Genomic DNA, 135,943 nt, shown 5'->3' with positions numbered 1-135,943 from the left:
TGCGGCGCTCATCTCGCTTTCAGGCCGAGGGAGCTGCCGTTTGTCCACAGACAGCTTTCGGGGTCATGTGGCCAGCAGGACTAAACCGCTTCCGGCGCAACGAGACACCGCGACGGAAACCAGAGCACACAGAAATGCCGTTTACCTTCCCGCCGCAGTGGTACCTATTTATCTACTTGCACTGGCGTGCTTTCAAACTGCTAGGTTGGCAGGAGCTGGGACAGAGCAACGGGAGCTCACCCCGTTGTGGGGATTCGAACCACCGACCTTCCGATCAGCAAGCCCAAGAGGTTCAGTGGTTTAGACCGCAGCGCCACCCGCATCCCTTTACCAAAATCAATATATACAACCACAAAATACATAATCAAAATAAAAGCAGGAACAACCCACTAACACCCCCCCCCAAAAAAAACACCCCACCACCACATTTTAAAAGGGCATAGGAATTAATGAATTCAATCATGCAAGCCTCCAGCTGCAGTTTTAAGAGGAACTATCCGGACCAGGGGCTGGCAAATTCTAACTAACCAAACCAAAGGTCCTGGTTGAAAAGGAACATTTTTGCCTGGCACCTAAAGGTGTATAACGAAGGCACCAGGCAAAATACTAGTTGTGGTATCTCCTGCAGCGCCGGAGTGCGGCAGAGGGCTTGGATGCAGAGGACACTGGCGTAGCGTGGGGGGTGCAGGGGGGGCCGGCCACACCGGGCGCAACATCTGGGGGTTAGGGTTAGGGGGCGCAAATCCACGGGTTAGGGGGTGCAAATTACTTGCCTTGCCCCGGGTGCTGACAACCCACGCTACGCCACTGGCAGAGGAACAGTGGCAGAAACCAGCTGGGGAATCCCCAAGGGCAGAAGTCTCAGAGTCCAGGATTAGTGGTGGGTTGAGTGATCAGAGGGAGAAGACTGGGAACAGGGTCTGTTGGAAGCTGTAGAGGTAACCAGATCACTAGGCTCAGGAGAGTGATCAGCTGAGCCAGCAAGATCTCTGTAGGTTCATCTTCAGGAAAGGGCGGTGCGGTAGAGGAACATAAATCCTACTCTCTTCTGAGCCATGCCAAGGCTGAAGATTCTTATAATTAACCTAAAAAAAGACATCTAATTATTAAATAGATCAACATATAATTAGGTGTATTCTCTCCTAAGAGCAATAATATATGCCCATCACCACCCTTGTGTGACTTGTCTTTCAGACTGTAAACTTCATGGAGGGTAAGCAGCTGTCGTTGTATTTTGCAAAACTCTGTAAGATGCCCTGTATTGCTGGTTTGGCGCAAGTAATAATAGGCTGGCTAATTATTAAATTCTCAGGAAAGAATTACGACGGTCCTAAAAAGAGGGTTAATTGATACACATGACAAGATATTTTTTATGCTGTGGAAGTTGCACCTTGTGGTCTTACGAGAGAGCTGTGTACGAAACACACTTAAGATAACATCTCACCGCATTTTCTGAACCTAAAGGAAGACAATACAGTTAAAACATAGATTTTTCTCTTAATATGGTGAGGGTAGGGAAGTATGTGTGTTGTGACAAATGTAACATGCTCAAGCAACATTAACTTTTATGGTCCTAAGCTCATCTGATTTTGTTCCAAACATAAAACCTACTGTCCGTTCCCCAAATGAGAAAGCAAAACTGCAATAAAAGGTCATTAACCTACTGCCTATTTTCTTAGAGAGGTCTTGCGTGTTATGCTTCTGGTTATTTTACTCACAGCTAAAATACCGTTTTGAAAAACTGCTCGCAGATCATGAAACTTTGGGAAATGGTCTTTGGAATGCTATACACAGCATGTCAACTATATACGGAACTGAAAAATGGGTCTGTAGGTTGCTGCTTTCATGGAAATACCCTTTTTTGCAATCCTCTCACCTTCCCTGCCCCAAAACAGAGCCCCCACAAAAAAAACCCTGTTCAAAAACAATACATACAAACATGCAATTTAGTTTTATTCCACTCCAGCTATAAACAGCAGTATTTGTTTTTTTTAAAAAAATGGCCAAAGGCCGATTATGTATAAGGATCTTATTTCCTTTCGTAAAAAAAAACTACTGCAGGGATATTTATAGACATGTATATATAGCCAACTGACCTTTGGACTGGGAAATGCAGTTAGAAGTGTCTTCCAGAGGAGCAGCACAGCGGGGGTTAAATTCCTGCGTTTCCACCTGTGGAGCAGATGATTAATCATCTCTTTAATCAGTTGACAGCCCGTTTATTTATATGCTATTGATACATAACTGCGCTTTGTAACAAAAGCGGAGCAGGCAGGTTTCACTGGGTCACAAAAGCTTGTGCCACAATAAATCTATGCAGTTTTTTCGAAGTGCCGCAAAAGTCTTTCTTTCCAAAGTTAGGGTCCATGTCAGAGGATGAAAAGCACAGAGGCAGGGGGAGCCATGGCACAAATATCTACATAGGCTGATTTGTAGGCATATCTTATTTGTTCCGTTCATAAGACACCCTTTTCCCCAAAGTGGCCTACATCATGCTTCTCCCCCTTCTCATTTAATGCCCAACAACAACACTGCGAGGTAGACTAGGGTGAGAGACTGGGATTGGCTCGAGGGGACCCAGTGAGCCACACTGGTCGCTGAGGATTTAAGATGGTCAGCAGCTGCTGAGTTCAGCCAGCATTTTGCTTTGACAGTAGGTCCATGATATATATATATGAAGAATTGATGCTTTTGAATTATGGTGCTGGAGGAGACTCTTGAGAGTCCCATGGACTGCAAGAAGATCAAACCGATCCATTCTGAAGGAAATCAGCCCTGAGTGCTCACTGGAAGGACAGATCCTGAAGCTGAGACTCCAAGACTTTGGCCACCTCATGAGAAGAGAAGACTCCCTGGGAAAGACCCTGATGTTGGGAAAGATGGAGGGCACAAGGAGAAGGGGACAACAGAGGACGAGATGGTTGGGCAGTGTTCTCAAAGCTACCAGCATGAGTTTGACCAAACTGCGGGAGGCAGTGGAAGACAGGAGTGCCTGGCGTGCTCTGGTCCAGGGGGTCACAAAGAGTCGGACACGACTAAACGACTAAACAACAACAACATATATATATATATATATATATATATATATATATATATATATATGCAGGTTGACACCCGAAGACACCAAAACCTGCATTCCTGTACCCGTGAAAATCTACGAAAGCATATATATATATATATATATATATTTGTTTTCGTAGATTTTCACGGGTACAGGAATGCAGGTTTTGGTGTCCTCGGGTGTCTTCCCGTGTAAAAGTTGGGGTGTCTAGGCGACGTTTCGACGAGGTCTCACTCGTCATCTTCAGGCTGGTGCTTTCGGCTTCTTGTTACTGGAACAGAGCGGGATCTCAGTGTTTGAGTTCCTATAAATACTGTAGAGGGGTGTGGTGTATTGCCTCAAAAGTTCTGGGCAGAGGGGAAGTTCCCAGGCTAGTGTTCTTTTCTTCTTTTGTTCCTTAATTACTTGAGGGATATCTTGAGTGATTTCTTGAGTGATATTCTGAGTACCACTTAGGTGGGTCATTAGGTGTGGATTAGTTGCTAAAGCCTTCGTGTCTTGACCTCTTGAATTTGTGAAGAGTTTTTCTGGGAAGATGGCTGTACTGCACTTAGTTGTGCTTTGGCTTGGCTTCGTGTATAGGGGCGAGCTGTGGTTTTGTGCCCTGTGCCAGCCAGATCTGTGTAGGGATTGCAGGGGGGTGCAGCATCCGGAGGTGCCACTATGGTTTGGTTACTGGATGGTGTCTGTAATTTATCTGTGGAGAGGGTCTGGGTTTGGGTCTGGTGTGGTTGATTGGTGGTGGCGTTCTGTGTGCCTCTGGATCTGGTGTCGGTTTTTGTGGGGAGGGCTAATTTCCAGATGTCTGGCAGGCGGGACGTGTCGTCACGCTTGTTCATGTTGTGAGGGTGTTTCTCTATCTCGATGGCTTCCATGATTATTCTCTTGTGGTGATGTTCCATGTTAAAGAGCAATTTGGAATCTGCAAAATTAATTTCGTGTCCTGTTTCTTTCATGTGTTGGAAAAGAGAGGAAGATTTTTCTTCTTTTTTGACGGCATTCTTGTGTTCTGCGATACGTGCATTTATTCGTCTGTTTGTTTGTCCAATGTACGTGGCTGGGCAGACTTTGCAGGGTATTTCATAGACCCCTTGGTTTTCCAACTGGATTTTATCTTTGGGGTTTCTGAGGATATTGGCTATTTTTTGGTTGGTGCAAAAGGCTGTTTTGATATTGTGTTTATGGAGGATTTTGCTAATTTTATCTGTAGTGCCCTTGATATAAGGAAGGAGGGCCATGCCATTGTTTTCTTCCGTGTCTTGGTTTTTGGGGGGTGTTTCTTTTTGGATTAGCTTCTTAACCCTGTTTTGCTGGTATCCATTGGCGACCTCACATAAGACAGACACACACACCAACAAACTCCACAAACTAGAGAGACGCCAGAAGCCCAGCCACCCTCCACAACAACCCATGAAACAAACAGTACATAACATATCAGACAGGATCCTCACCTCAACTGAAACCAAAGTACTCTCCAAAGGTTTCAACTTTGCAGTTAGCCCGAGACGCATCCCCACGGAAAACATCATATGCGGAGTCGAAGCTAGCCTAACCAAAATCAACCCAGATGAAGCCAATAAAATCAGACTTGAAGTCACCAACATCCTCTGCTCCAGCAAACCACCCAGAAGCAATTTACACAAAGAAGAACAGAAAGCACTCACCAACCTGAGGAAAGACAACAACATAATCATTCTCCCAGCAGACAAAGGTAATGCCACTGTTGTGATGAACACATCGGACTACCAAGCAAAACTATCAAATCTACTCCAAGACCCTACCTACCAACCTATAAAAACAGATCCCACCACCTATCTGGAAAAAACCACCAAATCCAAAATAAAAGCCTCTCCTATCAGTGAAGAAATCCAGCCAAGAATCATCCCCAGAGAAAAATCATCCAGATGCCCCAAACTCTACGGCCTCCCCAAGATACACAAAGAAGGAACACCACTCAGACCAATAGTCAGCTCCATAGGCTCACCTCTACAAAATCTCGCTAAATTTCTCGCTAAGCAACTTCAGCCCTATGCAGAATCCATCTCTTCACACGTTACAAACTCCTTCCAGTTCATAGAAACAATAAAGAAGCAAAACCTACATCCCGATGACCTACTTGTGAGCTTCGATGTTGTATCTCTCTTCACACAAGTGCCCATTAATGAAGCCTTGACAGCCATTCAAAACAAATACAATCCCCCCAAATACATCCTGGACCTGACCAACCACTGCCTAACCAACACGTACTTCATCCACAATGGACAAAGATACAAACAGATAGAAGGAGCACCTATGGGATCACCCCTCTCACCGGTCATCGCAAATCTGTACATGGAACACTTTGAAACCAATGCTTTAGACAAGTCAGAACACAAACCCAAACTTTGGCTCAGATATGTTGACGACACCTTTGTAATTTGGCCACACGGGAAAGAAAAACTAGATAGCTTCCTCACACATCTCAACAGCCTACACCCCAAAATACAATTCACTATGGAAATAGAAGCCAACAACCAGCTTCCCTTCCTTGACGTCCTAATCTACAAAAAACCTGATGGCTCCCTAGGACACACTATCTACCGGAAAAAAACACACACCAACCGCTACTTACATGCTCAATCACACCACCACCCTGCACAAATAAACTCCGTAGCCAAGACCCTCATCTCCAGAACCAAACGCCTGGCTGACAAAGACCACTTGACAACTGAGTTACAGAATCTCTCAAATGTGTTAATCGCCAATGGATACCAGCAAAACAGGGTTAAGAAGCTAATCCAAAAAGAAACACCCCCCAAAAACCAAGACACGGAAGAAAACAATGGCATGGCCCTCCTTCCTTATATCAAGGGCACTACAGATAAAATTAGCAAAATCCTCCATAAACACAATATCAAAACAGCCTTTTGCACCAACCAAAAAATAGCCAATATCCTCAGAAACCCCAAAGATAAAATCCAGTTGGAAAACCAAGGGGTCTATGAAATACCCTGCAAAGTCTGCCCAGCCACGTACATTGGACAAACAAACAGACGAATAAATGCACGTATCGCAGAACACAAGAATGCCGTCAAAAAAGAAGAAAAATCTTCCTCTCTTTTCCAACACATGAAAGAAACAGGACACGAAATTAATTTTGCAGATTCCAAATTGCTCTTTAACATGGAACATCACCACAAGAGAATAATCATGGAAGCCATCGAGATAGAGAAACACCCTCACAACATGAACAAGCGTGACGACACGTCCCGCCTGCCAGACATCTGGAAATTAGCCCTCCCCACAAAAACCGACACCAGATCCAGAGGCACACAGAACGCCACCACCAATCAACCACACCAGACCCAAACCCAGACCCTCTCCACAGATAAATTACAGACACCATCCAGTAACCAAACCATAGTGGCACCTCCGGATGCTGCACCCCCCTGCAATCCCTACACAGATCTGGCTGGCACAGGGCACAAAACCACAGCTCGCCCCTATACACGAAGCCAAGCCAAAGCACAACTAAGTGCAGTACAGCCATCTTCCCAGAAAAACTCTTCACAAATTCAAGAGGTCAAGACACGAAGGCTTTAGCAACTAATCCACACCTAATGACCCACCTAAGTGGTACTCAGAATATCACTCAAGAAATCACTCAAGATATCCCTCAAGTAATTAAGGAACAAAAGAAGAAAAGAACACTAGCCTGGGAACTTCCCCTCTGCCCAGAACTTTTGAGGCAATACACCACACCCCTCTACAGTATTTATAGGAACTCAAACACTGAGATCCCGCTCTGTTCCAGTAACAAGAAGCCGAAAGCACCAGCCTGAAGATGACGAGTGAGACCTCGTCGAAACGTCGCCTAGACACCCCAACTTTTACACGGGAAGACACCCGAGGACACCAAAACCTGCATATATATATATATATATATATAATTTTTATTAACAGTTTTCACATAACAAATTACTTCAACAATTGTATTTTCCCCCATTCCCCTCCCCATATCCTCCCCCCTCCCCCCTACGACTTCCTTCAGTTCCTCTTTCTGGTTTATTAACACATATTGTTCTCTGCATATTGTTCTCGAGAGCCAGTGTGGTGTAGTGATTAAGAGCGGTAGACTCGTAATCTGGGGAACCGGGTTCGCTTCCCCGCTCCTCCACATGCAGCTGCTGGGTGATCTTGGGCTAGTCACACTTCTCTGAAGTCTCTCAGCCCCACTCACCTCACAGAGTGTTCGTTGTGGGGGAGGAAGGGAAAGGAGAATGTTAGCCGCTTTGAGACTCCTTAAAGGGAGTGAAAGGCGGGATATCAAACCCAAACTCTTCTTCTTCTTCTGCATATTGTAAAAGTGTAAAAAAATCTCTAAGCTATCTATTACGTTAACAAATAAATTTGTGTATGTTTATTCAAAACCTGTCAAGGAGTCCAACTCATTTTGTTGATTCTTTAGATACTTTGGACAAGGTTCCCGTGCTTCTTTAAAGTCACAGTCATCCTTGTCACGTAATTTGTGCATCAGTTTTGCCAATTCCGCACCGTCCATCAATTTCTCTTGCCACTGTTCTTTTGTCGGGATTTCTTCATCCTTCCACCCTTGTGCTATTAAGACTCTTGCCGCCGTTATCGCATACATAAACATATTCTTCATTTTCCTTGGCAGGATGCGCAAAATACATATATTTTTAAAGGAATGTCAGTTTAAAATGGAAGGAGAAAAATCAAGAATCGGGGTGTTACAGCAAGGCTCAAGCCTCCTGGGCCATAACTCCCATAGCAGTGGGAGAAAGAACCTTTCTGAGACCATGTTCAACATTTCTGAGAGTCACATGCCTACCGTGGGTGGGGCCAGAGACAAAGTGGGCAGGGCAATGAATAAGGCATTTACTTTTCTAAAGTAGCCTAGATTCTGCATACACTCACACATTCCTCTCCTCTATCCTCCACCCATCAGGCCAAGACATTATCAGTATCTAGGCCACATCCCACTTAGACACGGAGCAGCTGGTAGTGAGGGGTGTGGCTTGAAGAGAAGGGCGTGGCCTGAGAAGGGGCGTGGCTTGCAGAGATTGCCATGGCCTGGACAGAAGGGTTTGGAGGGATGCATTTGGATCCCTGGGCCTGAAGTTGTCCCCCTGCCTCCAAACAGCACCTCCAAAGGTCTTCCTATTTTATCTTCACAACGACCCTGTAAGGTGGATCAGACTGAGAGGCTGCAACAGGAACAAGGTTGGCCAATGAGCTTCATGGTTGAACAGGCATGAAGGTCCTAGGCCATGGGTAGGCAAACTAAGGCCCGGGGGCCGGATCCAGCCCAATCACCTTCTCAATCCGGCCCACGGATGGTCTAGGAATCAGCATCTTTCTACATGAGTAGAATGTGTGCTTTTATTTAAAATGCATCTCTGGGTTATTTGTGGGGCATAGGAATTCATTCTTTTTGTTGTTGTTGTTGTTGCAAAATATAGTCTGGTCCCCCACAAGGTCTGAGGGACAGTGGACCGGCCCCCTGCCGAAAAAGTTTGCTGATCAAACACTCTCTGACTATACCACACTGGCTTTCACCGTTTCCACCCATCACCCGAATCACTGTATGGGCTTGCCACCTCCAAAGGACCCCCAGAGCTGGCCTTATTTCCCTAGAGCACCACTGGAATTCCAGTGACACTTTGCAGTACCTGGAACTGTTCATAAGAAAGATCAGGTGTCGGATGTGCTTTGCAGCTCTGGACGGCTGTCTAAAGATCTTTGTAGCCTTGCGGTTGAATTCCAAGGGATGGAACTGGCACAGAAACTGTATCCACCTCCGAAAAGCGGAAAGGGGGTGAGTTTTGCTTGCTATCAAAATCTGTGCTTCGAATTCCTATGCAAACTGCTACAATGAAATGCCACACACACAAATTACAGCACGTCTTTCCTTTAATTACATGGCAGGACACACAGCAATCATCTTTGATCCTTTAGTTTCTAACAGCAGGAGGTGAGATTGCCTAGTGGGGTGCTGGAGATTTTAAATCAGATTTTTAAAAGTCGGTATCATTGGATCAAATCCATCAGTTCTGTTGGACTAATTGAACTAATAGTTTTAATTCCTTTTTGCAAAAAATGTGCAATTAATTGTTACTGAATTTTCTTGTGTTATTATCCTCCTTAGTGGGTCGTGCATACGGCTATTATGAACAATGTTTTTTTTATAGGGTACTGTTTTGGGGGGACGGTACAGGCAAGTGTGGAGGACTCCCTGTTCCTGAATGGGGCTACTTTGCTTCTGAAGGACCAGGTGAGCAGCCTGGGAGTCATTTTGGATTCACAGCTGTCCATGGTCAATTCTGTGTGGACGGCTCCATCTGGTACGCAGGCTGAGACCCTCCCTGCCCACAGACTGTCTTGCCAGAGTGGTGCATGCTCTGGTTATTAGACTACTGCAAGGCACTCTACATGAGGCTACCTTTGAAGGTGACCCAGAAACTACAACTAATCCAGTATGCGGCAGCCAGACTGGTAACTGGGAGCGGTCACTGAGACCACATAACACCGGTCCTGAAAGACCTACATTGGCTCCCAGTACGTTTCCAAACACAATTCAAAATGTAGGTGCTAACCTTTAAAGGCCTGGCGTGCTCTGGTCCATGGGGTCATGAAGAGTCGGACACGACTAAATGACTAAACAACAAAACAACCTTTAAAACCCTAAACAGCCTCAGCCCAGTGTACCTGAAGGAGCGTCTCCAGCCCAGACACTGAGGTCCAGCTCCGAGGGGCTTCTGGCGGTTCCCTCACTGCTAGAAGCGAACTTACAGGGAACCAGGCAGAGGGCCTTCTCGGTGGTGGCGCCCGCCCTGTGGAACGCCCTTCCATCAGATATCAAGGAAATAAACAACTATCTGACTTTTAGAAGACATCTGAAGGCAGCTCTGTTTAGGGAAGTTTTTAAGGTTTGATGTTTTGTCATGTTTTTAATATTTTGTTGGAAGCTGCCCAGAGTTGCTGGGGAAACCCAGCCAGATGGGCGGGGTATAGATTATTATTATTATTATTATTATTATTATTATTATTATTATTATTGATGGGTTTATGGAACCAAAGAGGCAGTGGCCCCAGAAAATTTGTGAACCGCTCATGGGCAGCCAGGGATAACGCTGCCGCTCTCCTGGTAAGCAAGAGAAGGAGGGGCGGAGGAGCGAGAAAACAGGTCACGCTGGAAGTATCCATTTGAAGAAGCGAATGTGAAAGTTGCAGAAATATGAGCTCCCCCAACCCCCATGAGAATCTCATTTCTCCTGGTTGTTGAGCTGCGAGATGGCATTCGTATCATGCACGAGGTGGGATTTGTATCATGTAATTCAGTGTTGAAATGCAGTGTCCAGGAAGTCTTCAAAAGCCTCGGCCACATTCCTGACATACAGTGGTGCCTCGCAAGACGAAATTAATTCGAGTTTTTTCATCTAGCGAATTTTTCGTCTTGCAAAGCACGGTGTCGGAAAAGTTTTGGGAAAGCTTCAAAAATCACCAAAACCCTCAAAAAAGACTACCACACCGCGTTCTATGAGTTGCTCCTCAAAGTCAAGTCACAATTGTATTAACGGTGTTAAGAAAAAGGAAACAAACTTGCAAGACGTTTTCGTCTTGCGAAGCAAGCCCATAGGGAAATTCGTCTTGCGAAGCAGCTCAAAAACCGCAAAACCCTTTCATCTAGCGAGTTTTTCGTCTTGCGAGGCATTCGTCTTGCGGGGCACCACTGTACATTTAAAGTGCTATGATATCACTTTCAACAGTCACTGCTTCCCCCAAAGAATTCTGGGATGTGTAGTTTGTGAAAGATGCTAAGACCTCCCCCCGCCCCCGCGCTACAATTCGCAGAGTGGTTTATCAGTCAATCCCCCTTCACAGGGAACTGTGGGATTTGTAGCTCTGGAAGGGGAATATTGGAGTTTAACAGCTCTCAGCTCCCTTCACAAACTACAGCTCCCAGAATTCTTCGGGGAAGCCATGACTGTTTAAAGCTCTGTTGTGAACTCACTGGCTAGTGTCTCTCTCTCTCTCTGCCTCAATTCCCACCATCTACAGCATGTGTTTGTTAATAATGCTGACTGTTTTTCAGCTGCTTTGAATACTTAAAAATGATACGCAGGTGAGCAGCACAATGGCTTTAATGCACAAAGACAAAGCCTTCTGCAACTTCTCAATTCATACATGAGATGCAAACATTACCAAGCATTACAGTGGTCCCTTGGGTTACATACGCTTCAGGTTACAGACTCCGCTAACCCAGAAATAGGACCTCGGGTTAAGAACTTTGCTTCAGGATGAGAACAGAAATCGTGCAGTGGCGGCGCGGCAGCAGCAGGAGGCCCCATTATCTAAAGTGGTGTTTCAGGTTAAGAACAGTTTCAGGTTAAGAACGGACCTCCGGAACGAATTAAGTACTTAACCCGAGGTACCACTGTATAGCATCCATCCGGGGTTCTCAACACAGTGCCTACGGGCTCCCTACGACATTGTCTGAGCTTCCAAATTATCCCCATTTTTTTTGTTTTTACATTTTTATTTGAGTTTTTGGGGAGGTGGGGTGGGGACTGGCTGCCAGGATTTTTTGGGCTGTGTTGTTGTGTTTTTGAGTGTCTGTGTTTTGCTGGGGTTTCTGCACAGGGAGGGCGGAGTCTCCGAATCTTGCCAGTTCTTCTGTGAAATGAATATTTTGTGGCCTCCACAGCAATTTCATAGATTCCCACATATGCTAAGGCTACCAGACGTCCCTGTTTCCTGGGGACAGTCCCCAGATTTACAAATCAGTCCCCATACAAAATCCACTGAAATTGAAAAGTGTCCCCGGATTCATTGAAAAAAATCTGGTAACCTTAACAAATGCCCAAGGGCCCTAGCAATATTCATAACACCAGCCACAATTAAGTTGCAATAGCAAGAATCCACACCAGCCGTCGCTCCGACCCACGTGAAGCGATTCAGTTCAAGCAAGAACACAGTACGGTTTTTTAAAACTTGCCCAAGCAGTTTATTGGTAATGGTGGGGAAACCGTGACCCCTTCCCATAAGTAATATAAAACTGATTACAGGCCACTAATATCCAGGAGTGAAGTCGCAATATTTTGCAGTTTTTTATCCAAAAGCGGAGACTATACAAACGTTCTCACCTGTGCAACACATCACAGGCGGGAACTACACAGGAACGGCTTCTCTGCCGTTCCTTCGTCGTCATGCATTGAGGGAGGGGAAGGAGGAAGCCACACCTGCTGAATACTGTACTTTCCTGTCACCCAGCAATTAGCTTCCTGAATGGATTTTATTCTCAGAGTGCAGTCTGTATTTTGGCCACATGGTGTCACTGCTGCTCCACAGAGGGAGAGAGCGAGAGCGCGCGAACGGAGGGGAAATCCACGAGTTCTTTGACTCACTAATCAGCGGCTATTTATATCGCCTCTGTTCCCACCAGGGATCGCCAACCCGGCGCCCTCCAAATTATGCTGGACTCCATTATTGGCCACCTTTAATTTGCAAAGGGCGCTGTGGGTTAAACCACAGAGCCTAGGACTTGCCGATCAGAAGGTCGGCAGTTCGAATCCCCGTGACGGGGTGAGCTCCCGTTGCTCGGTCCCTGCTCCTGCCAACTTAGCAGTTTGAAAGCACGTCAAAGTGCAAGTAGATAAATAGGTACCGCTCTGGTGGGAAGGTAAACGGCGTTTCCGTGCACTGCTCTGGTTCACCAGAAGCGGTTTAGTCATGCTGACCACATGACCCGGAAGCTGTATGCCGGCTCCCTCGGCCAGTAAAGTGAGATGAGCGCCACAATCCCAGAGTCGGTCACGACTGGACCTAACGGTCAGGGGTCCCTTTACCTTTACCTAATTTGCAAGCTGCAGTTGCCCAGATGTTCAGCAGTTCGGGCAGAAATAGCTAACAAATACTGACCCCATAGCCAGCCTGTGCATGGAGATGCATAGAGGTTTCTTTGCAGAGCTTGTGACAGCATCACCCCCTGAGTTTGCAAGCGGTTTGTTTGCTATGATGGTCAGGGGCAGGGGCAGACTGGCACTGGACATAGAGAAGAAGCAGTTCTTGCGTGGGAACTTGGGGTTAGGTTATACGCCTTTTCCTGTAGCTTACTCTCCACTCCCACTTCCTGTTTTACACTAAAGCATCAACAAACAGTGGGTACTGGGCATGATGGCAAACCAAAGGCCTGCCATGATTCAGATGCGAGGAGATAAGCTGTCATCAGGCCAGATCATGCTCAGAGAGGCACAGAGTCCTCAGTAAAAGTCAGAGATCCATAGCCAGACACTGGAGCATAGCTGTCAACCCCCTTTTTTGCAGGAAATTCCCTTATTCCAGCGCCATTTCCCGCTGCTTCCCATTGCTATCCCGGATTGTTAGTGTTAAGTTGTGGGTGAACATATCAGACGACACAGCGATTCTTCAAACAGCTCTTGCTTATTCACAGGCCCAGAACAGAACTGAACTGAGGAGCTCAGTCAGCCTGCTTATATAGAGCTCCAGAACAATGTAACTGTTGCCATTTTCTAAAACTATCCAATCACTGAACGCCACTTTCAATCCCTTATTTGCATATGTGGACCTGAGTGAAAACTATCTACAGTATCCCCCTGCTGGCCCAGGGTGTGAACTTCAGTTCATAACAGTTAGATATCCCGTAGATTGTCCCCGGGACAGGTGAGGCTGCTGATCCCTTATTTTCAAATCAAAGTTGACAGCTATGCACTGGAGAGGCTTGTCGGGAGTAAGCATGGACCAGTGGTACCAAATACTAGCAAATGCTTACAGTGGTACCTCGGGTTAAGTACTTAATTCATTCTGGAGGTCCATACTTAACCTGAAACTGTTCTTAACCTGAAGCACCACTTTAGCTAATGGGGCCTCCTGCTTTCTGGGTTAGCGGAGTCTGTAACCTGAAGCGTATGTAACCCGAGGTACCACTGTACTAGCATTTGATTGACATTGGAGAGAGACTGAGTTGAGAAATAAGACCAAGGGTACATATTGATATAGGAATGTATTAGATAAAATGTAAAGAAATATACAATAATAAGAGTGCATTCATTTGTAAAAAAAAGAATATACAACGGGATAGAGAGGAAGTCCAAAGTGTTGGTACATATATGCTTTTGGAATAGTTTTGTCCTTTTTTTTCTTTTTCTTTTAGTATATAAACTTTGTATACATGCTGAAAATTATAGTATAATAAGCCTTGTGATGTAATATGATGTTTACTGATGTAACATAAGAACTTTAATAAATAAATAAAATTTTAAAAAAGAAAAATTAACCAATGAACTGAAACTGACACGGGGACAAATAGAAGAAGACGCCTTCACCCCAGTATGGCTCCCCTTTATCACATACACAGCCCAACAGGACAATGACAAAAATCCACCAACAGCATACAAATCAATATGGCTAACCTGACCCAAAACACCCACCCACCCCACTCACACATGAAAACAAAGACCACCACAGCCAACCACAAATGAACAGCCACACCCTAGGCAAACCCCAGCCTCTCTCACCACCAAAGGAACACAAGTGAAGAGCAGAGAACCTGCACAAGCAAGGCTGACACAAAAACCCACATATATTAAGTAAAATAGAAACATTGCCACCCGACCCCACCCCCACTCATCTTTCCCCCCTCCACCTCTTTCCCCCCTTTCTTCCCAGTGTCTCAACAAAAAAAACCTGATCTGTAAAAAATGTTACTTGGGGAAAAAAAGAGAGAGAGATTGCACATATTTTTGTAAACCAAGAAAATATTTAATAAAAATACATTAAAAAAAAAAGTACAGTCAGAGATCCTGCTGTGGGCTGGGGAGACCTGCTTTCACCTTCCTCAAGTGGCTATAAAGCTGTTTTAAAAACCTGGGGCACGTAGAAAACTATCACCCCATCCTACCTCGTTGGGTTGTTGTGAGGGTGAAAAATGGGACCATCCCTTATAACAGGAGAGGCCCAGATTAACACTGGGAGAAGCCAAAGGTTAACAAGAGGATAGGGCCTAAGGAGTGCGTATAGCGCCCCCCCGCCCTCCTTTCCAAATCACATCATCAAATACATGTTTCTGTGTATGTACAGTGGTACCTCAGATTAAGTACTTAATTCGTTCCGGAGATCCGTTCTTAACCTGAAACTGTTCTTAACCTGAAGCACTACTTTAGCTAATGGGGCCTCCTGCTGTTGCCGCGCCGCCAGAGCACGATTTCTGTTCTCATCCTGAAGCAAAGTTCTTAACCTGAAGCACTATTTCTGGGTTAGCAGAGTGTGTAACCTGAAGCGTATGTAACCTGAAACGTATGTAACCTGAGGTACCACTGCATATGTGTTTCCTGGTAAGAGGGAATGAATGTTAAAACACTCTGGAAATTGTAGCTCCAGGAGAGAAATAGCAACTCTCATTGCCCTTAACAAACCACAGCTCCCAGAATTCTTTGGGGGAAGCCATGACGGTTTAAAGTGGCATGAGAGCGCTTTCATTATATCGCACTAATGTTGCACTAATTTTCAGTTGCGACCAACTACGCAGCTCAGAACGAGTTCTCCTTTTCGTTCCGCTTGAGGAAGAGCTCTGTGTGACGCGAAAGCCTACACATGTCCCAACGAAAGCCGTGTTCCCTCCTGCCCCGTTCTGTATGGTCGGCATAGGTAAAAGGTAAAGGACCCCTGGACGGTTAAGTACAGCCAAAGGCAACTATGGGGTTGCGGCGCTCATCTCGCTTTCAGGCCGAGGGAGCCGACGTTTGTCCACAGACAGCTTTCTGGGTCATGTGGCCAGTATGACTAAACTGCTTCTGGCGCACACCGTGACGGAAACCTGAGCGCACGGAAACGCCATTTACCTTCCCGCCACAGTGGTACCTATTTATCTACTTGCACTGGTGTGCTTTTGAACTGCTAGGTTGGCAAGAGCTGGGACAGAGCAACGGGAGCTCACCCCGTCGTGGGGATTCGAACCGCCGACCTTCTGATCGGCAAGCCCAAGAGGCTCAGTGGTTTAGACTACAGCGCCACCCGCGTCCCTGGTATGTTCGGCATAACTGGCACTCTGTGTCCTTAGCTGGAATGTCGATGGGGCCGGCGTGTTCTCCTGATAAGAAGGGATATCCCTTTGAACACAGGATGTGTAGCAACGCTATCAAGATGGTCCTTTCAGCTGAAACCTTCCTCTGCCAACCACAGTACGTTGGTGGGAAGCTGTGTTTCCCCTCCTCTGTAAAAACTAAAAAAAATCACAAGGCGATGGCAAGCATCCCTGCTCCTGCCTGGATCCATATTGCGCACCTGGTGAAGTGGGGCGTTCTCTACATATAGGCCACATTCAGACACCATACCTTTAAAGTGCTGTGATGCCCCTTTAAACCGTCGGTTTCCCCCAAAGCATTCTGGGAGCTGTAGTGCGTCACGGGGCCTGAGAGTTGTGATGAGCCCACCCCCCATTCCCTTCGCAGAGCTACAATTCCCAGCCTTGCCTGTGAAAAGGGATTGATTGTTAAACCACTCTGGAAATTGTAGTATGGGGAGGGGAACAGGCGTCACCTGTTTCAGAGGCCTCAATTCCAGAGGCCTCAACGAACTACAGCTCCCAGGATTCTTTGGGTGAAGCCATGACTGCTTGAAGGGGCATTATCAAGCTTTAAAATGTATCATCTTCTTCTTCTTTGGCGATCCCTTGTAGCCGAGTAAGATTGTCTTCCATAAACACAGTTTTAACAGTGAGTCCGTAAGTGACTGTGGAGGCCAATTCTGGATCCACACGTCTTTCCACAGTGGGGACATTGGTTTCCGGGCGGGAGTTGATCACGGTGTGGATTTGCCAAGCGTGCCTTCCTCTTAGCATGTTTCTCCCTTGCGTCCTGAGTTCGAGTGTCTTCAAAGCCCATGACACCTTAGGTAAATGCTGTTCTCCAACTGGTTGTCAGTGTTTATACAGTGGTACCTCGGGTTACATACGCTTCAGGTTACATACACTTCAGGTTACAGACTCCGCTAACCCAGAAATAGTACCTTGGGTTAAGAACTTTGCTTCAGGATGAGAACAGAAATTGTGCTCCGGCGGCGGCGGCGGGAGGCCCCATTAGCTAAAGTGGTGCTTCAGGTTAAGAACAGTTTCAGGTTAAGAACGGACCTCCGGAACGAATTAAGTACTTTACCCGAGGTACCACTGTACTACATTTTTTTAGATTTGCCTTGAGACACTCTTTAAACCTCTTTTGTTGACCACCAGCATTACGCTTTCCATATTGAAGTTCGGAATAGAGTAGTTGCTGTGGAAGACGATAATCAGGCATCCACACAACATGACCAGTCCAACGAAGTTGATATTGGAGAATCATTGCTTCGACACTGGTGATCTTTGCTTCTTCCAGTACACTGGTGTTATGGTACAAATGTGGCCCCGTATGCAGAACATACAGTGGTGCCTCGCAAGACGAAAAGAATCCGTTCTGTGATTCTCTTCGTCTAGCGGTTTTTTTGTCTTGCGAATCAAGCCCATTGACGGATTAGCGGATTAGCGCTATTAGCTGATAAGCGGCTTAGCGGCTTAGAAAAAGGGGGGGAAGGGGAAAAACCCCACAGGAACTCGCAAGACATTTTCGTCTTGCGAAGCAAGCCCATAGGAGATTCGTTTTGCGAAGCACCTCCAAAACGGAAAACTCTTTTATCTAGCGAGTTTTCCGTCTTGCGAGGCATTCGTCTTGCGGGGCACCACTGTACAAAGAATCGAACAGCCTACTGGATCAGGCAAATGGCTCCAGCATCCTGTTATCACAACGACCAACCAGATACCTTTTGGAAACCCACAAGCCTCCCCACCCCCAACCCTGTGGCTTCCAGCAGCTGGGATTCCTAGTTGGAGGGCACCTGGTTGGGGACAGCTGTTCTAAGCTACGTCACAGGTTCCTCCACCACCTCAGCTTCCTGTTTATCTTACGACAAACTATGAATAAGACGAGAGCCGCGGCTGGAATCTAAATATCTACTTTAGTGGCAGGTTGGATTCCCTTGCATTTTTTGGTTCTGTATCCTCCCCTGACATATCGCAAAACTATTTTAGGAAGCTGGCCTTGGTTTCAAAAATGGCTTGCTGCATGGCACGGATTCTGGAGCAATAAGGAAAGAGGTTGTGCCCTTCTTTTGATCCTGGTCTCCCATTTCAGACATCAGCGGTAAAAACAAGGGAGGGAGGAACAAGTCGTTCCTGTGCATTCTAGGCTTCTTGATAATATTTGAACTGGATTTGTCTGAGGAAGAGCTGCAGAGCATGTGCTCAGCAGGCAGGTCCCCAGTTCTCCCCCCCCCCCGCCCCGCATCTCAGGATATAGCTGAGAAAGAATCCCACCCGAGCTCCAGGAGAGGGATACTGTAGATAGTTTTCACTCTGGTCCACATATACAAATAAGGGATTGAAAGTGACGTTCAGTGATTGGATAGTTACAGAAAGTGGTTACTGTTGCGTTGTAGTGGAGCTCTATATAAGCAGGCTAGCTGAACCCTTCAGTTCAGTTCTGTTCTGGCCTCTATATAAACAAGAGCTTCTTTGAAGAATCACTGTGTCGTCTGATATGTACACCCACAACTTAACACATTCTTTATCAATCTTCTGAGAAAAATACAAAGTCTTGTGCAAAGCCACAGAAACCTGCGAACTACCCAGGCTAAGATGAACTTACAATGTTTGATTTCAATAGAGTTTTCAAATGCGTAACTCAGTCTTTTGTTTTCTGTATCTTTTTAGGTAAGTTCATGAAGATACCAACAAAAGGTAAGTTCGGTGTTGTTCACAATACCGAGAGATGCTAGTGAAGTTGTAGATGGATGTTAATGGATGTCCAAGTAATCAAGAGACCGCTGTTCGCCCCCGATGGGGCCCTTTTACTGGGGCTTGCAGGTAGCACACTCCCAAAGTAGTTTTCCAGGCTTCATCAGTGGTCTAATCTCAAAGCCTTGATACGTATATTGATATTCAATTTCATAGAAACAAAAGTGTTACGTTGTGGGCGAACATATCAGACGACACAGCGATTCTTCAGACGGCTCTTGTTTGTTCACAGGCCAGAACAGAACTGAACTGAAGGGTTCAGCCAACCTGCTTATATAGAGCTCAACTACAAAGCAACAGTAACAACTTTCTGTAACTATCCAATCACTGAACGTCACTTTCAATTCCTTATTTGCATATGCGGACCTGAGTGAAAACTATCTACAGTCTCCCCCTGCTGGCCCAGGGTGAGAACTTCAGTACATAACAAAAAGACTGAGTTAAGCATTTGAAAAATCTATTGTAATCAGACATTATAAGTTCGTCTTAGACTGGGTAGTTCACCAGTTTCTGTGGCTTTGCACAAGACTTTGTATTTTTCTCAGAAGATTGATAAAGAATGTATAATTATTTTGGTAATTATTGTGTGCATATTCGTCGTCAACATGTTGCATGAGTCGTAGTACTTCAGTCAGCAGAGACTAAGCTAGAGCTCATTATAAGGTTACTTCATAGTTTCGATCACCGTTCTGTGAATTGCGCCCTTGCTTCTCAGAAGTTGGACTGCTTTTGAGCATGCTGTGACTTCACAGCAGGGATATGAGATGCAGAGGACCGGTAGCTGAGTGGGCACATCTGACAGATTGCCTGTTTTAACGCCCGGAAGACATGACATCCAATCTGATGCTATAAACTTATATTACAGCCAGAAGCACGAGGAACTGAGTGATAAAAAGTGGCAAGGGGGGGGGAGAGATTATCAGAAAGCAAATTGCACATGAGATTCAGAAATCTGGAGTTGGCAGCACTTCACATGGAGCCACTCAGAGCACTTCCAGCACCAATAATCTATTTTTGGGAGAATCAGGTTTCAGGTAATGGCTGTCCAATTTCCACAGACATCCATTCATTTAAGTGTGCAAAACGTAAAATGCACAGGTGCCATTGGGGTGGCAATTTCAAACCAGCGCAGAGGATGGTTTGTGCCAGATCTGAGGGGCTCTTTTGGGGACCCCCTTTTGCAAAAGAATCTAACTTTGCAACCCCCAACCCTGCAATCCTTCATTCAGCAAACTCCAGGCATTGTTAAGCAGGTAAATGTCCCAGCCTGGGACATTGGAGCACTTTGGGAAAGCTGCTTTGTATACAGAAAACTGATATCACCTGAATGAATCCAGCCGCTTGGAGCCCATTACTGGCAAAAAAAGCAAAAGCAACACACAAGCCAGCCCCAGAAAACAATTCCTTTTTGGTAGGTTTTAATCAGCTGAAGTTTGCTGCAAATTTTCTTGATTCCAAAATACATTTGAGCGTAGATCACAAACTTGCAAAAGTCAAGTTGCACCAGAGGAAAATGATAGCATGCCCTCTTTCCAGTAGCTTTCCCCCTTTCCAGCGGCTGAGTCTTTCCTTGCTTCTCTGTCAAGCAGCCCATTATTGTCCTACGTTAGCTTCTGTTTCCATGCGGAGTTATCAGCCTTTTCCAAATATCTTGGCGCGGGCCCGAGGTTTTGTTTTGAAACGGCAGGTTTCGTTGCCAGCAGCTTCTGTGCATTTTCTGTCTGAGGAATCTGAAAATAGTCCATGAAGGGCTGTGTGTGTGTGTGTGCGAGAGTGCGTTTTGGGCATATGGAACTCACTGCCACAGGAGGAAGGGATGGCCATTTGCCGGATCCAACAGACTCTTCTCAAATTATTAAGGGTATAAATTAAAGCTTCTTGAAATCTGACCAAGGAAAGCCTGTATACTTAATACGATTAAATGTGATACGATATATGTTCAGTGCAGATTTATTTATTATCATTTACATTTATCAACTGCCCCTCATCCCACACAATCCCAGGCAGTGAACATTTTGTTCTTGGTGGTTGGTATATCGAGAGACAATGGAGTGCGTCTCCAGGGGTGAAGTCAAAGCAGTGCATTAGCAGCACCGAAGAGACCTCCCCTGGGTGGAAGCCTGGGCAGAATGTGTGGGGGTTCTGAGATGCCCAGACGACAAGACCCCCCCTTAGCCTTGCTGATGTGATCCAAAGGAAAGCAGAGCAAGGCATTTGGCACCAGCTGGGCTGCAGGAGTTGCCGGAAGGCGCTATACAACCATCTTAAGGACTCCATTCCGGATTTTTGTAGCCTTTTCTTTTCCAGAAGATATCCTGCAAGGCAGGTTTTCCTTCTCCTAGATGGGCTGTCTTCCCAGGTGGATGAGCCCCATCTGCCTCTTACTTCCCTCTATACAGTGGTACCTCAGGTTAAGAACTTAATTCCGTTCCATAGGTCCGTTCTTAACCTGAAAATGTTCTTAACCTGAAGCACCACTTTAGCTAATGGGGCCTCCCGCTGCTGCCACGCCGCCACTGCACAATTTCTGTTCTCATCCTGAAGCAAAGTTCTTAACCCGAGGTACTATTTCTGGGTTAGCGGAGTCTATAACCTGAAGCGTCTGTAACCTGAGGCGTCTGTAACCCTAGGTATCACTATATAATAATAATAAACCCACAACACTCTCCATTTTCAGTGTCATTAAAATCCAATTAAACCGGTAAGCACAATTCAAAACAATTTGGCGGCAGCATCCAAAATTGCCTTGTTAAGTCACTGATGTCCCCCAGATGTGTGAACAGATGTGTCTTAAGCTCTTGTCTGAATATCATCAGGGAGTAGGGCAGCCTCATTGCCGCAGGGGGAGAGTTATACAAATTGGGGAGGGGGCTGCAACAGCGGGTGCCCAATCCCATGTCGCTTTCTTAGGAATTGCTTTTAAGGGGCAAAAAAGAGCAGTATATCTTGATTGCGGGTGGCCGACAGAAAAAAAAACACAAGTACTCTGTCTCCACTGAATCTAAAGTAAAATGTATGCTTCCTCATCCTTTAAAGCCCTTTGTGGCTTAGGGCCCTCGTACTTACGGGACTGCCTCTCCTTGTATGCCCCGCAGAGGACCTTAAGGTCCATGAATAATCATAGTTTAGAGGTCCCGAGCCCTAAGGAAGTTAGATTATCCTCCACCAGGGCCAGGGCCTTCTCAGTGATGGCTCCGACCTGATGGAACGCTCTGTCCCATGAGACCAGGGCCCTGCAGGATTTAACTTCCTTCCGCAGGGCCTGTAAGACAGAACTATTCCGAATGGCTTTCAATTTGAACTTAGCCTGATCTTTTATTCCCCTTCCTTCCCTCCCCCTCCCCTTTTTATGAAGATTACCCACTCTGGGATCCCACAGCTAATTCTCCTCACTGGCCCAAAGAGGATTAATTTAGCCAGCTAGCCCTGGTGATCATCTAATGTTTGTTGGATGGATTTCCTCCCTAAATTGATTTTTGATTTTATTGTTATTCACGTTTTATACCGTATTTTATGCTGTTTTTTGTAGCATCAATTAAGTGTTTTAAATTTGTTGTTAGCCGTCCTGAGCCCAGTTTTCTGAACCGGCAAGGGCGGGGTATAAATAAAAAATTATTATTATTATTATTATTATTATTATTATTATTATTATCTGAAAAGCGTTGTTGTTGTTGTTTTTCTGTGTTTTAGTAAAGGTCTCGTGCCCCATGCAGGGATTCATAGAATAATAGAACTGTAGAGTTGGAAGAGACCACACGATTCATCTAGTCAAACCCCCTTTGCCTCAGGTGGGTCTTGAACCCTGAGATTAAGAGTCTCATGATCTGTGGAATAAGCTATCCAGCTTCGACTGAGCTATCCCAGGAATGAGGGCTGCTGTTGATCACCCCCACCTCAGCTCTCCAGGCCCCCTCCGGGGCGTTTGGTCATAGAAACGGGATGCGTGGAATTTTTCTGTCCTTGCTCTCCAGTTCCCTCGCTGCAATTTGCAGAGGGGATGCACGGTAGGCCCAAAATAGCCTCAGAAAATAAACAAGGGTGACCTTAACTCTCTCAATTAGCCGCCGCCAATTAATCAACGAGGATTTATTTCTGTATCTGAGTGGCTGCCCCCTTCTCCACAGACCTTCTCAGGTGTTAAGATCAGAAGAGGGGGCCTATTTGTGAGTAGTTTCAGTGCTCTCAGGGTTTTGTGGGGGGGGGAAGGCATTTTCTCTGGCAGCCCCCAAATCATGCACCTCCCGCCTCACAGAGGTGCATCTGGCAATATCATTATCCAGCTTTCATACGCTGAATATGGACCTCTCTCACCTCCCTGGCCTTTGACCCCAAAGAGAGATATTTTTAGGAACCACTCCAGTTGCAACTGCAATTCGCTTTTAAGTTGTTTTTACTGCTGTGTTTCACACACTGATTTTAATGCTGTAAGCCATCCTGGAACCTTACTGTGAAGGACAGGTGATAAATGCAATAATAATCATCAGTCAGTCAATCAATCAATCAATCATTTGTTTATGTGATTTGTGACTCGTTTCCCAAAAGGCACCCTGAGGTGCTTTACAACATAAGAAAAACACATATTAAAAACAGTTTAAACAAATTGCACCTACAAAAATATATTATACACACTTTAAAAACAGCAGCAGCACAAATAAATCCATTCGGAACCAACCCAGACACCAACTGAGATAAAGATCTCCGTTTAGAAAGCTTGTCGTAAGAGGTACGTCTTTAGCAAATGCCAGGAAAAACAACCAGATAAGTTGCCCGTCTGAGATATAGTGGCAGGGAGTTCCAAAGGGAAGGAGCTGCCATGCTATGAGCCCGACTCTGAGAGCATTTGCAACTGACCTCCTAGCAGAATGTATTATGACAGGAGCTTGGGGTTTGCAAATAAAAGAGTAAAAGACCCCAAACACCCTAATCTGGGTGCTTTGCAGGCTGGGGGATGAGTTCACTTGACCCAGAATACAGCTACCGCCCTCTCCCAGGACATCTTCACGTGGCGCAAAGTTAAACTACGGAACTCTCTGCCACAGGAGGCAGGGATACTTACAAAAGAGGACAGGACAGATTCATGGAGGAGAGAGCTATTAACGGCTACTAGCAAGGATGGCTTTATCATAGAATCATAGAGTTGGAAGGGGCCATGAGGGTCATCTAGCACAACCCCATGCTGTGCAGGAATCTTTATGCCCAGCGTGGGACTCAAACCCACGACCTTGAGATTAAGTTGGAGGCAGCAATGCTTCTGAATGCCCAACGCTAAAAACCGCAGATAAAGGTAAAGGACCCCTGGACGGTTAAGTCCAGTCAAAGGCAACTATGGGGTTGCGGCGCTCATCTCGCTTTCAGGCTGAGGGAGCCGGCATTTGTTTGCAAGCAGTTTTACGGGTCATGTGGCCAGCAGGACTAAACCGCTTCTGGCGCAACAGGACACTGTAAGAGCGCACGGAAATGCCGTTTGCATTCCCGCTGGAGCGGTACCTATTTATCTACTTGCACTGGCGTGCTTTCGAACTGCTAGGTTGGCAGGAGGTGGGACAGAGCAACGGGAGCTCACACGGTTGCGGGGACTCAAACCGCCGACCTTCTGATCAGCAAGCCCAAGAGGCTCCAGTATATCTGAAGGAGCATCTCTACCCCCATCGTTCTGCCCGGATGCTGAGGTCCAGCACCGAGGGCCTTCTGGCGGTTCCCTCCCTGCGAGAAGCCAAGTTACAGGCAACCAGGCAGAGGGCCTTCTCGGTAGTGGCGCCCTCCCTGTGGAACGCCCTCCCACCAGATGTCAAAGAGAACAACAACTACCAGACTTTTAGAAGACATCTGAAGGCAGCCCTGTTTAGGGAAGCTTTTAATGTTTGATGTATTACGGTATTTAAATATTTTGTTGGAAGCTGCCAAGAGTGGCTGGGGAAGCCCAGCCAGATGGGCGGGGTATAAATAATAAAATATTATTATTATTATTATTATTATTGGTGGTATAGACCACAGCGCCACCCGCGTCCCTAGAAACCGCAGGAGAGGGCTGTCATGCACAAGTATCTGGCTGTGAGAAAAGGATGTGGGACTCGCTGGGCTTGATCCTCTGTTCTTAGCACAGGAGAGTTTTAACAGGTCTGCTTTCCAATCCCCGCTTGGGCGCACCAGGCACCTGAGAGGCCAGGAATGCGGAGAAGGCCCCAAGGTGGGAATTATGGCCTGTCCAGATGGACGCCAGCCAGCTCTATCCGCCAGGCCGCCATCCCCTGGTCTGACTCACGCCTTGCTGTCAGCTGTTGACAGGCCTCGCTCGAGGGAGGAGATGCCTGATACCGGGCCGCGCCGCCTCCCGTCCCAGGGCCTCGGGCTGCCTCTGTTCGGAATAAAAAACCCCACATGCGTGTGTGTGGCTTGCGCCTCCTGGCCAGGCCCGTTGTCTGCAGCCAGATATGGTCCGTCCTAGCTTGGCACGGGGTGCTATCTAGGGATAGCAGACTCCCCACCCCACAGCCAAGTGTCATTCTTAATATTCTTCCTCAGAAAGACCTTCGAGTGTCTGCCGTTGCAGGAAAAAAAGCAGCTTCCTTCTGCATTTCCTGAATTGTCTGCCACACACGAACACAACACGCAGTGTAATGTTTTCATTATTCAAGTTCATACCCGCCCCTCACCAGCAGGTCCCAAAATTCAGAATTAAAAGCAGATAGGACATATCACATTTGCAAAAACCTCGAGTCCTTGCCAAAGGCCGCAGATTTGGGGGGTTCGTTTTGTTTTGTTTTGCAATCTTCAGTTATTCATATGCCCACATCAGTCTGTGGTGTTTTTTCAAGACTTGATGAAAAGTCGGCATCATTTCAGTGTGAATTTCAACAACAACAACAACAAAACATTTATTATTTATACCCTGCCCATGTGGCTGGGTTTCCCCAACAGCATATTAAAAACACAATAAAACATCAAACATTAAAAATTCCCCTAAATGGGGATGCCTTCAGATGTCTTCTGAAAGTCAGAAAGTTGTTTATTTCTTTGACATCTGGCAGGAGGGCGTTACACAGGACAGGGGCCACCTCCGAGAAGGCCCTCTGCCTGGTTCCCTGTAATCTCACTTCTCGCAGGGAGGGAATAGCCAGAAGGGCCTCGGCGCTAGACCTCAGTGTCCAGGCAGAACAATGGGGGGTGGAGACGCTCCTTCAGGTATACTGAGCAGAGACCGTTTAGGGCAGGGGTCAGCAACGTTTTCTTAGGCCAGTCCAGTTCACTCTCTGGCAGACCTCTCAGTGGGCGTGGGCGCTATTTCCGGCATACTTCCGGGACGGAGAAGCGCCTGTGCACATGCGTAAACGCTGTTTCTGGCTATCTTCCGACCCGGCGAGGGGAAAAATGGTGCCTTGGGGGGAAAGCACAGAATCCCCACGCCGATCCATGGAATGGCCGAGGGCCGGTTCCAGGAAGCTCATGTTGCTGACCTCTGGTTTAGGGTTTTAAAGCTCAACACCAACACTTTGAATTGTGCTTGGAAACATACTGGGAGCCAATGTAGGTCTTTCAGGACCAGTGTTATATGGTCTTTTCGGCCACTCCCAGTCACCAGTCTAGCTGCCACATTCTGGGCTAGTTGTAGTTTTGAGTCACCTTCAAAGGTAGCCCCATGTAGAGTGCATTGCAGTAGTCCAAGCGGGAGATAACCAGAGCATGCACCACTCTAGCAAAGCACCTTTCCCCTAATAAAATGCAGCTGTACAGTGGTACCTCGGGTTAAGTATTTAATTCGTTCTGGAGGTCTGTTCTTAACCTGAAACTGTTCTTAACCTGAAGCACCACTTTAGCTAATGGGGCCTCCCGCTGCTGCCGTGCCGCCGGAGCACGATTTCTGTTCTCATCCTGAAGCAAAGTGCTTAACCCGAGGTAATATTTCTGGGTTAGCGGAGTCTGTAACCTGAAGCGTATGCAACCTGAAGCGTATGTAACCCGAGGTACCACTGTATTTTATTTCCACTCATGTTAACGCACACTTTGGTTGTGTATATGCCTATATACCTGGCTGGGGGACTGCACTGCAAAAAAAATCATAAAAGCGCCAGTTTTGACATGCGCCTGTGTTTTGGCTCATGTGTTGTTCCAGGAAACGCAGATTTGAAAGATTCGCCTTTAACCGGGAACTGAGTCTGATTTCTCTCCCAGCTAGGGACACAGATGCACAAGCTGTAGGCCCCAAGAAACACACTGCAGCTCACATTTACTCTCCCGCATTACTATCCGCCTGGCACAGAAGTGCTGCCCGTTTTTGCAGTCTCTCTCTCTCTCTCTCCACACAAACACACACACACCAGGTGCCCTGCAAGTTCAGCTGGCTCATCCAGACCTTCCCTAAACCAAAGGGAGTTAATCCCTGCGATCGGTCCGGGGATGGGGGGGTGGAGAAGCGTGCCAGGCCTCCTCCATGTGCAAAACTCTGCCGTAGCCGTTGGCAACCTGAGGGGAGGAAGGGGGGGGAGAAGGAACATTGCGGGAAGAGCGCCCAGCGGAGGGGAGATTCCTGCCTGGACCGAGCCCTCGCGGCTGGCGGCTGGCCAACCTGTCTATGCCCCTAATCCCTTAGCATGCCCACCCGACATGGCAGAGGCCCAGGCCTACTCTAAGAGGGCGCAGCAAGGCCAGGCGGCAGCTCTGGCTGAATACTACGCATGCCTTCGCTGAACATTTGCAGGCCTTCCCAGATTTGAGGGGGCGGGGAAGGGACGGTAATCCTCCTTTTATGTTACTCAGGGGGGAAAGGAAAATCAGGTTGGCAGCAGGACAGCAAGCCAGAGAAATGAAGAAACCTCTTCTCTCTTCTGCAGCACCTGTGTAAAAAATGTCACAGGTGCCCAGGGAATTTTAGGTGGCGCTGTGGTTGTTGTGGTGGTCCCCAAGTGAAATATACTTGGAGTCGAGAGTGGATTTCATGCTCTTTATTCAGCTCATAGTGGTGGGGAGGAATGGAAGTTCCCCCAGAATGTCTGCTTTATATACATTATTTACACAGTGGGCCCCACGTGATTGGCTAATTCCGGGATTCACCTGTAGGCCAATCAGGTTGCGGATTCACTTCCACGTGGAGGTGGATTGGGTGGTTCCTGTGGACCAATCAGACCACTGCATTCTGGATCCTATTGTTCTAGGACCAATCAGACTGCTGCATTCTGAATCCTATTGTTCTAGGACCAATCAGACTGCTGCATTCTGAATCCTATTGTTCTAGCACCAATCAGACTGCTGCCTTTTGGATCCTATTCAACTCAGTACATAACACCAAGACTAAGGGATGAGGGCTCGCCTATAGTGTCATTTAATGCAGAGATTAACAGACCCTCCAAGTCTCCCTATTTTCCAGGGACGGTCCCCGATTTACAGAAGCCGCCCCGGTTTCTGATTTGACCCCGGAATGTCCCTCTTTCCCTGTTTTCCTCGGAGAAATGTTGGATGGGGCGTCTTAATTTTCATCAGAGAAATGTTGGAGGGTCAGCTTCCTGTGCTTCCATCAATTCTCCATTGGCCATATGACATTCTCCTCTGAATCATGGCCTTCCTGCACTTTCTCCTCTCTTAATATGGGAGTTACTGATACCAGGAATGTTCTGGAAAGGAGAGGTTGTCGCCACATTCACACCATGCCTTGAAAGCGCCAGGATGCCACTTTAAACACTTGTGGCTTCTCCCTGCCCCCAAGTATTCTGGGAGCTGCAGTTTGCGGAGGGCGCTGAGAGTTGTTTAGGAGACGCCTTCCCTCCTCTCAGAACTACAGTTCCCAGAGTACCCAGGGGAAAGGGACTGGTTGTTAAAGCATTCTGGAAATTGTAGCAACCCATACACGCAGTCACAGCGACCAAAGCTCTTAGTCGTGGTAAGGCAAACTAGGGCTCGGGGGCTGGATCTGGCCCAATCGCTGCCTAAATCCGGCCCGCAAACGGTCCGGGAATCAGCGTGTTTTTACATGAGTAGAATGTGTCCTTTTATGTAAAATGCATCTCTGTGTTCTTTGTAGGGCATAGGAATTCATTCATTACACCCCCCAAAAAATATAGTCCAGCCCCCCACAAGGTCTGAGGGACAGTGGACCAGCCCCCTGCTGAAAAAGTTTGCTGACCCCTGCTCTTAGTGGTGTAGTGGTTAGAGCAGGGGTCTGCAACCTTTAAGACAAAAAGAGCAACTTGGACCCGTTTCCGAAGAAAAAACAACAACTGGGAGCCGCAAAACCATTGCGACATTTAAAACAAATATATCTCCGGAGCCGCGATCTGACAGCGGGCGGGAAGGTGACTAATGCACGCACCGCCCCCATGCGATGTCACAGCCAGTACAGCGCCTGCCACAGTGAGGAGTGTCGGGGCGCACAATGCACCTCCTCCCCTCACTAGTATCCGCCCCGGAGCCGCGGCAAAGATGTAAAAGAGCCACATGCGGCTCCGGAGCCGCGGGTTGCAGACCCCTGGGTTAGAGTGTCAGACTAGGGCCCAGGAGATCTGAGTTCAAATCCCGCCACTCAGTCTTGGGCCAGTCACAGCCTCTCTGCCTCGCCTACCTCCCAGGACTGTTGTGTGGATAAAACAGGGAGGGGCATAACCACGTATACCACGTCCAGCTCCTTGGAGAAAAGGCGGGGTAGAAATAATAATTAAACATTTTCACAGCAGTAATCTTTATCACGTCACAGTGAAAGCGGCCGGTACTGTTGCTTTTTATCAGCAAACCTATTTATTTTGAAGACGTAGAATCTTAAGGCTGAGAGTCTATAGGTCCGGTGAGATTTGAACTCCCAGGCTTGCCCTTTTAGGAATTACGCGGTGCCAGCTTTCAGATAAATTCATGCTTTGCACTCAGGCGCTGAACAGGAACGTCCAGAATCTTTCTCCAAGAAAGCCCCGGGATCCGGTTCTCAAACAAGGCAAAAACATCGCCCGTGTGCAAATTTTCTTCAGTTCAGCGCACTGCTGACCTGTGATAATCTTCTGGTGGAGATAAAGATCTCTTTATGGCCAGTTAACATGCTGCAGTGAAGCATGTGTGTTTCTGGAAATGTAACCATCTGACCTGCAAGCCTTGCCCCTCCCTCTTCCATCTTAGCTGCGTGAAGGCTGCTTGTGATTACTCAATTGTTAGTGAAGGACTCATAGTTGACTTAAGCCAGTTTATCAGTGAAGGTGAGCCACAACCACATTATAGCCTCAGGTATACAAAGGATCAGCAACAGTCATTCCCTGGAGCAGCGGTTCCCAAACAAAACAAAGCCAAATCTTTTATTTTTAGGGTCAGGGACCAGCATTTGATCTGATTTGCGGTCCCCAATCCTTTTCTCTTTCCCCAGACCACTTGAAAATAGCCGAGGGTCTCTTGGCAGACCACTTAGTGACTTCCCCCATCTGTCGTAGCATCTGTAATGCGCTGTGCTACACGCCGTGCGATTTTTAATCGCAATTTTATCGCTTCCGTCATTTCTTGTACTGGGGTTTTGCCTGCATTCTGCAGGGCTCAAATTGCAACGCAGTAAAATGCAACGTCATAAATAAGAGGAAAAAGAAGTACAATTAAAAAACGTATGTGAATATTTCACTTGGATATGCCACGGACCACCGGGATCATGGGTAGGCAAACTAAGGCCCGGGGGCCGGATCCAGCCCAATCGCCTTCTCAAACCGGCCCACGGATGGTCTAGGAATCAGCATCTTTTTACATGAGTAGAATGTGTGCTTTTATTGAAAATGCATCTCTGGGTTGTTTGTGGGGCATAGGAATTCGTTCATATTTTTTTCCAAAATATAGTCTGCCCTCTCCAAGGTCTGAGGGACAGTGGACCGGTCCCCTGCTGAAAAAAATTGCTGACCCCTGACATGGATGAAGTCCACGGACCACTGGGGATCCCCAGACCACAGCTTGGAAAGACATGCCCTAGGAAACCCCTGGACTTCCAATCACAAAAGGAAAAGTTGAGGAAGCAGCGGCTTGTGGGCAGCCTTTGGGGAGGCTGGATGGAAACCCATCACTGCTGACTCCATGGGTGGGGTACTTTAGTAGAAGCGGGGCTCCAGGTATCTCCATCTGGACTTTGGAATTATCCCCAGGCCACACCTCCTCTTGCTAAGCCACGCCCCTCACAGGTCCTGCCTTGCACCCTGAATGTCTTTGTCTGAATGCAGGGCATCCTTGAAATCTGATAATGTTTCTTGCTTTTTCCGGATGGAGGAATCAGAGGTGCGTGCATGTGTGTCTGTTTTTAAACTATACTACCATGCTGCGGGTTAAACCACAGAGACAGAGCCTAGGACTTGCCGATCAGAAGGTCGGCGGTTCGAATCCCTGCGACAGAGTGAGCTCCCGTTGCTCGGTCCCTGCTCCTGCCAACCTAGCAGTTCGAAAGCATGTCAAAGTGCAAATAGATAAATAGGTACCACTCCAGCGGGAAGGTAAATGGCATTTCCGTGCACTGCTCTGGTTCGCCAGAAGCGGCTTAGTCATGCTGACCACATGACCCAGAAGCTGTACTCCGGCTCCCTCGGCCAATAAAGCAAGATGAGCGCCGCAACTCCGGAGTTGGCCACGACTGAACCTAATGGTCAGGGGTCCCTTTACCTTTACCATACGCAGGAAAATTTTGTATTCCTTGCTTTGTCCACTTTTGCGGGTAGCCCTGCCTGTCATTGGTATGTGGCCCCTGGAAGCTTCCTTAGTAAGGAATTTGGCCCTCGGGCTGATAAGACCCATCCCTTCTCAAAACGGGTCTCATAGCTGCCAACCAGATGATGCTGATGCTGAGCTGTGTACACCAGGTACCCAGGTGATCTTCCATGCAAGCGGAACCAGGGGATTACTATTCCTATTATTTTAATTTAGCACACCCCCTTCACCCTACGGTCCATGGGAGGGTTGCAACCATTAAAAAACAAACAGTTTAAAGCCACTTGCAACCTTCCAATATGTTTGCATTGTGCCAGGATCAAACATGAGTTCGGGTTATTCTTTTAAACGATGGATAAATTTGGAACCAATTGCATAGGTTTATCTATGCAAACGCAATTTTCATCCAAAACAATAAAAATGATTAGCAGCCCCCTTTACAATCACAAAAAGTAGGGTGGGTCCTAAAAATACACATCTCAGTGGGTCAAATGTCAGGGTTTTGTCTCACAACTCGTCCTCTTAAACATCATCATAAACAGAAACATCCACCCGCTCGCCAACGCACTCAGGGCAGCGTCCGCAGAACTCCTTCCTTTGTCCTCCGAATAACCTTGGAAGATAGGTGAGCCCGAGAGATAACCTAAACAAACCAGGGCTTAGTGTTATGTCCAGAGGTGGACAGCGATTGGTTCAAAGTAACCTTGGTGGCTGTAGCATCATAAATGCCAATACCTTTCTTCATTTCATTTCGATGATTTCCATTCCGTCCCTTTTTCAGGAGCCACAGGGCAGTTTGCAACAAGGCAAATCCATAAAGATAACACAGCCCTTCAGAAATACAGCACAGTGCCAGGTAAACAAAAAACAAAATATTGAATTGCAATTCCTAACGGCAGCAAGCAGGTCCCCTTGGCTCCCAAACAGGGATCTGACTCCTAGATATCATGTCAGAAATATATGAAAGTAAACAGATTGTTGTTGTTGCTCTTTAGTCGTTTAGTCGTGTCCGACTCTTTGTGACCCCATGGAGCAGAGCACGCCAGGCACTCCTGTCTTCCACTGCCTCCCGCAGTTTGGTCAACCAATACTTATACGACTGGTTACAACGTACCTTGTAACATAAAGGTAAAGGTAAAGGGACCCCGACCATTAGGTCCATTCGTGGCCGACTGGCGTTGCAGAGCTCATCTCGCTTTATTGGCTGAGGAAGCTGGCATACAGCTTCCAGGTCATGTGGCCAGCATGACTAAGCCGCTTCTGGCGAACCAGAGCAGCGCACGGAAACGCCGTTTACCTTCCCGCCAGAGCGGTACCTATTTATCTACTTGCACTTTGATGTGCTTTCGGGCTGCTAGGTTGGCAGGAACAGGGACCGAACAATGGGAGCTCACCCCATCACGGGGATTCAAACCGCCGACCTTCTGATCGGCAAATCCTAGGCTCTGTGGTTTAACCCACAGCGCCACCCGCGTCCCAACCTTGTAACATAAAATGTGTTAAACCCAATACACAACAGCTGCAATTCACAGATCCAACCCTCTTCCCTATGAACTCTGGGAATCGTAGGCCTGTGAGGCGTTCTCCTGACCATTCTTGGCACCCCAGACAAACTACAGTTCCGAAGATTCTTTGGCAAGAAACCACAAGTGTTTAAAGACACTGCTTTAAATGTGTCGCCATGCAGATGTGTCGGGCATTAAGTCGGATGGGAGAGTTTGAGCAGGAGGCCTGTCTCACATCCCTGGAGACACCGGCCTTAGCCGAAACCAGGACTCCCTCCTTATCCCCCCCCCCGACAGGAGAGCGACCTTTATCCAAAAGTTGTGGGGGCTGCAGTGTTGCTTCATCCCAGTGGAACATTACTGGAATGTGCAAAATGCACAGGCTCTGGTTCCCTGCTGACTGGGAAAGCGAGGGGGCAAGCTCCAGCGTGCTAGTGGCAAAGAGAGGTCACAGCCTAGAGATGGACAGACCTCCTGGCTTCTGTTCCTACATCAAGATAACAGGTTTTCAAAGTTTCTACCTTCAGGGATCCTTTGTCCAAGGAGCCCATGAGTGCCTGTCAAGGAGCAGCACTGCAGAGGATTGTGGGTCAGATTCTAGAGTGTGTTGCACACTCGGTTTACACATCACTAAGCAGTGTAAACTGCTCTGCCTCAGCAAACCCTCCAACATTTCTCCAATGAAAAGAGGGATGTCCTATTCCATACCCTCCAAAGTTTCTCCAATGAAAATGTTGTTGTTTAGTCGTTTAGTTGTGTCCGACTCTTCGTGACCCCATGGACCAGAGTACGCCAAGCACTCCTGTCTTCCACTGCCTCCCGCAGTTTGGTCAAACTCATGCTGGTAGCTTTGAGAACACTATCCAACCATTTCGTCCTCTGTTGTCCCCTTCTCCTTGTGCCCTCCATCTTTCCCAGCATCAGGGTCTTTTCCAGGGAGTCTTCTCTTCTCATGAGGTGGCCAAAGTATTGGAGCCTCAATTTCAGGACCTGGTTTGATCTTCTTGCAGTCCATGGGACTCTTAAGAGTCTCCTCCAGCACCATAATTCAAAAGCATCAATTCTTCGGCGATCAACCTTCTTTATGGTCCAGCTCTCACTTCCATACATCACTACTAGGAAAACCATAGCTTTTACTATACGGACCTTTGTTGGCAAGGTGATGTCTCTGTTTTTTAAGATGCTGTCTAGGTTTGTCATTGCTTTTCTCCCAAGAAGCAGGCGTCTTTTAATTTCGTGACTGCTGTCACCATCTGCAGTGATCATGGAGCCCAAGAAAGTAAAATCTCTCACTGCCTCCATTTCTTCCCCTTCTATTTGCCAGGAGGTGATGGGACCAGTGGCCATGATCTTCGTTTTTTTGATGTTGAGCTTCAGACCATATTTTGCGCTCTCCTCTTTCACCCTCATTAAAAGGTTCTTTAATTCCTCCTCACTTTCTGCCACCAAGGTTGTGTCATATATATGTATAAAATACCAAGACACCTTCACTGAGCAATACAGGCTCAGAGAGAAAGAAGGGTAAAGCCACGCAGACCTACCTTAGTATGGCCTCCCCTGGCTGGAATCAGCTTTCCAGGGCTTCGCGCAAGCAATGTCCCCAGCCCCACCTAGAGATGTCTGGATTCGAACCTGAGGCTTTTCTGTGTGGAAAGCAGATGCTGTTGCACTGAGCTATGCCGTTTTACCAACTAGGAGTTGGGAAAAGGGGTGAGGCAGGTATAGGTAGCGATGAGGAACCCCTTAGACCCTTTCAGGAAATTTGGGGGTCTTAACGCAATTAATGTGTCCTCAAAATGCCGCTCCCCAAGTCACCAGCCAAGGCTCTAGACCCCCCCCCCCCCGGCTGCCTTTTGCTGGCCAGGGAAGACATATTTTAATCTTGGCAGGCTTCTACCTCGCTAAGTAGTCGATGTTTTATTTAAAGGCTGTGTTTTATCGGTAGCTGCGGCCTCTGTTGTAGTTGTTGGATATATTGTTTTGAACGTCGAGTGTGATTTTAAAGTGTTGCTATCCGCCCAGAATAGGGCATAGGCATTTCAAGGGCAGATAGACATTTCTGCATGAGAAGAGCTTTGGGTTTTGACGCCATATTTTGTGGGAGGGGAGGGTTGTCCCTGCAGTTCACCAAAAGCGCATCAAGGGATCCTTTGACGAGAAGACCAGGCATGGCAGGCAGGCTTTCCCGGATTATAGTTTGACCACAATGGCACACTTTGAGTGCGTTTCTGATGGATTCCGGAGACACGAGGGGCAATACCTAGCACAGACCCTCCTAGTGCCCCTATTTTCCAGGGACAGTCCTGGATTTACAGAAGCCATGCCGGTTTCTTATATGATGCCGGAATATCCCGCTTTTCCTTAGGACGTCCCTATTTTCATTGGAGAAACGTTGGAGGGTATGGAATAGGACTCCCCTATTGAAAGTGAGGAGAAATTAAAGAACCTTTTAATGAGGGAGAAAGAGGAGAGCGCAAAATATGGTCTGAAGCTCAACATCAAAAAAACGAAGATCATGGCCACTGGTCCCATCACCTCCTGGCAAATAGAAGGGGAAGAAATGGAGGCAGTGAGAGATTTTACTTTCTTGGGATCCCTGATCACTGCAGATGGTGACAGCAGTCACAAAATTAAAAGTCGCCTGCTTCTTGGGAGAAAAGCAATCACAAACCTAGACAGCATCTTAAAAAGCAGAGACATCACCTTGCCAACAAAGGTCCGTATAGTTAAAGCTATGGTTTTCCCAGTAGTGATGTATGAAAGTGAGAGCTGGACCATAAAGAAAGCTGATCACCAAAGAATTGATGCTTTTGAACTATGGTGCTGGAGGAGACTCTTGAGAGTCCCATGGACTGCAAGAAGATCAAACCTATCCATTCTGAAGGAAATCAGCCCTGAGTGCTCACTGGAAGGACAGATCCTGAAGCTGAGGCTCCAATACTTTGACCACCTCATGAGAAGATAAGACTCCCTGGAAAAGACCCTGATGTTGGGAAAGATGGAGGGCACAAGGAGAAGGGGACGACAGAGGACGAGATGGTTGGACAGTGTTCTCGAAGCTACCAGCATGAGTTTGACCAAACTGCGGGAGGCAGTGGAAGACAGGAGTGCCTGGCATGCTCTGGTCCATGGGGTCACGTAGAGTCGGACACGACTAAATGACTAAACAACAACAACAAAATTAAATTATTATTTGTCATTATTATGACAGAACACGGACCTGAATCCTGGGATTTTGCCACACCCCAGCGCTTATTTGCAACCAGCCTTCCCCTTTTCTGGCCTTCTGAAATGTCAAAGGTTTGTAAATTTCCTTCCATAGGAAAGGGGATTTCACAGCAAAGTGCACTAAAACCACCAAACAGCCACAAGAAAGAGGGGAGAGCTTGCAGTCGCCTCGCCGCAGGCCAACAGCAACACACACCAAATTGCCCTTCTAATAAAAGGGTCTGGCAATCATAGAATCATAGACTTGCAGGGTTGAAAAGGGACCCAAGGGTCATCTAGTCTAACCCCTGCAGTACAGGAGCATGAGACTCTATTATTATTATTATTAAAAATGTTTTTATTTGATTTTATACATATCTGTATAAAGAAATTTCTCTCAATCTCGAGTCTTCCCACCATCCCCTCCCTAGGTCCTATTGCCAGCTCATTTTGGAGGCGCGAGTTACAAGAACAGAAAGCCTAGCTTTCTTGAAACGGGCAAAATTAGAACGCCACCTGCTTGCTGTTTCCTAAGAAGTTAAAGGAAACCCCCCATCCCCTTTTGTTACAATGCTTTTCAACACTGAGGGAAATTTCCCTTTTATCATTAAAAAGGAAGAATGGAAACAGAAACATTTGGGCAGCAGTCAAGGTTAGCACCCTTTGAGCGAACACTTACCCACAGCCAGAAAAGATATCAAAGGATTCTCTCATCACATCTGCATGTGCCGGTTTGTGTTATAGATGCCCATAGAGAAATGATTGCTGTAATTGAAATGGAAATTGGAAAAAAAAAATACAGCTCAATATTGTGGTAGGAACTGTGACCCAGTGACTTGGCAGGCTTACTGTTGATGGGAGTTCATAGAATTGTACAGTTGGGGGGTCCCCATGGGTTTTCTAGTCCAACCCCCTGCAATGGGTACCACCTTGACCAGGGGTAGGCAACCTAAGGCCCAGGGGCCGGATCCGGCCCAATCGCCTTCTCAATCTGGCCCGCAGACGGTCCGGGAATCAGTGTGTTTTTACATGAGTAGAATGTGTCCTTTTATTTAAAATGTTCCTCTGGGTTATTTGTGGGGCCTGCCTGGTGTTTTTACACGAGTAGAATGTATGCTTTTATTTAAGATGGATCTCTGGGTTATTTGTGGGGCATAGGAATTCGTTTATTTATTTATTTTCAAAATATAGTCCGGCCCACCACATGGTCTGAGGGATGGTGGACTGACCCATGGCTGAAAAAGGTTGCTGACCCCTAACTTTGACAAAGGCTGAGGCCTTGCTCGCATCATGCATTCACAACACTAGGATTCCGCTTTAAACAGTTGTGGCTCCCCCGCCCCTGCCGGGAGTTATAGTTTGTCAAGGGTGCTGGGAGCTGTTAGGAGACCCCTGTTCCCCTCCCAGAGCTACAATTCGCCGAGCGGTTTAACAAGCAATCCCTCTTCACAGGGAACTCTGGGAACTGTAGCTCTGCAGAATCCTTTGGTAGCTCCCAGAATCCTTTGGGGAAGTCTGGCTGTTGACATCGGTCTCGAGAGACAATGGAGTGCGCCTCCGGGGGTGAAGTCAAGCCACTGCGTTAGCCGTACTGCAGTGACCTCCCCGGGGTGCAAGCCCAGGTAGCGTGTAACAAACTACAGTTCCCAGAATTCTCTGGGGGAGGCCATTTAAAGTGGCATCGCGGCGCTTTGAAAGCATGGTGTGGAGCGGGCTGCCTGGCCTCCCACGGAAAGCCTTCGTGAGTTTCCTCTGGCTTTGAGATGGGAGAAGAAGATTGGCTTGCGGCCAAAACATGATCGGATCTCTGATGTTGTTTCACTTCAAAGCAGCTCTCCAGTTTGGATCCGAATGAGGGAAGAATCTGTTTCACCCTCCTCTGCCTGCCGTCTTCGTGGTGCAAATGCAATGGAATAAATAACAGCAAATTGCCCCCTCCTCCCCACCCGCATGAAAGACCGTGCAGGGAATTCCCAGGTCCTAAGCCCAGTTTGTTTACCCAACCTTCTTTTTCCCCCTGTTTTGCCTGGCTAGCCTTGAGCTGGTCCTATCTGCTTGGGACAGCTGGGCTGTCCGTTTGCCGGAGGATTCATCCGGACCGCAATTAAACAGCTGCTGACCCAGCTTAGCCTGAGAGGAAAGGCTAGGAGAGATTTCTGACCTTGCAGCAGAGCCCAGCGGCTTGCTGGGATACCCAGGCCAGAAGGGGACAAGGCCATGTGGGGGTGCAAAGGAGTTTTTACAGCAAGGGGATGTGAAAAAAGGAATATCCTGCATGCCAGTAATAGAACTAATTCTCCAAATGTGGGGGCTTGAAACAGTCCCCACCCCCCACCCCGCCTTAGGCCCCATCTGTGCCCTGCATTTAAAGCAGCATCATGGCACCTTAAACAGCCATGGCGTCCCCCACTGAATCTTGGGAGCTGTAGTTTGTTCAGGGTGCTGAGAGTTTCATAGAACTGGAAGGGGTCCCCACAGTCATCTAGTCCAGCCCCCTGCAATGCAGGGGCCTTTTTGACCCCAATTCTCTTCACAGAGTTGCAGTTCTCAAGAGTGGTTCAACAAACAATCTCTGTTCCCAGGGAACTCTGGGAAATGGGGTCTACTAACAACTCTCCGCACCTTTAACATACTACAACACCCAGGATTCTTTGGGAGACAGCTTGCCTGCTTAAGGTGGCATGATGATGCTTTATTTTTTCAGCGCAGATGGGGCCTCGTTGGATAAAACTGAAATGAATTGCCTCCTCACTCAGAATTCTCTAAACGCTAATGCTCAATATTGCCCTAGCATTCTCTGATTAATCAAATATTTCCAGAAGGTTTGATGCTGGCCATAAATATACCGATAACCCAGTTTAATTATTTGGTACACAATATCTGACATGCAATGGTGTCCGGCATTATTTCGTCACCGACATGCACTGGTGTTTCCTATCAGACTGCTTTTAGCCTTTTGAAACTTTCGGCTGGACGGCACCTGCCATAATGAAAACAATGAAGATATATATGAACAAGTCTAAGGTGCTCAGGTTTCAAACGCTGTGAGGAAAAGCAACGCTGACATTTGGGATTTCTGTTTCCGAATGTTGTGTCTGATGTTGTTTGGGCAAATTTTGTGAAGGCGTTTTGGCTTAACCACTGGATGGCGCAGCAAAGTGAAGCCTCCAGATCCACAGAATACGTGTCCAAGGGAAGATAAATATGGGATGCTGAAGAGAAGAGGTTTCCAAATTGTTTTCTGAGGTACCTAGCCCAGCCCAAAACATTTTGGTACCTGAGGCTGTCTGAGACAGAACAGCAAATGTCCAGGGCCATTTTGACGCCTGAGGCATCAAATCCCACAAGCACCTCTCCCTGGCAGTAAAAATACAATAGCAATGTATTCAATCACTACCATTTTCTCATAACATCTAACCTCAGGTGCCTGGAAACAGAAGCCTCTGACTAATGCTAGAGCCAGCCAACCCTGGATTCTCTGAGAGCCTATGGGGAGTTTCTCAAGGAGAAAATTAGTAATAATGCATAAGCTTCCCTGACAGAAAGAAAAGAATCCCACTAATTGCCGGCTTCTTTCTGCAAGAGGCGATGCAAGAAAGTTTTGGAAAACGGTCCGTATGAGCTATGCGCCATAGAATCTTCTGCAACGTACAGGGTTTCCTTCCGGGGCAAGGCATGGCTCCATAGAAACAATTTTGTTTACATTTTCATACGGGGATTTATTTGTAAATATTTTTCTATGTACATATATGTATATGACAAAAGAGCCTTGTGGAATTTTAACAAACGTATTATGGCATCGGCTTTTTGTGGACTTCATCAGACACTGTGGTTCTGAAAGTTTGCAAAAAGCTGATGCCTTAATTAATGTCGTCGCTCTTACAAGAGCCTTTGTAGTTCTGGCCTTCTGGTAATTTAGATGTATAAATGCAAATTTAGAATTTAGATGTCACAACTAATCTTCCGTCCAAATCACCCCAGATAAACACTTCAATTAATTTGCGCCGCATCCCAAATCACCCTCTCTAATCAGTTCCCCTTTCATTCATTTCTCCCTAATTAACTTCCCCAAAGACCCTGCTCAAAATCATTTCAGTTCCCCTTCATTTATTCCCTTCATTATCCCAAATCATCTCTAGATAAAGCCATCTGAAATTAATTTATTGCGCCCAAATTAATATCCTGCTCAGCAATCCAGAACATTGCCAGTTCGATTCCTCCTGAATTCATTGCCAACCCAGAAACACTTGGGGAACTCAGAAAAATATTTGGGGGTCTCTGCCCTACATGCCCACACACAGCAATGCCTGTGTGCTCAAAGGTTCATTGGGAAGGGTTCTCTAAGGATACAACATTTGAAAACAGCTCCTCTGGAGGGTGGGGATCAGTGGTGAGGTTGGGATTGTGAATTACGGTATGTGGGGAGCCAATGGTGAAACTGGTGACTGATGGTAATCTGTGCAGGGAGGTTTTGGAGCCTGAAGTCAGCACTATGGAGAGTGGAGGGCTGGAATTAAGTAGTAATAATCAATAGCGCTTCTGAGCACATGCAGAGTGTCTTTTGCACCCCTGAGAGACCAGGGCATGCGCCAACACATCTGAGAACGCAGAAGGCTTGTTTCTTGGAAGAGGGCTGCTTATTTTCTTATTTTGCAGCTTTGTTAATTTTAGAACTAGTAAAGTAAATAAAGACATCTTTGGGGAAATACTCTTAGTCTTACAACATACTTGAAAGCAGCACAAGGATGAACATTATCATTAAACCTATTATTCCGAAACATTGCAAACCTGCCCGCCCCTCCTTATTTTTTCCATGAGCCTATTAGATTGGTCTATATGTATTCTTTTGCAATAAGTTAATTTAAGCATTATAGACCAGCTTCTCCCCCCCTTTCACATATAGCAGGAGATACACTGGAGAGATGCTTATTTTCAAAACCAAAAAGTGCCCAAGCAGACATTATCTCTAAACCCAGATGTGTGAGTTGTTTTTCCCCTTCTTCCTCCAGTTAATAATTTTACTCCGTATATTTCCTCCCTCACTTAGCCAACGTAATTGGGGCGATTCCAAAAGGTGGGGGGGAGTTGCTGTTCATCTCCTTGGTCAGAGTCCTTCAAGGTTCCTGATGCTATTTAGCATCTACATGAAACGACTGGGAGAGGCTGCCGAGGAATTTGAGGTCGGGCGGCAGGAGCAGGCTGGTAACACCTGACTCTACCTCTCTTTTCCATCTAAGTCCAGGAAGGCTGCGGAGATCAGCAGCCAGAAACATCATAACCAGACACTGGAGAGACATGTCAGGAGTAAGCATGGACCAATGGTACCAAATAGTATGGGAAACAGCCCTACTAGAAAAATTAACCAATAAACTGAAACTGACACGGGGACAAATAGAAGATGACACCTTCACTCCGGTATGGCTCCCCTTTATCACACACACAGCCCAACAAAAATCACCAACAGCATACAAATCACTATGGCTAACCTGACACAAAACACCCACCCACCCCACTCACACATGAAAACAAAGACCACCACAGCCAAGCACAAATGAACAACCACACCCTAGGCCAGCCCCAGCCTCTCTCACCACCACAGGAACACAAGCGAACAGCAGAGAACCTGCACAAGCAACGCTGACACAAAACCCCACATATAGTAAGTAAAATAGAAACATCGCCACCCGACCTCTCCCCCCTCCACCTCTCTCCCTCTTTTCTTCCTAATGTCTAACAAATGAAACTGATTTGTAAAAATGTTACATGGTAAAAATATGAGAGACATTATACATACTTTTGTAAAACAAGAAAATCTTTAATAAAAATACATTAAAAACAAAAGAGGGGGCTGGATGGGGACTCACAAGCCAAGACTTAGAATCATAGAATCATAGAGTTGGAAGAGACCACAAGGGCCATCGAGTCCAACCCCCTGCCAAGCAGGAAACACCATCAGAGCACTCCTGACATATGGTTGTCAAGCCTCTGCTTATAGACCTCCAAAGTAGGAGACTCCACCACACTCCTTGGCAGCAAATTCCACTGTCGAACAGCTCTTACTGTCAGGAAGTTCTTCCTAATGTTTAGGTGGAATCTTCTTTCTTGTAGTTTGGATCCATTGCTCCGTGTCCGCTTCTCTGGAGCAGCAGAAAACAACCTTTCTCCCTCCTCTATGTGACATCCTTTTATATATTTGAACATGGCTATCATATCACCCCTTAACCTCCTCTTCTCCAGGCTAAACATGCCCAGCTCCCTTAGCCGTTCCTCATAAGGCATCGTTTCCAGGCCTTGGACCATTTTGGTTGCCCTCCTCTGGACACGTTCCAGTTTGTCAGTGTCCTTCTTGAACTGTGGTGCCCAGAACTGGACACAGTACTCCAGGTGAGGTCTGACCAGAGCAGAATTCAGAGCAGAATACAGAATACTTAGGCTGCGTACACATAAAGCACATGACTTAAAAAGAGCCCTGATATCTCAGTCCAGCGGCCCATCTATTCCAGCATCCTGCTCTCACAGTGGCGAATCAAGTGCCTGTGGGGAACCCCCAAACAGGATCCAGGCACAAGAGCCCTCTTCCCTCCTGCAGTTTCCAGAAACTGACATTAAGAAGCATTACAGTTTCAAACTGTGGAGGCACAGCACAGCCATAATCAGAGGTGATTTTAGGGTAGCGCGACCGTTGCGGCCGCACCAGGCGCCGCACTGAATTTTTAGCGCCACACTGAAATTTGAGAGCCCCAGGTTCACCGCTGCCCTCATGTCTAGCAGATTTCCCCCAAAGAATCCTAGGAACTGTAGTTTAAGGGTGCTGGGAATTGTAGTTCTGTGAGGGACAAACTACAGTTTCCAGGATTCTTTTGGGCAGGGGGAAACCATGTGCTTTTAATATGCTTTAGATGTTGGGTGTGCACGCAGCATTTCTTCTTCTTTGGCGATCCCTTGTATCTGAGTAAGATTGTCTTCCATAAACACGGTTTTAACAATGAGTCCGTAGGTGACAGTGGAGGCCAATTCTGGATCCACACATCCTTCCACAGTGGGGACATAGGTTTCCAGGCGGTAGTTGATCACGGTGTAGATTTGCCAAGTGTGCCTTCCTCTTAGCGTGTGGTGTAGTGGTTAAGAGCAGTAGATTTGTAATCTGGGGAACCGGGTTCGTGTCTCTGCTCCTCCACATGCAGCTGCTGGGTGACCTTGGGCCAGTCACACTTCTTTGAAGTCTCTCAGCCCCACTCACCTCACAGAGTGTTTGTTGTGGGGGAGGAAGGGAAAGGAGAATGTTAGCCGCTTTGAGACTCCTTCGGGTAGTGATAAAGCGGGATATCAAATCCAAACTCCTCCTCCTCCTCTTCTTCTTCTTCTTCTTCTTCTTCTTCTTCTTCTTCTTCTTCTTCGAGTGTCTTCAAAGCCCATGACACCTTTGGGAAAGGCTGTTCTCCAACTGGAGCACTCGCAGGCCAGTGTTTCCCAGTTGTCAGTGTTTATACTACATTTTTTTTAGACTTGTCTTAAGACAGTCTACCTCTTTTGTTTACCAGCATTACGCTTTCCATTTTTAAGTTCAGAATAGAGTAGTTGCTTTGGAAGACGGTCATCAGGCATCCACACAACATGACCAGTCCAACAAAGTTGATGTTGAAGAATCATTGCTTCAACGCTGATGATCTTTGCTTCTTCCAGTACACTGGTATTAGTTCGCCTTAATCTAGCGGACAATGCAGAAGGGATATTTGTTGAGGAGCAGGAGAGAGATTTCAGGATTGGTTCTAAACAGCACCACACAGTCATCTTCTGGAAGACTTCGGGCTTGCAGGCTGGAGCCATCACAACCCTTGGGACATCCTGGTTGCAGCTATGTCTAGCGGCAGGGCAGGATTTAGGCTTGATGAGGCCCTCAGCTACTGAAGGTAATGGGGCCCTTTATATGTCCAGCTGTCCTTTGTCAACAACAAATTGTCGCTGTTTTTCATGTTGAATATATGCTATATGGTAGTTTATGGACCTAATAGGTATCTAACACCATTTGCACGTAACAAAATATATATTTTATCAAAGTAATTGTTGAACTGAAATACAATTAAGAAGAAGTATATTAATAGTGAAATACAGGCAGGGCCCATTACCTACATCCTAGGAGCCTACACAACACAAAACACTGTTGCTGTATGTAGGTTTTATTTGTTTTTTATCTTATATTTTGGAAATGTACATCCAGGTTTTTTTTTCCTTTAATTTTTTTGGGGGGCCCCCAAGAGAGTGGGGCCCTAAGCTATAGCGTGTTTAGCTTATACGTAAATCCGGCGGTGTCTAGGAGTGAATTTGCACAGCACTGGTTAACATGCCAGCTAAGTTGTACCCTTTTACTGGAACAAACAACTTCGGTCTCTGCCGCTCGTGCCTTGATCGCATCCAGATTAGATTACTACATTGCATCTGCGTGGGGACGGTCTTTGAAAAGTTTCCACAAACCTCAGCCAGAGAATTGACTGCGGTTTGCGAAACTTCTGTTCAATTTGCCTTGGCTTCAGTGCTCAGTTTGAAGTGCTGCTATGAAGCTCTAAAACTGTCTGGGACCAGGCGATTTGATGGGGCCCCCTCTTCCGCCAGTCTGAACCTGCTCACCCCTTGCATGCGAAATCTGAGGCTTTGATCTCAGGCCGAGATTGTTCCTCAGGGCCTTCTTGGTTGTGGTGCCTGGAGCATGGAACTCAAACTCGACTGGCTTTCCTCCCTTCATGGCTTCCCAGCCACCTGTAAAAAACGAGCCAAGTTCTTGGTTTGAGCTGAATTTTCTTCTTCCTCTTGCCACGAATGCATTTTAGGCAGCCTTTCAGTTTTCTTCCATTTTTCATTTTACTTTTGGATGTGATTGGAGTTTTTTTACTTGACTGCTTCTTATGTGAACTGCTTTGAGCACAGATGTATTTATGGAAACTCCGGTATATAAATAAATTGTGGCTATTATTACCATGACCATTGCTTTGTTACAACTATACTGTACATTTCACTATTTGGGGTTGTTGCTGTTGTTGTTTAATTGCAAGCTGCCTTGGAGACCCATTTGAGCAAAAAGAGGAGGTAAAAATACTTAAGATAGGTAAATAGGCTGTATAAAGCAATATTAATTTCTGGAGTGGCAGCACCCCCTCCCCAAATAATCTTTGGCACCTGAAAGACTAGATTTATTGTCATAAGATTCCATGTGTCTCATTGCAGCACACAAAGCATCAGCTTGAGTGACAGCTTTACACATCAAAAAAAGAATGACACTCTGCACTTGCTCAGAGGTCCTCTCTTCTTATTTCTAGGTCTCAATCTCGGCGCTTAAAAGTGGATAAGCAAAGGGGAAGTATAACCTCATTTGTATTTTAAGGGGATATGATATTGTTGTTATATTGTAATGTAACTATAGGAGCAGGAATTGACAGCTGATGGATAATGGAAAATAAAAAATAATACAAATTAAGAAATAATTGCAAATTGTATATATGGACTGAAATGTGAGTTAAGAGATAAATATGGAATATTTATGCAAAGGGGAAAACTAGGGGCGCATCTAGGAGGAGGAAACTATTTTGGCAATTTTTTATTAAATTTGATTTAATTTGGCAATGATCTGTTAAAAAACTGGAAAACTAATAAATATTATTTGGCAAAAAAAGAGAGGCTCCGGGCCTGAAATCCGGGTCCAACGAAGCCCTGCGCAAAGGAGAACTGAGTCCCAGCACCTCGCTTTTTAGAAACCAAGCCCCGAGGGAGAGGGGCGGGTGTAGGTGGGGGGGAGGGCGGATCTCGGCGCGGAAAAGCGGGACGGCGGAGTGACGGCAACCCCCTTTACCTGGGAGTAAGCTCCGTTGAATTCAACAGAGCTTACTTCCGAGGAGAGGGGGCTCGGGTCGCGCGCCGAGCTGGCGACCGTCTCCCCTCCGGGCTCCGCCGGCTGGGGAGCCGCTCGCTCGCTCTCCCGCAGACCCGGGGGGCGCGGCTGGGGCCTGCGCTGAGCCGCTGGGGGCGGGCCGGGGGGCGGGCCGTCTCGCCGGGCCGGAGGGGGCGAGCTGGCGGCAGCGGCTGGGGTGCCGGAGTCGGTCGCTGCAGCTCCTCTTGGACGCACCAAAGGCGCACCATGGGCTCCGCTCGCTCCCCGACGGCGCTCCCTCTGCGCGGCCTCGTGCTGGGGCTCCTTCTGCTCGCCTGCTCAGGTAAGGGGGCCGGGGAAGACTCCCGATCGCGGCGGCGGCGGCTGCTTCCTTTGCCAGCCGGGAATGGAAAGGGAAAGCGGGAGCCCGGGCGCGCGCGCCCCGGGGTGAGAAGAAAGAAAGAGACCGAGCGCAGCCGCGCCGGGAATGGCAGCGCAGCTCGCCCGGGATCTCCCTGCGCTTTCGGACACCCCCCTTCCCCCAAACACCTCTTTGCCCACCGAGGAAGCTTCCCCGGTCTTAATTCCTCCCCCTCCGCGGGTTTAAGCGTCGGATCCACCTGCTCTTCTCCGCAAGTCCCTCCCTTCCCAAGTTTCTGGCAACTTTTACGCGTCCGCGGGAGGAAGGATTTGGTGGCGAAGAGGGGTGGGGGGTCGCCTTGCACCTGCGATCTGCCCCCCCCCTATTTTTGGAAGCAGCCAGCCTGCCACCTCGCCCCGCAGAAAGGTCTCTTTTCTTTCTCCGTGCGTTGCGTTTGGTGGCAGATGATCCTTCTTTTCTACCCGATCCCTTTTAGCCAACCACCTTTCGGGACCAGGAAAGGCGCCATGCGTTCTCTTCTCCAATCCCAGGGAAGAGAGAGCCCCAAATGAATGGGGCGGGGTGGTGGGGTTGACGGCGGCCAGGTTCAGTTCTAGGGGAGGTGGAGAGGACGAGGGGGGGGGGTAACCTAGTAGATCAGGGTGGGGTGCAGGGACTGGGAATAGTTCTCTGTGTTACTGGATAGGTATCTCTTCCTTGCAAGGAATTCAGCTTAGTAGTTGGAAAAGTCTGGGGTTGGGGTGTAAGCGTCTCCTAATGGGGACCAGTCAAAGACCCCGTCTTTGCCTTCTCCATCCTCCCCTCTGACACCGCCCGCATTCTGCACCACCTCTCCAATTAATATGCCACAGAGCCCCTTGGCAAGATCTAGGGTCCCCCTTGGGGTCACCGCAACATAAAGCGTGTGATCCCCCTTTTTTCTCTCCCCCCCACCACCCAACTCTCTGCGCTTCCACCTTCCCAGGACTGCTGCTGTTCCCTGCTTCCCCCCCCCATCCCACTCATATCCTCCCCATCCTCTCTTGGCACCGATCCTCGATCCTCGTTTCCTGGCACTCTTTCTTGCTCAGCGGTGACTTGACCGTTCTTAAGTGACTCATGGGCAGGGTGAGGTGATTTGGGACGTAATTAAGGGAGGAAAAATAATGTGCGAGTTCCTTACCCCCCCCCCTCAAATACAGAAGAGGACCTGTGGAGAAAGGTGCCATCCTGGACTCAGTCGCACCTCTTTTCGTCCACACACACACCAGATGGTGCTATTTTATTCCAGGCTAATTTAACCTGGAATAAATCCTGAAGCCCGGTTCTGTGCACATTCTTGCTCGCTTGTTGTAGGAAGCTTGCATTTAAAAATCCCACCCTTAAAACCTCAGCCATCTGGATTATGAAAGGTGTTTAGTCCATATCATCTCAAAAAAAGCTGTTTTGAGTGCTAAGCCCGAGTGCTCTCTGGAGCATGAGGATTAATACAAAAGAGTGCCTCTGGGCATGTGCAGAGTTAAAATATATATATATAAGGAATCGCTCAGCCCACCTTTACATATTTGGGATTAGGACACTGAGCTCAGAGGGTGTGGCTTTTACACAGGGGTGAGATCCAGCACCTCTAATTCTTGCTACTTGAAAAAAATAAACCAAAAACTACAACCCAGCTGTCAGTCCTCCTCATTGGAACTGTAGCAAAGAATGGCTCTAGCGGCCTGAGATTCAGAAAACAAGCTCTGCAGAGCCTTTTCGCTTGGGTTCAAAGTTACCCCTCAAGTGCACTTTCCTCCCCCACTCCCTTTCAAATCATTTTGGGACCCCCTTTCTCTCAGGACACTGGGTTTTGCCCCACCCTGACAACACCCCCTGAGTCATGACCCCCTTGCGCCGGATTTTGTAGATGCCAGAGGCTGGCACACAGGGGAGGATGTTTATACAATCTGCTCTTAGGGAGGCGGATGGGCTCGGATGCTGGAATGGTGCTGGGCTGGGTGTGGAGGGCTGTGCTGGAATGAGGCAGGGGGTGCCCAGAAGAGTGGAGGAGGAGGAGGTGTAACTCAGTTGTAAGTCTCCCCCAGTCCCCTTCCCCCAGCTTGGAGTACTGGGAGGGATGCTCTTACCCAAACAAGACCCAGCTCGTTGTTTGCTCAGCCCCAGCCTCTTTGCATTCCTGGTCCCCTGCGTTAGCTTTTCCCAGCCTCCTGGGCTCCTCAAGAACCACTCCCTTTACCCCTCTGAGCAGCGGCTGAGATTGCTGCTCCAAGGCAGCTCTGCCTCACCCCAGGCGGAGGCAACAGCAAGCACCTTGGGAGAGGAGTTTGGGGGGTGTCCCTCTAGTCCCCCCCTTCTTGAAACCTTCCCATCCAGAGCACCCTTTAGAAAAGGAGGTGTTCTGAGACTTGAGCCCCTGTGAAAACCACATATCCGATTATTATCAGTTGGTAAGCCTCTTTTATGGCAGGCCCTTTTAAGAACCCATTTTGTAAAGTGCTTAATTCATCTGATCCTGGCGAGCTCAGCTTGGGCATCCTTCATAATCTTGAAGTCTTTTCTCCAGGCCCAGAAGTATGAGATCAGGGTGGCTCTCCTGGTTTCCTGACTGGTGGGGAGGAAAAAAAGAGAAGTCACTCTGCACATGCTCACTACAGCCATCGCCACCATGTTCCAGAATTGAATCTTGGCTGAGATTTCAGTTCTCACGCAGCCCCTCTTTAGGCGTATCCTCCTCCTCCTCCTTCAAAGATTTTTACCCTTTTTGTGTACATAAGAGCCACGAAAATCAATAAATTACAGCAATTAAAGCCTCTCCAAGTACAATTTCAGCAACTACAGCAGCCAGAACATTAAAAAAAGGAGGGCAGAGAAGTCAATATCGATAGCAAATGCCAGGATAAACAGAAAGGTTTTTAACTGCCTGGGAAAGCAGCCCATTGCCACGGCTTTGCTGATTTCCATTGGTAGCTCATCTGCAAAACGGGTGCCACCACAGATAAGGCCATCCTCTGAACCCCTGGCCAACCAGGCTTCAGGAAACGGGGGTCCGGTCTGGAGGGCTTCACGCATAGATCACCCTGAGCAGTGTTGGGAAAGGTGATCTTGGAGAGAGCCTTGTCCCAAACTCTTTCAGATCTTTATAGGTCAAAACACGCACCTTAAATTGGATGTGTGGCAGCTAGCTGGCAGCCACGCCCTGGGTGGCATAATGTGTACTGGGCACGATTCCTGGTTTCTCTTATCTGCGTTCGCAGCTTCAAATGACAAGGGACCGAGATAAGGAGTTTCATTTACTTCAGTTTAAATGAATATCGGCAACTGCCTTTTGGATTTAAGGCTGCATTTTAAGAGTGTGTGTGTGTGTTTTATTAATGCATGCTGTCTTAGTGGTGTAGCTGAAAAGTAGGATATTTATTACATATTACATGAATATATACTTTTAAAAACAAATATCTTATTGTATAAAATGGGAAGCATTAACTAAGAGTTCTAAATGCAATGCTATATGTTTAAAATGCATTAGTTGCTTGTGACACCCATGATAAATGTCCTTGCACTCTGCTAATGGTGAGCATCAAGGAGCTGTGCGGACAGAGGTATGGCATCAGCGCATGGGGTCGAGGAGGGTTTTATCTAGTCCCCTGATTACTAATGGGGTGCAGATGTGCTGTGAAATCATCCCCAGCTACTGTGTAGAATCAGTGCAGATGGCCAGCTCCCCATGTGGCCGTATATCTGCCCTAATAAGTCCCCACTTGCTGAATTGAGGTGGTTAAAGAGGTAAGGAGATTTGATTTCTTGCAGATGCAGGGGTCCTTGTCCTTGTTAATGGTGATGAGGGGCAGGATAAAGGGAGGAGAATAAAAAAAACTGCAAAGCTCAAAACCGTGATGGAGAAATCGGGTGTCGTGTTCTCTAGTGGTGCGCTCATACAAGCCTAAACGGGCTCCTTGACTGTGGTGCATGTAGCATCGTGGAAGAAGCCTTGAGCCCTTGAGGGGGTAGATAGTTGTTTTTGCTCCCGCTGCTTCATTTTTTAAGCCTGCAGTTTATAGCTGCTGTGTTGTTTTTACGCCGTTGCGTTTTTATGACGGTTTTGGTGGGTGGGTTTGGACTGTGGATTCCTAACATTCTTACGGGAAGGCAGCATAAATAAATTGTTGTGGGAATTTCTGGTTTGTTTTTTAAAAAACTGAGTTTCTAGTCCTCATGGAGGTGGAGAAAAATTTAAGAGTCGAAGGAGGGACTAGCTTGCAATTGGCTTCTCAATAGCTATTTTCTTGCTTTCTTTATGTGGCTTCTCCTTTTTAGAAGTAGCTGTTCTTCTTACCCCGAACCCCACACTTTGGTCACTCGGTCTTCTGACCAGTGCCTCTCCTCGCCTATAGTTTGGAAGAGCAGAGAAAGAAAATGAGATTTGCAACCCAGTTTGTTTGTTCTGACGTGAGTCCCCTGTGCTCAGTGAAACGTATTCCCAGGTAAATGTGCGTAGAACTGCAGCCTCCGTGTCTATTTTGGTTTTCAAGAGGATGGAAAGTTAGGAGTCAGATACCGAGCTGACAGATCTCTGCCTGGGGAGATGGTGGCGCTTGGATTCTGCGAGATGCCTCTTCCGGGCTCAGCCTCAGGGCGTTGTGAATGAGACCGGTGTGAGCCTGCTGCCTTTTGCCCAGCCCATGTGTGTGACATTTGAGGTGTGAAAATTGCCTTGGCTCACTGCGCAGCGAAACAAGACTCGGAGCAGCTTTCCACAAGTGGCATGAAGGATGCTAGAAATAATTGCCTCTGCATGGGAGCTGTGCATAGAGCACACCATGTCCTGCGTCCTGTGGGGAGCTGCAAGCAGAGTGCATGCATGGCCACATTCGCACCAACCGTTTAAAGAACTATGATACCACTTTAAACTCTGGGAGCTGCAGTTTGTTTGGGGCACTGAGAGTTGTCAGGAGACCCCTGTTCCCCTCCCAGAGCTACAATTCCCAGAGAGGTTTTAACCGTCATTCCCTCTACACAGGGAACTTTGGGAACTGTAGCTCCCTGAGGGGAACAAGCCATAACAAATGGCAACTCCCAGAATCCTTTGGGGGGGGAACACATGGCGGCTTAAAGCCCTTTAAACATGGTGTGCATGGGGCCCTTGTGTGGCAGCGAGGGGTCACCTCTCGCTCCTTTTCCAAATCCTGCTCGCTTGCTTCATATCCACACAAATGCTCTCCCTTGCCAGAGAGAAAATGCGCCTGCCAGGAGGCGGCTAAGCGGTGCCCGTGACAGACTATGCCGCTCTTGTGTGCCAGCCGTGGCACTCACAGTGCCACGCTGCCAACTCTGGGCTCTCTTCCTCCACCTTCTCCCCCTGATTCCCTGATAACATCTCTTATATCCCTGAGCCAGAGAGAGGGAAGACAACCGGTCTGGCCACTTCAAGGGGCCCTCAGAGCCCGAGCAGTGGCTGGGGGCTGGGCGGCTGTCCTTGCAGAAGGGGATGTTGCCAAATCCGCCCTTCAGGCCTACCTAAAGGGGCAGCGCCCCGTCCCCTATTCCCTTGGCAACCGTCCTCTGCTTTGTTCCCCTGCCTTTCCCATCACGGCCTCTCAAAGCCCCTTTATGCGGCGGCTTCTGTGGTTTCAGGTGTGTTGAGGCCTGTTCCGTCCTACAAGGAACGCCTTTCATTGAAAGGCACCTGCCCGGTTTCCTTCCTCCCTGGGGCAAGGCCTGTTTTCGTTCCCCTGCCGTCTTTCTCTGCCTCTCCCTTCCCGACGCCCATTTCTCTTTCTTTCCCCCTCTGTTTCTCTTGCTCTGCCTGACTCCTTCGCCCGTCCATCCCCTTCGCCGCATTGTGTTTATCTGACCAAGCGTGTAAACTTCTCTTCAAATCGCAGGCTAGAAATTAATGTGCGTGATTCCTCCCCTTCAAACACACGCGCTTGCATCCGTGGAAGAGCCTGGGCAAAGATTGCCCGGCAAACTCAGTCAGAAAGGACACTTGACTTGTGTATTTTGACTTCTGGAGCGCTTTTATGCGCACGCTGGGCTTTGTGTTCTGCTTCTTCTAAGTAGCCATGCTGTCGCAGGGAACCCCGGAGTCCTGGAAATCCTGTTCCCAGACCTATGGTCTAAAGGCTCTGCTAGAAATTGACCCCGGAACCTTTTATTTTAAAACGCCAAGACTATATGTGGAGACAGGTGTCTCTGAGCACGTGCAGAGTGCCTTTATCTTTCTGGTGATTATCCATAGCTTGCAGGTTTTGCAAGGTTTCTGGAGCCGTGGTTGATAAGCGGTCTGAAGCCACCGCACAGAAATATTTGGGTTGCCTTCTCAGAGCTGGGGAAGTAACCCAGGAGTTCTGGCTTTGATTTTTTTCCGCTTGGAGCGCCCCTTCTCCTTGCTCCTCCTCCTGCTCTCAAATTCCTGAAAGTTCCCTCTTCCTTTGCTCTATTTGGCAGCTCCCACACCAGGCAAACTCCACTTCTCCCCCATGTTAATTAGCTGGCTTCATTAAGCGTGTCTGCAGGCGCCCCAGCCCGGCTGGGATGCTGAGCTGATGCCTTGCTCTCATCGCTGCCCTGGGAGCCAGGGAGATAAACAATGTGCCCAGCCTTCCCTTTCATCCTTAGACTGGCACTGAGGGGTGGGGTGGGGGGGGGAGAAAGCTCATAAAGTCCTTGCTCTAGCACCAGCTTGTGGTTATTTCTAGACCCCGGGGCTTTTTTTAGCTCCTCTGGGGATTTGGGGCTGGTCCCCCCAGGCAGCTCTGGGCTGGATCTATTCATAGCTGGGCATTTGGTCTGTGGGAGCTGGGAAAGAAAGCGTCCCTCGCTGCCATTTGCTCTGAACGTGACGCTGAAGAGCAAAGGAACTGTGTCGGATTCCAGCCCCCTTGCTCCCACCCTGTGGAATCCATGTGCCGAACATAGCAGGAACCCGCGCGCAAGCATGCTACCTGGCATGCCCCGGATCCGCGGGAAAGCTGCGGCACGGGACTTTGTGTGCGCATGCAAACCGCAGGAGAGTCTGTGGTGCAGACACGCATGTTGCTACATGTACTTAGAAACACGCTTAGGTATGTGCCACAGGGGACGTTTGCCGTGGGTGTGTGCATGTTCTGCGCTTGATTTTTAAAAAGCAAAAGCTCTTCCAAGGCAATCTGGATTCTGCAAGAGGATGAGCTGAATTCTGCGACCTGTGTACGTTATACACATTAAGTAAATCTTAATCCCCGCTTCCCCGAGCTTGCAGAATTTACTTTGCAGAATTGTGCTTATGTCACACAGAGGAAGAGAAATCGTCCAGGCGCTGAAATTTACAACACATTAAAACGTGAAATAAAACAACCCGGAACAAAACAAATTCAAGCTACCAGGAAAATATTTCAGATCCTTCTTAATAATAATAATAATAATAATAATAATTTATTTATACCCCGCCCATCTGGCTGGGCTTCCCCAGCCACTCTGGGCGGCTTCCAACAAAATATTAAAATACAGTAATGCATCAAACATTAAAAGCTTCCCTAAACAGGGCTGCCTTCAGATGTCTTTTAAAAGTCTGGTAGTTGTTCTCTTTGACATCTGGTGGGAGGGCGTTCAACAGGGCGGGTTCCACTACCGAGAAGGCCCTCTGCCTGGTTCCCTGTAACTTAACTTCTTTAAGTGACATGTTGCTTTCTCCCTATTTATTTAACTACTTATCTTATAGAGCTGCCCCATAGCAGAAGGACTCTCGGAAGACAATGTGGGGTAGTGGTTAGAGTGTCGGACTGGACCTGGGAGATCAGCGTTCGAATCACCACTCGGTCCTGACGCTCACGGAGTCAGTCACAGCCTCTTGACCTACCTTGCAGGGTCGTTGTGGGGGATTAACTGAGGAGAGGGACAAACCATGTACCCCTTGGGGAAAAGGGTGGGAGTTAAATGCAGTGAATAAGCTCTTCTGCTTAAAAAGCAGAGACATCACCTTGCCAACAAAGGTCCGTATAGTTAAAGCCATGGTTTTCCCGGTAGTGATGTATGGAAGTGAGAGTTGGACCATAAAGAAGTCTGGTCGCCGAAGAATTGATGCTTTTGAATTCTGGTGCTGGAGGAGACTCTTGAGAGTCCCATGGACTGCAAGAAGATCAAACCTATCTATTCTGAAGGAAATCAGCCCTGAGTGCTCACTGGAAGGACAGATCGTGAAGCTGAGGCTCCAAGACTTTGGCCACCTCATGAGAAGAGAAGACTCCCTGGAAAAGACCCTGATGTTGGGAAAGATGCACAAGGAGAAGGGGACGACAGAGGATGAGATGGTTGGATAGTGTTCTCGAAGCTACCAGCATGAGTTTGACCAAACTGTGGGAGGCAGTGGAAGACAGGAGTGCCTGGCGTGCTCTGGTCCATGGGGTCACAAAGAGTCAGACATGACTAAACGACTAAACAACAACAAAGCTCTTCTGCTTACCTGCTTAAGATCGCCGGAGGGGCCAGCCAGATGGAGGTGTCAGTGGAGGCACCCAGCGATCTCCATGTGGAGACCAGCATCAGTAGCAAATTGGATAATTTCTAACATCACATCAGGACCAGTAGCTCTGATGCTGCAATGCCGGAGGCTGCATCCAGCATTTCTTGGTTGCACATGCCATCAGGAAGGGAGTCCCCAAACTTCCTCTCTCCCTGCTAAGTGAACTTTTCTAAGCCTGCTTTGTGCAGCAGCTGTTGCTAAGTAAACGAGGGAACTCGCTATCTCCAGCCGTCCCTCCAGCCTCCCCTTGACCTTCTGCCATCTAGTCAAGATGTTTCTCTTCCAACATGCATCTGGCCTCTCAGGTTCAATTTTTTAGCAGATCGACCCTCTTTATTTGCACTGCTTTTCTACGCTGCTCCTTTCTCTTGTTTTATTGATCGCCAACGTGTTACAAATTGATTTTGCAGTTTTTTAAAAAACTGTTGTTAGCTACTCTGCGACTGCAACAGAAAATCAGCCGAAATAAAAACGAGCCAAAGAATAAATATGAACATTGCAATATGTTTTTGTGCCAAAGCTGGATACCCTTCCTAACTGGTGCTGTTAGGGCTAGGGTGATGGTGCGAATTGCTCCTCTGGTGAGAATTTGCCCTTTTCCAGGTCTGGTGTAACATTATAGACTTGATTACTTGTGTATGGTGGGAGAGAATGGGCAGAAAAATGGAGGCATAGGCCTGTGGACTGTAAAACTGATTTCAGCTGCAGAACTGATTTCTTGCCTGTCCTTGGAATCATAGTGTTGTCGGTTTGGAGGGACCCCAAGGTCATCTAGTCCAGCCGCCTGCAATGCAGCTGTCCTTGGGTGGGCTCGAACCGCCGACCTTCTGGTTAACAGCCAGACACACTGACCCATGCCGCCTTTGCCTGCACATCTGGTTTCCTTACATACCACATCAAGCTTCCTTTCCCTCTTTCGCCTCTAGGCTGTGTGTGTATATGTGTGCAAGCATAATATTATTGTTATTATTGTTGTAAAAAATCTTAATTTTATGGCAAGGAAATCCGGTTTCTGTAGAACTGGAAATAAAAATGAGTGCAAATCAATTGATTTGCACTCATTTTTATTTCCACTTCTACAGAAACCGGATTTTTTTTTAAATTTTGATTTCTTTAATGTGTATTCCGCCTTTCCCCCAATGCAGGGCCCAAGAATAAATTAAGCAGATGCAACTTTAGAGTGGGGGAAAATCAAATAAGGAACCCTATTAAACAAATAAGTACAGTGGTACCTCAGGTTAAGTACTTAATTCGTTCTGGAGGTCCGTTCTTAACCTGAAACTGTTCTTAACCTGAGCTACCACTTTAGCTAATGTGGCCACCCGCTGCCGCTGCACCGCCAGAGCACGATTTCTGTTCTCATCCTGAAGCAAAGTTCTTAACCTGAAGCACTGTTTCTGGGTTAGCGGAGTGTGTAACCTGAAGCGCATGTAACCTGAAGCGTATGTAACCCGAGGTACCACTGTAAATCGATCGTGCATTGTGTGATTGACGCAAAAAGATGCACATGCTTGTCTTCATTTTTGTTTTCAAGGGCCCAGATATTCAAGGAATCATTTCATATTCTTTCAGAGAAATGATGGAGAGGCAGCTATGGGACAGGGGGGGGGGAGGGGGGAGCCTGCAGGTTATCGTGGTTGGATGCTAGGAAAGAAAAAACAATGCGAGGGGGACTGAAGTTTGCCTCTTGATCTTTGGTACCTCTTCATATACTGCAAGGCCACGAGGGCTAGCCAGTTTTCTTTAACAAAGGAGGGAGTGAGACTCCCAGGGCGCCAAGTTTTGAGCTGGCTGCCCAGCGCTGCAGTTGCAAGCCCAAATCCCAGTGGCGCAGAAACGCCGCGTTCTTTCTGCTCCCATTAGTCCTTGGCTGCTCGTCTTCCTCTCGGTTCCTCCTCCTTCTCCCTCGGCACCCCCCCCCGCTCTTCCTCTCTCTCCCCCCCCCCCGTTTTTATTCCTTGGTTGTCCCTGGCTCCTTTTTCATGGCAGGCCACAGCTGTTCCCTGGGTCAGCAGCACCTGTTACTGTTTAATCAGCCTCCCCTTTCTCAGTAACTCCTTCGTCTCCGCCGCCACCCACCCCCCTCCGGGGACGACCTGGAACCCACACAAAGCTAGCAAGGGAGATCCCTCCCTCTGGGGATCTGCAAATAGAGAACGGTCTGTGTGATCCACTTCTAGGGCTTCATCAGGATCCGCCCCTTTTGCTCTTTTTAGAAGTGACTAAATAGCCCTGCTTCTCAAGTCACTAGGAAGCATGACATAGAAACATGCGCATGGCCTCAGGATATGTCCTTGGAATCCTGCGCCTTCTCTCCTTCTGCCCCGTGTTTCTTCTTTTCCTTTCCAGAAGCGGAACTCAGGTGCATTTTGAAGATCAAACTGTTTCAGCAGGCCTTTGGCCTGGTTGGCTGATGATCAGCGTTCAAAACTCCTGTTCTAGGCGCATTTTGCGAGCGTCATCAGCGCTACCAGTTTCTGAGCTCTGGGCGCAGTACTGCACCTAAGATTTCAGATTAAAACTGCAGAGTAGAAAGAAAGGAGGACCTTTTTCTGCCTCTCCACTTCCAGCTACTCTCTGAAGATTGGAGAAGAGAGATTCTCTTAAGAATATTAGGGGGGGTGAGGTGGGCAGGGGAAGGACTAGACCATGTGAAAAATGAACACAATATTTTAGCTGCAGTTCATTCATCTTCAGCTTTGTATTCTTCTTTAAAAAAGTGCACCTAGAGATTCTTTTGTTGCTCCCATAACCTAGGTTTAAGCTGCCATTTAGCCCCTAGCTTTCATATCTCAATTTCTAACACTGATGATATATTTATTCCCTATGCCCCAAGATGTCTCTCTTATCTAAGTGGCTGGTTTGCATTTAATTTTTGTGGGGTTTGCCTGGTGCATATGTGTGTGAGAGAGAGAGGAAGAGAGAGAATTGTTCTGTACGCCATTCTGGGAAGTTGAGAAGCAGAAACAGACAGGCGACGAGACATCAATATTTTAAGTAAATAAATAAGCGTGCTGCTGGGCTCCCCATGGATGGGGCATGCATCCTGCCTGACGGAGCTGTGTCCTAGATGCCTTTTCATGCTGTGACTGCATGTCAGCTACTTGTAGACAGCTCCTGGCTATTCGTGGGGCGGGGACAGGAATCAGCTCTCTTTAGGTGTTTCTCCGTTCTGTCCCTCCTCCTCCTCCTCCTGTGACATGAAACCATATCAAGGTGCATGCTCAGAACAGGTAGCTTAACCCAAGAAGCTGCCTTAGGGTAGGCCAGACCATCTCAGCACTCCTCTGGAGATCTGTTTGGCTAATAAAGAGTTAACGCCAACTCACTTGGTGTGATTTACTGCTGCTCGGATGTCTTCTCCATCAGCCTTCCTCAACCTGGTGCCCTCCAACTATTTTGGACTACGACTACTCCTATTCTTTGGAGGAAATGTGGGAAATCGATTGAATAAGTGAAGCAGCTGGAGGGCACCTGGTTGGGGACAGCTGTTCTACACCACCTGCTACCTGATCCTCGTAAATGGGAGATGCCAGGGATTTACCGGATTTTTTGCTCTATAAGACTCACTTTTTCCCTCCTAAAAAGTAAAGGGAAATGAGTGTGCGTCTTATGGAGCGAATGCAGGCTGCGCAGCTATCCCAGAAGCCAGAACAGCAAGAGGGATTGCTGCTTTCACTGCGCAGCGATCCCTCTTGCTGTTCTGTCTTCTGAGATTCAGAATATTCTTTCTCTTGTTTTCCTCCTCTGAAAACTAGGTGCGTCTTGTGGTCTGGTGCGTCTTATAGAGCGAAAAATACGGTAAATGGACTGTACCAGCTTGTGCTCCCTACCATTGAGTTGTGACTTTAAGTTTAACAGCCTAGCTAACCCCTCAAAACCTTTCGCTGAGCTCTTGCCTGATGGGAATAATTGCAGTGGCTCCTCCCACACACCACCCTTGCAACTTTAATATATCTGCGTGTAAGCGGCTGGCTAGGAAAACCTGGAGGAATTACATGTTGCAATTTAACTAAATCTTCTGCTGCAGCAGCAGCTCCCTGTTTGGAAGCCGAGTCATCTTTTCATTCCCCTAATGCATTAAGACGCCGCGGCCAAGAAGGTTCGGAGAAACCGCAAGCCTAGCATGCCCTTCCATCTCGGCCCCATCCATTAGGAGCCTTCCCTCCAATTGGCTGATTAACCTGCAGATTATATGGTTTCAAGCTTTTCAAGGCCAGATAATATGGAGGAGTCCTAATCCGTGTTTGTGATTGGGGTGGTAATTCTGGATTAATTAACGCTGGGCAGGAGAGTGTGACATTGAGGTTGCCAACAAATGCTTCCTCCTTGTTGATGTTTTCCAGCAACAGGGTTTCTTCATTGATTTGTTTATGTGACAACTTGTTGTCCTTCCTCCAAATTTGAGGAAGTGTCTTCTGCTTGGCCAGAGAGGTGTTGTCTAGTCTCTCTCCCCTTTATCAGCTTTGCGTCCCCCCCAAAAAACAAGGACTTGTTTGGGATGATAGCAGGAAAAGCAGAGCATAAACGTTTTAGCGAATAGATTAATGTTCAGTGGCAAGCATCCAAGCCACCCAAATTGCTTCTCTATGCTTTGGAGAGAGTCTGTTTTCGTTCTGCGCTTCACACTACAAAGGTGTAGGTCATGGGGCTATGCATTGGCAAAGAAGACCAGTTCCCTTCTGACGGTCTCCTTGTTTATCATGGGATCTGTTGCTCTGCTGTGGCTATCGATTAGTTCCTGGGCTCAGTCCAAAGGGCTGCTTTTGATCTCTAAAGTCATTTATGGCTCAGGTCCAGCGTATCTCAGGGACCTGGTCTCCTCATATGAACCAGCCCAAACCCTTCGTCAGAGGCCCTTCTCTTTGTGCCCCACCTGAGGGCCGTCACCTGGAGGATGGAGCGAGCTTGTCTTCTCCTGCTCTGGAGGGTAGGACCCGAAGCAACGGGTTCAAGTTACAAGAAAGGAGATTCCAACTCAACAAGAGAAAGAACTTTCTGGCAGCCAAAGCTGTTAAGACAGTGGAACGGATTCCCTCGGGAGGTTGTGGGCTCTCCTTCCTTGGAGGTTTTTAAGCAGAGGTTGGACGGCCATCTGTCATGGATGCTTTAGCTGAGATCCCTGCATTGCCGGGGGTTGGACTAGATGACCACAGGGGTCCCTTCCAACTCTTATGATTCTATGTTTTTAAGTTTCAGAACGCTGCAGTATGAGTGCTGACAGGAGTGAGGCCCTGTCAGCATATAATAATTCTGCTCAGAGAGCTGCCCTGGTTTCTGATATGCTACCACATAGCTAGGCAAACTAAGGCCCGGGGGCCGGATCCGGCCCAATCACCTTTTAAATCCAGCCCGCGGATGGTCCAGGAATCAGTGTGTTTTTACATGAGTAGAATGTATCCTTTTATTTAAAATGCATCTCTGGGTTATTTGTGGGGCCTGCCTGGTGTTTTTACATGAGCAGAATGTCTGCTTTTATTTAAAATGCATCCCTGGGTTATTTGTGGGGCATAGGAATTCATATATTTTTTTTTCAAAATATAGTCCGGCCCCCCACAAGGTCTGAGGGACAGTGGACTGGCCCCCTGCTGAAAAAGTTTGCTAACCCCTGTGCTACCAGGCCAAGTTCAGTGTGTTGCTATTAGTATATAAATCCCCACCTCTTCCCCTTGAAAACCGGCTCTTTAGTGCAAGATCAGTTCCCCAGAGATGCAGATAAATCCTTTGTCATCTTTTAGGCAGCAGGCTAAGACCTTCCTGTTTCCCCGTTAATGCCTTTGGTACGTTAATGTTGCATCTTTTTAATGAGGTGGGTAGAAGCGGTTGCTGGGTTTTATTTTGTATTTTGCATTGCCGTTGACTTTTCCGTTTTTCCGCTTTTAAATTGCTCCGATGTGTTTCGCTGTGCCCATCCGCTTTCGAGGCTTTTCAGTTGTACAAAGTGGAGCGGCAAATGGAATAAACCGATAAATAACAGCAATAAGAACAGAAAGGGGCTGGGGATAATCAATACTGGGGAGTGAAAGAGGCACTGCATTCTGCACCAAAGCAAAGTGGATTCGGAGACTGGCATAAGTGAAGCAAAACGCATCGTCAGCTGTTGTGCATCACATATCGAATCTCCTAGACTTGAGGATCGACAAGGAACTAGCGCCATAAACCCCTTCTCCCTAGAGATCCTCACTAGCCCCTTCCCCAGCTTTTAAGACTTGGAAGCATAAGCCTGCTTTTCCCCTGATATATAGCTATCTATTTTAAGCTGTTGCATTATGTCGCCATTTCAAAATATTTCAGCCCCTGTACCATGCAGTCAAGGAATATGCAGTTCTGGCTATGATGTCTGGGACCCAATCGCATGTTTTCTGTCCATTCACGAGACTGTGGCCTGAGACACAGAAAAGAAAAGCTCACTTTAGGGGTGTAGGTATAGGAAAACCTTGAACCTGCCGGACAGCTCAGGTGATTAGTATGTGATGATGATAACGCCAAGGTTGCAGGTTTGATCCCCATATGGGACATATGGGGTTGGACTAGATGGCCCTCAGGGTCCCCTCCAACACCACGATTCTATGGCTATTTCCACTTGCTGCTGCTCTGCTCCCAATTGTCTCTTCCAAAGATGTCCCCCCACACACTTTTTTTCTTTTGGAAAGAGCTTTCAAGCTGCAGTAACAGGCTTTTGTGTGTCCTGTGTAATTTGGCACTGACAAGAAAGGGGGGGGGAACGAGGCAGGGAACTGACCTGGCTTTGGAAACTTTAGTTAAAAGAAAACTGCTCTTTTGGACGCAAGTTAGTGTGTCGAAGAGAGGGGTGATGTGTCTGGAATATTGCATCACTTCCATGGCTCTCAGCAAGGCAGAGTTGGGACACTTACAACCTGAGTATTGTTTTGATTCCAATTCCCACCGGTACCAACCAACCAGCATGCCCAGTGGTCAGGAATGATGGGAATTGCAGTTCAGCAATATGTGGCGCTGTGGGTTAAACCACAGAGCCTAGGACTTGCCGATCAGATGGTTGGCGGTTTGAATCCCCGCGACGGGGTGAGCTCCCGTTGCTCGGTCCCTGCTCCTGCCAACCTAGCAGTTTGAAAACATGTCAAAGTGCAAGTAGATAAATAGGTACCACTCTGGCGGGAAGGTAAACGGCATTTCCGTGCGCTGCTCTGGTTCGCCAGAAGCGGCTTAGTCATGCTGGCCACATGACCTGGAAGCTGTACGCTGGCTCCCTCGGCCAATAAAGTGAGATGAGCACCACAACCCCAGAGTCGGTCACGACTGGACCTAATGGTCAGGGGTCCCTTTACCTTTACCTTAATACGTGAAAAGTACCTAGTTCGCTATCCCTGCGGTAGGGGATGAATTCAGGTGGGGAGGAAGAAGGTCAAGATTTGCAGCCGAGGTCCCTGGTTTCTTTTCCCATTTTTGGGAAGAGACTTGTAGGGTCCAAGGTGTGAATCTTCTCTGCATCAGGGCAGGAGTTAAGGATCACATGTTTGTTTGTTTGTTTGTTTGTTTGTTTGTTTGTTTGTTTGCAAATCTGCCATCAAGCTGGGAGGTAGGACTCCTGGGTTCTCTTCTTCCCACTTCTGGTGGATCCATTATTTTTACTAAATGTTCACGCTCCAGGAGCTCTGTCTTCAACGAGCAAAAAGTGTGTTAGAGTTGTGGCTTTGTTTGTTCTGGTGAGGATGGGATTTCTTGCCCAAGTGCATTTCAATCTGTTTTGGCTCCGGTTTTGAAAATGTGCTTGGAGGCGGAGAGGAAAAAAAACTTCCTGTTTTCTTACGGATAGGATGGTTATCTGGAGAGTCCATAAAAGGTGGTAAAAGCTTGGCTGGAGTTGGCTGGACAGAGTTCAGGGCAGGAGGGATTAGGAACTTTCAGAGTTTGGGAAAAGGGGGTTGTAGGAACTAGCCGAGGAATTTGGGGCTCACGGAGAGGCAGTGTGGCGTAGCGGTTAAAGCAGCTTTCCCCAGCATGGTGGCCTTTAGACGGTTTGGGCTAAAACTCACATCAGGATGGGAACTGTAGTCCAAAACAGCTGGAGGGCACTCGGTTGGGGACAGCTGGGCTAGAGTGCCAAACAAGAAATGACGAGACCCGGGTTCAAATCCTTCCCCAGTCACGAAACGTACCTCACAAGGTTGTTGTGAGTATCAAATTGTGTGTGCTGCTGGAGTGGAGGGTTGGGGAACAATGTGCGCTGACCACTCTGAACTCCTTGGAGTGAAAGTGGGATCAAAATGTAATAAAAAAAATTTCACCCCACATTTTCCTCCACGTTGGCACTGGTAAAAATTCTCTTTTTTGATGCAGGACACGGAGGCTGTACATTTGGAGCACAATCAACGCACACGTAAAGCCTTTAAACATACATAAAATCCCACCAAGAATCTAGGGAACTGTAGTTTCTTAAGGTTACTGGGAATTGTATATGTGAGGGGTGAACTACGGTTCCCAAGGATTCCTAGAGGGGAGGCAGTGTGTCTGGTGCAACTGATAAAGTTAGATCAGGCATCAGCAAACTTTTTCAGCATGGGGCCGGTCCACTGTCCCTCAGACCTTGTGGGGGGCTGGACTATATTTGGGGGGGGGAGGAACGAATTCCTATGCCCCCCAAACAACCCAGAGATCCATTTTAAATAAAAGCACACTTTCTACTCATGTAAAAACACCAGGCAGGCCCCACAAATAACCCAGAGATGCGTTTTAAATAAAAGGACCGATTCTACTAATGTAAAAACACGCTGATTCCTGGACCGTCCGCAGGCCAGATTGCGAAGGCGATTGGGCCAGATCCAGCCCCTGGCCCTTAGTTTGCCTACTCATGAGTTAGGTTGTCTGCAGGGACTCATTGCTTTTGCAAATCCCCCGCCCCTTTGCTTTCTCCTCTGCCCTGAGAGAAGTTGGCTATTCTTAGGAGACCCCTCCTCAATATGAATAAAGAGGCGGTCTCTTTCATCTGCCCTTCCCATGCCACTGCGGGCTGCGTCTGGCGCAGGCTCGGGGATTTGGGGTGGGTGTGGGCGAGGGGGCTCCCTTCCCGGCCTGGGAGCATCCCCAGCGCCAGCTGTCACTGGTCTGCGTCCCCTCTGCGGGAATCCCACTAACAAGGCTAATCTGTCACTCCAGCTTCTCTTCCCCGGCAGGGAAGGCCTGAGGGAGGACAGGGCAACCTGAACCCAGACAGGGCTGGGGGCTGGGGGTGGGAGAGAGAAAGATGGCCGGGTTGGGCTCAGATGGGACAGCTTTTGTGTGCGTGCCTCAGAGGTGGGACACCGCGGTCCCCCGGTCTGATACGGGGCAAGGCAGCTTCTGCAGCAGAAATTTTAAGCTAACCAGACAAGCCTAACATAGCTTTTTGTAGTGGGAGGTGGTGAGGAGTCACAGATTGGGGTTTGGCCAGAGCCTCGGAATTTGCTTTTAAAAACAAGTAAACAAAACCTTCGAGTGAAATCTAGGGGGCTGTTAAGCTGTCAGAAGTGGCTGGCTATTTACAGTTTGGATATGGCGGTGAGAGGGAATTTAAGAAAGGGGGGAAAAGCAACGCTTTGCCAAATTCTGGGAGAACTAGCACCGGGATAAAATCCATTTAGCTGTTCTTTATACAGGGCAATGCGGCTTTAGGTGGGTGTTAAGATGCACATTTCCTTATTTTTCAAAGCACCAGTGGCTCATTTGACAACCAGGGTTCAGGGTCCCCCCTTCTCATTTTACTCTCACAACCACGCTATGAGGCCCACAACAGTTTTGGTTTTTTTGGTTTGCAAATGTGCCCACTGCCCCCCTCCCAAAATGGTGATCCCTCTTGTAGCTGAATGTTCCCTTCTACATAAAAAATAAAATTCAAGAATGTGATAGCTCCAAAAGCTAATCTGGTTGGAGGTGGCGGGGAGATGAAGAGACGAACACAAACATGGCTATGGGCACATTCCCAACGTGAAACTCAGCTGCTTCACTCTGTTCCTCAGTTTCAATGGGAGATGGTTTGGGGGCAGATGCATCAAAGCGCAGTGTTTCATAAAAAACTGCAGGATAGATAGGGAATAAAGCAGTTATTTTATGTGTACTGTGTTTCCAGAACAGTGGTGAGCTGACTTAGGCTCCAAAATCGAGTTGTTTCAGTGTTGGAGTTAACACCTACCACCTCATTGTTCCGATGTGCACAATTTCCTTTGTGTAGTGGAGAGAGTGCCCCTAGGTACATGCAGAGTTCAGTTCCCTTGACGCAGCCACCACAGCCGGTCCTCCCTCACCCAGGATCTTAGCAGGGCTAGGTTTCTCCACAAACAAAAGAGCCTTGGTGAATCTCGTTTTGCAAAGCAGGCAGCGTACAAAATGCGTTTCAAGGTCTTTCGCTTGCCCACACACATGGCTAGGAAGGGGGGATTAACTGCACACTATTTGCAAACATGTACATGTGCTCATGAATTCGTTTGCATGCAGGCATGCAGAAGGGGGGCAGAAAGCCATTTTTCCCCCAGTCAGTCACACTTTGGGTTTAGTGAGTTGTTACCAGAAGTGCAAGCCTTCCTCTTCTGCCAAAGGGACACTTTTCTGCTGCAGAAACTCATTACAAGACGGACATTCTTCAAGGGACTGCCTTAAATCTAGCCTAGGCTTCTAAACCCAGCTGCTAAGATTATCTGAATCTGAGTGGCAAAACCCTTGCATGGTTCAACATTTGAGTGAATGGGGCTTCCTTTCCTTGCCCTTTCCCAATCTCCGCTTTTGGGCGTAATGCCGGGAATCCTGGCTGGTTGAAAAACACGTTGACAGTTGAGGTCGCTGCCTGTATGTTTTATCACTTGATCTTGTGTAGTTTTCATAAGTAAACATGCGAATTTGGCTCTTGTGATGAGTCAGAGCGCCGTTTCATCTAGCCCGGTGGTTTTCCCCTCTAAGCATCTCGGTCATTTTCCGCTTCAACTTGCCTTTCGAGTGATACCTAGGCATTACCTGAACTTTTCTGTGTTGAAGAGGATTCTGGGCTTGGTTCACGCATGGCGTTTGTTGCAGGCCTATTGGGTCTTGCTGTGGCCCTATGTAAATTGAAAGGTTGCCCTAGGCAGGAGTGTGTGAAATGACCGCCAGCTCATTTCTGAAAATAAATGTTCAGGCTGAGTGTGTGTTTATGTGTGCTGTGTTCTTTAATTTTAAGAGTGTGACTTGTCTTGTCCACACTCCCCATCCCTCCCCATCCCCTGTTTTGCATCTGGCTCCTGTTGGTGAATAAAGTAGATTTGACAAGCCTGGCTTCTGCCCACCCCTTCCTCAGATCACGCCAATACACCCTGAATCTCTCTCCATTGCCGAGGAATCAGAGAATCAGAGTCGGGGGGACCCCAAGGGACATCTAGTCCAACCCCCTGCAATGCAAGACCTCAACTAAATCATCCATGACAGATAGCCATCCAACCTCTGTTCAAAATTAACCTCCCAGGAGTTTCCCAGGCACAGTGTGAAAAGCCACAAGTCTAGCCCAGATTGCCATGTTCTCTGACAGAGTTCCTCCCTGGTCTCACTACAGGAGATATCTTTTAAAACAAAACAAAGCTTGGGGATGTTGCAATCTGAGCCACGGGACTGTTTACCTACATGAGTAATGGTTCCTCTCCTATACAAGAGGAAGGGCCCAGACATAGTTCAGTGGGAGGACATCTGCTTTGCATGTAGAAGGTTCCAGTACATGTGAAAAGGATCTAGGAGTCTTGGTTGACCACAAACTTGACATGAGCCAACAGTGTGACGCGGCAGCTAAAAAAGCCAATGCAATTCTGGGCTGCATCAATAGGAGTATAGCATCTAGATCAAAGGAAGTAATAGTGCCAATGTATTCTGCTCTGGTCAGACCTCACCTGGAGTACTGTGTCCAGTTCTGGGCACCACAATTCAAGAAGGACACTGACAAACTGGAACGTGTCCAGAGGAGGGCAACCAAAAAGGCCAAAGGCCTGGAAACGATGCCTTATGAGGAACGTCTAAGGGAGCTGGGCATGTTTAGCCTGGAGAAGAGGAGGTTAAGGGGTGATATGATAGCCATGTTCAAATATATAAAAGGATGTCACCTAGAGGAGGGAGAAAGGTTGTTTTCTGCTGCTCCAGAGAAGCGGACACGGAGCAATGGATCCAAACTACAAGAAAGAAGATTCCACCTAAACATTAGGAAGAACTTCCTGACAGTAAGAGCTGTTCGACAGTGGAATTTGCTGCCTAGGAGTGTGGTGGAGTCTCCTACTTTGGAGGTCTTTAAGCAGAGGCTTGACAACCATATGTCAGGAGTGCTCTGATGGTGTTTCCTGCTTGGCAGGGGGTTGGACTCGATGGCCCTTGTGGTCTCTTCCAACTCTATCATTCTATGATTCTATGAATCTCTAGAATCTCTTGGTAGGGCTGGGAATGTCTCCCTTTCTGAACCTCTAGGGAGCTTCTGCCCTTGGTGTGCGCACTACTGAGCCACGTGACCCAATGCTCTTAACTTCTAATAAAGCAGATAATAATAATAATAATAATAATAATAATAATAATAATAATAATAATAATAATATATTTATTTATTTATTTATTTATTTATACCCCGCCCATCTGGCTGGGTTTCCCCAGCCACTCTGGGTAGCTTCCAACAAAATATTAAAATACAGTAGTCCATCAAACATTAAAAGCTTCCCTAAACAAGGGACTCCTGCCAACATAGCAGTTCAAAAGCACATCAAAGTGCAAGTAGATAAATAGGCACCAGCGGGAAGGTAAACGGTGTTTACGTGCGCTGCTCTGGTTCGCCAGAAGCGGCTTAGTCATGCTGGCCACATGACCCGGAAGCTGTACGCCGGCTCCCTCGGCCAATAAAGCGAGATGAGCGCTGCAACCCCAGAGTCGGCCACGACTGGACCTAACAGTCAGGGGTCCCTTTACCTTTACCTTAAACAAGGGAGGATAATGGTCCGCTCAGGTTCAAATCGTACTTCAGCCATGGACTCCCTCTCTGGAGCTGTCCTTGCGATACGGGTGCCAGATGTACCCGGTTAAGTGGAACAGTTCTGGGTTGCGCATGAACTTTCTCCCTGTCAGTAGAGCGCAATGTCACTTTCCTCTGCCGTGCTCTCCTGAGTGCCAGCGAACTGAGAGGGAAGGAGGGAGATGTTCATGTTCCGAATGTGCTTTTCCACCACTCACAGAAAGGCATGAAAGCCATGCATCCCAGTGGAGCCTTCTGCCTGGGTGCAGCCGATGTGCCACTATGGCCCTGTCTCCCTCCCGGTGCGGACAGGAGACAAAGCGAGCGAGTGGCACACATCTAAGGCTGGCAGCTCACGTTTTTCTCACCATTATCTATACAGGCCTTTTGAGAATAACGTTCTTCCCACGGGGGAGCCCTTGAAAATCTCTTTCCCACCCTGCTTCTTCCATGCGCATGGCCCCAGGGGAAAGTGTGCTTCACAGGCCCAACAAGGGCCTCTGGATGTGGGCCAGAGGTCCTCATTCTCGTCCTTTCTCAGTCACGATGGAAACAGCTGGTTGGCCTTTCCAAGTTTAATGTCCCCAAAATAAAATGAAATAATCCCCAGAGAAAACGGGCCTGGCAGCGTACCCTGGGGACTAGAGAAAGGCGTGTGGGCCTATATGGTTGCATACGGTTTTAGGCCGCTGGAGGCACACCTCAGGTGGAGGGGAAATGGGTGTGTCTGTGTGTTTTTGATTCCTGGTGTCGACCATTCTTGTGAGGCATGGCATCACCCAAGCTCTGTTTTCACTGCTGCAGGGTGGCAGCAAGCTGGCAAGCTGCCTTCTGGTACAGACTGCCAGTCGCTGGCATCTGTCTCGGCCTCCTTCCCATGGGAGACCTGACTTGCACTCTGAACATCGGGCATGCAGGCAAGCCCAATCCTAAGCCAAAGGGCATCCATTTTCAGGGTTGTTGTTATTGTTTTGGTAATGTTTGGAAATGTTTTGGTTGTTATTTGTTTTGGTAATGTTTATTGTAGAATGTACTGTAGAAAAACAGAGCTCCGCATCCACATTCAGTCGCAAGATACAGTCAGACAGGGGGTCTCTTCATAGCTCCATTGTTATCAGACATTGTAATATATCGATATATTGTGATGCTCAGCTGGTGATATATCGTGATGCTGAAAACCAGATATTGCCCAGCCCTAACGTACAAAGCACTGAAAGGAGGCAGGCGGGGAGAAAGACACTGCCTTGTTTTCCATCAGTTAACCAAGTCGAAACTCACATATTATTATTATGTGCAAAGCTGCTGAATGGTCTAAAATTAAAAAAAATATCTGTAAGCAATATAAACGAGAGACAGGGGAAGAGGGAGGGAGGGAGGGAGATTTTTAATGGCTTCGGTTAGGGCCATCAGTTTTCCACTACTGGGTTTAGAGGAGATTAATGTAACAATTCATATTTGCTGTTGTAGTTCAGCCTCGGCACCTCTGTGGCCGACAGTTGGTTCAGCTTCGGCAGCCACATTGTGAGCTGACAGGCGGCAGATAACCTGCCCATCTTATTTATACATAATTAACCTCATTTGCATACAATTAAGCATGTGCTCGGTGAGTGGAAGACTACAGCCGGTGGACATATTGCAACATTTCCGCGCCTGTCTTTTGTGTAATTTCTAGGCTGAGGCCAGGAGTGGGCTGTTGTTTATTTTCTTGTTGCTTAAGTGTGAGATTGCTGCACCTTCTCAAGCTCAGAGCAGTTACACCCCCCCACTCTGCAGTTGCTCATAATAAACCTATGTCACTCTGGAGACAAGTGAGAAAATGGACGGTTTCAGCTCTTTGCAAACGGAGGTCACAAGTCTCCTTTTGCCAAGTCTTCCAGTCATATTGAAGGAGGTGAGGACAGGTGACCCCACCTAGGCCCAAAGTCACCCCGGAGGCTGGGAGTCAGTGGGTGTGAAGAAAGGTGAATGTAAACAAACAGAACATTTTTCACCTGGGCCAAGGCAAGGTATATCTGCCAAAATGGCTTTCATTGATGGGGACAGGAGTGCCCTCCTTTCCAATGCCTTGCCCCAGCCAAAATGAGGGTTTGTCAACTCAGACATACTAATCCTAAGTTAACCTAAAGCATGGTTTGCAAGCCCACTTCAAACTACAGTTTTGGATTCCAGTTTGCTGTCCAGTTGTGAGCCACGGTCTGTCAACTTGGACTTTATGCCAAACCATAGTTAAACTACAGGAACCATGCTGTGGAGCTAAATTCAGCCAGAGTCATAAAGCTGTTGTCCCTAAACGTTCAAAATCACAACACTGTCTCTCAGAATCACGATATAGGGGTGCGTAATACATTTGAAGCTCTTCTGAGTTTTGATAATAAGGTGTTTACTCAGGAGGCTGAAAATTGGAGGGGAAATTGAGTTCTTTCCTCCTCTCACTGTTCCGCAACTAGAAAAAAAAAAAAAAATTTCAAAGTGAATAAATCAACTTGCTTAGTTTAGACAAACCTGTTAGTATGCCCCTGTTTGAGGACTGGATCGCAGGACTCGCCTGTCACAGTCCTGATCTTGTGCATATCACTCATCTCACCGTATGCAAGAGAGGAACGCTCAGTATTTTCTCGGCTCCATTTTGTCACTCGCTCCAGGGCAATTGCCTTCTCAGTAACGTGTTTTAGCCTGCTGCAGGAAGGAGAATGGTAAGGGCTTGTTCTGTAACCATTCCTCCCCTTTCATCTCTTTTACCAAAGCTTCTGCTTCTCCCAAGAGAGAAACCCGAATTGGTTTTGCTCAGCATCTACAGGGCTTGGGCATTTTAAAACAACAGGACATGTTCTTTCTTTGAGAACTTGCCCCATGCCTTCATGTCTTTCTGCTGTGAATCACCCCTCCATACCTCAGCATGCAAAATGGCATTATACGGAGAGTGATTATGGGTGTATCTACTCCAAAATGTTGCAGAACACTCAAGAATGCTTGGCCTTGATTCATGTATTTTTTTCCTGATGTCCGATATTGAAGCTGTTTTGCCCAAGACCGGATTATTGCCCAGACTAACAAAGCCAAAGCCTCAGGGCTTTGGTTTTCATAAAATGGAGCCGGTGCATCAATTCATTTTCTTCTCTAAATTTATCAGCTAAAAGGCCTCTTCTCAACGGCCTGGCCGAGGGCCTGTAATATTTGGATAAATATGGCGCTGTGTTTAATGATTTATGCTGGTGCTGGGGAGAGGAGAGCATTTCACAAGTGGGGGGTCACCACAGAAAAGGCCCGTTCTCGTGTTGCCACCCTCTGGACCTTTCGTGGAAGAGACACATAAGGAAGGGCCTCAGATGACGATCACACTATGGCCACCTCATGAGAAGAGAAGACTCCCTGGAAAAGACGCTGATGCTGGGAAAGATTGAGAAGCGGACAACAGAGGACGAGATGGTTGGACAGTGTTCTCGAAGCTACCAGCATGAGTTTGACCAAACTGCGGGAGGCAGTGGAAGACAGGAGTGCCTGGCGTGCTCTGGTCCAGGCGTTCATGAAGAGTTGGACACGACTAAACAATTAAACAACAACAAGCTGTTAAAAGCTTTATAGGTCAAAACCAGCACTTTGAATTTGCTCCGGAAACTTATCAGCAGCCAGTGCAGTCAGGCCAGGATCGGTGCAGTGTGCTCAAACCATCTTGCCCCGGAGAGCAGCCAAGCCGTCAAATTCTGCACCATCTGGGGTTTCCAAACCTCTGTTTTCAGAGGTTATTCTTTCGAAGTGACTTGGGTTAAGTTTTCTGTCAAGTTCCATTGGGCATAACAGAACTAAACGGGCTCGGCCCTGTATACCTGAAGGAGCGTCTCCACTCCCATCATTCAGCCTGTTCCCTGAGGTCCAGCTCCAAGGGCCTTCTGGCTGTTCGCTCACTGCGAGAAGTGAAGCTACAGGGAAGCAGGCGGAGGGCCTTCTCGGTAGTGGTGCCCGCCCTGTGGAACACCTTCCCAAATGTCAAAGAGATAAACAGCTACAGTGGTACCTCGGGTTACATACCCTTCAGGGTACATACGCTTCAGGTTACAGACTCCGCTAACCCAGAAACATTACCTCAGGTTAAGAACTTTGCTTCAGAATGAGAACAGAAATTGCACAGCAGCGGCACGGCAGCAGCGGGAGGCCCCATTAGTTAAAGTGGTGCTTCAAGTTAAGAACAGTTTCAGGTTAAGAACGGACCTCTGGAACGAATTAAGCACTTAACCCGAGGTACCACTGTATTTGACTTTTAGGAGACATCCGAAGGCAGTCCTGTACCGGGAGGTTTATAATGTTTGATGTTTTATTGTGTTTAATATTTTGCTGGGAGCCACCCAGAGTGGCTGGGGCAACCCAGTCAGATTGGGGGCATATTATTATTATTATTATTATTATTATTATTATTATTACACACCATTCTCTTGAAACAGTGTTCCTAAAGGCTTAGCTTGGCTCGAAGTGGATACGAATCCCCACTTTCACACTGACGTTGGAGACAGGGACCCCATTGCAGAAATAGTAAGGGGTATTCGAGACACACACCCCTTGCCCTGTGCCCTGAACCATTACTCTCCTGGTTGGGACACAGGGAAAGAGAACTTCAGCCCCATTCAGCCCCATGTCCCCTTATAAAGTGCAATAGTTCTCATCTGAGCTCCCAGAAGTCAGAGTGGAACAGAAACATCCGCCAAAAAGAGAGAGAAAAGGGTTAAGCACCACGGGTAAGAGGGGTGTGGGAGGATATTTGGAAATGGTTGGCCTTGAAGCTAAAATCTTTTTAAGTTGCCAGGCCAGCTGCTTCTGCATCTCTTTGCCACAGGGTTGTTTGAGCTTTGCTGCTGGACCTTTTTAGCACAAAGGCGTTTCCATCTGAATAATGCCAGGAGCTGAAAGCTTTTGATTTGGCCTCTCTGTTCCTGCTGTGCTCTTAATTTCAATTTCATTTCCTCTTCTATCTGGGGGCACCTGTTTTCTCTTTCCCCATAAACATTCTAGGGTGGCGGCACTTAAATAAACCCAAGGCTGTCCTGAACCTCTAATAGTTATTCAGAAGAGGGGTAGGCAGACTTCTAGAACCAAGGCAGAATTACGTGCAAAAGACTTGGAATTAAAGAACAGTGAACAGGATACCTGTGCTCAGGACCGCAGTACTTCAAGGACGGCTTATCTCTATATGAACCAACCTGGACCCTGCGATCATCATCTGAGGCACACCTTCTTTGTGTGCCTCCTCCACAAGAAGTCTGGAGCGTGGCAACACGAGAACAGGGCCTTTTCTGTGGTGGCCCCTTGTTTGTGGGATGCTCTCCCCAGAGAGGCTTGCCTGGAGCCTCCATTGCATATCTTTAGGCACCAGGTGGAAACCAGGCCTTTGATTCTATGGCCTTTTAAATGTGTTTGTAGGAGGAGAGTTTTTGTCTTGTTTTATTATGTATTTTGTGTTCGCATTTTGTGTTTTCATATTGTGAACTGCCCCGTGACCTCTGGATGAAGGGCGGTATACAAAATGTATTAAACAAGTAATAAATGACTCTGAGCACTTTCTCAGTCGAGGAAATTGCTTTTTGTACTGGAGCTAAACTTAGTTCGCAAACCTTTCACATAAACTTCTGCTCCTTACTGGCCTCCTTTTTCTCCCCCACTCCTGCCACTTAATTTACACGGAAAAAGGCACTTTGTGGTTGCTGTTGTAAAACAATCGTAATCCCTTGCAGCTCCTGAACCGGAGTTTTATTTTGTTTTAATTTAATTCAGACTGGCTTTCGGTGGCCAGAGAGATAGATGAGAGGGCATTGGCTTAGCGGTCGGCATGTTGTGATGTTACATTGAAACAATCTGCCCTGGGACCAGGTGGGTTGTCAATCGGAGAACTAATAAAGGCATTTGGATAGGTGCAGTTTATCTACAATCGGCTCCCAGAAAACTGGTGGACCACGTGTTCTGCGTCATATCTACCAGTGGGCATTAAGAGAGCCAGTGTGGTGTAGTGGTTAAGAGCGGTAGACTCGTAATCTGGGGAACCGGGTTCGATTCCCCGCTCCTCCACATGCAGCTGCTGGGTGACCTTGGGCCAGTCACACTTCTCTGAAGTCTCTCAGCCCCACTCACCTCACAGAGTGTTTGTTGTGGGGGAGGAAGGGAAAGGGAGATTGTAAGCCGCTTTGAGACTCCTTAGGGTAGTGACAAAGCGGGATATCAAATCCAAACTCCTCTTCTTCTTCCATGGCAATGCACAGCTTTTGGATGTAAAAAGCCTTTGGTTCAATCCCTGATAATCTCCAGGTAGGGACAGACTTCCTGCCGGGAACCCTGGGGAGCCACTGCCTCACGTTGTAGACAGCACTGAACTAGATGGATCAATAGTCTGACTTTGGTATTACGCAGTTTCCTAGATTTCCCTAGGAATGCATCTATGACAGAACTACAGAGCCCTTAGAGGGCACCTGTCAGGGACTGGCTGGACGCAGAGGAATGGTGGGAGGAACCAGGTGGGGAACTCCCAAGGGAAGAAGGCTCAGAGCTCGCCCTCCTGCTGCAACAAGCTCCCCTCCTCCCTTGTCTCCCAGAAGCAGGAGAGGCACGAAGAGGGTGGAGGAGAAATTAGCACCATGAAGGCGCAGTCTCAGATTGCTTGGGGAAAACTCTACAGAGGAGGGAACCTAGCAGCTGTGAGAAGACCTCCACAACTGCTCCATAGGGACAAGACTCACCAAAGATGATTTGATATACGATATATACAATATACAATATCTTTATTGTCATTGTCCCATGCAGAACAATGAAGTTGAAAAACTACATAAAAACTACATAAAACATTCAAAAACCCCTAAAAACTCTGAAACCCCATTTTAAAACACACTATACTATAGAAACCCCTTATCCTGCGTTTAGAACCAGAATTGCATTTGCGTAGAAACTGTTTCTCAGGCGGCTAGTCCTGGCCTTTATAACCCTATACCTTCTTCCAGAAGGCAGAAGCTGAAAGAGATCGTTTCCGGGGTGCGCACTGTCCTGTGCTATCTCTGCAGCTTTCTTATGGCACCTGGAAGCATAGATTTGATCCAAGGTGGGAACAGCGCACCCAATTATTCTCTCTGCAGTCTTTACAACCCTGGATAGCATTGTTTTTCCCCTGGCCTGACACACTTTTTTTTTTCCTAATAAAGAGTCCGGCTAGCTCAGGATTGTCTCACTAATAGGCCTCTCCTTTCCAGAGTTTAAGGCAAGGGATGTTCTGAGCCTTACCTGGAGATTCCCAGGATTGAACCTTATGCATACAAGACACATGCCGTACCCCTGAGCTACGCTATGCAGATTGTTGGAGGTGTTTCACACAAGGGATATTTTCCCTGCAACACAAACATTCACCCCCCCTTAGTAAGCAAGCTTTCCTTGCAAAACCTTAAGCAGCTGAGTGTAACCAAAAGAGGGGGGAAAGGCATTTGTGCGTTGTACCTCAGAGACAGCGATGCCTCTGCCACCCCATTTTCAACCCTGGACATGCTTCTGCCTTGCCTTGGGCACTGTATTCATTCAGCATCCTTTAGACCTTGCAATCCCTCCCTGTCTCTGGGCCTTGTGCCTGCCTGCTCTGTAGTCTGAATAAGTTCCTTCCTTCCTTCCCAGAGAATCTTTTACAGAGGAGCTTATCATAGCCCTGTCTCTGCCTCTAGCTTTGGGTACCCTTGGGGGGGTGTGTTTTGGTGGGGGGACCTACTCCGTTCCTCCGTCTGCCTTGGTTTGAGATGTTACGTGAAGACGAGGAGCCTTCTGTCTACGCACCAGTGTTTATGAATCAATCTCTTTTTCTTCCGTGGGTTTTCCCAGCTGGTTCCCTGGCGCTCAGCAGTTTCTGGGCATTCCGCCTTGCCAGAACCGCCCCCCCTCCCTCTCCATTACCCGGCTGGGAGATGAAAGCTGGCTCTCTCCTCCCACCCCCTCATTTGGAGGGGCTTATCCTGGAACAAAGCCCTCAGCGCCAGCCTGGAATCCCAAGCAGCTGCCGGCTTGCTTGCTTCCTTGTGGACCCTTTCATATCGCCAATTTCTCTCTCCCCTTTCACACCCCACCCCAGTGCCAGATAGCTGCTTTATTCCTCTTCTCTCTCTCTCCCCCCCCCCCACCCCATACCAGCTCCTCCCAGCAATTCTCAATCAAGATTGCCTTAAGTGTAGCTAAAGGCATATAATATCTGATATTTGATGGAGGAAAAAGAGGCAGGCTTGTCCTGTTTTGAGTGCATGAGAAATGCGCATCATACAATGTAATAGAGAAAGCTCTCTCTGTGTGTTAGGTGTTTGTGTGATGCCGCATGAACCAGTCTCCCTACAACGCGCACACACACACACACACACACACACAACGCTAAACTGTGGTTAACAGTGTTGTGATGAAAAGACGCATTGCTTAGTTCAGATGATCCCCTAACCATGGTTTGGAGGACTGGGGATAAACCATGGGCTCACACACTCCCCCTTCCCTTCTGTGCAGCTTCACTTCCCTGTTTCCTGTTTGGAGCTAACCATAGTTTGCCATGGCACCCAGGTCAGCAAACTATGGTTAGCTCCTGCGCTCCACTGTGCTGTTGCTTCTCTGCAAATTGGAAAGATGCCGTTTTGGCTCTGTGTGCGTTTGTGTGTATGTGCAGGAGTGCGAAAACCCTGTGTAGGCTTGCAGACTGTTGAGTTGTGTATGAAAGGAGGAAAGGTGGTATACAGTGGTACCTCAGGTTAAGTACTTAATTCGTTCCGGAGCTCCGTACTTAACCTGAAACTGTTCTTAACCTGAAGCACCACTTTAGCTAATGGGGCCTCCTGCTGCTGCCGTGCCGCCGGAGCACGATTTTTGTTCTCATCCTGAAGCAAAGTTCTTAACCTGAAGCACTATTTCTGGGTTAGCGGAGTCTGTAACCTGAAGCGTATGTAACCTGAGGTACCACTGTATCTGGAAGGGTATCGATCATATAATCATCTATAGCATCCATGACAAACGGTCACCCGCACTTTGCTTAAAAACCTCAAAGGAAAGTCTGTATAATCAAAATAGTAATATTTGGAGGGGTATTAATTAGTACACACATACCAGCTACAATCCTATGTAGTGCGGGAGGTATCCTCAGACCCCACTTTACCAACTTTATTCTAGTAGTAAAACCGGAAGTTGCAGCAGTATACCTCTGGGACTTTAAGCTTAGAATTTGAAATTTCTCCTCGGGATGCTACAAAGAACGTGGCTTCTGCACCAGAAGCATTAGGCGGTCTTGTGGTGGCCAGCGAGCGGAGAATAAAAGGATTGTGTTTCCCACTTAAAGCCACGCTGCCCTGGCCCTTATCTGCTTCTAAGACACGGCAGCAGAGAGAGAGAGAGAACGAGCCGTGGATATTTTTAGAACGGCTGAGGAAAGAGGAGCCATTCGGTGGTTCTGCTTTGCAGCTTAGAAACTTTCGAGGGCACACTTCCCTTTGGAACCGTCTCTCTCAACAGCGGTGGGGAAAACCAATGTTAGAAAACGTTTGTTGAGTACTGTGGGGATCTGATGGTTTTCAACAGTTGTGGAGACCCCCAGCCCCTCAGGGGGTGAATGTCAAGGACCTTACTCTGCTGAACGCAGCATGCCTGCCTTTCCACATATTTGCAATTCCCAGAGTTGCTTGGGAAGAGAGGTGGATGGTTAAATTACCATGGGAAGCGTAGTTCTGAGAGGGGAATAGGGGGGTCTCCTAACCACTTTCAGTGCTCCTAACAAACTACAGTTCCCAGGATTCTTTGGTGGAGGCTAGGGCCACATTCACGGCGTACGCTAAAATTTTATTTTATTTATTTATTACATTTACATGCCATCTTTATCTTCCAAGGATCTCAAGATTGTGTACGCGATTCTCCTCCCCATTTCGTTTAATCCTCACAACAGCCCTGTTGTAAATCTCGCTCCCCATATCTCTGCAGCCACATGCGGGGTTTTTTTAAAAACATGGAAGCGCTCCAGAGAAGTTGCCAGCGTTTTTAGTGGAAATCTGTCCTGATGTACATACATGTACACAAGTTTGATAAATGTACAGTCGTTGGAAGCTGAACGCCTTGGCTCCCAAACAAATCGGCTCCCGAACGATGGAAACCCGGAAGTGAGTCTTCCGGTTTTCGAATGATTTTCGGAACCTGAACATCTGGTGCAGCTTCCGCGACTCCTGAAGCCAATCGGAAGCTGCGCTTTGGTTTTTGAACGGTTCCGGGAGTCAAACGGACTCCTGGAACGCATTTTGTTTAAAAACCAAGGTACCACTGTACACATTTGTGCAAGTGTTTTTTTCCTCACTATAATTAAGGACACTTTGTACACTTCGGTTGCTTTGAGAACTCTGCCGCAAAATTCAGAGAAGTGCAAGTTTTGAAAGAATAGTCATGTTTTGAGAAGTGCAGATTTGGGGAAATTTCTGATTAAGATCAACATCAAATTTCTCCTTTCAGAATGGTCCCTGGTGATGACAGGGGCAAGGAGAGAATCTGCTGAGGGCATTTATTATTTCAACCACACACACACACACACACACACACAAGAGAGAGAGAGAGAGAGAGATCTCATATGTTGTGAGAATCATAATTCTATACAGAACAAGTTTCACACCTTTCAAATCAAGGCATTTATAGGCCAGAGAGATGAATTGCATTCCCTTCAGAGGCCATTTTACTTCCCATTGGGAATGTTACCCATTGTGATAAAAGATGAGCTGCCAATTTCAATGTTTCTCCTCCTCCTTCTGTTGCCATGGATGGGGCAGAGGAAAGGGCCACTGTTTACAAAAAAACAATAACAGCCCCGTGAAGGGGGGATGACCTGTTTGTTGAAAAGATAGGCTGGCGAAAGCTGCTGCTGTCACATAATAGATAAGAGCAAGTGCTGTGAGCCAGGAAGTACACGGTTCAGATTTCATCTCTGCTCTGAATTTATTAGATAGCTTTGGGCAAATAACCAACCACACACACAGTCCCCCCGCCCGGATTTTTTCCCCTCCTCAGCCTCAACCTTTGCAATATGAGAATAAATGCCTATCTTGCAGGATTTCACCGGCGAGGCCTGAGAGGAAGCACTTTGAAAAACACTTTGTGGGAGCTGCATAAATCCTAAAACACGCTGCTGTTATTTGTTATTTAAAATGATGGGCGAGGGCCGTAGCTCAGGCGCAGAGCACTGCCCTTTCTTGTCGAAGGCCCACGGTTCAATTCCTGGCATCTCCGGGTTCGGGCCTTGCCTGAAGGCCTGGAGACCTGCTGCCGGTCTGTGTAGGCAGCACTGAGGTAGATGGAACATTGGTCTGACTTGGTTTATTTACTTATTTATTGAATTTGCGTTTTATTTATTTCGTAACATTCTTATATTACATCGGTAAACGTTGTCATATTACATTACAGGACTTACTATAATATGATTTCCAACATGTATACATAAATTATGTACAAATTTTATATACCTAGAAAGAAAATGAAACAAAAAAAGAGAAAGAACAAAGAGAAAAAACAAAAACAGTTCCCCCGCCCAAATCATATACATACCAACACACTAGACTTCCTGTCTTTCCCGTTTTATATCCCTTTTTTTCAAATGATTGTACTCTTATTATTGTATATTTCTTTACATATTATCTAATACATTCCTATATCAATATGTGTTCTTAGTCCTATTTCTCAACTCAGTCTCACTCCAGCGTCAATCAAATGCTAGCATAGATAGCGAACTTTTACTGTATTTTTGAACATATGTTTTATATCTATCCCACTTTTCCGTAAATTTTTGTTTTGAATTGCCTCTCAGGGGGTATTTGTTAACTGCGCCATTTCAGCAAATTCTTGTAGCTTGTAATGTCAGTCCGTTATTGTCGGGGCTTCTTGTTCCTTCTACCCCTTTGCCACCAAAGTCCGAGCAGCGGCCGTTGCATATAAGAATAAAGGCCTCCGAAGCTCTGACTTGGTTTAAGGCAGCTTCCCATGGATTTAAACCACAGGGTGAACTTTGAACATAAGGGGAACCTGTTGGGTCAAGCCTGCGGCCTGTCTAGTCCAGCATGCTGTTCTCGCAGAGGCCGCCAGAAACAGAAACAGGCAAGAAGAAGAGCATTGTTCCCCCATGTAGTTTCCAGAAATTAGTATTCAGACCGCAGAGGCAGACCATAGCCATCATGGGAAGAATAACAGAATTCTAGAGTTGGAAGGGACCCTGAGGGTCATCTATCCCAACCCCCTGCAATGCAGGGATATGCAGCTGTCCCGTACGGGGATCGAACCCGCAACCTTGGCATCATCAGCACCACGCTCTAACCAACTGAGCTATCAACAGCCTTATCCTCCGTTAAGTTGTCCAATCCTCTTTTAAGACCGTTATGTGGCCACAATAAAAGTACGTGTTTATGACTGCGATGTCCGAAAACGTGCTGTAATTAATTTTGGTGGTTAACGTTTTTGGGAAATTGAGTCTGTAACGAACGTGCCCCGTGAAAAAAATGGTGGGCAGCACCGAGCACTTTGTAAGGATTACAGTGAAGGAGCTCTTGACAGCGACACAGCCGTTAAGATAGAGGTCAGCAACTAGTGGCGCCCAAGCTGAATCCGGCCGCCCCTGAAGGAAGCCCAAAAGTTGCCAGCTTGGAGGCAAAAATATGGGATATGGAAGAACCATTGACGGTGGATATGGGGCTTGCTTGGGTAGGTCCTTAGGCAGGTGGGCCTTGGGCCTATCCGTTTTGAGGAAACCTCTGACAAAATCTACTACTGAGCATGGCCTTAGGTTGTTTTCTGGTCAGTCCTGATCTTCATTCATTCATTCTTTTTCTCCTCCCCTCAGCCCCAGAATGCCACGCAGAAGTGCAAGTGTCCGTCCCGGCTTTGTTGGAGGTCCAGCTAGGCCACAAAGTGTCCATCTCCTGTACACACACCACGGAAGGTCACGTTGGCTTGCCCCTGGTGGAGTGGTTCATCGTAAGTATGTGGGTCTTGGGAAGGCGGATCATGGCGGCTGGGGGTGTGGTGCTTTTAGACGCCCTTAGTAACCAGCCCTTTTGTCCTTGTCCGTGAAACCCTCTGCAGACGGACAAGAATGGGGAGCAGCGGCGTGTGGCCTACAGCGATCAGGGTCGGCAGGGGGTGGACAGAGGCACCGAGTACACGGACCGCGCCTCCATGGAAGCCGGCCACAGTTTGGTCATCAAAGCGGCCGAGGTGATTGACGAGAGAGCCTTCTCCTGCCAGGTGACGGCGGGCGCCGCAGGGAGCGGAATGGGAGTGACGCAACTCAAGGTGTACGGTGAGGCTCCTGCCATTGCTTCTCTCGCCATTTGGACCATGAGGCGCTCCTGCCGCCATCTTGTTTCCTTGTCCTTCCCTCGTAAAGCTCTCTTTACGGCTTGCCCTTGTTTTCGCTGCCTGCCCACAGCTTTCCTGGCTCCACCCTTGCTCCCCTTGCACCTGAAAGTCTCATTTGGGCCGGCCCTACCGTTGGGGCAGTGCGAAACGGCTGCCTCAGGGTGCTGGTTTTGGCTGTCAAAAAGGCTAGCAAACGACCAGCTACCTAAATTATTGCTAGTAGATTGGCAAGGAGGAGGAGAGGTGCTTATAGGATTTTCTGCCTGCGGGACCAAAATAATTTGGCTACCCTCAGGCTTTGTGCAGGAGAATTGCAGGCGGGTGGAGATTTATTGCTCTGCCTCAGGCGGCAAAATCTCTTGGACTGGCCCTGCAGATTCCACCTTCAGATCCCAACCTTGCCTTCAAACACACTGTTTTTTGGTTAACCCTTAGGCCTCCACATGAACTGGCACAAAGCTTAAATAAGTCCCTGCGGCTGGGATTTAGATCCTTGGAGCCAGAGACCTCTTTCCCCTCCCTTAAGTTAGCCGTATAAGCACCTTCTGAATCAATAAAAATGAATCTTGCTCTTCTTGGCTTGGCTAGCCCTTAAAAGCACCGTGTGAACCAATCGATAGAAGAAAAACAATCCCTGCTGCGCAACCCTTCTTGGCCAAATGCGGGTTTTTTTCCTGTTCCGGGTGTCTCGGCCCTTTTATGTCATCTCCGTATTCCCTTTGCCAAGCTCTGAAAGGCTCCTAAAGAGGAAGTTCTAGGCCCTGAGATGGCCCAATATATTTCTGGTACCTGAAGCAGAACATCCCTAATGGTGGTAAAATATTTCATGCTATTATTATGATTGACAGCGTTATGGTGCCCTCAGAGCTGCAGCCTGAGGTGCCCTTGCCTTGCGTAATGATAAGGCCGGTCCTCTATAGGCATCGTCCTCCACATTAACCTGTGGAGAAATTAGAACTAAGCCAGTGTTTTGTGGAGACAGGACACACAGTGTTAAGATATTGTGAAACGCCTGCCTTGCATCAGTTCAACCTGTGTCAACCTGTTTCCTTATCTCCTTAGAAGGCCCCTGTTTTTTTGTGTTCCTTTTCATTTCATTTCACTTTTAATTTGTATACCGCCTTCCTATATTACTATACTCAAGGCAGTTTACAAGCTGAAGAAACAGCACCTTATAACAATCTGATCCAGTACAAATAAGGCGCAATAGAAACATAACTTTAAAATAAACAGCGTACGTCAAATAAAATAACCCGTTAGAATATAATAGTATGTAATGAAATTAAATTATAGGCAAACGACCATCAAATAGCAATTCACTCTTAACAATTACAGTGGTACCTCTGGTTACGTACTTAATTCGTTCCGGAGGTCTGTTCTTAACCTGAAACTGTTCTTAACCTGAAGCACCACTTTAGCTAATGGGGCCTCCTGCTGCTGCCGTGCCGCCGGAGCACGATTTCTTTTCTCATCCTGGAGCAAAGTTCTTAACCTGAGGTACTATTTCTGGGTTAGTGGAGTCTGTAACCTGGAGTGTATGTAACCTGAAGCGTATGTAACCCGAGGTACTACTGTACAATAAAAAATTACTATAATCAGTGAAAATGACAGCGAGTCACAACGCAAAAAATACCACAATATGTTCAGAACCACGAGGAAGGATCAAATCGAGAAACCAAGACACACAACTTGAGCCTGGTTTTGTGGCAGCCCTGCCTTGCTTAACGCTGGTCCTGCTTGAGAAAGATATAATATAATTTCTTAGAGATGAAATAGCATCGTAGAATTGTGGGGCTGGGAGGGACCCCTAGGGTCATATTGTCCAAGCCCCTTGCGGTGCAGGAGCCTCGACTATCAGAACACCGATGGAACATATTGTAGCATTGCAGGGAGATCACTCAACCTTCCCACTCTGAACTGGCGAGAAATACCCTGTGCCCCCATCTCTTTGCTATCCCGGTTGATCTCCCCCCATCTAGGACTATCTAGGACTTCTCCTAACTCCCTGCAACCTAGTCCTCCTGGGCCAGCCTCTTTCCCTCCAGCCCCCAGCTGCTTCTTCGCCCGATGATGCGTAATTCCTTCCCTTACGAAATCGTTTCCCTGCCTGCAGCAAAACACCTGGAGACGCCACCTCCGCTCTTTTTTCCAAAGGTGGCTCGCATCTCTCATTCTGTCTGTACTTTCCCCTCCAGCAACCTAATGCTGATGGGTCTTGTATGCTCCGAGCTTCCATGGCCATGGTCTTCCAGGTTCAGGTCAGCCTTCCTGACTTTGGGACATCAAAAGGCTGCTTGCAACAACATCCCAGTGGCCCTGTCATGCACCTGCAAACACAAATGGGACAAGAGAAGCAGCTGTGTTTGTCTACACACCTTCCATGCTAATAAACAGAGACGCCTGATCATTTCCCCCTCTCTGATTAAGAGGAAGCAGTGGGGTTTGTTGTCCCGGAATCTAGCTCTGTGCTGGTTTGTTTTGGGGTTCAGCCCCCCGCAACCTTGCTTATTGAATAAGATAACTTCTATTGTGTTTGTCCTTGAACCGCAGCAGCACCAAGAGAGAGAACAAAATTTAAACCAGATAACAGAAACTCACACAAAAAATTCAATACTCTCTATTTATAACCAGTAATTCATAAAGTTAATAATTAGGATTAGCAAAATGAAAACATTCACGCTGAAGCATGAAACATATTAAAACCTATTCTTTAAAAAAGCAGCCATTTGTGTAGTACAAAGCTGATATCAAAGTATGTCGTTTGTGTTTTCAGATCTCCATGGGACCTCCATACTTATTCCTATATAAATAGCAGCCCTTATGGCAAAATAAGCAACTCTCCATACCACATTAGTGACTTGTAGCAGGAAACCCAGCTTCCTTTTCGCACCACAAATTTTGGGAAACCTGTTTACTGATGTGGGGGTCCCTGCATTTTGTGGGTGAGATTACCCTGAATTTTGTTCCGAGACAAGAGCTCCTCGCTTGTTTTCTCAATTTCAATCTCTTCATTTCCCCTTGTATCTGGGGAATGAAGATGGGAGGAGGCGGGACTTCCTAGTTTCCTAATTTCCGCGGTTTGGGTGCCACTGGTGAAAAGGCCCCGCCTTGCATAGTCACCCACTCAGGACCCATCCTCAAAGGAAAAGCTTAATAAACAGGGATGTACATGCAGAACATGGCAAGTCTTGTAAGTGAGCAGAGTAGTCAATGGCCCTACTATGTCTGACCTCTACTGTCTCCTCAAACAGGCGCACCAGAAGCCCCAGAGGTCGTACCTAACAGCAGGACCCTCTCTGTGACTGAGGAGGATGCCTCGGAGGTGAGATGCTGCTATCCTTTTCTTAAAGACAAAAACAAAACCTTGGAAGTGCCTGAAAGCCTTATTTCCTGACCTCAGGGCTTGGAACAGGTGCACTGACTATGGTGCCTTCACACCAAAGGGAGAGCACTCTGTACATGCTCAGAGGAATTCACCCTTCTCCAGCTCCTTTCCTGGTGCTGAAGTGAAATGGCTCAAAGAGATAGATGAGGATGAGCTGGAAACAGCTTTGAGTGTGTTCCCTGCTCCGTAATTATTATTGTGAGGGAGGTTTTTAAGACTTTCCTTGGGTGTGTGGATCTAGCTTCCCTTCAAGTTGGAAGACCCCACAGTTCCATGGGAATTAAATATGGCATCAGTCTCAGATTTCAGCTACTTCTCCATTTTGAGTTCCATTTTTAAAAAGAAAGCAAGCATCTTTCTAGCTCTCGTGCTTCAAACTGTGTGGGCTGTGCCTGGTGAATCTCAGGGGAGGCCACTGAATAAGATTTCCAGTTGTCCGGAGTCAGGCTTCTCTGCCCTATATAGCTTTGTCTCTCCTCATAATCAGCAGAAAGAATAAATCATGCAAAACACTCACTGCGCTCGGCAGGAGATGGTCCTCCAGCCAACTGCCATCTCCTCAGGAGGTCCCCTCCAAGTGACGTAAAAATTGGGCCTTCAGCCTTGCCAATATTATCTTCTTGGTTCCTATTGAATGCCTTACTTTTTCAACAAGACTTTTAAAATAGAGATTATTTTAACCCATTCCGTATCCGTGTTGCAGCTAAAACGTTTAATATACCGTATTTTAATATACCGCACTGGACCATAAGACACACCTAGTTTTTAGAGGGGGAAATCTTGGCTTCTGCCATAGCCGCGCAACATCTCCAGCCAGGAGCTAAACCTCTCCAGCGCGGCTAAAGAAGCCAAGGCAGCGAGCGCGATCCATCCCGTTTGCTGCCTTGGCTTCCTCTTTAGCCTTGCGCAGCCTCTCCCGGCTGGAGAGGCTGCGCGCGGCTATGGCAATTCCCCCACCTCCCGCAAAAGCCCACAGGAGCCGCGCACCCTTTAAGGAGCGTGCGGCTCCTGCGGGCTTTTCTACGAGGAGGGAGAAGGGACTGTCTGGCCGCGTCAGTCCTTTCTCCCTCCTGGGGAAAAGCCCGCAAGAGCCGCGTGGAGCTTGTGTGCCGCTCTTGGTGGCTTTTCCTTCCTGCCTCCCCCCTGCATTCGCTCCATAAAACACACACACATTTCCCCTCACTTTTTAGAATGGAAAAAGTGTGTCATGTGGAGCGAAAAATACGGTATATATTTTTTAATTGTAAATGGCTTCGGCGTGTTTTATGCTGGGAAGCGATTAACAGGAAGTTAGGAAAGGTTGCAGAAACCAGCGCAATTTAGCGTTTCCTCTTTTCTTTTGTACAGCCCCGCTGGCAAGGTGGGAGGCTGTGACTGTAAATAAGACTAACTAACATCCCAGGTGGGAGAACTCTCCTAAGGGCAGTGAGGGAGAGTGGTCGTAGCAGGGCCTTACCAGTGATTCACCGGCTTTCCTTCCTCCCCAGATTGCGACCTGCACCAGCAAAAATGCCAACCCGGTGCCAACCATCAGCTGGTACAAAGATGGCCGCTCTCTGAATGCCTCCACAGAACGCAATAAGGGTAAGGAAGCTGTTTTTCTGCTGTTGTCTTTCCTTCGAGGACATGAGCTGTCTGAGAAAACATAGCTCTAGGTACATCTCCGACTACCACTGCCATTTTCAGTCTTACGTGCCTGACTGCCACTGAGCATCTTACGCCATCCTGAAGCTAATTTGGAATAAATGTATAGACAAACAGTTGCTCTCTCTCATCCTTTCCTCAGGTTGCAAGAGTGCTGTCTGTTGTTTAAATTTATTTTTTCCCTCAAAATAGGCCTGCATCACTCAAAATAGGCCTCTATTCCTGCAGAACCTTAAAACCACCCATTAAAACAAAACCACCACACAGCTGAAAACCATATAGCTGCTAAATCCTTAAACTGCACAAAAGTTGCCATTTTATATACTGTGGTACCTCGGTTTTTTTAGGGTGGCGCTGTGGGTTAAACCGCAGAGCCTAGGACTTGCCGATCAGAAGGTCGGCGGTTCGAATCCCCGTGACAGGGTGAGCTCCCGTTGCTCGGTCCCTGCTCCTGCCAACCTAGCAGTTCGAAAGCACGTCAAAGTGCAAGTAGATAAATAGGTACCACTCCGGCAGGAAGGTAAACGGCATTTCCGTTCGCTGCTCTGGTTCGCCAAAAGCGGCTTAGTCATGCTGGCCACATGACCCGGAAGCTGTACATCGGCTCCCTCAGCCAATAAAGCGAGATGAGTGCTGCAACCCCAGAGTCGGCCACGACTGGACCTAATGGTCAGGGGTCCCTTTACCTTTATTTTACCTTGGTTTTTGAATATCTCCGTTGACAAACATTTCGGTTTTTGAAGATGCCTCAGAAGTCGAACATGCAACGTGGCTTCCCCTGAGTGCAAGATTCTGAGGCCTAGCTGCTGGCTATTGAGTTTTCGGTTTTCAGAACTCGAACGTTCAAAAACCGAGGTACCACCATATTTCTTTCAAATCACCGAAATGGTGCGTTGGAAAATATCCTTGTGCCGCCCTGTTTCCAGAGTTCTCGCCTTCCCATGTGCCCCTCGGCCGACTGGCCTCACTCTCTGCATCACCTGTATACCTGTGCTCCTCCCCAGAGCTGTATGTCGTGTCGCGGACAGTGAAAGAGGCGTCAGGGCTGCTCTCCGTCTCCAGCACACTGTACCTGCGGGTGAACAAATCTGACAAGGACTCCAACTTCCTCTGCCACGTCAGCTACGCAATGCCGCACGGAAAAGTCGGCATCGCAGAGTCGGACCCCTTCCAGCTCACGTTGCACTGTAAGTTACGTGGAAATGTTGGGAGTGTCTGTGGAGCATTCATCCTGTATGGTTTCAGGTGTGGTGGCCTTCAGTAAGCATTTTCCGTGTGACTGTGTCAATGTTATCATTAGTGTTTTATTAATTCTCTTCCAAACCACCGTTGTGAGGCCATTTACACGTGTTTGTGTCCCTGCCCAAGTTTTAAGATCTCCTTTGGAGGCCTGCCTTTGATCCTCAGTGAAGGCCCAGTGGATGGGTACAGGGCCTTTTTGGTGGTGGCCCGCAGACTGCAAAATGCCCTCCAGCAGCTTTCCTCTTTGACCTGCTTTTAGAGGTACAGCCAGAAGGGGTCGGTGCCACCTGAGGGACAGCTCATTCGGGAGAACATGGGACTCTGAAGCTCAGGGTTATGGGTTCGAGCCCCACGTTGGGTGAAAGATGCTGGAGGGTGGGCTAGAGACGACTCTTGTGGTCCCTTCTAATTCTGTGCTTCTACGAAGACACCTGCTTTTTGGTTTTGCTTTTAAAATTATATTTGTTGCAAGCTGCTCCGAGGTTCCTAGTCAGGTAGAAGGTGCAGGATTACAAATATCGTTCAGAATAAATCTGTTCCGGCAGGCTTTTAATTTGCTTTAATCCTGGCTGAGGGCTTTGATGTATGACCTTAATGCTCCTGCTTCTAGGATCTTGCTGCGCAGTGGTTCTAATTTTATTGTATCGTGGTCAGGCGTAGCTAGGTACTTAAAGGAATTGGTGCACGGTCCCATGGCTCAAATTCTCTCAGCCTAGCCAGCCTCACAGGGTCGTTATGGGAATTAAAGGAGGAGGAGGAGAACCGTATAAACTACCTTGATCTCCTTGGATAAAAAGGTGGGGTTATAAATGCAAGAAATAAGCAAATAAATACTGTGCAGCAGGCTTACAAGATCTTTGGAACGTGTGGGAGAAACTCTTCCACAGACTGCAGAGATCTACGATTAATAGTAGTAGTAGTAATAATAATAATAATAATACAGAAATAAATAGTCATGTGGTTTCAGTGTGACCCTCTTTCCTCAGACTTCACAGAAAACGTGCAGTTTTCTGTAGATTCCCCAGAGGTCATCAAGGAAGGGGATGATATCGAGTTGCAATGCCAAGCAGACGGCTACCCCCCACCGGAGTACGTCTTTTACAAAATACAGGTACCGTTGACCATGACTTTTTATCCATGCCCAACCTGTTCCTTCCTGGGGGGAGACAGTGGGGGAGGGGTTTGAGACGATCTGCGTGTTTTGGTTTTATTTGCTGATATGAGTTGGAAATGAGGGGCGCGGGTGGCGCTGTGGGTTAAACCACAGAGCCTAGGACTTGCCAATCAGAAGGTCGGCGGTTCGAATCTCTGTGACGGGGTGAGCTCCCGTTGCTCGGTCCCTGCTCCTGCCAACCTAGCAGTTCGAAAGCACGAAGTGCAAGTAGATAAATAGGTACCGCTCCGGCGGGAAGGTAAACGGCGTTTCCGTGCGCTGCTCTGGTTCTCCAGAAGTGGCTTAGTCATGCTGGCCACATGACCCGGAAGCTGTACGCCGGCTCCCTCGGCCAATAAAGCGAGATGAGCGCCACAACCCCAGAGTCAGCCACGACTAGACCTAATGGTCAGGGGTCCCTTTACCTTTATGAGTTGGAAAACAAGGACATCTGTTCTGACAGCAGTGGGCATGAAGTCACTTATCCAGGCCTCAGGCTTGGTGGTGGTTGCCATTGCTGTTTCGCTCCAGACAAAACTGGCCCCCTGACCTTTTTTTGGGGGGGGGGGCTCCCCTTTTTGCCTCCCTTGCAAATCCAGAGTGAAGACACACAGGTGGACCTGGGGTCCCGTGCCAACGGAATCCTGAGGCTTCCGCATGTGACCAAGGCAGACGGCGGGACATACCGGTGTCAGGTGCTGGACTTTGACAGCCCCAGTACCGTAGAGCTGGAGAAGGAGGTGACCATCTATGTCAACTGTGAGTGCCCCGTGGACTGCTGGGGGAGGGGCAACAGGGCATCATGCTGGGAGACAGGTTGGTGGGATGGGGGAACGGCAGTGAAACCTGTTGGCAAAGTCACTTCAATAGCACAGAGTCCAAAGAGAAAAGTAATCCGGACCAACACCTTAGAGAAGAAGCAAAAATGGTGTAGGATTTGAGGAGAATGTACATAGCAGGGAGATGCACAACCAAACATACAGAGGAGAAACTTCCTCCAAACTACACAGCCAACCAGAGCACTCACTGCTTCACGGAAGATCTTGCCAACCTGTCTGGTTGCCAAGCAACACCTCCACATACGCACACACCCTTCTTGGGTAGTTGACTATCACTGAGAACAGAATTAACCCCTTAAGTTACAAATTGAATGATCCCTGCTGTTGCACTTCCATCAAAACTCTTAGTATTGTCAGCCTCTCACTCTTTCTCTCTCTCTCTCTCTCTCTCTCTCTCTCTCTCCCTCCCCTTCCCCCTGTTCCCACTTTAGATCTGGACCCCCTGGTTCTGAACCCAAACAAGACGGTGATGGCAAGATTGGGTGAAAACATTGAGCTGACCTGCTCTGGTACTGGCTCCCAGATGCCCACCTTGCTATGGAAGAAGGTGGGTGGAGGCGCCACACGCTTACGAAATAACGCAGGAGCTACGATCTGGCTCAGCATCGCCATTTGTTGCGATTCAGCACTAAACATAGGGTTTTCCTGGGGGAAAGTGGGGGAACAAACAGAAGTTTGACCAATGTCCTTGCTCTCTTGCAAAGCACAAACTCCGCAGGTGCCCTGGGCGGGTTGTGATGGTTTCCACACTTCTCTCCCTATTACCTTCATTCCTCTAGCAGCTTAACTCAGACCTTATCTCGTCTCGCAGAACTGTGTCTTTAAATTTGCAACTTGCAAGGCTGAAACGTCGAAAGGCGCAGCTAGCAGAACAAAGCCTAAAGCTGCACACTCAAAGGAATCCTGCGGTTCTCTTGCCCAGCTTCCCATTGTTGCAAATGGAGCCTGTGCAAGAGAATCACCCTGTTGGGTTGCAGACTGTCCTGCTGGTCATAAGGGTGGAAATGGTAGGCAGTCAGAAGTGATGAATCTCCAAATACCAGAGTCTTTTCAGGTTGTCAGACCTGTTGCGACAACACTGAGGGATAGAAACTTGCTTTTTAAGCGTAAGAATGGAGATGCTTGGAAAATGCATCTGCCGGTGGGTGGTGAGTCTAGGAGCAATCTCTCCCCCTGGTTTGTTTTTAATTGTACTTCGCCTTGTAGTTATTTATTTCATAAAATTTATATACCGCCTGATTGTGGAAAAAGCCTCAAAGCGGTTTACCAAAAAGAAAGCTAAAGCAATAACATTATCACTAAAAGATTTGCAACCGCAATTTAAAACATACAGAAAGTTTAAACCACAGTAGAGTAGAATGAAACAAATCAAAACTCCTACAAACTTTCTGGGTAGGTTTGTCTAAATATGAATGTCTTCCGAAAATCCTGCCCATTCTCAAAGGCTCGAGGCAGGTGACCCCACTTTCAGAAGTAATGATGATGGTTCAAGGTCATTTACGTCCGGCCTTTTCCCCAAGTTGGGGTTCAAGGTATGTGTGCTGGTCCCGGGGGGGAAAGGTACTAATACCGTAGCCGAAGTTCAGTCCAGAGTCACTAGCAGGGTAGACGATCACTAGATGAGACGCGAGGTCCGAAACAGGGAGCCGGGCGGGGGAACAGGAACGCTGGTAGGGCAGCAGCAGGAAGCTGGGCGAGGAACAGGAACACTGGGAGTGCAGATCTAGGTCTGGGTAAAAGCAGATACTCCACAACGACGTTGCTCCCGCAACCTAGGACCGGGCTGCCTGACCTTTATCTTCTTCTAAGGCCGGGGGCGGTCCCGGCCCCCAGGAGCCCCGCCTCTCCTGGCCTTAAGGCGAGCACTCCTCCTGGGAGAAACCAGTTCCCTTCGCCTCTCTGCCCTAAGCCTCTGCAGTTCAGGAGAGGCCGAAGGGTTACTGGGCCCCGGGGGAGGCTCACCTGTAGACACTGAGTCCTCCAGCACCTCTGGGGCCAGAATGGTTTCACCTGGTGCCTGCCCCTGAGGATCTGGCACAGGTGCAGGCTCCTCAGCATCTAGGCCTTGCCCCAGTTCAGCCGGCCCTGGAGGCGGGGACTCCTGTGCCGGCTGGGATTCCTCCGGTTCACTCTCAGACTCGGAATCCCAGGCCATCACAGTATGGCTTACATCGTTTAAAAAGGACGAGGCAACAAACTAGCTAAAAGCAATCCTTAAAATGCATCAGAAGACATTTAGGACCAGCAGTTCAGATCCACTTTGCCTGGACAGTAGCTGAGTGAGCAGATCCCGTCTTCTGCTCTGAGCCGGAAGGCGTCAGGCTGCCAGATGACAAAGAGGGAGCTGGGCTAGCCTCTCTTGGGAGGGAATTGCACCATTCAGATGCAGTCTCTTGTTTTTCCTCCCCCATCCTCCTGCAGGGAAAGACTAAGGTGGGAGACGGCGAGACGTTGCCCCTGAGTTCACTCAGCTACCACATGGCCGGCGGGTACACCTGCGAAGCCTCTGTGCCCAGCATACCTGGGCTGCAGCGGACCCAGACGGTGGAAGTTGTGGTGGAAGGTAGGCGGGTTGGGGGGCGGCGGAAGCTAAGAAAAGAATTGCCCTGCAGAATCAGGCTGATGGCCCATAATACTCCAGCATCCTTTTCTCACAGTGGAGACAACCTGAAGCCCAAGGGAAACCTCGGAACAGGACATTTTATTTATCTGTCGTGATACATTCCTCCAAGGTGTTGTTGTTGTTGTGATTAATTAAATAAATTTGTAAACCGACCTTCATCCATAGGGCTCAGGGCAGTTCACAACTGTCAGAGCTGCTCCCAGATCCTAGCTCCCAGAGGATCACGCTAGCCAGCGTTCACTTTATAAAAGTCTTTATTGAGTTACAGTTTCCATTTCCAAGCTGCCGCGTGCAGCTCTACGTCTTATAAGCTAGACCGGCGAAGCTCCATCTGAGTCTCCGCCCCTTGTACACCAACTTAATACCCTAGCCTTACTCCACCTTTTCCGCCTGACCGTTCTCCTCTGGGTCCCTCTGCCCCCCTTGGTCTCTTCCTTCCTGGACTCTTCTGACGCTGACCCCCCGGACCCTCCTGTCTCCTTGCGTCGGGCTTTAGGACCTGGCTCCCTTTCCGGGCTGCTTACTGCACCGCCTTCCTGTGCATTTGAACTTGGCGCGCGCGCCCAACCTTCCACTTTCCGCTTGACCGTTTCTTCGCTCCCCGATGGAGGTGTGGCCACTCCTGACTCATGTCCTCCCCCTTGCTGCGAGCTGCCAGAGCTCGATACCTGACGCCCTTCCTCTCCACTGCGCTCTGTTGGGGACGCTGGCCCCGCTTTCCAACTGTTGCCCTCTGAACCCCCTCTGGCCCCTTCTTCCTGGGGTGTCCCCCTGGGCTCCCCCCTTGCTCTGGCCACTGGCGCTCCTTTCTGTGAATCTTCTGATTCACTGGAAAGACTCGGAGATCTCGGGTCGTCGTCATCACTCATCTTTTCTTCGGACTCCTCCCCCTCGCTCTCTGTTTCCTCCCTTGCCCTCGCCTCTGCTCCTGAACCCCTGACAACAACATAAAAATACAAGACAAAAGCACAAAATACAGAATAAAAACAACAAAGGATGCCCCCCCACACCAATAACCTCCACCCCCTCTCACAAACGCATTTAAAAGGGCGTCAGACGTTAATTAGCCGAAGGCCTGGTTGGAGAGGGACATTTTTGCCTGGCGCCTAAAGGAGGAGCCAGGCGGGCCTCCATGGCGAGTGCATGACACAAACAGGGAGCCACCACAGAAAAGGCCCGTTGTCATCTTGCCACCCTCCAGACCTTTTGTGGAGGAGACAAATGAGGAAGGGCCTCAGAGGAAGGTCACAGGGTCCAGGGCAGTTCATGATGACAATTTGCAGATGACACCAAACTGGGAGGGGTGGCTAACACCCCAGAGGACAGGATCACACTTCAAAACGACCTTGACAGATTAGAGAACTGGGCCAAAACAAACAAGATGAACTTTAACAGGGAGAAATGTAAAGTATTGCACTTGGGCAAAAAAAATGAGAGGCACAAATACAAGATGGGGGACACCTGGCTTGAGAGCAGTACATGTGAAAAGGATCTAGGAGTCTTGGTTGACCACAAACTTGACATGAGCCAACAGTGTGACGCGGCAGCTAAAAAAGCCAATGCAATTCTGGGCTACATCAGTAGGAGTATAGCATCTAGATCAAGGGAAGTAATAGTGCCACTGTATTCTGCTCTGGTCAGACCTCACCTGGAGTACTGTGTCCAGTTCTGGGCACCACAGTTCAAGAAGGACACTGACAAACTGGAACGTGTCCAGAGGAGGGCAACCAAAATGGTCAAAGGCCTGGAAACAATGCCTTATGAGGAACGCCTAAGGGAGCTGGGCATGTTTAGCCTGGAGAAGAGGAGGTTAAGGGGTGATATCATAGCCATGTTCAAATATATAAAAGGATGTCATATAGAGGAGGGAGAAAGGTTGTTTTCTGCTGCTCCAGAGAAGCGGACACGGAGCAATGGATCCAAACTACAAGAAAGAAGATTCCACCTAAACATTAGGAAGAACTTCCTGACAGTAAGAGCTGTTTGACAGTGGAATTTGCTGCCAAGGAGTGTGGTGGAGTCTCCTCCTTTGGAGGTCTTTAAGCAGAGGCTTGACAACCATATGTCAGGAGTGCTCTGATGGTGTTTCCTGCTTGGCAGGGGGTTGGACTCGATGGCCCTTGTGGTCTCTTCCAACTCTATGATTCTATGTGGAAGGAGGCAGTCCTGGAGGTATTGCGGTCCTGAGCCTCTCAAGGTGGCATGCATGGTTCCCCCCCACAATAACCCTGTGAGGTAGGTTTTTCCTGAGAGTCAGAGATGGACCCAAGGCCACACAGTGAACATGAATCCTTTTCTCCCAGTTTCTCTTCCAACTCTCATCCGTTGCCCTTTTAAATGTGTTGTGGGAGAGGGGGGATTATTTGGTTTGTTGTTGTTCATATTTTTACTATGTGCTTTGTGGATTTATGTTGTAATGTTACGTCGTGAACTGCCCTGAGACCTGCAGATGAAGGGCGGCATACAAATTTAATAAGCATTAATAATATCAAACACCGCAACATGTACTGCATGAGTGACACAGAATTCCAGGCACTGGCATTCGGGCGCTGGTTGACTTCTTGGGATAGGCTTGGGCCTACGCCTGTCTCTCAGGCCAGCCTACCTCAAAGGGTTGTCGTGGCGATAAAAATGGGAGCTCCTTGGAGAAAAGGCCAAGTTTAAGCAAATCTTGAACACAATCTTGTTTCCTGCGTGGCAGGGGGTTGGACTCGATGGCCCTTGTGGTCTCTTCCAACTCTATGATTCTATGAAATCTCATACATGATTCTGTGAAAGAGGGACGGGGGACAACGTTTGCTGCTGGGATTACTCTCCTTTCTTCCTTCCTTCCTTTGCAACTTTCTAGTCCCTAAGACTATGAAGACCAGCTTGAAGGTGTATAGGCCATATTAGAAGCTAACTAGAATACATAGATGGATATAATTCATTCAGTTAGTCACGGAGAGAGGCTGGTTAGCATTTTCTGTGCATGTTGCAGAATCCATCCTTTTCCTCGGCCCAGAACTTAGAAGCCTTTGGGGGGCAGGGTTCATGTGCCCCCTCCTGGTTGTCATGTCCTGACTTCCTCCTCCTTCCCAAAAACAGGAACTCCGCAAGTGGAGCAGCCCCAGTCCACACGCCATTACCAGAGCCTGGGCCAGAAACTGACCTTCACCTGCTCTGCTTTCGGCTACCCTGAGCCAGAGATCAAGTGGAGCGTCACTGGGGAAGAGGTGAGTCCAGCGGCGAAGAGCTTTGTCGGGGAAACGCAGGGGACCGGCTGGTGAGGATTGTGGAGCAATTGTAGCACCCTACAGGGGCGCTGGGGACATGGGTGGCACTGTGGGTTAAACCACAGAGCCTAGGACTGGCCAATCAGAAGGTCGGTGGTTTGAATCCCCACGACGGGGTGAGCTCCCGTTGCTCGGTCCCTTCTCCTGCCAACCTAGCAGTTCGAAAGCATGTCAAAGTGCAAGTAGATAAATAGGTACCACTCTGGCGGGAAGGTAAACGGCGTTTCCGTGTGCTGCTCTGGTTCGCCAGAAGCGGCTTAGTCATGCTGGCCACATGACCCGGAAGCTGTACGCTGGCTCCCACGGCCAATAAAGCGAGATGAGCGCCGCAACCCCAGAGTCAGTCACGGTTGGACCTAACGGTCAGGGGTCCCTTTACAGGGGCGCTGGACCTTCCCCTTCACCCTCCTCTGGGCCTGAGGGCACAGAGGTTTGCAGAGTGTGTTCCTGCTGGATTTCTTGGGAGCTGGTCGGGTCTTTCTCAAATGAGGCCAGTGGTGGCAGATCAGCTTCCCTGAATACGTCAGCACAAGGGTGTGTGTGTGTGTGTGTGTTGGGTCTCTTCTTTTGAGTCTCGGGAGCAGACGATTTGCTACCTTAGGCCAGAGGGCTTTGTTCCCACATGGCCGGCAGCGCAGCGTGCAGCTCACCCCACAGATCACAAGGGAGACCTGACAGGCCTGTTTGGGGGGCCCCCTATTCAGCACCTGTGCCCCAAAACGAACCCAGATAATCCCCTGCAACGTCCTGGAGCTGAAAAGCAGGCTTGCAAGGGGTTCATTAGTGGGCAAGTCAGCGTCCGCAGGATTCCCTGCCGGAAGATGGTTCGCAAACCGCTGTTTTTAGGGGTCCTTCTCTCCCCCACACCCTTGCCTGCTGATACCCAGCTGCTCTCAAGCTGTCAGGCTGGGGGAAGCGGACTCCCTGGGTGGCCTCTTTGTGCGCCGAGATGAACAGAGGGAGTGGGCAGGGGCTGCGAGAAGAAGCCCAAGGTCGCGCGTAGACACAGAAGAGCTGTCTCTGCCGTGACTTTGCCCCAGTCCGCCCCCTCACCACCAGCATGCAAGGCACACTGGGAATTGTAGTCCACAGGACAGAGCTGAGAATCCTCCCTTCGTTCTGTGAGGATTTCCATCTGTCCATCTGACTGGGTTGCCCCAGCCTATAGAAAAAACATAATGAAACATTAAACGTTAAAAACTCCCCTATACAGTCATACCACAGGTTATGTCCACTTCATGTTACGTTCTTTCAGGTTGCGTCCCGCGGTGACCCAGAAGTACCAGAAAGGGTTACTTCCGGTTTTGCCACATGCGCAGATGCGCAAAATGACGTCACATGCATGTGCAGAAGCGGCGAATCGCAACATGCGCAGATGTGCCGCTGCGGGTTGAGCTCTTTTCATGTTGCGAACGGGCCTCCAGAACGGATCCCGTTTGCAACCAGAGGTACCACTGTACAGGGCTGCCTTCAGATGTCTTCCAGAGCTTGTTACAGATAGGTAGCCGTGTTGGTCTGCCATAGTCAAAATAAAAAATATTCCTTCTAGTAGCACCTTAAAGACCAACTAAGTTAGTTCTTGGTATGAGCTTTCGTGTGCATGCACACTTCTTCAGATACACTGAAACAGAATCTGGCAACTTATTTTGTCTTCCAGAGCTTGTATAGTTACTTATAGGTATGCAGGTTGGGGGCCAAAGTAAGCTGTAGTTCTTCCCTTGGGCATCCTTGCAACAACCTTGCGAGGTATTTGTAATGAGGTCAGGTTTGGCATTGAACATGTTAACCTGGTTTCAGCTCAGTCTCTTGACCCCTACTCTGCAGCAGCATTCTTGACTGCTTTCGTTGTAGCTCCTGCATGGAGTTGGGCCTCTGGCATCCCAACCCACCTGTCCAGGTAGAAACAAAGGTGAATCAGGTGTGAGGCAGAGAGCTGGGGATGGAGAGAGACTCCGTCCCATGCGAAATGCTGCCATTCTTTGCTTCTCTCTTCCCAGCCGTCTGCGAGGACCTTTGGCAACAGAGTCGTCAGCGAATTGTCGGTGGAGGTGACCCCTGAACTGGCCCAGAACGGGGTCACGTGCTGGGCAGAGAACGAGCACGGCAAGGCCGAACAGACGTTCCTGTTACAGATGGGTGAGTGTCCACAAAGGGAAGTGCAGGACCTTTCACCCTTTCTCTCCAGTCGCCTCTGCTCATCTTTGTTCGCAGATGACTTGTAGTAAATAGTCCAAGCAGCAGCATAAACCAGGGTCTGAATTAAGCAGAATGTTCACTGCACAATTGCAACTTAACCTGCGTGGTTTTTAAAATTTAAGTGGCAGCGGTAATGGTTGGGGGAAGAGCAGGATTGCCTCCCCAAATGCTCACCACAGCCTTCTCCTCACTCCAAACTGCTGTTGTTGTTGTTTAGTCGTTTAGTCGTGTCCGACTCTTCGTGACCCCATGAACCAGAGCACGCCAGGCACTCCTGTCTTCCACTGCCTCCTGCAGTTTGGTCAAACTCATGCTGGTAGCTTCGAGAACACTGTCCCACCATCTCGTCCTCTACCATCCCCTTCTCCTTGTGCCCTCCATCTTTCCCAGCATCAGGGTCTTTTCCAGGGAGTCTTCTCTTCTCATGAGGTGGCCAAAGTATTGGAGCCTCAGCTTCAGGATCTGTCCTTCCAGTGAGCACTCAGGACTGATTTCCTTCAGAATGGAGAGGTTTGATCTTCTTGCAGTCCATGGGACTCTCAAGAGTCTCCTCCAGCACCATAATTCAAAAGCATCAATTCTTCGGTGATCAGCCTTCTTTATGGTCCAGCTCTCACTTCCATACATCACTGCTGGGAAAACCATAGCTTTAACTATACAGACCTTTGTTGGCAAGGTGATGTCTCTGCTTTTTAAGATGCTGTCTAGATTTGTCCTCCAAACTGCTACCTACCCAGAAATCACAGGATTGTAGAAGGGACCCTAGTGCAGGAGTCTCAACTAAAGAATCCATGATCAAAGCCTTCTCCCTCCCACATGCTGCTCTCCCAATCCTGACAGCCGCTACTGACATCTTTAAAAGCCGGGCATGTTAAATTGCAGTCGTGCAATTAATTACATGCTCAGTTTGGCTCTGGCTTACATTGGTTCTGGGGATGCCCAAACCCTTCAGATGAGTGGAGGTTTTTGGTCCAGGTGTGGCGCTTACTCATTTGCAGCGCTCAGGCTGCTTTCTTTCCCCCCAGGCTGGGCAGGTGTAGACAGGTTGGCAGGGAAAGGGAGCACATGGCAGTGGTTAGACAACCACAGACATCGGTTGAGGCCACTGCAAGGGGCGTTTCCACCCCCTTTCAGTAGGTCTGCCTCTCATTCTAATTTCCTGGCGTTAAAGCTGTTGACAAATTATTAATCTTTGCATTTAAACCAGTTGTGGGGAACCTGGTGTGTGACGATGGGCCTCTCTGTGAAGGCATGCTCTCGTCATGCCTTGCTCCAGGATCAGGAAGGGGTTTGCACTGAACCTGTTGCTAAAACTGAGAGTTCCCTCTCCGTATTAGCCGGGAGTTCAATGTGCACGCCTCCCCGATTCTTGAGGAAGCTGCGCTCCCAATGCCCAATCGCCAGTTTAAAAATCGAAGCCGTCAAGTGCACAGCCTTGTGGGTAAACTGGTCCCAAGCTGATACGTGGGATAATCTTGTGACGAGGGGTGTTGCAATTTCTGTGCAGGTTCCCTATCTTTTGGGGGGGGGGCGTTTGTGCACAGGGGTTGTGGACGTTAGGGTCTGACTTGACTCCTAGACAAACCTTCCCCAATCTAGCGCCCTCCAACATTTTGGACTACAAATCCCATCAGGCCCCTAGTCCAAGACCATGGGGGGGCACCAGGTTGGGAAATGACCCAAGGAGCCTTTTCCATGGCTGCGTGAACTCTGCACAAAGTCACGACCCAAAAATGTGCACTTAGAAAGGCTCAGTTCTGCCACAAACTTCTTGCAAGGTGTGTGTTTACTTCTGCGAAAACATGCATAGGTCCTTCCTCTGCTAGGCCACGGATGGGGCAATACGCCTCATTCCTGGAGCAACAGAAATCGTACTCAGCTTCCTCCTCCTCCCCCAGCATCTACGATTTCGCCATACATTGCCTGTATTCTTTCAACAGCCATCTCTCCTCCCCCCACCCCCACCTTCCCAAAAAGGGAACATAACAAAGGTGCTTGTTTTTCTTTAACTGCCCAACAAGCCCCTCGGAACGGAAAAAAACGTACAAAGCCGTTTCACAACGACACAGGGGCACTTCAGAAAGGGAGAGCCTCTCTCATGAAATCCAAGTACTAGTGGGCCGTGCAGTTACAGAATCGTAGAGTTGGGACCCCGAGGGTCATCCAGTCCAACCCTCTGCAATGCAGGAATCTCAGCTAAAGTATCCATGACAGATGGCCGTCCAAACTCTGCTTAGAAACCACCAAGGAAGGAGAGTCCACCAGCTCCCGAGGGAGCCCGTTCCACTGCCAAACAGCTCCTACCGTCAGGAAGTTATTCCCGATGTTTAGTTGGAATCTCCTTCCTTGTAACTTGAAGCCATGGGTTCGAGTCTTACCCTCTAGAGAAGGAGAAAACAAGCTTGCTCCATCCTCCATGAGATATTCCATTGAGATATTTGAAGATGGCTATCTCCTCTCAGCCTCCTCTTTCCCAGGCTAAACATGCCCAGCTCCTTCAACCATTCCTCATCAGGCCTCATTTCCAGACCCTTTTTTTTTTAAAAAAAGTTTTTTTTAATTAACAATTTCAACATATCAAAATATCAAAACATATCATATTCATTATTTCCCCCCCCACTTCCCCATCGAACCCTGCCCCCCCGAGATTTCCCTCAGCTCCTCTCTCTGATTTCTCAACACATATTATTCTCTGCATACTCTGCATAAAATTGTATAAATCCTTATATTATCTGTCTACTATGTTAACAATCAATACATCTGTGTATGTTTACTCAAAACCTGCCAAGGAGTCCAATTCATTTTGTTGTCTTTTTAAGTAATTTGTATAAAGTTCCCATTCTTCTTTGAAGTCACAGTTGTCCTTATCTCGCAGTTTGCATGTCAGTTTAGCCAGTTCTGCATAGTTCATCAATTTCTCTTGCCACTGCTCTTTTTTCGGGGTTTCCTCCTTCTTCCATCCTTGTGCTATCAAGACTCTAGGCCTGGTTTCCAGGCCCTTGATCATCTTGGTCGCCCTCCTCTGCACACCTTCCAGCTTGTCAATATCCTCCTTAAATTGTGGTGCCCAGAACCGGATGTGGGAGTCTTTTGGTCCTCTGAATGATGAAAGGGTTAAGGGGAAGTAGGGATTTGGGTGCAGGCTGAGCGACTGCAGACCGCAGCAAGAATTCTTTTTTTTTTTAAAATAAAATATTTATTGAAGTTTAGACATTGCAAAAAAATAAAAAATAAAAAAGGATATGAGCAATAAACAATTACAAAGCCTCAAAAACAAAAATAAATACAGTAGTACAAAACATCAACAATACAAAAAGAAAAAGAAAAGAAAGCAAATTCATTTAAAAAAAGGAAAAACCCAAAAGAGAACTAACAAACATACAAAAGAACCACGTATTTTCATATCCTTATCTTTCATTTGCTTATTTCCTCGACTTCCTCACACCTCCTTTTTTGTATTCTAGTTCAATTAAATATTCCAGCAAGTCCTTTCCCTCTTTCACAAATTTAGTTCCATGATTTAACTTAACACATTTTTAGATTTAAATTTACATCTTTAACCAATATCAATCTATTCATACTTGATTCTTTATAATATTTCTACTAAAGTCATATAGCTTCTTTCCAGCATCTTTCTAACATTCATTAATTTTAGAATATTTCTGCAAATAAGCTTTAAATTTTTTCCAATCTTCTTCCACCGACTCTTCTCCCTGGTCTCGGATTCTGCCAGTCATTTCCATATAATCCATCAGCTTCACCTGCCATTCTTCCCTGGTAGGTAGGTCTTGTGTCTTCCAGTGCTTTGCGATGAGTATTCTTGCTGCTGTTGTAGCATACATGAAAAAAACTCTGTCCTTCTTTGGCAGCAATTGGCCCACCATGCCCAGGAGAAAGGCCTCTGGTTTCTTTAAGAAGGTATATTTAAATACCTTTTCCATTTCATTATAGATCATCTCCCAGAATGCCTTAATCTTTGGGCATGTCCACCAAAGGTGAAAGAAAGTGCCTTCAGTTTCATTGCATTTCCAACATTTATTATCGGGCAAATGATAGATTTTTGCAAGCTTGACTGGTGTTATGTACCACCTGTATATCATTTTCATAATATTCTCTCTTAAGGCATTACATGCCGTGAATTTCATACCTGTGGTCCATAACTGTTCCCAGTCAGCCATCATAATGTTATGCCCAACATCCTGTGCCCATTTAATCATAGCAGATTTTACCATTTCATCCTGAGTACAGACCGCAGGAAGAATTCGCCCTGTACCTTTGCTAACATACCTGTCTCTCTTTCCAAGCAGTTGCGCCGACGACATCTGCCTCTCCTGTGCCAGCAGGTAAGTCCCTCTTTGCCTCCCTCCTTCCCCATTCTCTTCCCGCCCCGCTTCCCCCAGACTCTGCACTGCTGTTACAGTGGGTGGGCAGGGTGGGCAGTGACAGCACAGCTTAGGTGGGTGGGCTTTCTGACAGTTCAGGAGGCTAACTGCTTTTTCCTTCTCATGCATGCTGCCTCAGGGAACCCCGAGCTCCGGACAGGTGGGTGTTTGAGGATGAGAAGGCAGGCCATATGGAAAGGGTAGAGACAGGGCCTTTTTGGTGGCAGCTCCCTGTATGCGGAACTCCCTGCCCCAAGAAATCGGGTTGCCTTCTTCTTTATTTGCATTCAGCCAAATAAAGGAAACAGCCTTAAAAATAATAATAGTTCCCTTTGAACAAGCTTTCGAGTCTGTTGCTGCTTAAAGGTATCAATTGTCTCTGCTGGTCTCTGCGGTTGTCACTTTTTTGCTGCCGTTTTTAAGCTCGATAATTTATGTCTTAACAGTTGGGTCCCTTTGGCTTTTCTGCTTGCGTTGATATTCACAAGTCTCTTTGAAGGGGAAATAGTGGAATATAATCCCTTTTGGGGGGGAGTTGGGGGAGAAGCCTAATAATAATAATAATAATAATAATAATAATAATAATAGGTATTCTGGGTTTGACTTGTTTCCACTTCTCCATCCCCACGCGAGGGGGAAAACAGGCGAAATAAAAGAGGGAAGCCTTTCATGGAATCTCTTTCCACCGCAGAAAGATCGGAATAGATTAATTTCCCAGATGTTTTTGCTTGCAGGTTTCTTTTGCTTTCAAGTATAATAAGGTCAGGGAAGGTTCATTGTGTGTAATTTCGGAGCTCAGAAATGCCATCCAAGTTTGAAGTAGTACATGATTCACTTACCACAGTTTATTTCTCCCTGAGGTTTTGGGTTTTATTGGTTTTTTTAAAAAAATTCAAGATTTCAATGTGTGTGTGTGTGTAAAACACACCACACCACATGAATAGGTGTGGCCTTGTGCTGTTGTTGCTCTGTGGCTGAAACTACACCGTGGAGCGAGTTTTTCCTCAGGTTTGAGTCCCTAGCTGTTGTTGGACTACAACTCCCATCATCCCTACCTAGCAGGGGTCAGGGATGATGGGAGTTGTAGTCCAACAGCAGCTTAAGAACCTGAGTTTGAGAACGAGGCTAGACCTATAGAAACTGCCTTTGGCTCCTCTTCCTCCCGCACTCCAGCCCAAATTCTGAGAATTGTTGTTTTGCCCCACCTCCTTTAGTTCCCCATGGTTCCCTGGGGAAGATCCAGAACAGATAAAAATAAAGGAGCTCTCCACGCAGCACGGAGTTAAACTCTGGAACTCGCTGCCTCAGGAGCCAACCAATTTGGATGGCTTTAAGAGGCAAATTCATGGGGAGGATAAAGGCTACGATTGGCTACTAGCCACGATAGCTACGCCCTTCCTCCACAGTAAGATTCCTCATAGATCTGCTGCAAAATGTAGTTTTTATGGTGTTTCCTGTTTTAATGTTGTACAACGCCCTGATCCATTACAAAATGGCGGTGTTGAAATAAATAAATAAATAAGCAAGATATCTACCAGCAGATCCTGATCAACGTTCATTCATTCATTCCCTGACCAAGCTTCTGACCTGCTTTAAATGGCCAGAACACAAAGTACCTGTTGGAATAGTAAGTGAGGAACAATTGATTGTAACCCTCCTGCAATTTCACGAAAAGTCATGGGGTCCTTCAAAATGGCCCTCTTGTTCAGCATTAGTAGTGACCAGAACTACAGATGATCACACGTACGTGTGTGTGTGTGTGTGTGTGTGTGTGTGTGTGATTTCATCTAATGAGTACAGTGGTACTTGGGTTAAGTACTTAATTCGTTCCGGAGGTCCGTTCTTAACCTGAAACTGTTCTTAACCTGAAGCACCACTTTAGCTAAAGGGGCCTCCCGCTGCCGCCGCTGCACGATTTCTGTTCTCATTCCTGAAGCAAAGTTCTTAACCCAAGGTATTATTTCTGGGTTAGCGGAGTCTGTAACCTGAAGCGTATGTAACCTGAGGTACCACTGTATTTAGTTTAAATGGCATTGTTATAATTGTCAGGAATGCGATTTGCTGTTCTCGTTACAAGCTGAACAATATTGTTGTTGATCTTATTCATGATAATATGTATTTCATTTATACGTATTGTAACAGTAAATACATCCTTATATAGCAGCAATTTTTTAAAAAATGTTATCGAACAATACTATTATTGCGGCACGTTTAACAACGGACGTTTATCTAGTGAACCGCTCTGTGATCTTGCGATGCAGGGCTGCATTTAAATCTAATAAATAATAACAACCACCACCACAGCAGCGCTTTAAAAGCAACAGCAAAGTTTTTATCTGTAGCAATGAACAAAAATGTGGGTAGAAAAATGGCCCCGCTGTTCAGGCTGTCCTTCCCAATCTTTGCCAGACAGAAGCAGGCTACAGGCAAGGAGGCTGGGGAAGGGTCTAGTGTCTGCAGGGCCTCAACCTCCCTTCACTTTTTCCGCTTCCTTCTCCCCAACAGTGGACGGGGAACAGAGCCAGGGCGGCAGCACCATCGCCGTGATTGCCGTGTGCGTCTGCGTCTTGCTCCTTCTCCTCATCGTGGGCTTCTTCTACTTCATGCAGCGCCGCGGCCAGCTGCCCTGCGGCGGAGGCGAGAAGAGATCTTTGTGAGTAGTAATAATAATAAATTTTACTTATACCCCACTCTCCCCGGCCAGAGCTGGGCTCAGGGCAGCTGACACCAATAAAATCACAGTAAAAACATAATGGACCAATTTAAAATGCAGCCTCATTTTACAAGATAAATCAAGACCATAAGGGGTCGGAAGACATAAGGGCCATACTGAGTCCAAACCAAAGGCCAGGCGGAACAGCTCTGTCTTGCAGGCCCTGCGGAAAGCTGTCAAGTCCCGCAGGGCCCTAGTCTCTTGTGACAGAGCATTTCACCAAGTTGGGGCCAGTACTAAAAAGGCCCTGGCCCTAGTTGAGACCAATCTAACCACCTTGCGACTTGGGACCTCCAAAATGTTGTCATTTGTGGACCTTAAGGTCCTCAGCGGGGCATACCACGTACCATACCGGTAAGGCCTTGTGGGCTGCTCAAACTGCATGTATCCTACAGCCCCTTCCGCCTCTGCAGGGCTCGGCACTGGTAGGGACTAGCCACAAGGCCTTCAATGTCTAGTAGCAGGGCCGGCCCATCCATGGTGACCGGCTCAGGCGGCAGGATCCACAGAGGCAACGACACGCCAAGCATTCTGGCCTCCGGAGCTCCTCATCTGCCATTGTTTGCGCCTTAGTTACACGCATGCATTGAGCGGTGTCTGGCAAACCCCTCTGCTGCTCCTTGTTCTGTGTGTTGTGTGAAGTGCTGGGGAGGAGGAGGTTAAAGACCTCTGCCATTCTTCCATTATTCTTTCCATCATGGCTGATCAGAGGAAGGGGAGAAGGCTTAGCCAGTGTGGTGTAGTGGTTAAGAGCGGTAGTCACGTAATCTGGGGAACCGGGTTCGATTCCTCGCTCCTCCACATGCAGCTGCTGGGTGACCTTGGGCCAGTCACACTTCTCGGAAGTCTCTCAGCCCCACTCACCTCACAGAGTGTTTGTTGTGGGGGAGGAAGGGAAAGGAGAATGTTAGCCGCTTTGAGACTCCTTAAAGGGAGTGAAAGGCGGGATATCAAATCCAAACTCTTCTTCTTCTTCTTATGCTACAGCCCTTCACTCTTGCTAAGTCAAAACGGTGCCACACTTTTTTAAAAAACCTACCTGCCAGCTCAGAGGTTGATGCAAATCTGGTTCACTTTATCCTCATGCACAATTAAATGTAGACGAACCAGTGGCCCCTGGTTCTGTATATGTGGGTGTTTTGTTGGCGTCTGTCTGTCTTGAGAGGCAACAGAGGGGTCCTCCAGGGGTGACATGAAAGCATTGCATTAGCAGCACCCAAGTGAGACCTCTCCAGGGTGCAAGCGTTCATGGAGGTCCTGGTCTGCCCCGATGATATGACCACCACACCCCCCTCGGCCTCGCTTGATGTGCTCCAAAGGAAAGCAGAGCAAGACTCTGGGCACCAGCTGAGCTGCAGGAGTTGCTGGAAGGAGGCGTACAAGACTCCATCCAACCACCTTAGGGTTTCCACTCCAGATTTGTGTAGGGTTTACTGTTTAGCCCTTTCCTAGCCAGTGTGGTGTAGTGATTAAGAGCGGTGGACTTGTAATCTGGGGAACTGAGTTCGCTTCCCCTCTCTTCCACATGCAGCTGCTGGGTGACCTTGGGCCAGTCACACTTCTCTCAAGTCTCTCAGCCTCATTCACCTCACAGAGTGTTTGTTGTGGGGGAGGAAGGGAAAAGGAGATTGTTAGCTGCTTTGAGACTCCTTAAGGGGAGTGAAAGGTGGGATATCAAGTCCAAACTACTACTACTACTCCCATTCTTCTTCTTCTTCTTCTTCTTCTTCTTCTTCTTCTTCTTCTTCTTCTTCTTCTTCTTCTTCTTCTCCTCCTCCTCCTCCTCCTCCTCCTCCTCCTCCTCCTCCTCCTCCTCAAGATATCCTGTAAGACAGTGGAGGTTTAGGATCAGAATTTCCCTTCCCTTAGATGGGCTACCTTCCAAGGTGGCCCTAGATAGATAGATAGATAGATAGATAGATAGATAGATCTATGTAAATTTTTTATATGTAAATCTTTGCCAGCCTTCCCTAGGCTGCAGAGCCATAAATGGATGAAGGACTGGGGAGTTGTGCCGGGTGGGGTGGGTTCGGGGAGAGGCTGGACGTAACCGTACCCTGTTGGCTTTCTTGGCCACCTGTTCCTGGAATGCGGCGCTCAGATATATCTGTTTCCTCCTCTCGCCAGGACCCCCAAGGAAGGGAACCCTGACGACACCGTGGTGGAGATGAAGACGGACAAACGGAACGAGCAGACGGGGCTCTTGAGCCCTGGGGGCGGCGGTGGCGGTGGGGCAAATGAGGTGAGGAACGGAGGAGAAGGCGGACGGCGGTAACCCTGCTCTCACTGAGCTTGGGGCAAGGGATTCTCCCTGTTTCTTGAGGGTGCCAGGAATCGTAGCTCCACAAAGGCAGTTTCCCACTCCTTTTGCAGACCTGGGGCAAAGAAGAAGCGTTTCTGGGGCCTGCTCTGAGGAACAGGGCTGCGTACATCTATTTAAAGCACATTTAAAACTTTGAGCCCCTAACACAAAAGTGGGGTGAGGGGTGGTGGATGGTGATGGGAAAAGGAATTATCTGTGGGATTGAGTGTAGGTATATTTGAACATTTTTAAGGATTGTATGTTTGTATATTCGCAGTGTGTGTGTATTAATGCTGAATTATTTTAACAATAAAAACTTTTCAAAAAAAACAAAAACTTTGAGCCCCACGCTGGGCAAACGATTCCTGCATTGCGGAGGCTTGGGCTAGTTTGTCCTGAGGGGATCCCTTCCAGCTCTGTGATTCCATGAAAACATATTCTGCCCCCCGAGAATCCTGGAAACGGTGGTTTGCTACTGGGAATTGTAACACAGCGAGGGCTAAGCTACCGTTTCCAGGATTTCCTTGGTGCGGGGATGTGCTTTCAAACGCACGGTTACAGCCCGTGTCTCTGTGGCAGGAGTGCAATGGGTCCCATAGGGAGAAGGCTGGGGGCTGGAGCTGAGGGGAAAGTCGGGGGCGCAGACTCCCTGTTTCATTCTCCCTCTCTTTCCAATCCTGTCTCCCTGCAGTGCTGAGAGCAAGCCTGGAGTTGCCTTCTTCCGGAGGATCTGCCTCCTGCCTGCTCTGTACCACACAAACCACGGGGCAAAGAGGACGCCAGGGCTGGACTGTGCGAAGGGAACCCGGTCCCTCCGGGGCCCTTCCTTCCCGAAGGGCAGGGGAGCCTCCTTCCTTGCATCTGGACTTCTTTTATTTTGTGCAAATGGGGTGAGGTGAGGGGGTTGTGCTGCCGCTACTACTTCTTCCTCCTTGAAACGCCTGATTGTTATTATTGTTCTTGTAATTATTTTTGAAGAAACTGACACTTGCCCAGACCCCTCTGGCGTGAGTAGACGTGCCATCGACACACAGGCCTCTGTCTCTCCACACACCGGTTTGCCTCTTGCTGACTTGCACACCTGAACCAAGCCCACACGTGCACTTACGTCCTAAACACGGCCTTGGAAGAAAATTCACACAAGCTGACTGGCCCCTTTCTTCTGGCACACGACTGTTAGCCACTTGTGGTCTGAAAGGACCCGCTTTTTGTAAACCTTCCCACCCCCACCCCCATCCTGCTTAGTCGCTTGGAGGCGATTCTTGCTCGCCATAGGTGACCAGGCTAGCAGTGTCTGTCTTTCGCCGTTGGGCAAAGATATGTGGACACCTATATTCCTGCAAACACTTCTTTATCCTCCATGTGAAGCATGCAATGTGAGTGAACACATACAGGCACACCCTTGTTACGCCGCGCATCCACACCCCCACACCCGTTGAGCGTGCTTGTCGGGAAGTCGTGCGAAGACTTGCAAAGTTGACATGCTCCCCACATGCATGTGAATGTGTTCTGTCCATACATTAACATGTTCTTGTGTGTTTATGCACCCAAGGCTTTGCAAATTACGTGTGGGCATCGTAGCTGAGTATTAATTTCTACTAGACAGCCCCGAAGTCCTTTCCACAATAATGGCACAAACAGCATCCTATGCATTTATCAGCACAGAAACTGTCTGATGAAGTGATATCGCTCAAGCTGCAATTCTGTATATACTAAGCTCCATTTATCTCAATAATGCTTGCTTCTGAGTAGATCATGCTGTCACGCTTTTATCTAGGTTGACAAACACATGGCATCTCTTTTTATTTCCTTTCAAGTTGTGATTCCTTCCACAGCTTCTGCCTGTTTTTGTCCCCTTCAGATTCATAGGGTTGTTCTTCACACACACACACACACACACACACACATTTTCTGGCACCAAACCTCAAAATACAGGAAAGCGTTGGGTTTGGCTAATCAGTTACTTGTTTTTAATTTTCTGACTGTGGTGTTTTAGTACAAAATTGAAGAGCGGAGGGGCAATTTTTGAAAGAGGACTTCTAAGGCCGCTTGAAAACCAAATCTTTTTTTGGTGGCCTGACTGCAGGAACTACCTGGGGAGTTCGTTCCTTGGAAGTCAGCAGTAAAACTAGTTCGATACCCAGCTTTAAGAGAGTCCATCTTCAGCCAGCCAAGGTTCAGCTTTCATTTAGGAATGTGTACAATCTCACAAAGAGGTGTTTATTCTAGTTAAACTGCTGGCCTGAAGTAGAAATCCCATCAGTTAAGAAAACAATTTCCCTTCTCTTAATGAGTGCAAGCAAGGATCTCTGACTCTGCCGTCCTCCTTGCTCAACCACCCTCCTGTTTTTAGTTCTGGATTCTTGGCTTGACACAGCTGATCTGCATAGATAAGAGCAAGCTTCGCCCTACAGAGAAAATCTCTCTGCTCCATACATTTTTTTTTGAAATGCAGCGAATATGTCACTGACAGTAGTAGAATTTGAAAGCCTCGTTATCACTTAGTCGTAGAATTTGAAAGCCTCGTTATCACTTGCTAGAGGGAGAGCCTTTTGCCACAATTACTCTGCTGTGTGGTTTTATGGAAGCCTTATGCATGTGTGCCTACACACAGACACACAGACACACGTGTGTGCTCACCCCCATAATAAAAACAGCTGCCACCCACATACATTTCCAGTTCGTAAGTATATTTTCTAGCACATTCACAAGCCAGCTGATGGGCATATTAGAACAGCCAACCTCTGGAACCAGGCCTCTGCAGCTACCCCTTTTAAACAACCGTTTGGTTTGCAGCAACAAGCAAAGGAGGACATTTAGGGCACCACGCCATGAAAAAGAAATAGAAGAAAAGCTTTGCTTGCAGATTACTCCTGCAGATCAATACTCCGTTGCAGCAGCCCAGGCCGGTTTGGGTGTGCTTGTTCCCCTGCCGTAGTTACACGGCTGGCAACCTTGCAGCATGCTGGTGCCAGATAAAGCATGCCAGCAAACACACCCCCCCAATGCGGAATAGGCTCACAGGTTCCCAATCAGTTGCGTCAGGGTCTTGCTTTTTTAAAATCTCTGTTCCCGGAGGCTGGCTGTTGGAGAGCGCTTCCCTCCCTCTCTGCGTCTCCCTATGCAAAATGCTCCCATCCCTAAAGGCAACCTTACGTCCTGCAGGGGTTTGACGGCGGGGCCTTGCCACCAGAGATAGTGTGGCTTCTAGGCGGCTTTCGACGGACGCCATCTTTCTCGCAGATTCAGCAGCAAATCTGCGCCTGCGGTCCCTTCTCTGTGTACACATCCACACACCGCTTCTGACAAGAGTGAGTGGTCCCCTGGGATTTCAGCTCCCATCATCTCCAGCCAGGGATGATGGGCCTTGGAGGGCTACAGCCTCACCCTGCCTTAACGATTTTCCACGCACGATGAAAAAAACCACGGCAGCTGGAGAATGGGCAACCTGCCCCTAAACACCTGAGTCTTACCACTAGGCAGCCACTGCCATTTCGTCTCCGTCCAAGCTCTCGTCGTTCACCACCCCTGCCTACAGGGTGCGTCCTGATTTTCTTCATTGAAATGCATTGGGTTGTGTGTGTTGTTGCTGTTGCTGTTGTTTTAAAAAATGGCATCTATTATCGGTCTGTACGGGACAAGCCTTTTGGGGTTCTAGTCTTCCTACTCTCTCCTGACCCCCCGACGGCTCGTGTCCTTTCTCTGTCTCTTGCACTGTCTTGTCGAGACACTGGCTCTGTTTTGGGTGGGTGTGTGTGTGTGGCGAGACGTGGGGCTTTTTTAAAAAATGTAGTGTATTTAATGGTGTTGCATCTTAGAGAGCAAGGTGAGGCTGATGAGCTATGGCAGAGCCCAGGGTGGAGGTGTGGGAGAAGGCAGCAATGAGGGCAGTATTCTGGCTACTGAGCTTTAACCATCCTTGCAAGAAACGAAGGTGGGCTTTTTCCATAACTCCCCTCCCAGTATGGCAGCTGCAAGACTCCTTGGCGACCCCTTCTTCATGCCCTTGCCCACATTTTCCTAGCGAGGGATGGGGTTGTGTCGCTCTTAAACACAGCCCACTAGCCCAGACTGCCCCCTCGTTACACCCCTCTTTGTTTCATGACCACTTTTTACTTGTGCCTGCTGCTGTTTTTAGGTTTTGCCACCTTTTAAACAAACAAAAAAATGAAACAGATACAGTGGTGCCTCGCAAGACGAAAAGAATCCGTTCTGTGATTCTCTTCGTCTAGCGGTTTTTTCCGTCTTGCGAAGCAAGCCCATTGAAGGATTAGCGCTATTAGCGGCTTTTAGAGGCTTTTAGCGGCTTACCTGCTGATCGGATCAGCTGATAAGCGGCTTAGCGCTATTAGCACTATTAGCGGCTTTTAGCTGCTTTTAGCGACTTATCTGCTGATCGGATCAGCTGATAAGCGGCTTAGCGGCTTAGAAAAAGGGGGGGAAAGGAAAAAAAACCCAGCAGAAACTCGCAAGACATTGTTGTCTTGTGAAGCAAGCCCATAGGAGATTTGTTTTGCGAAGCACCTCCAAAACAGAAAACTCTTTCGTCTAGCGAGTTTTCCGTCTTGCGAGGCATTCGTCTTGCGGGGCACCACTGTACCTGACTCTACCTTCCACAGCTGTTTGATCTGCAAGCTGCTAGCAGGTAAGACTGCTATGAAAAGTTTCGCCTGCCATTCTCCACCCCATCCACCCACAGACTTATGTTTACTGCAAAAACCACGCAGGAGTAGGTCAGTTGGCAAACGCAGCCACCTGCCACCCCTCTCTCAGCTCCTGCCATAGCTCCAGCTTCTCACTCCCCATCCCTTCGGATGTCTCTGTTACCTGCTGCCCCCCCCCCCAACTGGGTTACACTGTACATTAGCAAATAAAAAATATTGTAACCTCAGTTTGGCTTCCGCGTTCGTTTCTTCTCCCTGCAGACCTTGTGCCCCTTCCTCTAAAGTCCCTCTTTTAAACTGGATTTTTAAAAAAAATGCAACCTCTCTCATCTGGGACGTACCATTTGGAGTCGCCCCTAGTTGTGGACGGAGCAAAAAATTCTGTTGGCATTGGCTTTGGAGATGTTAAGGCTTCCTTCCTGAAGGAAACTTCAGCTGGGAGTGGGACCGAGTTTATGTTTTGTTTTGTTCTTCTCCCTGCAAGGTGCTCGTGGTCGGGTTTGACCTTCTGCCTTATGTGGCCTGCTTATTTTTGGCCCTGGATTCCCACGATGCATTGCTGTTGTGGAAAAAGCCGAAAGCGCAGGCTTGAGATCTCTTGAGCAGTGGAATGAGGGACGCTTGATATTTGTTAAGAGATCCTCCTTTAGTAGGGCAGATCCCTACTTTTAAAGCACATGACTCTTCTCCCCCCCCCCCAATATCAAAGAATCCCAGGAACTGTGGTTTGTTAAGAGTGCTGGGAACTGTAGCTCTGGGAGGGGAAAACTACAATTCCCAGGATTCTTTGGGGGAAATTGTGGGCTTCAAATGTGCATTCGGTGTGTCTCTTCTATTTCTCTCTATCTTTGGCGATCCCTTGTAGCCGAGTAAGATTGTCTCCCATAAACACGGTTTTAACAGTGAGTCCGTAAGTGACTGTGGAGGCCAATTCTGGATCCACACATCCTTCCACAGTGGAGACATTGGTTTCCGGGCGGGAGTTGATCACGGTGTGGATTTGCCAAGCGTGCCTTCCTCTTAGCACGTTTCTCCCTTGCGTCCTGAGTTCGAGTGTCTTCAAAGCCCATGACACCTTTGGTCAAGGCTGTTCTCCAATTAGAGCGCTCGCAGGCCAGTGTTTCCCAGTTGTCGGTGTTTATACTACATTTTTTTTTAGATTTGCCTTGAGAGAGTCTTTGAACTTCTTTTGCTGACCACCAGCACTACGCTTTCCATTTTTAAGTTCAGAATAGAGTACAGTGGTACCTCAGGTTAAGTACTTAATTCATTCCGGAGGTCCATTCTTAACCTGAAGCACCACTTTAGCTAATGGGGCCTCCTCCTGCTGCTGAGCCGCCAGAGCACGATTTCTGTTCTTATCCTGAAGCAAAGTTCTTAACCCGAGGTAATATTTCTGGGTTAGCGGAGTCTGTAACCTGAAGCGTATGTAACCCGAGGTACCACTGTAGTTGCTTTGGAAGACGATAATCAGGCATCTGCACAACTTGACCAGTCCAACGAAGTTGAAGTTGAAGAATTATTGCTTCAACACTGGTGATCTTTGCTTCTTCCAGGACACTGGCATTAGTCTTCCCAAGTGATATGTAAATTTTTTGTGGAGACACAATTGATGGAATCTTTTGAGGAGTTGGAGATGGCATTTATAAGTGGTCAGTGTTTGACAAGCATACAGTCAGGTTGTTAGTACAGTAGCTTTGTAAACAAGCATTTTGGTTTCCCTGAAAATGTCCCGGTCCTCAAACACTCTTCACTTCAATCAGGAAAAAGCTGCACTTGCAGAGCTCAGGCGAAAAGCAAAGTCCCTGCTTTGACTTCAGTAGCACCTCATCCCACAAGCTGAAGCTTTACAGGTGAATCTTTACCTAGCATGGCACTAAGTCATGGGGCAGGTGTTGCCAAGAAAGGTTGCTCAATTAGACAAGGACCCAACTTGGTTGAGTGCTGCTTGCAATAATCTCAGTAACAGGCAGGTGCTAAGTGGTCCATTGGAAATTTGGCACCAGCCAGAAGAAGAAGAAGAAGAAGAAGAAGAAGAAGAAGAAGAAGAAGAAGAAGAAGAAGAAGAGTTTGGATTTGATATCCCGCCTTTCACTCCCTTTAAGGAGTCTCAAAGCGGCTAACATTCTCCTTTCCCTTCCTCCCCCACAACAAACACTCTGTGAGGTGAGTGGGGCTGAGAGACTTCACAGAAGTGTGACTGGCCCAAGGTCACCCAGCAGCTGCATGTGGAGGAGCGGAGACGCGAACCCGGTTACCCAGATTACGTGACTACCGCTCTTAACCACTACACCACGCTGGCTCTCTCCAGTGGCTCTTCTCAGCTGGAAGCATTTGTCTTAAATATTCGAATGGGAGGAGTACAAGTGTAAAAAGGTTCATAGAACCATAGAATTCTACAGTTGGAAATTACTTGTCTAATCCAACTCCCTGCAATACAGGAATCTTTTGCCTAGCTTGGAACTTGAATCCACGACCCTCGATTAAGAATCTTGTGCTCTGCTGACTGAGCTATTCCAAGCAATAATAAGATCATTGTATAATCTTAGACGGAGGCATGGCTGGGACTGGTGGGAAGGAACCCTGCCCTTCTGAATTCACCATTACACTACTGACAAAGAGGGAAGGTCACCATAGGCAGAGATTGGTGAAACTTGCTTTGGGGGTGAGCAACAGAAAGCTGAAAGAAACCTAAGGAAGTGTTATAAGAATTTTAAGGTCTTCGATATGTAATAAATGTTCATAAATGTACCAAGCAAACACGTACATAAATATATAAATCACGTGTCTGAAACCCCACAGAAAAAAAGTCCTGAAGAAATTGACCTCAAATATTTCTCTGCAAGGTCAAATTGGGAAACCTCCCCATTGTCTCTTTCCTCACAAATCCTGTCTTAAGGGCACATTTAAGATATGAATAGGGTGTGAGCCTGTGACCTGGCTCAGGAACGAAGTATCTATCATTACAAAAGACTGGCCAGGCTCCCCACGCAATCCAATCAAGTGACCATTAAACAGGTAACCTGCCAGACAGGAAATAAACAACGCACTCAGATTTCTGTTGTAGACCGCCTTTTCTGTGATGTAGTTATGATGTGTCTGGGGGGTGGTCTTGGGCTACACCCCTTCTGTGATGTATGTATGATGCTTCTGGGGGTGGTCTTGGACTCGAGGGTGGGCAATTTTAAATGTCTTATATATAAGGGCAGGCACACTTTTATTAGGGGTTCCTCCTCCTTTCTCCTGTCTGTGAGGGGGCACCCTGTTACAATAGTTGAATAAAGATCGAGCTTACTAGCTGCTTTGCTTCTCAATATTCTCTGGTTGTCCTCTGTTATTTTTTCCTACCGATAGAGAACCTACAAAGGGCTCTACAAGGGCTCTTGTGTATCCCATAAGGGAATAAGGGCAGATTTTGTTTATTACAGAAGGAAGCAGCAATGAAAGGAGGGTGAGATTTCTTCCAGCAGAAAGAAAACTGGGAAGAGAGGAGCTCCACACCTCCCAGAGCTCCAGAGGTTCCTTTCTGCTAGTGGTTTGCCTTGGTGCAAGCTAAGGACGTGGCCAGGCTGGGCAAAGTGCAGGATTGAGAGCCCAGGAACCCACAGAAACAGAAGGAGGAAACTTTTTTCCCCCTTTCCAGAGGCCTTTGGCAGCTCCTGTTGCTGCTGCCGGTCTGAACAGCTGCCAAGGTTCCTTCTCAGGAAGCAGGGATTTGCCTGCAGAGACCTGAACAAAGGAGAAAACGTAAGCCGGGACTGGGAGGGGAAGCGTAGGGGATGCATTGGCTTGGAAATGCCCAGCCATGTTCTGTAGGAGCCTGGTAGACAGTGACATTTGGCGGCTGCAAGAGCCTGCCCCATTCTTGCCTTGCCTTGCATTTCTGTCTCACTTCCGTCTCCAAGGAAATCTCCCCCTCCTCATTTAATCCCCTGTGAGGTAGGTTAGGCTGACTGGCACAAGATCGCCATTTGAGCTTCACGGCTGAGTGGGAATTTGAATCCTGGTCTCTTAAGAGTCTGACACTAGTCTAAACGCTGTGTCTCACTGCTACTCTTAATGCAAGGGAAAGCCCCAGTTACAGGAGGCTGCCGGTTTGAGTCGACGTCTGTCGGGGAGACATGCCTGCTGTTAAATTCTGGCAATGGTCCCTGCTCAAAATCTTCCCCAGCTCTTTCCCCATCCATTGGGGGAGTGAGGGAGATAAAGAAAAGGCAACCAGAGGAGGTTATGAACGGAAGACCCTGGAGGGGACAGGGTTAAGCAGCCTGGACTCTCAGTGTGCTGTAGTACAGGCATGGCCAAACTTGGTCCTCCAGCTGTTTGGGGACTACAACTCCCATCATCCCTAGCTAACAGGACCAGTGGTCAGGGATGATGGGAATCGTAGTTCCAAAACAGCTGGAGGACCAAGAGTGGTCATGCCTGCTGTAGGAGATGGAATGGGTGAGGGAACTACAGGCCACTTGAGATTGTTGGACTCCAGTTCCCATCATCTCTTGCTATTGGCAGTGCTGTCTGAGCCTGATGGGAGCTGGAGTCAGTCAAGCACACAGACGGCCAGAAATCTTCACAGCAGAAGTAGGGGACCATTTTTTCAACCTGAGCAACCTTTAAGAGGCTGGAGGGGGGAAAATGTTTGGGGCAATGGATGCCTTTCTACAGTCAGTGACTTTCCAACCATGCAAAAGGCAGATTTTGAGACAGCCCCTCTCTGTCCTCCATTAGGCATTGCCGCAGTTCCCGGGCACATTCTAGCCAGTCGAAAGCATTTCAGGAGAGGCCAGAGCAGCGCCACTGAGGGCTGCTATACTCTGAGGAAGTGCCATGGCCTGAGGGCCACATAGGGAGTCCTGGAGGGCCCTGGGGCATGCCCTTCCCCACCCCTGCTTTGCAAGGAGTTCCCACCCCAGCGCTTTGGTTCTTGCCATATCAAAGGAGGACCAGAGCAGTCAAAACATGATTGCCCATCACAGGTTAGAAATGACCTATCTCTCCTGCTTTGGGGCACCACAGTCAACTGCCTGTTAGGACTTCAGGTGGTACATGACCAGGTGGTACATGACCCCAGTCAAGCTTGCAAAAATATATCATTTGCCAGAAAATAAGTGTTGGAAATGCAAAGAAACTGAAGGAACATTCTTTCACCTTTGGTGGACGTGCCCAAAGGTTAAGGCCTTCTGGGAAATGATCTATAATGAACTAAAAAAGGTATTTAAATATACCTTCCTCAAGAAACCAGAGGCCTTCCTTTTGGGCATTGTCGGCCAGAGGGTGCTAAAGAAGGACAGAATTTTCTTTATGTATGCGACAACAGCAGCAAGAATACTCATCGCAAAGTACTGGAAGACAGAAGATTTGCCCACTCTGGAAGAATGGCAGATGCAACTGATTGACTACATGGAATTGGCAGAAATGACTGGCAGAATCCGAGACCTGGGAGAAGAGACAGTGGAAGAGGACTGGAAGAAATTTAAGGACTATTTGCAAAAGTATTGTAAACTGTATGAATGCTAGAATGATGCAGGATATAAAGACAACATGGTGTTAGTAACTTAGCGGAAAGGAGTATGAAAATAACTCAACTATAAGAACAAAGGTGAGACTAGAATAATATTATGTCAAGCTTAAATATTTAAATATTTGATAACAAAGGGTAAAATTGGAGACATAATAGTTGAAATTTACAATTTAAAACAAGTTTTGAGAGAAGGTGAAGCATTGCTGAACATGATTTTCTAAGAGGGAACACAGGAAAGGGGGATGTGAGGGAGTCAGAAAAGAGGGTTATGGAAATTCGGTCTATGAAATCTAACTATGTTGTATGTCTTTTATATGATTTTTTTATTATCTTGTATGCATTTTCTTATTTTGGTGATGGTGTCTTTTATTGTTCTTGGATTGTGTATGTGTATGGTGTTATATTGTTTAAAACCTTTAATAAATATTTTATAAAAAAAAAGGACTTCAAAGGGAGGTTATGACCTTCATGCATGTGTGAACTTGTTCTGAGGTCCCACCTAGCCTTCCTGTGGTTAGAACAGGGGTGGGATAAAACGTGGATTCCAGAGCTGGATCTGTCTATGCCGAGGCCAGCCGCCACGACTTTACACGCCTTCCCAAAAGTGTATTGGACTCTCCCATCTTTTGCACCTCTTCCGCAGGGACTCTCTCAGTCTCTGGAAGACTCATAAGCTGCTAATTGGAGCAGTTCCTTCCTGCCTTCTTGGTCAGACATCCTTCCTTACTCCCTTGACTCCCCACACGCCCTTTTTGCTTTTAACTCATTCGCTCTTCTCCCTGGTTTTTTCCAAGGAATATCCAGGGGCACTCGCCTGCCCCAACTCAGCCTGTTCTGCTCAGGGACGCCAAATGTCTTCCTGGTCTTGGCTCCTGTGCTCTTAAAACTAACCAACTTTTTCTCTAAACTCTGGGTAAGAGGAGGCTGCAAACCGGGAGTGCATCTGGTAAGATGGTGAGATGGAAACATTGGTGCCAACTCCCCGGGGTTGTGGGTGGCCCAGCACCCACAAAATTCCCCATGAAGGGGCCAGGCACCCACAAATTTCAGGGCCATGCGGGCTTGCATGGCACCCACGACCCCAGGCACTCATGGCCGCAGGGCCAAGTTGGCACCCCTGACTGGAAAGGACCCCCCTCCCTGGCTAGCCGCTGTCTGAGCCAAACCACCACCACCAGGGAGTTTCTGAGAATGAAAAGACTTGACATTGGAGATCATTGGCCAGTATCTTTGCAACTCTGTGTTGCTGGGCCTGTGAAGAGAGATAGCAATCACAGTGCCCTTGGTTCCTTACCCTTGCTGTAAATCTGGGGAATTATCGTGTGGGTTGTTGTTTCTTTCTTTTTGCAAAATTAATAAAAAGTGCATGCATCAACAAGTTTGCACCTCTGCAACCAGCTTTCTAGGTGGCCTTGCTTAGGGCAATTGCTGTCAATCAGGCCCCTCCTTGCCCTATGGGGATAATAGCAGTGGCACAACCTACAGGCCCTGTTTTGCAATAACTGAGGAGAATACACACAGGCCGAGGATTAATTCCTCAGAAGGGAAAAAGCGTTGCTGGGGGGCTGCAAGGACGAGATGGTGGTTCCGAGTACTTTTCTCCAGATCAGCTGAGGAAGAGGGTTTCTAATAGTGATATATGCCTTGTCAGCATATAACACCTGTGTTCAGAGATCTACCTTGGTTACAATTTTCTACCGGGCCAGGTTTTAGGTGCTACTATTAGTATCTAAAGGGACGCGGGTGGCGCTGTGGGTTAAACCACAGAACCTAGGACTTGCCGATCAGAAGGTTGGCAGTTCGAATCCCTGTGACGGGGTGAGCTCCCGTTGCTCGGTCCCTGCTCCTGCCCACCTATCAGTTTGAAAGCACACAGTGCAAGTAGATAAATAGGTACCACTCCGGCAGGAAGGTAAACAGTGTTTCCGTGCGCTGCTCTGGTTCGCCAGAAGCGGCTTAGTCATGCTGGCCACATGACCCGGAAGCTGTACGCCGGCTCCCTCGGCCAGTAAAGCGAGATGAACGCCGCAACCCCAGAGTCGGCCACGACTGGACCTAATGGTCAGGGGTTCCTATTAGTATCTAAAGCCCTTGGGACCAGTTTACCTATGAGATCACCTCACCCCACCTCTGGCCACTTGGCTGGACCTGCTGAATTCCTGCCTGCTGTGTATTTGTTAAAGACACGGGGGAGAGGGAGTTGGGAGTCCCCTTTCTGACCTGGAATCCTTTCTGGCTCGAAAACCCTTAAGAGGTGAGGGTTGTATGTGACTACTCGGAATAGCACTCTGTACACGCTCAAATGAACTGATGCTCTAGTGCTGAATGATTGAAACTGAGAAGAGCAAGCTGGGAGGCTAGGTCTCGAGGGCGTTCCTTGATTTCGTTTAAGCCTCCTGCTCACAAAAATCCGGGGGGAAGAGAGACAAGGCTTAAACATGAAGCTTTCTTTGTGTTTTACATGTACCTAAAAATCCTCTGGGGAGCCAGAAACTAGTAAATAATGTAGGGACGTTTATGATCTCAGTTTTACAGCGTTCAATAATGCAGTGTGTGTAATCTGCAATTTGAGACCCTGAAAGCATTGTGGAAAACTTTTGTATGTGTGCGCCAGAAAACGAGCAAGCGTCTGTGTGACACAGAAATCTTTCCTCAGGCAAAAGACAGCCACACATCTTAATTTCTGGTTGCTAGCATTGCACACATAATTCAACAGGTTCGGAATTCAACAGCATGGAGTGGGCAAGGAAAGCTCGACTTGTTGGATTTCTGCCTGCCATGGGGAAGAAAAAATGAGAGAATGGAAGAAGGGTGGTGGATGGAAACTCTGTCACTTCCTGAACTCTATAGGTGGCCCCTGAATGGATGTGTTACAGCTTCCTATCTGGCTCTGTCCTGTACCGATATCGTTCAGCTAGCTAAGTCAGAGGGACACAATCGTGGCTGGCAACGTACTTTGGAAATAATGGTTGAACAGGTATGTGTGTGGGAGACCGTGGTAGAAGGACACATGCTTAGCATGCAGCAGGACTCAGCCCCCATCATCAACACCAGCCTAAAGGTTTCTGAGATCAGTGGGGTCAGATATGGGGTCTTTGGCCAAGATCCCATAGAATCATAGAATTCAAAGTGTTGGTGCTGACCTTTAAAGCCCTAAACGGCCTCAAAGCCCCAGTATACGTGAAGGAGCATCTCCACCCCCATCGTTCTGCCTGAACACTGAGGTCCAGCACTGAGGGCCTTCTGGCAGTTCCCTCACTACGATAAGCCAAGTTACAGGGAACCAGGCAGGGGGCCTTCTCGGTAGTGGCACCTGCCCTGTGGAATGCCCTCCCACCAGTTGTCAAAGAGAAAAACTATCAGACATTTAGAAGACATCTGAAGGCAGCCCTGTTTAGGGAAGCTTTTAATGTTTGATGTATTACGGTATTTTAATATTTTGTTGGAAGCAACCCAGAGTGGTTGGGGAAGCCCAGCCAGATGGGCGGGGTATAAATATTATTATTATTATTATTATTATTATTATTATTATTGAATTGGAAGGTCCCCGGGGGCAGTGGCGTAGTGTGGGGGGTGCAGGGGGGGCCATCTGCACCGGGCGCAACATCTGGGGGGGGGGCGCTCGCACTCACAGCTCTCTGCCCCTACTAAAACCCACGGGTTAGGGGGCGCAAATTACTTGCCTTGCCCCGGGTGCTGACAACCCACGCTACGCCACTGCCCAGGGGTCATCTAGTCCAACCCTCTGCGAAGCAGGAATCTCAACTCAAGCATCCATGCCAGATGGCCACCCAACCTCTGCTTAAAACCCCGCAATGAAGGCGAGTCCACCGCCATTCCATGGCCGAACAGCTCTTACTGTCAGAAAGTTCTTCCTATGTTTCATCAAAATCTCCTTCCTTGAGATTTCTCAAGTCCTGCCCTTCGGAGCAGTAGAAAACAAACTTTCCCCATCTTCCACGTGACAGCTCTTTGGATATTTGAAGATGGCAATCACGTCACCTCTCAGGGGATTTGGGGAGGGCTGGGCGTGTCCCACGCGATCTTTGCTGATCCCTTCTTAACCAAAACGCCGCGCCCAAGAACAAGCCAAGTTGGCGTAGATGGCAGAAAGCAAAGGGTGATCACACCCTCCGCAACCACTACGCACCAAAGCCGTCCAAGATTGCTGCCCGCCATGCGTTCTACCACCGGAACCAGGCAGAGGGGGAGTCAATCAACAACTACACCACCGCCCTGCGACAGGCTGCAATGCACTGTGAGTTCCGAGACTTAGACGATGCCCTGATGGATCGAATCGTCTGCGGGGTCCGGGACATCCATCTGCAACGGCGCCTCCTAGCCAAGCCAGACCTCACGCTACAGAAAGCCATTGAGGAGGCTGTGGCCTCAGAAGCTGCTGAACGCTCCGCCCAGGAGATCCGCAAGTCCAGCAGCCCGCGTCTGGCTAGGGAGCCAGTTCCGGTGCATCATGAAGAGGCCAGCAGTGAGGAGGCATCCTCCAGTGAAGACGATGACGTGCACCAGACAAAGCGGGAGCGCAGGAAGTTCCAACAGAAGTCCAAGGGCCAACCGGAATGTGCTGGCTGCGGAGGCAACCATTCCCGTGCCAAGTGTCGATTCAGAGACGCCATCTGTAGGAAGTGTTCCAGAAGGGGCCACATCGCTAAGGTCTGCCGATCGGCTCCGTCTGACACCCCCCCTTCATCGACTCGCAAGTCCAAGTCTTCACTCCAGTCTGCCAAGGAAAGTTGTTTCGCTCTCACCAACTGCCGCTGCCCGTCTGGAACCACGATTGGCCAAACCGACTCGCCTACGCGACGCAAGCTGAACGTCACGGTGCTCATTGAAGGAGCTCCATGTGACATGGAGATCGACACCGGGTCTGCCCTGTCCATCGTGTCATGGAGCACCATCAAAAGACTGGTACCCAGAGTGTCCAAAAGGCAACTCGACTCTCACCGCGTACACCTGAGAGACTACCAGGGAAACGACATTCCCGTGGTAGGCGTTGGCCGGTTCCGGATCGCCTTCAAGGATTTTTCGGGCCTGCTCCGGTTGGTGGTGGTCGAAGGTCAGCGGCCAAGCCTCCTAGGGCTAGACTGGTTTGATGCCCTCGGCCTGGAAGTCACCGGCATCAACTGCATCTCTAACGCAGAGACTGAGGGTCTGGTCAAAGACTTTGCCGAGGTTTTTGACGGCACCTTGGGCCAATATACAGGTACGCCCATCTCCTTTAGCCTTGATCCACAAGTCGCCCCCATCAAGCTAAAGCCACGCCGGGTTCCCTTTGCTCTCAAGGCTAAGGTGGACGAACAACTGGACAAACTGATCGCCCAAGGAGTTTTGGAGCCGGTTGACCACGCAAAGTGGGAAACCCCCATCGTCACGCCTGTCAAGCCAGATGGGTCGGTGAGAATCTGCGCTGACTACAAGTGCACGATCAACAAGGCACTTCAGCAGCACGCTTATCCGGTTCCTGTTGTCCAACACCTGCTGCATTCCCTGGGTGAGGGTAAGGTCTTCGCTAAGCTGGACCTTGCCCAAGCCTATCAACAACTGCCAGTCGATGATGCCACTGCTGAAGCCCAGACGATCGTCACCCACCGGGGGGCTTTCCGTTGCCGCCGGTTGCAGTTCGGGGTGAGTGTGGCTCCTGGCATCTTCCAAAGCCTTATGGAGCGTCTCCTGCAAGGGCTTCCGGGCGTGGTACCATATTTTGATGACGTCTTGGTGTCTGCAGACTCACACCAGCAGCTGTTCGAGCGCCTCCGTGCCGTGCTGACCAGGTTCCAGGAGGCCGGGCTCAAGGTAAAGAGGGAGAAGTGCCAGATCGCCGTTCCACAGGTAGAGTTCCTGGGCTATCTTATCGATGCCTCCGGTCTTCATCCAACCACATCCAAGATCCGCGCTATCCAGCAGGCCCCCACCCCAAAGAACAAAACGGAGTTGCAGGCATTCCTGGGGCTGCTGAACTTTTATAACATGTTCCTGCCCCACAAAGCCACAGTGGCTGAGCCTCTTCACCGACTCCTTAGCACTAAGACGCCTTGGGCCTGGGGTCATCGGGAGATGGCGGCCTTCAACGCGGTCAAGGCTCTCCTTTCTTCAGACAGTGTGCTGGTACAGTACAGTGAATCCAGGCCGCTGGTCCTTGCCTGCGACGCCTCACCTTTTGGCATCGGTGCTGTCCTTAGTCACCGTTTTCCAGATGGAAGAGAAGCACCGCTCGCCTACTTTTCCAGGACACTATCTCCGACGGAACGGAATTACAGCCAGCTCGACAAGGAGGCATTGGCACTTGTGGCTGGAGTGAAGAGGTTCCATGAATACCTCTATGGCAGGACTTTTGACCTCATCACTGACCACAAGCCACTCCTGGGCCTCCTTGCCGGTGATCGTCCAACTCCACCGGTCCTCTCACCACGCATGCTGCGATGGACTGTTTTCCTGGCTGCCTACCACTACCGGCTCATCCATCGCCCGGGGAAATCGATGGGCCATGCCGACGCCCTCAGCCGTTGCCCTCTTCCAGCATTTGTGGAAGACCCGGCTCCAGCTTCATCGCTCCTTCTGATTGAGGATCTTCCGGCAGCGCCTGTATCGGCTGCCACTGTGGCCTCCGCATCTGCCCAGGATCGCACCATCAGCCGGGTGCTCAACTGGGTGTGGAGGGGGTGGCCACAAGGGCCTTTTGCATCGGAGTTCCAGCCCTTCGCAACCAGACAACATGAACTCTCAGCTCATCGTGGCTGCCTGCTGTGGGGAGACCGCGTCGTGATTCCCCAGGGACTCCGTCAGCGCGTCCTGGAGGCTCTGCACGTTGGCCACCCGGGAATTGTCAAAATGAAGGCGTTGGCTCGGTGTTACGTCTGGTGGCCTAATATGGACGATGCCATCACTGCCTGGGTGTCCGCCTGTCAAGCGTGCCAGGAGTCGAGGCCTGCACCACCGGCAGCTAAGGGACACACCTGGGAGACGCCAAAGACACCCTGGTCGAGGGTGCACATCGATCTGGCTGGCCCCTTTCACGGCCGGACCTTTATGGTAGTGGTGGACGCCTATTCCAAATGGCTTGGAGGTAGCAGTCGAACCGAGCGAGGTAGGAGTCCCATGATTCAGAGGCTGGCGCAAACGGCGGTAGAGGCACAAGTGAAGCCATGATTCCGATGCCGGCGTGAAGGGCGATGGATGGAACACAGTGCTCTAGCCAGAACAGTCAGCTCTGAATTGGTTCTGCCCAGTGATTTCGCTCAGTGATTTCGCTCTGTGATTCAGCTCAGTGATTCAGCTCAGTTCAGAGGCTGGCCGCATCTGGCTGTGCTCTGATGTCCATCTATCCCACCTTCGTCGCCAGTGTTAAGTCGTGGGTTGACATAGCAGCCGGCACAGCGATTTCTTCAAGTAGCTCTTTATTCTGGTAAGCTGGAGTAGAACTGACAGCGAACAGCTCAGCCGGCCTGTATTTATAGGGAGCCGGCTGTCAACATTGTAACCACAACAGCCCAGAGTTCCCGCCTAAAATAACTGCCGCGGACCTGAGTGAAAACTATCTACAGACCTGAGTGAAAACTATATACAGTATCCCCCTGTTGGCCCAGGGTGAAACTACACTACATAACAGTATGTTTGTGTCTCTCGCCATCGTCCTCGCCCTGCCAAATCAGCCAGGCAGCTGAGCACCCAAGTTGCCATGTGGGTGCTTTCTAAAATAAATCGTGGGGATGCAAAGACTGAAGAGCCATGGGGGATGAAACGAGGCTAGGAACTGCATGCACCCAAAGGAGTTGTTTTTATTGAACTGTTTGCCAAATCAAGACAGAAAACAACAAGGTTGCCATGGTACAACGACACAGTCCTTTCTGTGGAGCAAAGTTTCCTACAGATGTCCTCAAGCTGTGGCCAGTCCTTTTTAAATATAACTCTTCCCCGTTGATATCTGGCTTGATGGAGGTTTGCACAAATCTTCGTCGAGGTATGAGATAAAGGACCACCGTATTATGTCAAGTTTATCTCTCTCTCCTGTCTGCAATGCCTCTCGCCCGCTTGGGTGTGATACACCAATTGCTCTGATAACACCATGTCCCTGTGTTCGGGCTAGCCAGGGTGTCAAACTGTCTGGCCTTTGGTGACCCCTGCCACCCCCCCAGTGACAAGCTGTTTCTAGTCTAGCTGCTGTCAGCAGCAAGGCGGCCAGTTCTCCAGGAATTATTTGAAAGTCATCAGAACTTGGAATCATTAATAAAGCTTAAAGGTAAAAGGTAAAGGTACCCCTGACCGTTAGGTCCAGTCATGGATGACTCTGGGGTTGCAGCGCTCATCTTGCTTTATTGGCTGAGGGAGCCGGCGTACAGCTTCCGGGTCATGTGGCCAGCATGACTAAGCCGCTTCTAGCGAACCAGAGCAGCGCACGGAAACGCCGTTTACCTTCCCGCCAGAGTATTTATCTACTTGCACTGCGTGCTTTCGAACTGCTAGGTGGGCAGGAGCTGGGACCGAGCAACGGGAGCTCACCCTGTCGTGGGGATTCAAACAGCCAACCTTCTGATCAGCAAGCCCTAGGCTCTGTGGTTTAACCCACAGTGCCACCCGTGTCCCTAATAAAGCTGCATAAACACCAGGCATTTAAAGCACACTCCAAGACACTCTTGCCAGAACCCTGGGAACTATAGTTTGCTAAGGGTGCTGGGAATTGTAGCTATCTGAGGGCTAAACTGCAGCTCACAGCAATCTTTTGGGGAGTGGGGGTAGAATGTGCTCTAAGTATGTTGCATACCAGTTTCTTCTAAAAGCCCCAGCTTTGAGAGCGATGTGAATTTTCTCCCTGTGTCCTTTTGACCTTGAAAGGTCTTTTATCCCCAGCTTGAGGCGCCTGAGGAAAATGCCTGTGTTTAATGGGGCCCATTCTCAGCTCCCTTCGCTTCCTAAAGAGGTGTTATCCATCATCGTTATCCATCATCGTGCCGCAGTGCTGTGCATCTTCTCGACATACCCTGCACACTTGGCGCACACATATGCCAACTCTGGCCCCTGGGGGCTTGTGACGATGTGCTAAATATGACATCCTTTGCTGAGATGCGGAACAGAGAAAGATCACGGCACGCCTGGCGATTTCTGAACCAGTCCATAAAAGGAAGCAAGGGAGTTTCTGCCGAAGCCTGTTTGCGGTAACTCTTTAACAGGGGAGCAGCACTCTGCACATGCTTTGGTGCACTTGAGATCATTAGCATCCCTGCTGCCAGCTTTTGGGGTTCTGTTCCTGGTTCCTGGGTTTAGAGCTGGACTCCCGGGTGGGTTGCTGCCCTCTGTTAAAGGCACAGGAGACCCAGCAGGGAAAAACATGACCCCACTGCCGTCTCCCCACAAACAATTAGGTATGCCATGCTCTTTATGGACTGAACTGCATTGACTTTAATACTTCTTCTTTGGCGATCACTCGTAGCCTAGTAAGATTGTCTTCCATAAACATGGTTTTAACAATGAGTCCGTCAGTGACTGTGGAGGCCAATTCTGGATCCACACGTCCTTCCACAGTGGGGACATAGGTTTCCGGGAAGGTGTTGATTACGGTGTGGATTTGCCAAGCATGCCTTCCTCTTAGCATGTTTCTCATTTTTGTCCTGAGTTTGAGCATCTTCAAAACCTATGACACTTTTGGTATAGGCTGTTCTCCAATTGGAGCACTCGCAGGCCAGTGTTTATATGACATTTTTAAAGATTTGTCTTGAGAAAGTCTTTGAACCTCTTTTGTTGACCACCAGCATTACGCTTTCCATTTTTAAGTTCTGAATAGAGTAGTTGCTTTGGAAGATGATAATCAGGCATCTGCACAACATAACCAGTCCAACCAAATTGATGTTGAAGAATCATTGCTTCAACGCTGATGATCTTTGCTTCTTCCAGGACACTGGCATTAGTTCGCCTGTTTTCCAAAGTGATATGTAAAATTTTTGGGAGATACCGTTGATGGAATTTTTTGAGGAGTTGGAGAGGGCGTTTATAAGTGGTCCGTGTTTGACAAGCATACAGTCAGGTTGTTAGTACAATAGCTTTGTAAACAAGCGTTTTGGTTTCTGTGCAAATGTCCCGGTCCTCAAACACTTCAGTCAGGAAAAAGCTGCACTTGCAGAGCTCAGGCGAAAAGCAAAGTCACTAATTTGACTTCAATAGCACCTCATCCCACAAGATGAAGCTTTACAGGTGAATCTTTACCTAAAGGTAAAGGTGAAGGTACCCCTGACCGTTAGGGTCCAGTCGCAGGCGACTCTGGTGTTGCGGCGCTCATCTCGCTCTATAGGCCAAGGGAGCCAGCGTTTGTCTGCAGACAGCTTCCAGGTCACGTGGCCAGCATGACTAAGCTGCTTCTGGCGAACCAGAGCAGCGCACGGAAACGCCGTTTACCTTCCCGCCAGAGTGGTACCTATTTATCTACTTGCAATTTGATGTACTTTCAAACTGCCAGGTGGGAAGGAGCAGGGACCAAACAACGGGAGCTCACCCCATTGCTGGGATTCGAACTGCCAACCTTCTGATCAGCAAGCCCTAGGCTCAATGGTTTAGACCACAGTGCCACCCGCATCTTTACCTAGCATGGCACTAAGTCATGGGGCAGGTGTTGCCAAGAAAGGTTGGCAACCTAGGTAGTTCTAGGGATCCCAACCTCCTCTCCACGCAAGGAGATTGGATGGATTCAGGGTTTGGTGGCCTGTTTTGTATGCAGAAGATCCTGGGTTCAAATCCTCAACACCTCTAGATTGGGCTGGGAAAAGACCCCTCTCTGAGACTGCCTCCGCTTTGAGAAGTTGCGCACGGGATGCTGGCAACAGGGTGTCGTCGCTTGAGAGCCAGTGCTGCGTAGCGGTTAGCGTGTCGGCCCAGGGTCTGGGTGACCAGGGTTCAAATCCCCACTTGGCCACGTAGGATGGCCTTAGGCCAGTCACCGTCTCTCATCCCAACCTACCTCACAGGGTTGTTGTGGGGAATTAAAGAGGAGGGGACAAGGATGTAGAGCCCCCTGGAGGAAAAAAAAGACGGGATATGAATGCAGTGGATTGCACGATTGATGCAAAATACAATTAAACGTGAGCAGGTGGTACAATCTCAGCGGTCCTGATTGCAGACATGGAAATCCATCCAAGGTTTGTAGAAAAGGGTGTTTGTGTGTGGGTTAAGTGATCCTGCACATGTGTGTGTTCATGAGCGACACACACACACACACACACAGAGACTTTTCCTGATTATTAAGGCAAGCATGGTCCTGAATCTGGGCTGGGTTCCCCTTTGGACGGAAGGGCTGGGTGGGAGCGGCGGTGAATTTCCTTCCCTTCACGGGCAGCCCTGGGATGGAGCTCCAATTCCCTAGCAACTGAGTGCTTGCAAGGGGTTGAGTGTGCTTTGCTGTGTGTGTGTGTGTGTGTTTGTGTGTGAAGGTTCACTCAGAGGTGACACACACACACACAGAGGACACTTTCCCTTCATGACCTCGGCTTAGTGTGATGTCAAAACCAAGAAGCCCCTACTTATTTCAAATCAATACATGAGCTGCAGCCAACCCACACCTTTGCAGCCAGTGAGGGTGGGCATTTGGGACTGGTAGGGTGGAAAGTGGGGAGCCCAACAGCAGGTGGCGCCAGAGCCAACGTGAGGCAGGGGCAACCAACTCTCGTTAGGTCTCCATCCTACCATTCCCAGCTGAGTCCTACAGGGGGCAGCACTGAGACAGAGGCGGAGGAGGAGGAATCTGACAGACACCAGTCAGTCTCCAGGGGTGGAAGGTACCCGGCCACAAACACCCACAATAAACCCCACTGCCTTCCGGGGGGGGGGGGGGAATTACTGGAGTGCTGCTGCCACTCAGTGCCTACAATACTGAGCTGGATCGACTGCTGGTCTGTCCAGGCAGATTCCTGGGTGTGCTCCATTCTTGGTTTTTGCTATGGGTATCGATGGTGCTGCACACCCGCCAACATTTCCCCGATAGAAATTGTTGTTGTTTAGTCATTTAGTCATGTCCGACTCTTCGTGACCCCATGGACCAGAGCACGCCAGGCACTCCTGTCTTCCACTGCCTCCCGCAGTTTAGTCAAACTCTTTCTGGTAGCTTCGAGAACACTGTCCAACCATCTCGTCCTCTGTCGTCCCCTTCTCCTTGTGCCCTCCATCTTTCCCAATATCAGGGTCTTTTCCAGGGAGTCTTCTCTTCTCATGAGGTGGCCAAAGTCTTGGAGCCTCAGCTTCAGGATCTGTCCTTCCAGTGAGCACTCAGGGCTGATTTCCTTCAGAATGGAGAGGTTGGATCTTCTTGCAGTCCATGGGACTCTCAAGAGTCTCCTCCAGCACCATAATTCAAAAGCATCCATTCTCTGGAGAACAGAATTATGGTCCAGCTCTCACTTCCTATTCCATATTATTATTATTATTATTATTATTATTATTATTATTATTATTATTATTATTATTATTAATTTTTTACTTATACCCTGCCCATCTGACTGGGTTGCCCCAGCCACTCTTGGGTGGCTTCCAACATTTATAAAAACATAATAAAACATTGAACACCACATTCCCCCCCCCCTATACACAGCTGCCTTCAGGCGCCTTCTGAAGGTTGTATGGTGACTTATCTCCTTGGCTCAGGGGTCGCATAACTCCTACCCTCCAACATTTCTCCAATGAAAATAGGGACGTCCTTAGGACATTCCGGGATCAAATCAGAAACCGGGACTGCTTCTGTAAATCTGGGACCGTCTCTGGAAAATAGGGACACTTGGAGGGTCTGGTGCTGTTCAGGCCTCAGTGTTGAATTCTCTGAGTATGTACACCCTACAAAAATTGTTCCTCCTGCGCACGGGCACCTGGTGACTGCAGAAATGGGAGAAGCATGTGCGTTGTCTTTTGAGACGTGGTGGTTGAATGCACCCTGCTCCCAATGCAGCCTTCACGCAACCATTTATTCCGTTTCCTCGACATTTCCTTAACTGTTAACTTCTGCAACGTACTTGAAGTTTCACACAGTGTAAAAGCCACTTTTGGAAATATAACGCAACAGTGGCACAAATGTGACGCTTGTTTTCGTGTTATTTCTTTCCGGGAGGGGGGAGACCTGTTTGCAAAGAACATAGAAATGAGCGCTGGGCTTGTGCTATATATGTATTATACTTTTATGTGGCACAAACACAGTGCTATTTTCCGAGGTGAAAGAAAGCTGCTGGACCTCTCTGTGAACGCCTCCCTCGTTCTCTTAGAACGACAGCAGTGGCATTGGAGTACAGTCATACCTCATGTTACGTCCGCTTCATGTTACGTTCTTTCAGGTTATGTCCTGCGGCGACCCGGAAGTACCAGAAAGGGTTACCGTATTTTTTGCTTTATAAGACTCACTTTTTCCCTTCTACAAAGTAAGGGGAAATGTGTGTGCATCTTATGGAGCGAATGCAGGCTGCGCAGCTATCACAAAAGCCAGAACAGCAAGAGGGATTGTTGCTTTCACTGCGCAGCGATCCCTCTTGCTGTTCTGGCTTCTGAGATTCAGAATATTTTTTTTCTTGTTTTCCTCCTCCAAAAACTAGGTGCGTCTTGTGGTCTGGTGCGTCTTATAGAGCGAAAAATACGGTACTTCCAGGTTTCACCACTCACGCATGCGGAGAAGCGTAAAATGACGTCACGCTAATGTGCAGAAGCGGCAAATCGCAACCTGCGCGCGCACAGACCCACCACTGCGAGTTGTGCTCTTTTCATGTTGCGAACGGGCCTCTGGAATGGATCCCATTCGCAACCAGAGGTACCACTGTATTCTGTGAGCAGGGATGTCCCCTCTATGTGCTGCGTGGAGCCGGGATGTTCAAGGTGAAAACTGAGATGAGCAAGACAACATCTGGCAGTTCCTCTTCCCTCTGGGCATCATCCTGACCTCCAGAGGAGCATATGGGAGAGGTCTCGCCCGGCAAGCGCTAGTCAGCCCCTCACCCCAACGCAAAGAGCTCGCCTGGCTGGGTCAGACCAAAGGTCCTTCTCTCTAGGCCACTTCTCTGGCTCCTAATGGTAGACAGCCAGCTAGCTGCCTCAGGGATGCTCATTATATCAGGAAGAGATGGAGACAGACCTGTGTCCCTGGTTGGAAGCCATTGACGCTGCCTGCTATTAATGCAGCCCTGTCAAAGTGAAATTCAGGAAGCGCCGCTCCACAGGCAACTATGACCAGCCTTGCTGCGTGGACTTGTGGCAGAGCACTGGGGCTCTGAGCATCGCCATACCCTAGACCGGTGGCAGTTGGGGGGTAGCGGATGTGACAGAGCCCAAGATGAAGGCCTTTCAAAGTGGGTTTGTGTTGTGAATTCACAAACCCTCCAAGTGTCCTTATTTTTATACCCTGCCCATCTGGCTGGTTTGCCCCAGCCACCCTGGGCGGCTTCCAACATATATAATAATAATAATAAAACATTTTAAAACATCTTCCCTATACAGGGCTGCCTTCTGATGTCCTAAAGATTGTATGGTTACTTATGGTTACTTATATCAATAACAATGTCCTAAGCAGGGGTGCCCAAACTTTTTTCAAAGAGGGCCGGATTTGATGAAGTGAACATGAGTGAGGGCCGACCAAAGTTGTTGAGCATATGGAGAATGGAAAATATTTAAGGAATATGTAAGATTATATTGTGAAAATGACACCATCTTAGCAGAACTTGAATGATACTTGTAAACAAAAAAAAAATGAACAAATACTCTAGTGGAAAAAGGGTATAAAGTAAAGCTGCACGATAAAACCATGATAACAGAAACATAATGAGAACAATTGGAAGTTTTATGCAGAATTTTTTATTTGAGAGACATGATTTTGTATAAATTTTTGGTTCTTTTTCTTCTTTTCTTTTTATTTTTTTCCTTACTTTTATATCCTGAGGTTTTCTTTTTTTGTGTCTAACTTTTCTATACTTACCTTCGTTGTATGTTTGTATTTTAAACCAATAAAGAGTTACTTTATGAAAGTTGTTGAGCTTTTTTAAGGATTTTTACCCCAGCACATGTACTGCCACGGGTGCCAGATTACTTCCTTCCTTCCTCTTTGAGAGAGAGAAACTAGCTGGCTCTCTCCTTTCAGTGCTTGCTGCTTGCTAGAAAAATTCCTGCAGGTGCCCCTTCTGACCCGCCCTTCTTCCTCCGCACCCTCCTTGAGTGTTTGCCAGCCTGGAATGTGCTCTTCAGCTCCGATAAGGCCTCTCGGTGGGGGCCGCCAGGACACTCCAAAGTTGGGGGGCGGGCTAACTGATCGTTGGCCACTGATGCGATTGGGGCTTCCCTTGTTGTTGGGAAGAAGTTAATGTTGCCAATCTTTGATTGACAGCCAGAAATAGTAAAACTCCTTGCACGAGGCTAGGGCTTCCTCTTTTCGCCCGTGCATCAGATTGCCCGTCCCTCCCTCCCTATAATAGGGTTGTTCGCTTTGACCTTGCTATGCCTGTCATGGGGTCGTCTGCTTTGGAGCGGGGGCCTGGTAGGAATTTTGTCCATCTGGCTGACTGGCTGGGGCCATTTGGTTTTTGCCTACTGCGTAGCAAATCGTCACAACTTGTAAGGTTGCGGTTAGGCATTGGTTTATGGTTTGGTTGGTTGAGGGGCATGGATTGGCTGTGCCTGCCCCTCTAATGCTGCTGCAAGGGATTCCGTTAAAGGAATTGGGAGCTAACTATTGCTTGTCCACTCTGTCAAGGGGGCTCGGGCCATAGCAATGAGCTCCTGGTTGCATTTGGGGTGAGGGCAGGTTCCCTGCTCCACGTAACCCCCAAGTGTATTCCCCCATTCTGACTCTCGCATCGTGCGGAATGTCAGTCTGTCCCCCATGGTGGGGGCAGATAGTCGCAACCAATGCCTACGCAACCACTCACAAATTTGTATTTTAATAAAGTTATGGCCAAAATTATGCCAAAAATCTTAAACAAAAACTTCTGTGTGATGTGTGAGTTATTGGGGTGGACCTGGGGACCTTGACACGCAAATAGACAGGAATGTTTCAGCGTGTGTAGAAAGTCGCCAACCGTGAGAAGGTGAACTTGACATCCGTTGCTCTCCCTACTTTTGCCCAACACTGCCATGTGTGTCCTCACAACCCCGTGCCAAAGGTCCCCCCCCCCTCCGATTTCGGCTCAAAATGGCTCCCCGTCCCTGGCCTAGGGCACTTTGGCTGGCTCGAGGAAGTCAGCCAGGCTGCATGCTGCAGGAACAAGTGCTTAAGCACCTCTCCCTCCTTTGGCTCATTTCCTGCGTTGAGTAGAAAGCGAGAAAACCTTGTGAGGAACTTCAATCGCCCCCTTAAAAGCAAAGGCATGGGGGGGGGGAATGAGAGACATGGGCTGCTCTGCTCCAATTGCTAGAGCAGCAGGCGGGGAAGAGCTGCAGCGAGTGGCTAATGAGCCGGCTCGATTTAATGGACTCAGAGAAAATCAGCATCCGCCAAAGGGAGCCAGAAAACCCCTATTAAGGCTGGTTAGTATCCGGCCTTTCAGCGCCATACGGGGACTGCCTGAGTGTGACGGCAGAGAAAGACAAAGGGGTTTCGTGTGCATGTCCACGAGGGACAGACTCCTGGGGGTGATTGAGTAGGGGGCTTAGCCACCACACGACCCAGAACTTGGGGGACAAAGCATCTTCCAGGAGATTGGGTGAGCGAAGTTCAGCGAGCACGCAGAGGCAGCCAGAACTTTGCTGCTGGATTCAGGCTTGCCACTCAGTGATGCAATGGAATCATTGACGAGGGTATACTGTATTTTTCGCTCTATAAGACGCACCAGACCATCAGATGCACCTAGTTTTTGGAGGAGGAAACAAGAAAAAAAATATTCTGAATCTTCGAAGCCAGAACAGCAAGAGGGATCACTGTACAGCGATCCCTCTTACTGTTCTGGCTTCTGGGATAGCTGCGCAGCCTGCATTTGCTCCATAAGATGCACACACATTTCCCCTTACTTTTTAGGAGGGAAAAAGTGAGTCTTATAGAGCAAAAAATATGGTATATACAGTTCCCTGGTCGGGCTCTTAACACAGGCCTGCGACAAAAAGCTTCCTTTACATCAGGGAGCCAGTGTGGTTAAGAGCAGTAGTCTCGTTCTAATAAATATCATTAAAAAAAAAAAAAAAGAGCGGTAGTCTCGTAATCTGGTGAACCGGGTTCGCATCTCTGCTCCTCCACATGCAGCTGCTGGGTGACCTTGGGCTAGTCACACTTCTTTGAAGTCTCTCAGCCCCACTCACCTCACAGAGTGTTTGTTGTGGGGGAGGAAGGGAAAGGAGAATGTGAGCCGCTTTGAGGCTCCTTAAAGGGAGTGAAAGGCGGGATATCAAATCCAAACTCTTCTTCTTCTTCTTCTTCAGGGCTGGGGAACATCTGCCACCAACCACCAAGTCATAGCTGGACTTAACAGTCCTAACCCACATGAGATGATGGGAGATGTAGTTCAGTGATGTTGGGGGGGGGCTCCAGGTCCCCCTCCCCACCTTACAGGAGGAAAAGGGGAGTCTGGGATGTTGTCCACTGGCTGAGGCGTCAAGGAGACCTGGGTGAGGACCGACGTTCCCCTAGGAACTTGTGAGAGAAGCGTTGAGCAGCCCCAGGCGGTGCCCTATATTAGGATGGCTGACTCCCTGCCCCCCCCTGCAGCTCCCCAGTTCTGTCAGACACCATCTCTTCCCCTCACTGAGTCTCCTCTGTGGTGCGTCCCTCCCGGCAATGTTGCCCCCTCCCAAATCCCAACCCCCACCCACCCACCCATCCCAACCTTGAAATCAACTGTCCGAACAAGACACTTCATCTGTTGCCGTAGAAACCGCCTCTTCTCTCCCTGCCAACTGGACCAAATCCTATGGATGGCGGGAGCAGCAGCAGCAAGACTAGCCTGATTCATAATAGGCTCGGAAGCCATGGCTGCTTTCCTCAGGGGAGGGGAGGAGATAATCCCCCCCCCCCGCCAATAGCCCAACAATATTATCTCTGAGTTCCTTGTCATATTTTATTCTGTGGGATGTGGCAGCCCGTATCTCACCCCAGGCAGTAGAATTTTGACTCCCATTTCTGATAAATGCAGTCCCCGGTCCTGTCAGTCGCACCAGGCCCGTGCGGTTTGTGTTGTGTGGGGAAGAGGCCATTTTGGAAGCCTCTCAATGATTTATCCATCGCCTACCCCTCCCTAATGTCCTTCCCCACCTCTTGTTTGCTTCCAGCTCTCACTGAGGGGAAATTGGATGGGAAATGGAGCGTGGTTACAGCTGGCGCAGTGGCGTCTGGGGGGGTGGGTGTAGGATGCCCGGGGGGTGGGGGGAGAGATGGATGGAAAGAAAATAAGATTGCAGGAGCCAGAATGGGGGAGAAGAGGCAGGAGATATTTAAATCCTCCACACGCCACCCAGTTTGCCTCAGATGGAGAACAGAGTTAGGAGTTGTGAAGGAAAATGGCAGATCTGTAGCCCGGCAGTGATCAAGGCTTCTCCCTCCAGTGCCAGTCTGTTAGGGGTGTCAGACCTGGGAGATCTGGGTTCAAATCCCACAGCCTTAGCCCCAAAATTCAGCTGGGTGGCCTTGGGCCAGTCACTGCCTCTTCCAGCCCGACCTTCCTCACATGGTTGTTGTGAGGAGAACATCAAGAGATGAGGGGGAAGACCATGTATGCTGCCTTGGGCTCCTGGGATGAGAGGTGGGGCAGAAATGGAATTAAGTTAACAGGTAAAACG

General features: G+C 48.2%; 1 protein-coding gene and 3 long non-coding RNA genes across 5 annotated transcripts; 1 reads left to right on the top strand and 3 right to left on the bottom strand.

The window, feature by feature from the left end:
* Window positions 1-46,261: 46,261 nt before the first annotated feature.
* Window positions 46,262-108,843, top strand: BCAM (basal cell adhesion molecule (Lutheran blood group)). 2 transcript variants are annotated; one of them, XM_083515880.1, is made up of 16 exons: window positions 46,262-46,455; window positions 80,767-80,900; window positions 81,009-81,225; window positions 84,536-84,606; window positions 86,157-86,253; window positions 87,318-87,500; window positions 88,542-88,666; window positions 89,308-89,467; window positions 89,979-90,094; window positions 91,969-92,110; window positions 95,258-95,385; window positions 97,443-97,581; window positions 101,949-101,984; window positions 104,529-104,676; window positions 106,864-106,978; window positions 107,730-108,843. In XM_083515880.1, the coding sequence occupies exons 1-16, from the start codon at window positions 46,380-46,382 to the stop codon at window positions 107,733-107,735; spliced, it is 1,893 nt and encodes a 630-aa protein (XP_083372006.1). In that variant the 5' UTR covers window positions 46,262-46,379; the 3' UTR covers window positions 107,736-108,843. The 2 variants fall into 2 exon arrangements, with proteins under 2 accessions (XP_083372006.1, XP_083372005.1); XM_083515879.1 differs by having other exon boundaries at window positions 46,294-46,455; window positions 101,946-101,984.
* On the bottom strand, window positions 108,834-111,214 carry LOC310712739. Its single transcript, XR_014528968.1, has 2 exons — window positions 109,561-111,214; window positions 108,834-109,528 (listed from the first exon to the last, which is right to left on the bottom strand). It is a non-coding gene; the product is annotated as an uncharacterized lncRNA (long non-coding RNA).
* A 2,811-nt stretch (window positions 111,215-114,025) lies between these two features.
* Window positions 114,026-116,669, bottom strand: LOC310712746. The gene is made up of 3 exons (XR_014528978.1): window positions 114,826-116,669; window positions 114,464-114,774; window positions 114,026-114,382 (listed from the first exon to the last, which is right to left on the bottom strand). It is a non-coding gene; the product is annotated as an uncharacterized lncRNA (long non-coding RNA).
* A 9,165-nt stretch (window positions 116,670-125,834) lies between these two features.
* Window positions 125,835-129,507, bottom strand: LOC310712750. Its single transcript, XR_014528982.1, has 3 exons — window positions 128,114-129,507; window positions 127,809-127,949; window positions 125,835-127,435 (listed from the first exon to the last, which is right to left on the bottom strand). It is a non-coding gene; the product is annotated as an uncharacterized lncRNA (long non-coding RNA).
* Window positions 129,508-135,943: the final 6,436 nt, after the last annotated feature.

This window comes from Podarcis liolepis (genome assembly GCF_965112155.1).
Source record: "Podarcis liolepis genome assembly, chromosome: 7".
NCBI lineage: Eukaryota > Metazoa > Chordata > Lepidosauria > Squamata > Lacertidae > Podarcis > Podarcis liolepis.
The sequence above is the reverse complement of the archived record's forward strand: the minus strand, read 5'-3'. Positions and strand labels throughout refer to the sequence as shown.

Bases quoted from the DNA above. Each gene is read 5' to 3' on its own strand.
- BCAM (XM_083515879.1), top strand. From the start codon at position 46,380: ATGGGCTCCGCTCGCTCCCCGACGGCGCTCCCTCTGCGCGGCCTCGTG. The intron at 88,667-89,307 runs GTACCGTTGACC...TTGCAAATCCAG, and splicing joins ACGTCTTTTACAAAATACAG to AGTGAAGACACACAGGTGGA. The intron at 95,386-97,442 runs GTGAGTCCAGCG...CTCTCTTCCCAG, and splicing joins GGAGCGTCACTGGGGAAGAG to CCGTCTGCGAGGACCTTTGG.